We start from the raw sequence: 128,360 nt of genomic DNA on the forward strand, positions 1-128,360 counted from the left end.
CCCTGCGGGAGCGATTCTCTAAATCCTCAAGCTTTTCTGCCTGAGAGCACAGTTGATCGCACAGGATGGCCAGTTCTGAGAAGGCCGCGCTCACCACCTATTCCACTATCGCCACACGTGTCTCCAGCTCTCCCATCCTTTGCGTGATTTCCGCCAACAAACTTTCTAAATTGGACAACTGTCCACATAGCTGTTCAAACCTCATCTCTACCGCCTGCACAACTGCTGAAGTTATTGCTGTGATATGGTCCAAGGTTAAGGGAAGAGCTGGTTAACTTGTATTGGCCGCCATCTTGGGATCAGATCTCTGTAGTTTTTCTTTATCCTTGTCCTTTTAGCTATTCTTTCCACTGATCCCCAGGTCTGATTGGTAGATAAATTTGTTGATAAACTAGGGGAGGGCTAAAAGCCGTCCAGGAAAAGCAAAGATTAAGCCTGATGGGGGTAGATGTAACCCAGGACCCTAGAGCTCAGCAGAAGTATGTCCTGCTTCACTCAGCACATCAGGTATTTTTTTTTTTTTTTTTTAATGAACATAGATGTTGTGCATGTTACACCACGAACAATATCTGTCCTCATTTAAAAAAAAAAAGTCATGCCGGCTCCCCTCCTGACCACAGCCATCACAACTCCCCCCCCCCCTCTCCTGCTGAGGACAGCCGCCCCCACGAGATTCAGGAGGGATGCCCATTTCCCCCTACCTTAGCAACCTGTGGCAACATAAATGACAGGAGGGATGCCCACTTTCTCCTGCTTGGTGAACCCTCTCCCCCCCCCTCGCAGCAATGAAAATGGCAGGAGGGATGCCCACTCTCTCCTGACAATGGAGGGCCTCCCCCACACCAGGTCACGAACCATCCCCCAAAAAAGGCAGAAGGATGCCCACTCCCTCATGCCATTGGATGCTGCCCCAAACCTCCCCCCCCCAAGTATCTTTGTCCAAAGTTGAGAGCAGGAGGGAAGTCGGTCTCTCCTGTTCTGAGGCTTGCCAGTCTAAAATGACTGGCCTTCCCATCATGTGATGCACAGGGAGAGGTCTTTGGTGTATGAGCCATCAGGCCCTTCCCTGTGCATCACATGATGCACCGGAGAGGGGAAGGCCTGCCATTGTGGACTGGCAGGCCTCAGAGCAGAAGAGACCAGCTTCCCTCCTGCTCTCAACTTCAGAAAAAGTTACGTGGGGAGGTTTAGGGGAGTGCCTGGCACAGTGGGAGGGGCATCCGGTGGCAGGGGGATGGGCATACCTCCTGCCAATTTTGGCTATCATGGGGGGGGTTACGGTGGCAGGAGGGAATGGGCATCCCTTCTGTCTCTCTGTAGTGGAGTTTGGGGACCCGCAGTTGTTGTCAGGGGTGGGGGGGGAGAAGCTCATCAGTGGGGGGGGGGAGGTTGTGGCTCAGCTTGCTTTTTTTTTAATGGGACAGATATCATCTGTGTGTAACATAAAAAGTATGACATGTTATAAATATATTAATCTGTATCACTTTTTTTGTTCATTGGGGAGCCATGTTAGAGCATCAGTCGCTCTTCTAGGTTGCATGGCATTTCAATATTAATGCAAATGAAAAAGAAGAGACTCCTCGCCTTGAAATGTAGACAGTATAACAGAAAGGCAAGGGAGGCATCCTATCAGCCAATAAAAACAGTCTTTATTCAAACAGATAATCCCATCTATTTCAATATTAATGACCTTATTTGCATGGCTGGAACGGAGAATGAGCGATCGTGCACAAAATGATGCAGTGAGCCATTTTGTGCATCAGGATGACAAATCCGATCATTGCTAAACCAGTCAAAACTAGTTTAGTGACAATCGTTAGATGATTGCTGACTTTAGTGCATAGCTGTTTCTCTGCAGTAGGTCTGCCCAATTCAAGAAAAAAAATTTTGATTCGATTCGATTTTCCTGCCCAATTGGGTGTTTTTTACAAACATCCTGGTGGGTTTATTTTATAGTCTCTTCACCCCCTTTGCCTTCTCCTAACCACACTGGCGCTGTGGTGTAAACAAAATAAACAAACAAAAAAGACTTTTCCTCTCTCTGTTAAATCCTAGCTCACGTTTGTGGTCTAACAAAAGCTCTGGCAGGATACACGTTTCAAATCTGACATATTGTAATCACAAAACAGAAAATAAAATTATTTTTTCTACCTTTTGTTGTCAGATCTTGTTCAGATCTTGTTGTTGTTCAGATCATGTTGGTCCCAGGCTCTGGTTGTCTTCTGATAGCTTGCTTGCCAGGGTCTCCTTCTTTCTTCTTTCTTCATGCTAACCATCCATCTGCCATCTCTGTCCTCCCCTTCCGTTTCCCTTCCCTCCCCTGGAGGTCTGGCATCTTTCCTTTTTTTCATCCCCATCTACAGAGCCATCTTTTCTCACCTACCCTTTCATCCAGCATCTCTCCCTTTCTGTAACTTTCATCCCTAAATCCCATTGTCCACCATCTCTCTCCCTCTCTTCTGTTTTTAAACCCCTTATTTCTTCCCCCCAAAATCCGGCATATGCATGTCTCTTTGAACCCCCCTCCCTCTGTGTACTTCTACACCAGGGCCCCCTCCTCTGAACGTCTGCACCCCCCTGAAGGTCTGCGTATTCAATTTATCTAATTTCAGCAGCCTGCCCTGCAGAAGATCGCTGGCTCTAGCGATCCTTGCAAGCTGCCATACGTCGTCCGAGTTGTCTTCTCTCTGCCGCGGTTCCGCCCCTCCTCTGACATCAGAGAAGGGGCGGGACTGCGGCAGAGAGAAGACAACTCGGAAGATGTATGGCAGCTTGCAGGGCAGGCTGCTGAAATTAGGTAAATTGATGCGGGGAAGCCGGACACCAGTGGGGAAGCCACTTCCCGACTGACCCTCCCCACTCGCCCTCTAAAGCAGGAGCGGCAGGCCAGCAAGAGGCAGTGTTGCTGCTCCTGCTTTAGGAAGGAGGGTCAGTCAACGAATTGGGAAGCCGATTTTTTGTCATGTAAATCAATTCAAATCATGAATTGGGCAGCCCGATTCTCAGCTTCCCCAGCCCGATTCTAATTTTCCCCAGCCTCCCTGCCTGATTCTCAGCTTCCCCAGCCCGATTCTCAGCTTCCCCAGACCCCCTGCCCGATTCTCAGCTTCCCCAGCCTCCCTACCCGATTCTTAGCTTCCCCAGCCTGATTCTCAGCTTTTCCAGCCCTATTCTAATTTTCCCCAACCCTCCTGCTCGATTCTTAGCTTCCCCAACCCCCCTGCCTGATTCTCAAACTTATACTGGGAATCGCGTGAAGGAGAGGAGAAATGTTTTCGCAGTGCGAAGGAGAGACCCAGCACGACGTCCGCTCAGCACTCCCAAGTCCTTCTGATGTAACTTCCGGTTTCATAAAATCGGAAGTTACTTTAGATGGGGACAACTCTGGCGGGTGGCAGCGGCAGAGGGAAAGCATGAACGCCGTGAATGGGTCTTGAATCAGTGAGTTCGATTTTTTGCCAAACCAAATTGATTCGAATTGATTCACCTGAAGTGAATTGGTGAATCGATTCGAATAGTAAATCGGGCAGCACTACTCTGCAGTGCTGGAGAAATGCTAGTCTGTTTTTAGTGACCAGTGCTCAACTCTAACAGCATGCAAATTATATAAACGCTGTTAGTGTTGAGTTTTGGTCACTAAAGGGGTTGGAATTTCCTAGGGCATGCCCACAAGAGCTGTATGGTAGGCACAACTCATGTACATATCCAGGTATGCTCAATCCCACTCTAAAAAAAATCCCTGATGGTCCAGTGGACTCCCCAGCCAACCTGACCCCCTCCAGCAGGCCCAAACTGCCCCCTCCCAAAAAAAATAAAATAACAAACCTATTCCTAGCAGTCCAGTGGCAGGCGAGGCTGGGTCTGGCCTCCTGATCCAATTCTATCTCCCCCTTGAGCCCCCCTCAAAATACTCCTGGTGGTCCAGTGGCCAGGCCCCCATATTGACATTTCTCTTCCCCACCTGGTTGTGTAGACTGGGGCCTCTCAGACCCCTGTACTGTTTAGACCCGTCCCAGTGCATCCCAGGATGCATCAGGCAGGGGCAGGTTGCCACCATTTTGAAGAGGCAGCCCCTGAAGCAGGAGGGAGTAGGCATTGGCAACCCTCCTACCACTACTATAGGGAAAGGTATGGGGAGTATGGGGCAGTCCTGGCACACATGGCCAAATGAGGGGAAGGGTGGTCAAGCTGGGGATCCTGGTCTACCAGGGACATTTTGTTTGGGCTGGAAGAGAGAAATCAGGTTGGGAGGCCCTGCCCAGCCAAGCTGCTGGAGTATCAAGAATAGTTTTGTTTGGCCAGAGGAGGGGAATCTGCTGAACTAGCGGATTTATTTTATTTTTGGTTGAGGGGTTTGCTGTCAGTGCCTGAGCTAATCAGTGCTCAGGCACTGACAGGGGGCTATAGGAATTTTGTACAGTCTATTATTCTGGGAACTGCACAAATCTGCTAATGAAATTATTTTAATACTAATAAGTTCATTAGCATGAGACTTTCGGTCACTGGTTCGGTGCATGGTAAAGCTGTGGCTGAAAGTCTCTGTGCATTAATTGCAAATAACATTTCATTTAGACTGGTAAAACCAGTCTAAATAAAATGTTGCCAGCACAGTGGTTTTTTTGTGCATCTGCCCTAGAGACCCGTGTGATAACAACCATAAAAGAAGTGGTCAGGATAGCTTGAAGTGACTACAAAAGACAGAATCAGTGCAGCTCTGAAATCTTGTGAGCTGTTAGTTCCTGCTCCTAACAGGAATCTGCAGCTGTTTCTCCCAACAATAAAATAAGCAGTGACCCATCAGGAATTATCACAAAATCGAAAGGTTTACTCAGCATTCCACCCACCCAGCGTGACTCGGCAAGAATTATCACAAGATCGAAAGCTTTACTCAGCAATCTCAGGATTGCAGTAAACAGACTACAGTGACTCAGCAAGAACTCCAGCCCGAGGCAGGCAGCGGTAACAGCAGCAATGCATAGCAGCGATTCTTAGCAATAGCCACAGCAGCTTTTGGAAAGGGACCTGCTGCTCCTTTCAATAAAATATGGCTTCTCAGCATGTATCAGAGATTATGTCACTGGAAAAATTAACTGCTAATATTTATGTGGCATTTACAAATCTGACAACAAATTCATAAAAAAGTAACTATTTAAATTCTAATTTTTGTTAATTATCCCTTTATTATTCCCACAGATATTGTGATATATAACCAAAACAGAATTTTATTTATGGATATTTTAATTTACTTTACATGAATCTAATTGTAATCTATTTCTCCCATCAAAGTATAATATCTTTAATATATTCAACACTGTTCTTATTTCTTCTGATGGTTAAATAAAATATCTGGGGAAAAGCATCCACAGCAGCTAGGGCCATTTACAGTATGTGTGTGTGTGTAGTGACAAGATCTAGTAGCCCCCTCCCTCCCTTTCCCAACCTAATCTTCCCCCAACATATGAAATGCCCTAGTAGTAACCTACAGTACACCTACCCTTCTCTTTACCTCCTAGATGCAGTAATCAATGAACAGGCACATTACTGCTTTGTTAAAAGGTGTGGGCCATCAGAAAAAAAACCCACTGCAGCAGTAATCTGCAGTTCATTGCTAAATGTCCCCTTTTCTGTCAGTGTTTTTTGTAATTTTATGGTGTTGGCAGATGCAGACCTGGTGGCTTTTTTTATGTCACCAGGTCTGTATCTTCCAACATCATAAAATTACCAAAAACACTGATAGTCTAGCAATTATCGCCTTACAGTCCCCCTTCCTTTCTCTCCTCAGCCTGTCCCCTCCCCATAGTTTTTTTTTTTTTTAATCTCTGGTAGCTGGTAGTCCTGTCTGCTTCCCCTATCTGGAACCCTATGAATCCTCTCCACCCACCTCAAAAAGTCAAAAAGGCATGAATGATGTCCACTGGTGCTTGCCTATATCACCACCGTTGTTTCTGATGTACCACTAGGGGTCAATCTACTAAATAAAGTACGCTAGTATGCATTGTTCCTGGCTTTTGACTTTTTGAGGTGGGTGAGAAGAGTCTGGGAGGGATTTAGGGAAGGTAGAGGGATAGGATGGGGCGCTGATAAGTTCTCAGCCCAACCACCTTCCTAAATTCTGAGCGTTATTTTGTCACTGTAGCTGGAAAAAAAAAAGAGTGTTATTTTATTTTACAAAGTATAAATTTGCAGAATAATGATGCTGTATTTTGACATTGTTCCAGATCACTGGAGATTTTGAGACCGAAGATGCAAGATCTGGGAGGCCTCAAACAATGTCAACTCCTGAAATTGTTGGCATGTCTAACTTCCTAAATTCTGAGCATTTTGCCACTGTGCAGTGTTATTTTATTTTGCAAAGTGCCAATTTGCAGAATCCTAATGCAGATTTATGACATTGTTTCAGATCATTGATTGAACCATGTCAACGAAAAGTGTGGAATTTTCAAGTGTGAAATTCCGAGCCATCATGAAACTCCTATTCCTGCAGAAGAAAACTCCAAAGGAAATCCATGAATGTATGATGCAAACATTGAATGACAAATGCCCATCATACTCTACAGTGAACTTTCAGCATGGAGATTTCAAGACCAAAGATGCAGCAAGGTCTAGGAGGTCTCAGACAATGTCAGCTCCTGAAATTGTTGATCATGTTCATGACCTGATTTTGGCAGATCAGCAAATATTGGCTAAAACAATTGCTGAGACACTACAGCTATTCAGGGAACATGTTGGGTGTACAATCCATGTACAGCTGGTTATGCAAAAACTGTTAGCCAAGTGGGTGCCCAAATGTTTGAATGCTGATGAGAAATTATGTTGAGTGGACACTTCCAGGTTGATTTTGCAGCATTTTCAGTGAGCTCGTGCCAACTTTTTGGAACGACTAATATTGTTGATAAAACATGGTTACATCACTATTATCTTGAGACAAAACAACGGTCCATGCAATGGTGGTACTCAGGTTCTCCAAGGCCAAGGAAATTCAAGACCCAAAATCAGCAGGAAAGGTCATGGCCACTATGTTTTGGGATCAGGAAGGTGTTATAATGAATGAATATCTTCAAAGGGGTCAAATAGGTAATGCAAAAAGGAGGCATTGAAAGAAAAAAGGGAGAGGGAAGCTGGGTAAAGGGAGTTCTCTTTTTGCAAGACAATGCACTTGCTCACAAGGCTGTCAAAACGCAGATCTTGCTCCATCTATTTTTTTGTTTCCAAATCTTTAAAAGAGTTTGAAAAGGCAACAATTTTTGAGTGATTCAGTGGTGATTGACCAGACATCAGAGTAACTTCAGACATGATATACCAAGTGTGTTGAACTGGGGGGTGAATATGTGGCATAAGTTGTAAGTTTTATGCAGGGTAGGATTAATTCGTCGAGGGCCCCTAGGCACACAAGTACACTGGGCCTCCTGCCCCGCCACACCCCACCATGCGCCCAGGCGGAAACAGGAAGCTGAATCAGAGGGAAGCTTTGGGCAAGCAGCACCGCTTGCACAATTACAGTTCCCGTTGCCTTTCTTACCCGCGTTGCTTGCTTGTCTTACTTTCCGTCGATGGGGGGGGCGTGTTGCCGATCGGGGTGGAGCCCGCGTTGCCAATTGGGGGGCCTGCGTTGCCAATTGATGCTGGAGGGGCCCATCGCCATTTGGAAAAAACAATGTTGATGCCCTCCTTCATTGGGTCCCCCTGACCATTTCAGGCCCTAGGCACTTGGGCCTATTGGTTAATCCTGCCCTGGTGTTATGACTCCATGTTATTCCCTTCTTGGTTGGGCTGAGAACTTCTCAGCACCCCCTCATACACTAGAGCAGTGTCTCTCAAACTGTGTGCCTTGGTACAGTAGTATGCCCTGAAGAAATTCCAGGTGTTCCATGAGAGATTCCAGAATTTTACTTTATTTTTTTAAAATTCCCTTCATAAGTATACACTAGAATAGACAATATGTAAGTTGCGTACACAAGAGTCTGTCAATGATATGAGCGTCTGTATGCGTAAGGATACAACTGCCCAATCAAGCAATATTCTTTGACGTGATTGGTCCTTGAAAATTAACGGCAAGCAATTTTATTTTTATTTTAATGCAGTAGTTATCCTAATTTGAACAACAAAGTAATCAAGGCTTTGTAACCATTTGGATCTTCTTATCTTTGCAAACTTAGATTTTCAACTCTGATAGAAATTAAATCGGAAAAAAAAAAATGACTGCAGATGTTTGCTTTGTTGACTATTGAGCTGTGTTTTAAGTTAATTTACATTCAAAAACAAGCACATCCATCCCATTGATTAGCAATTCTATTCTATCTACTTTAGTTTCACCGTTACTATAATTACCCATCCATAGCTTAAACAATTTTAAATAAATAACTCTCAAATTTAATTTTGTGTTGGTTTTGCAATTTTATAATTTTAATATGCTACCAAAAACATTTGCTCCGTTTAGTGTGCCAGGGCTAAAAATGTTTGAGAGACACTGCACGAGAGCAAACTACCAGGGATGTACCGGTATATTTTTTATGTTGAGGAGTTGGAGGACAGAGTTTGCATGCTCATTTATTACTGCATCTAGAGCAGTGGTTCCCAACCCTGTCCTGGAGGACCACCAGCCAGTCAGGTTTTCAGAATAGCCCTAATGAATATGCATGAGGCAGATTTTCATGCCTATCATTTCCATTATATGCAAATCTCTCTCATGCATATTCATTAGGGTTATTCCAAAAACCCGACTGGCTGGTGGTCCTCCAGGACAGGGTTGGGAACCACTGATCTAGAGGGTAAACCTTTACATGTTGGGGGGAAGAGGCTGCTAGACTACCAGGGCATTTTGTGTGTCTGATTAGATCAGGCAAGGGGGTGCAGTCCATTAGACCAGTGTTTCCCAACTTCTTCAAGCCACATACCCTAACCTAATGTATTAATGCCCTCCTCTTTTCTCCCTTTTTCACATTTTATTTTTGCCTTTGTATTTAAGCTCTTCCCATCTCCCACTTTTCCCTTTTTATTCCAGCATGTCTATATGTCTTGTCATCCTCCCACACACACTTTATTTTTCCAATTTTAATTTTAAAATTTTAATTTAATTTTAACAATACTCTGATAATTGTAAACCGTTTAGGTATGTTTTTGATAAACGGTATATCAAAGAGCAAATAAACTTGGATAAACTTGAGTACCACCAAGCTCTTGTGCAACAGAGATTTTGAAATGGACATTTTTATTATTAAACAGTAGCTTACTAGGCAACATACATACCTAATACAGGTCACTGCAACTGATGTACAGACCAAGACATATTTGACATGATCTGCTATATGTCTGTCTCATATAAACTGGCCCCTTGACAGGTGGTGCATCATTCTTACAAACAGAGGGCCAAATGCTGTTTGGCCCAAACTGAAGGCCTGATCCAGTTTCTCCCTCCAGTCCAGCAGTACCTCTCCTTCTCCCTCCTCTGCCCCAGTTCAACAGCACCTTTCCCTCTCACTTCCCCCCACCATTCAGGTCCAGCAGCACTTCTTCCCCCTCCTCTGTTCCCAGTCCAGCAGCATCTCTCCCTCTCACCTCCCCCTCCTCAGGTCCAGCAGCACCTCTCCACCTTCCTCTGCTTCCACTCCAACTGCACCTCTCACCTCTCCCCACTCAGGTCCAGCAGCACCTCTATCTCCTACCCAGGTCCAGCAGCACCTTTTCCTCACCTCCCCCCACCACCCAGGTCCAACAGCATACATCCCTTCCCCTCCTTCTCGACTAGCAGCAGCTTTCACTTTTAACTTGCCTGTGTACAGCTGCAGGTAGCATTATCACAGCGTTTCACCCAGGCAGCCTTGGGGCCTTTGCTAGGCTGTGGCCCCACCTCCGATGATGCAGCTTCCTCAAAGAGAGAAAACGATGGCAGCAGCTGCACAGGAGGGAAAAAGGAAGGGGGGCAGTAGACATGCCAAGTACCCTCTTGTCAATGGTTCATGTAACCCCTGGGATATACGTATTGTGTGTTAGAAATTTCTGCATTAGACCACGATTCATCTGAGATGATGTATCAAAGTATTACGTCAACTAAGCTAAATCACAAGGCCATCTGTACATCACCTTAGCCTCGATGTTACAAACTTGCTCTGTGCTGTGCCTATCAGCTTCCTCTGCATTGACGGCTTACTTAAACCACATTTCTATGCATTTAAATATAGTGTGTGCTTATCTTTAAAGCAGAAGTTTGTGCTGTGTTATTTTCTTCATGAAACACTTCTGTGCATTGTGTGTGCCATAAACATGCAGGCAGATGTCTCGTGAACTGCCTGAGATAGCTTTCTGCATCGTTCTCTGAATATTTTACTCTATTCTTGAGAACCTAGTTATTTTACAATGCTGTTGAATGGTTACCCACAGAGAACAAGGTGTGTAGCTCTTCTAGCTCTCTAGCTGACTTGGATATGCCTCAAGAAAAGCAATGCAGTCTATGAGGAGTGTGTGGCGCGGTGGTTGAAGCTACAGCCTCAGCACCCTGGGGTTGTGGGTTCAAATCCCACGCTGCTCCTTGTGACCCTGGGCAAGTCACTTCATCCTCCATAGCCCCAGGTACGTTAGATAGATTGTGAGCCCGCCGGGACAGATAGGGAAAATGCTTGAGTACCTGATTGTAAAAACCGCTTAGATAACCTTGATAGGCGGTATATAAAAATCCCAATAAAAAAACTTAAAGCTTCCTACCTTCCTAGGATGGGCACTATTTTTACTTGAATCCCCTCACTCTAGACAAGGCCAGATGGAGGAGTAGCCTAATGGTTAGAGCCATGTGCTAGGAACCAAAGGAAGTTTGATTCAGTCCCTACTGCCGCTCCTCCTTGCAATCTTAGGCAAATCACTTAACCCTCCTTTGCCTCAGGTGCAAACTTAACTCGTAGACTGTAAGCTATCTGGGATCAGGGAATTATCTTCTGGACCTAAATGTCACCCATCTCGAGCTACAGCTAAAAAAAGGCATGAGCAAATTTCAAATCCAAAATTATATGACATTGACATGCAAAGGATTAAGAGTGGGAAGTTTCACCTCTGCAAATTACTCATATTACCTATACCTAAGCCTGTCCCTGATCCAAGGAGGGCTTCTGTCACCAGCACTTAACCCTATAGAAGGCAGAGAGATCTAGTGCCACAAGAATCCTAAGAGTAAACTGAAAAGAAAGAGAGAGATTATTGTTTTATTATTGCATCGTCCTCATCACTGATTCATACAAAGCTCTCTCTGCTCTTTTTGTCAGAACCTGTACAGTTGGAACAGTAAATGCAGGAGTTTAAGAATTTTCCCCTCCTTATCCTAATCCTTTGCATCCCTTTTCTCTATTAGCAACCTTTCAAGCTGCCCATCCCAGACAACTTGCACAGAGCAGCTCAACCAACCTTCATAATGTCACAGGCTAACCTGTCCTCCCTCTCTGCACCTGAACACAGCACTGCCATACGAGATACAGGAAAATGTATTTATTGATTACTTTCTTGCAGTAATCGATAAAGTACTTAAATATTTATTTACTAGATCAGTAACTGTAATTAAGTACTTTTTAAGAGTAACTAGCACAATGCTGTCAACAACTCTGGATAGACATGTGGACATCTCTGCTTTTCATAACAGCTGTCTCTTTCAGTGGTATACCTTTAACTAGAACCTAGAGCAGTGTTTCTAAACTTCTTCAGGTCAAGTACCCCCTAAGCCTAACAAATACCAAACGAGTACCCCCGTCCAATCGCTGCCTGGCTGGCCTGGAACCTTCTCTCTGATGTCAGAATTGACTTTGGAGGGAAGGCTTGTGAGTTGCTGCACACGCCCTGGCCCGTCCCTAAACGGAGTTGCTGATGGATGCTGTTGATGAAGGGTGCTGGCTCCAGCAAGGTGGCAGGCTCGTCTTCGGGGATGGAGAGTGGTGCAGTGGGCTGGTAGACAGGGAGGGATCCCCGCTGCCAGCGGCTTCAGCAGGGTGCAGGCAGGGATCTTCGCTGGTGGCCAGGCTGCGCATCCCCCAACAGGCGGCCTGCATACCCCCAAGGGTACACTTACCGCGTGTTGAGAAACACTGACCTAGAGAAATCCACCCCACTATCAACCAGCAGTAATAAAAACACACATTTTTAATAATTGTAATATAACAATAGCAGAACCCTCTCCCGCCATGCTTTGGCCCTTTCATTGTTTTAGTTACCTTCTTCTGTACTGATCAGTGCTGAGGTAGCAGACTAGGTACCAGCACTTCTTCTAGAGCCCTGTGTCATGGGCAGTGGCATACCTAGGGTATGTGATACCCGGGGCCCATTGTTTTTTGACACCCCTGCCATCATTTTTGTCACCCCATCCCCCACCACCAATGTAAAAAATATTTTTAGTAATGTTCCCCCAGGTGCAAGCCATGAGGGGGGTGTTCCCGGCCTGGGAGTCATGGTCTGGGAACTTCCCTTCTCACGACCCGGTGCCAAGGCTCTGGGTAGTCCCCGTGGACCAGCATGTTCCCAGCCTTCTCTCCTGTTCAATGTCCCTTTTCCTTCCGTGCAGCTGAAAAAACTGCCAGCCTCGGCAGTGATTCAGCTACGTCGCCCCTTCCTGTTTTCCGTGGCGATGTAGCTGAATCACTGCCAAGGCCAGCAGTTTATTCAGCTTCATGGAAGGAAAAGGGCCATCGGACCGGACAGGCGAGAAGGCTGGGAACATGCTGGGCCACGGGGACTAAACAGAGCCTTGGGACCGGGCCGTGAGAAGGGAAGTTCCTGGACCATGACTCCGAGGCCAGGAACACCCCCATCATAGCTTACACCTAAGAAAGAGGTGATAAGAGTGTGGATAAGGGTTTTGGTTGTGTACTCGGAAAGGAGAAGTTGGATTTTGGTAATATTATAGAAGAAGAGGTGAGAGGCTTTAGCGGTTTGTTAGATCTGGACAGAGAAGGAGAGAGAGGAGTCAAAGATGACCCCGAAGTTGTGAGCTGACAAGACAGGGAGGAGAAGAGTGTTGTCCACAGAAACAGAGAATGGGGGGGGGGGGGGAGTGGGGAGGTGGGTTGTGAGTTTAGGTGGAAAGATAAGAAGCTTTGTCTTAGCCATATTCAGTATTAGGTAGTGGTGAGACATCCAGGTGGCAATGTCGGACAGGCAGGCTGAGATTTGATCCTAGATTCCTGTAGAGATGTCTGGTGTGGAAAGGTAGATCTGGGAGTCATCAGCATAGAGATGATATTGAAAGCCATGGAAGGAAATCAATGTTCCTAGGGAGTGTGTATATATGGAGAAAAGAAGAGGACCCAAGACAGAGCCTTGAGGTACACCAACTGAGAGTGAGATATCAGTGGAGGAAGATCCACTTCTGCAAACACTGAGAGACAGGAAGAAAACCAGGAGAGAATAGAACCCTGGAATCCCAGTGAGGACAGCGTATCAAGGAGTAGGTGGTGATCAAAAGTATCGAAGGCAGCAGATGGATCAAGAAGGATGAGGATAGAGTACAGGCCATTGGATCTGGCCAGAAACAGATAATTAGAGACTTTAACAAGGGCGGTTTCCGTGGAATGGAGTGGGCGAAAGCTCAATTTAAATGGATCATGAATAGCTTGAGATGAAAGGAAGTCCAGGCAACGATGGTGAACAGCACGCTCAAGTAGAGTAATTGCTAGGGTGATTAGTATTTCCTTATAAAAGTCTTACCAATGAACTAATAATTGAGTGTTATTTTGTGAGGGCTGCTGCAATTCTGTTCAGGCAACAGGAAGGAGCCCTCATGTGAGTGCCAGCTCCTTTAGCTTCCTGTTTTCTCAGCCTTTTTGTGCAGAGTTTGCAGTTTAGCTTCTCTCTATTTCACCCTCAGTGTCAAAGGGTCAGGAGTGTGCTAGTATGAGGAAACTGCTTAAAGAGAAAGAATGGATACAAAAATTTCAGGGTCTGCTTTTTTAGCTGCTGCCTTTCTCTTCTGCCCACCACCCCAAATAATTAACAGGGATCCCTGTCTACCTGTGGCACAATAACACTCCTGAAAAGGTATGGCAGATCTGAATATTTCAGAAGTCTGGAAACTGGAAGTGCTGGATCAGTATTTTCAGTAAACTTGCAATGGGGGAAAAAAATCCTTGTTTTCTTTAGGTAAATGTCAGAATGATGAGCAGTGTGCCATTCTTAAACCTCCCCTCACCCTTTGGTCTATAACAGTGTTTCTCAACACATGGTATGGGTATGCGAGCCGCTTGTAAGGGGTAAGCAGCGCTGGCTCTGTATGTCTCCCAACTTCCTTCTGCTGATGCATATACGCAGTGCCGGTGCTGTATGTCTCCCTTCCTCCTGCTGTCGTGTATTTCCCACCTTCCTCGTCTTCTCTCCCCAGCCTCCCTCCTCCACCCCACCAAACAACAGCAGAAGCAGCTCACTGTGTGATCTTTGCTAGGCCAGCCTGCCTCCGACGAAAGAGGAAGTTGCATTATCGGAGGCGAGCTGGACTAGCAAAGGCCCCGAGGCTACCTGATGGAATCGCCAGCTCAGCAGTACCTCTCCTCTCCCTAGTGGCAACTCACTGCTTGCTTTTAACTTCTCCATGCAACTGCTGCTAGCGTTAATTTAGCCGCGGTTCCATCAGGCAACCTTGGGGCCTTTGCTAGGCCAGAGAAAGTTGCATCATCAGAGATGGGCCGGCCTAGCAAAGGTCCCGAGGCTGCCTGATGGAGCTGCAACTAAACTAACGCTAGCAGCAGCTGCGTGGGGAAGTTAAAAGCACGCAGTGAGTTGCCACTAGTGAGAGGATAGGTACTGCTAGACAGGGAGAAGAGGTACTACGGACATGGTGAAGGGAGAAGGGGTACTGCTGGACATAGGGAGAAGGAAAGGTGCTTCTGGACAAGGGGGAGGGCAAGGGAAGGGAGAAGAGGTGCTGCTGGATCTGGCAGGAGGGGAAGGGAAAGGTGCTGCTGGACTTGAAGAAGGGAAAGGAAAGGAAAGGTGCTGCATGTGGGGGGGAGGGTGAGATGATGCATGGGGAGAGAGCATATTAGTTGTGAGTGGGAATGGGGGAGGGAAGGAAGGAAAATTGTTGCAGGATGAGTGAGAGTGATGATAGAGAAAGAAATGGACATGGTGCGGACTAGGAGAGGAAGAAATGGAGCATGGGGAGAGAATATGTTGTGAGTGGGGTTGGGAAGAGATGGACTGGGGGTGGGTGGGAAGGAGGGTTGTCACACTTGAGGAAAGGGGCGAGGAGAAAGAGAGAAAGCGTGCAGGAGGCAGAAAGTGTTGGACTCATGGAGAGAGGGAGAGATGGATGGGGAGGGCAGAAAGAAAGAAAGAAAGGAGAAATGTCACATTCAGGGGAAAGGGGAGAGGCAGGGCCAGATTAAAGGGTAGGCCCAGTAGGTACATGCCTCAGGCCCAAAAATATCAGGGGGGCCCCAGGACCAGCATTAGGGGGAGCAAACATAGCATGGGGATCCGACTGCCTGGTGAGGTCAGCTTCCCTCCCTTCCATTCCCAATTGGGAAGAGAGAGGGAAGAAGGGAGAAGAAAGACTAGGGAAGGGAGAGGAGACGCGAGATGCTATGGAAGGGAGGGGAAGGAGATACCAGACCATGGAGGGGGAGGGAAGGGAAGGAGACAGATGTCAGACCAGGGGCAAGGAAGGAGGGAGGGAGAGAAAAGAAGGAGAGAAAATGCCAGATAATGGAGGGAGAGGGATAGACAGGAGAGCAGAAAGATGCTAGGGCATGGTGGGAGGGAATGGAATCTAAGAATACAGATGCCAGATAAAAGGAAAGGAGAGAGATGCCAGGCTATGGGGTTGAGTGGGAAAGAAAGAAGAAGAGAGAAATGCCAGAGCATAGGGGAAGGGGGGTGAAGCTGAAATGAATCATGTACAAAGGAGAGAAGGGGCACAGAACAATTTATTGAAGGGACATAGAAAGAGAGAAGATGCCATATGGAAGAGAGAGAGAGGGCGGACACTGGATGGAAAGGGCAAGAAGGCAATGGATGAAAGGAGCAAGAAAGAGGGTGGACAGTAGATGGAAGAGGTAGAGAGAGGGGGACAGATGCCGAATGGAAGTGTGGGGGATGGGGACAGACATTGAATGGAAGGGGGTGAGAGAGGGGAGCAGACTCTGGAAGGAAGTGGGGAGGAGAAAAAAAAAAGGGCACCTGCTGGATTGGGGGAAGAGGATAGAGGTAGATACTGGAAGGGATGAGGGAAAGAGTTGGCAAGCTATAGGTAGACACAATGAAAGAGGGACATTGAGGACTGAATAGTAAGAAAGAATTTAGACAGGCAGAAAATAAATTGAGAAGGGAGTAAAGGGAGAGATGCCAGAGCAAGGGAAGGGGAGGAGACAGATACCAGACCTGGGAGGAGGAAAAGAGGAAGGAGACATATACTAGATCTGAGGGGAGGAAAGGAGAAGGAGAGAGAGAGATATGCTAAAATCTGCTGGGAGGGAGATGGAAGGGAAGAAGACAGATGCCACATCATGGGGGGAGTGGAGAGAAGTAGATGGATGCCACACCAAGGGGGGAAGGGAGAGATGGAAGTGAGAGGCAGACAGTTTATCCACACAACTAATATACTACTTTATCTTAAAGCAGAAAAAGAAATAGAAATTTTTTTTCTACCTTTGTTGTCTGGTTTCTGCTTTTCTCATCTTCTCATCATTCTATTCCTTCCATTCCGTTTGCCTTCTCTCTGCCTCTTCCATATGGCATCTGCTCTGTTACTGTGCCTCTCCCTTCCTTCACTCCCTCCACTCCCCCCCATTGGTCTGGCACCCATCTCCTTCTAAGTTCTCCCCTCTCTCTCCTACCCACTAACATGCAGCATCTTCTCCCCTCTCTCCTACCCACTAACATGCAGCGTCTTCTCCCCTCTCTCCTACCCACTAACATGCAAGGGCAAATTCTATAAGAAGCGCCCAAACGTTAGGCACCTAATTAGCGTGATTCAAGTAAAATTGGGTGGTTTAGTGAATTGCGCTGTGGCACCTATTTGGGCTCCTATTTTGGAGGCGCCCAATATATAGGACATACAAATCCTTTAAATATATTTTCTTTGATCCATCTCAGTTGTCTGGTTTCTTATCTCTAAAACGCTTTGATAAAGTATAAGATATAACAACTTCATTTAATGTAGAATTATTCTCCTACCATTATAGGCTGTTCTTTTTCCTTGATTAACTAATTTGTTTGTATTATATTTAGTCACTTAATGAATCTTGGAACCTCACAATTGAGGACTTGAGAATGACAGGAAATTTTCTGATCTTTTGGAAGTATATTCTTTATTTTATATTTTTTCAATTTCTGTCAATCTTTCTGATCAAGATGATTATGCTTGGAAATGTATTTGAAAATTAAATACAGACTTAATAATAATAAATAGGACAGCTCCAGGTACAACTAAAAGTTAGGCGCCCACGTAAGCGCTTAAGCACACTTAAGAGCAATGATTCTGAAAGAAGGCGCCTAACACATAGCCACGCCCACGCCTAACATACATAACGCCTATTTTTTTGAAGGCTGCCTAAATTGTTACAGAATCGCACTTTCTTGATAGACGCCTATGTTGCAATCAGTACTGATATAAAAGCTTAATTGAGCTTGTTATTCAATTTGGATAAGCGCCTATCTAGATGGGCGCCTCTGAAATAGGTGTCTAACTTTAGGCGCTGGTTACAGAATTTGGGCCGCAGTGTCTGCTCCTCTCTCCCCTTCTCTCTCCACTTCCTTCCAGCGTGTTCCCTCTCCTACCCATTTCCATGCATATTCTCCTCTCTCCACTTTGATGTGTATTCCTCTCTCTCTCCTACCCATTTCCAAGCAGCATGTTCCCCTCTCTTTCTCCTACCCACTTACATGCAGAGTCTGCTCATCCCTCCCCTCCCTCTCTCTTCACTTCCTTCCAGCATATTTCCCTCTCTTTCTCCTACTCATTTCCATGCAGCGTGTTCCCCTCTCCCCTACCCATTTCCATGCAGCGAGTTCCCCTCTCTCCCCTGCCCATTTCCATGCAGTGTCTGTTCCTCTTGCCCCTCCCCCTCTATCTCCACTTCCTGTCAGCATCCTTCGTGGTCCAGCAGTCCCATCCCTCACTCCCAATTGCCACCATCTGGGCATCTCCCTCACTTCCTTTCACCTTCATGGCTATTTTAATTTTTCTTCTCTCCCAGCGGCATGAGCCTTTCAACAAGTCGCGCACAGCTGCTTGAATCTTCTCCTCTGACGCAACCAGAAATAAGAAGTGTGTCAGAAAAGATTCAAGCAGCCGCATGCATGGACTTGTGTGCCTAGGGGCCCTCGATGAATTAATCCTGCCCTGGAGAGAGGGCAGAGAGTAAAAAGTTGAATTCATGGAGGGGGAGGGGATAAAGACTGGAGGAGAGAAAGTATGCAGGAGGCAGAGAGAAAGAAATGTTAGACTGGTGGAAAGGATGGAGAAATGTTGGATGTAGTAGTAGAGGGAGTGAGAGAAATGCACCCTGGATCTTTCTCTCTCTTTCCCCCTCCCTTTGCAGCAAGGGAAGGAATGTTGCCAATGGGGGTGGAGGAGAGAGGAAGAAAAGTTGGACTCATGGAGGGACAGAGAGTGATATTGATTGGGAAAGGGAATGAGGTCCAGAGTAGAGAATTGCACGGGGACAGAAATCCCACCCGTCCCCACCAGAATCCCCTCCGTCCCTGTCAGGATCCTTTCTGTCTCCACCTGTCCCCACGAGGAATCCCCTCCATCCCTGCCCATCCCCATACAAAGCAGCAATTACTTCTGGCAGGATCATCAATTCCACAGTTTCTTTTGTGTTTGCGCTGTTGTTTTCCTTGTGGAATCTCTTTGGTGGAACCCTTTTTTTGTTTTCTGTTCAGGTAATTAACTTATAAACCCCCTCTTTTACTAAGGCTTGCTAGCCGATTTAGCGTGCGCTAAAGGATAACGCGTCCATAGAATATAATGGACACGTCAGCCTTAGTAAAAGAGGGGGTTTATAATTACTTGAACAGAAAACAAAAAAAGGGTTCCACCAAAGAGATTCCACAAGGAAAACAGCAGCGCAAACACAAAAGAAACTGTGGAATTGATGATCCTGATGAAATCTTTATTTGAAAAAGATGCAGATGAATTAAAAAATGAAACACAATATGAAAATATAAAACACAGTAAAAGATTTCATCAGGATCATCAATTCCACAGTTTCTTTTATGTTTAAGTTAATTACCTGACTGCTGGTTGCCGAATCCTCCTTCTTCTCTGAAGCACCTCCTCATGCCTGCTGTGCTCACTGCTGTTCCGTCCTCAGCTCGGGTCTGAAAAAAATTGCTTGGTTCCTTGTCTCCTGCCTCCTCTGGTCACTCTCTTCTAGTTCAAGACGAGTCTCGCCAGTATCTGGGCCTTCGGGGTGCTGGGCGGATCACTAAATATGTGTCTTTCCACTCTAGCCTTGCTGACCAATTAGCAAGCAAGGCTCTCAGCTGTGTACATGCTGAGCAGTGAGCTCAGCAGGTAAACAACTGAAAGCCTTGCTCGCTGTTCCCGGCCTGCCGCGCGACCAATCAGCAAGGCTTTCAGCTGTGTGCATGCTGAGCTCACTGCTCAGCATGGCTGCTTCCACCATGGCGCTGGACTGGTCTCTCAGCCTTGTCGGAATTTAGATAGGCCTCAGTAAGTTGAACCCTGCTTCCAAAGCCTTCCATCCCTGTGGGAGTTCCGTGGGCCAGAGTGGGGTCCCTGCGGGAGTCCCGTGGGCCAGAGGGGGATACCCGTGGGAGTCCCGTGGGTCGGGGGATTCCCACGATCCCCGTTCCCGTGCAGACCTTTAGTCCAGAGGAGAGGAAGCGTGCAGGAGGCAGAAAGAAATATTGGCTGCACAGTCAGAAGGAAGTGCAACCAGAGACTTATGAAATCACCAGACAACAAAGGTAGGAAAAATGATTTTATTTTCTATTTAGTGATCAAAATGTGTCCGTTTTGAGAATTTATATCTACTGTCTACATTTTGCACTATATTTGTCTATTTTTCTATAGTTGTTACCGAGGTGACATCTGCCTTGACCTCTTTGAAAAAAAACCCCGAATATAAATGATAATTAAGATTTTCTCTGCGTACAGTGTGCTCTGTGTTTTAATTTTGTGGTTACTATTATGTATTAATAAGATTATATTGTGCGTATATGAAAAATGGATGGAAGAAATTGCATTACAATTAGTACTATTATTATGGGGGTGGGGTCAGGGGCAGAGTTTGGGCAGGTCAGGGGCAGAGCTTAGGTGGGGGTACTCGGTTGATGTTTGTTATACTTAGGGGGTACTTGGCTTGAAGACGTTGAGAAACACTGCTCTACAAGAATTTAGATCCGAATCTCAACTTGGATGTCTCACTGCCATCTAAAACTGAATATGGCTTAAACCAAACTCCTATCTTTCTGCCTAAATCCCCCTCCCCCCTGTTCCATATTTCTGGGGATAACATTCTCCTCCTCCATGACTTGTCAGCTCGCAACCTCGGGATAATCTTTGACTCCTCTCTTTCCTTCTCCATTCATATTCAACAAACTGCTAAAACCTGTTGCTTCCTCCTCTACAATATTACCAAAATCCGACCTCCTCTCTGAGTACATTACCAAAACTCTTATCCATGCTCTCATCATATCTCACTTAGACTACTGCAACATACTTTTCTCAGGTCTTCTGCTCAACCATCTCTCTCCAGTCCATTCAAAATGCTGCTGCATGACCCATATTCTGTGAGAGCTGCCATGCCCACATTAGCCTTCTCCTCAAGTCATTTCATTGTCTCCCCATCCATTTCCGAATAAAGTTCAAATTCCTCTTACATACAAGTGCATTCACTCTGTAGCCCCTCAATAGCTCTCATCACTTGTCTCCCCCCCTGTGAACTCCATTCATTGTATAAGTCCCTCTTATCTGTTTGAGGCTTGTGTAGATGAGGACAGAGCTTGCAGGAATGGGGCAGGGACAGGACGGGAAAATGAGTTCCTAAAGGGACAGGGCAAATTTTGTCCCCCACATCATTCTCTAATTGGAAGGCACAGTTTGTTTATTCCTCATTCACACCCCAGTACTAAAGATGCCCATTAAGCTCCAGGTGAGGGGAGGAATGCTGCTTAATTAGATCATTCTAAGGCAGGTGTTGATGTGCTTAATGAGATTATTAGGCAGGTGTTGGTGTGCAAATCCCAGACAGTGTAGTACCTATAGCTCCCAAACAATGCTCTCTACCCCCACTCTCACCTCTGCAAATGATTCAACATTTCCCTGAAGACAGCTAGCTTTAGGGGGTGAGGGGCAAACAGGGCAGCTACCCTGGCTGGACCCCACAGCTGCAGGGTACTTCAATAGGCCAGGATATTCTTCCCTTCTACCCACCCTGTTCCAAAGCCTTTTAAAATGCAAATGTGTTACCGGCACGGCAGCGATTCTCTAACCCTTGTTGCAGCTTCCTCAGCGCTGTTCTACTGCGGTCTGCCTAAAGAGAAAAAGGAAGTTGCAGCAGAGGAACAGCGCCAAGGGGGGGGGGGGGGCTTCAGAACAGGGTGGCGAGAAGGGAAGGACATCCTGGCCAATAGTGACTCCTGGAATGGCTGATTTTTAAATGAAGGGGGGGAGGGGGCAAGGAGGAAAGGAATTGGGAGCTCTCTCCTTAATTTTTGCTCTGGACCCAGCGTGTCTAACACTGGACCTGCTTGAAAGCAAGCTGCATCCATCCATCCCTATGCACTTTATAGTAGAGATGCCAGTTCTATCATGGACTGGGCATGCTGTTTCACTGTATTCAGAAAGAGATATTGAAATTTTTTTTCAGTTTAGCACATTAATCTTTCACCCTTCTCAATACATACATGCATCAATGCACAGCTACAATGGGAGTCAAAAACTGCCAAGTGTCCTAGATTTCAGGAGACAGATTGTAGATCATTACTGCTAGAGGCCAACGATTACAGCATAGAAACCAGTCCAAAATCCTTTTTTTCTGCTCTTTTTTGGGCCCCAGTATGGCATTAGTATTCCCATTAAGAGAGCGATCATCCTTGAGCTCTGAGATACCCAGGTCCCAGTCAAAAAGTAGATGAGAACCCCAAAGTGAGGCTTGGAATGCATTGAGAGTTTATTGGAGCACCACAATGAGGCTTGAAGTGAACTAATAGAGGCTATTGGAGCATTAGACCGAGGCTTGCAATGCACAGAGAGGCGCCGGACCATTAGTGACTACCATCCCAAAAAAACAAACAAACCCCCAAACCCGCTTCCACTGTAAGAAAGTAGCCCATTTATCCGCAACCTTAAAAAAATTCCCGTAGCCCAATTTGGCTGGAGATTGGCCCAACAGGCAACGCTGCATACAGTGGTTGCGGGGGGACGCTTTAGCTGATCGCTTGGATGCTGTGGCTCTGGCAGTGCGGCTGTCACTGTGTCGTGCGCGCGAGGCGTTGTCTGGCTGCCCCTGCGACGATCGTCTCGTTTTCGGCGTGCGTTACGTTTGTTGACTTCTCCATGTAGTTGGTTTATGTGCTGGATTTTGTTTGCTGGCAGCCTCTAAGTGGGGTGGAGCCCCCCTGCTCGCGCGAGAGGAGCCCGACAGCTGGCAGGTAAGGACCTCTGGCTATTACCGGCGCCTCTCGGACTGTACAAGCAATTCAATTCGCAAATACAGTAAAACCTTGGATTGCAAGTACAGTAACTTGGTTTGCAAGTGTTTTGCAAGACAAGCAAAACATTTTATTAAATTTTAACTTGATATACAAGCAATGTCTTGCAATACAAGTAGATATAGTGTACACACATCACAACTGAGCCAATGATTCTTCTCTCTCTGACACTGCAAGAGTGTAGTAACTGTTCTAAACAAGCAAAGTCTTGCAATACAAGTACATACAGTATACACGGGTCACATCATCACAACTGAGCCACTGGTTCTGTTCTAAATGAGGAGGTCTTGCAATACAAGTATGTATAGTATTTTGTATTAAAGTTTTTGGGTTGTGGAACAAATCATCTGAGTTTCCATTATTTCCTATGGGGAAATTTGCTTTGATATACAAGTGCTTTGGATTACAAGCATGCTTCTGGAACGAATTATGCTCGCAAACCAAGGTCTAACTGTACAGCAAAACCTTGGTTTACGAGCATAATTGGTTCCGGAAGCATGCTTGTAATCCAAAACACTCCTATATCAAAGCAAATTTCCCTATAAGAAATAATGGAAACTCAGACGATTCGTTCCACAACCCAAAAACTTTAATACAAAATACTTGTATTGCAAGACCTGGCCCATTTAGAACAGTCACTACACTCCTGGAGCCTCAGAGAAAGAAGAACCATGGGCTCAATTGTGATGTGTGTATACTGTATGTAGTCGTATTGCAAGACATTGCTTGTATATCAAGTTAAAATTTAATCAGATGTTTTGCTTGTCTTGCAAAACACTTGCAAACCAAGTTACTTGCAATCCAAGGTAAAAAAAGAACCAAACCCCCAAAACAACCTAGATATTTTCAGGAGATCAATACTTGAAAACCCGGAGTCAGTTGACACACTAATACCAAAATCACTGGTTTGTCAATTTGAACATATTTATCCTTTACGTTATAAACATTTTATATTAAATACATGTGAATATGAGTGCTCAGTGCCCAACTCAGTCCTGAGTTTCGCTGCTGAGACTTCTTCAGGAGGAGTTACAACAGAGACTCGTAAAGATCACGCTCCACACGGTAAATTACCCTGCACTATCAACAGAAACCCCCCCCCCCCAACAATAACAAAAACAACATTACTAGTGAGATATCTATCCATGAACGACACAGTATTAACATTCCATATACTGTACATTATTGTTTTACAGGGATGTTCGAGTCACTCAGACTATAGGTGATCCCTGAAGCCTTTTGGGATAATTTTCTTTAGTTAAGGTCAGTGTTCATAACTCCATAATAGGAAAGAAAACTGCAAAATTGGATTTATGCAAGGGCATAGCCAGAAGTTGATTTGGGAGAGGGGGCTCCCAAGGGTGGACTGGGGAGGGGACAAGCATTTCCTCTCAGTCCCACCTTCCCCCTGCCGCTGTTGCTATCTCCCCTCCGATTATTTATTTGCTGGCGGTAATGCTTAACCCCTGCCAGCCGAAGAGTTTTCCTGCTGGAGCCCAGCCATCATTGCCTGAGCAGCAGAAGTTGGCAGGCTGCTCCAGTGTCTGACGCCAGCATGCTCGATTCAGATATGTGAACTGAGCATACCTAGAAGTTGAACTGCCGCATCAGTTGTCAGAGCATCCTGCTGACTTCCTGTTGCTCAGGTAATGCAGGCTAGGCTCTAGCAGGGAATCATAGAGAATGACACGGACAAATTTGCCCCTGTCCCCGTGGAATCTCAATATATATGTTCCATCCCTGTTCCTGTCCCATTCCTTTAAGCTCTGCCTTACCTGCATAAGCCTCGAACACTTAGCTTATTCCATGTGTGAATGGAAGGAATATAAAGTTAGGGTTATACTACTGTCCCCTGGGACAGAATGAGCAAATGAAGAAATGTTTTCAGAGAGTAGAAAAGCTGGCAACAGTATAATAATGAGTGATTTCTAGGTGCTTTTGGCGCTTGATGATATAGTTCTGGGCAATTGTTGCTATACATACAGCCAGGGGGGTTCCCTAATTGGTTATTTTGGTAGTGATTGATTTCAATTACCCCAACATTGACTGGTTAAATGTTACATCAGGGAGTGTTAGGGAGGTAAAATTCCTAGACATCATAAATGACTGCTTCTTGGAGCAACTGGTCCAGGAACTGATAAGAGGAGGAGCTACTTTGGAAATATGATACTGGGTTTGATTGACCTTTGGTCTGTCACAATATGGCAATACAGTACATATAATCTTAGTACCACTAGTTGGTGGATATTAGTATATGCTAAATTTTGTACATCCTATTTTACACCTTGGCCCACCTGGCACTTGGTGCATGCTAATGTCTGTTAGTGTGCACTAAGGGGAGAGTGTGGTGCAGTGATTAAAGCTACAGCCTCAGCACCCTGAGGTTGTGGGTTCAAACTCACGCTGCTCCTTGTGACCCTGGACAAGCCACTTAATCCCCCCCATTGCACCAGGTACGTTAGATGGATTGTGAGCCCGATGGGATAGAGAGGGAAAACTGCTTGAGTACCTGAATAAATGCATGTAAATCATTCTGAGCTCCCCTGGGAGAAGAGTATAGAAAATTGAATAAATAAAATAAGTTTTAAGAAAAAATTCCTAAAGGTTATTTTGTGAATTAGCCAGCAATGTGGTACCTGAGCTTTGGAAACTGTGTGAGATCCTTTTCTGGATCTCATCTGAAGAAAGCACCTATTTGTTCTTAAAAATTCAGGTATAGCTTAATCTCTGGATAATTATGTTGGGTAAATACAAATTAATTCTGCTTGTAAACCATCCAGTGTTGTGCTCACAAATGTGACATTTGTAGATTGTTTATGATGTGTTGGTAGGTATTACTGGTGTTTGCTTTTTGAACTTTGAAAGTGCTTGATTCATTTCATAGTCTTTCCACCCTTTCCAAACTGTTTTCTAATTGTTTTCAACAGGTATTGCCAGACTGTTATTGTAATGCTCCTGTCCCAACTCAAAAATCAACCACTCCTGATTTTGATTTTTGCCCTGTGGTTAGGAGGGGCTAGGACTATCTCTGCTCCCAGACATCATGATTACTGCATTATTGGGGCTGGCCCTTCAGGCCTGCAGATGGCCTATTTCTTGCAGCAGGCTGGAAGGGATTACATGATCTTTGAACGCAGCAATATATCTGGAAGCTTCTTTCAGCTCTACCCACGCCACCGCAAGCTCATCAGCATCAACAAGCAGTACACAGGCCACAGAAACCGCGAGTTCAACCTGAGGCATGATTGGAACTCGCTACTGAGCCACATGGATCAGCAGCTCTTCAAACACCACTGCAAGGAGTTCTTTCCACATGCTGATGCAATGGTACACTACCTCAATAACTTTAGTGCCACGCTTGGGCTTCGGGTGCAGTACAACACTAATATTACTCGTGTCCGACTGCAGAAAGACCAGCAGGCCTGGAATAGACATCATTTTTTCCTCAGTGACCAGAATGGGCATAACTACAGATGTAGGTAATGGCACCACTACTGCCTGCATATTAAGATTTCCACAGCTTTGATGGGCAAACTGGGGGATACTGATTCCTATGGCATGAGCAGTGGAGGCATGAAGGCCCTGATCCTACAAATGGCGCTTTAAGTTAGGGGGTGGTAGGCGTTATACAACCGCCTAACTTAAGTGACTTGCATCCCTGAAAGCTACTTAATATACCTGCGCCTCACAAAGTGGTGCCATAATTGTGGCACACCCCAAGAGGCAGTTCCCATCGACCAAAGATATCGTGGGAGTTAATAGAAAGGAACTGATGGTAAGATGGTTATCCCAGGACAAGCAGGCAGCAAATTCTCTACATGTGGGTGACGTCATCAACGGAGCCCCCTTGCGGACGTTTTCGCAAGCAGACTTGCTCGAAGACCTTCAGGCTTGCGATTGGCCCGCACATGCTCGCATGCCCCTCCCACCCTGCCTCAGCGTGTCCTCAGTTCAATGTTTTCCACGGAGCCAGAAGCACTGCTCCCTTGCTGTGCGCAAAATCGTTGTCCCTCTTGCACCACGGCTTTCTTTATTATTTTTGTTTGAGTCGCTGTGCTCGTGTCTTTATTATTTTCATTTTTTCAGTTTGTGTTTTTTCGACTGAATTCCTGGTCCTCCGCCTGGCCTCGCAGCGCCGCGGCCATATTTTTTCTTATGTCCTGGCCTCGTTCGGGTTTTAAAAACTGTACTCAGTGTAACTGGGTTATCTCCATCACTGACCCACATTGTTGGTGTGTTGAGTGCCTGGGTGCGGAGCACCGTGCTGAGTCATGTCCCATTGTGTGACTCTACAACTGCGGGCTCTTCGTCGAAGGGTGGCCAAGATTCTCCAACTCTTTGGCCCCATGGATCCTGCGGGGCAGGCCTCGAGCTCGGCCTCGGCACCCTCGTTGGATTCCTCGGCCTCGAAGTCCACGACCTCAGCTCCCTCGTTGGGTACCTCAGCCTTGAAGTCCTCGGCCTCAAAGTCCCCATCGGCCTCGAAGGCTCCGGCTTCAGCCTCTTCTGCTACTCCGGCCTCGGGCAAGTCTCCTCTTTCCTCCTCAGGTGTGCCAGCAAAGAAGTCTTCCTCTGAGTCTCATACTAGCGCCGCCTCATCGGCGTCTTCGAGACATCACTCTAAGCGTGCCTCCTCATGTAGGGAATACTCTTCTTCGAGGTCGCCCCTGAAGGAGCGCACTGCTGCACCTCCGACCCACCTTCCTTTGGTCTCGGTGCCTATGTTCGAGGACATGCTTAAGGCTATCATTACCACACAGCTTTCCTCGGTGGTGAGCCAACTAGTCCCGAACTCGACGCCTGTGGCCTCGGTCTCGACCCAGTCGCGGTCTGCCCAGCCATAGCGTCCCCTCATTTCTTGAGGTGTCGCCCGCAAGACTCGTTGGGTTCCCTCGAGCGATTCTTCCTTCCATGAGGCGCCGAGGACTTTTCGGGAGTCCTGGCCGGGGACCCATGTTTCCCCCGCTACTGGGGCGAGGCTTACCTCTTCTAAAAAGCCCCAGTTTTCCCCGCCCGATCGGGGCAGGTCTCCGACCTCGAGACCATTTACTCACACGCTTGTCCTCGAATTGGACTCTAGTGTGTGTTCCCCATCAAGGAGCCTGCCGGCTTCTAAGGGGACTGCTTCGAAGCCTGTTGGGGATTTTTGCTATGCCCCATCTTCTCCGAGGCTTTCTCAGCGATTTCCTCAGACTCCGGGGTCTTCTCCGGTCCATTTGGCGTGGGGCCGTTCTTCGACGCCCCCTACGTGCCTTAGTCGCACCTCTTCAGTCTCCCATTCACGGGACTCTGAGGCTCTGGCTTACTATTCCAGGGAAGTTTCTCCTTCGTTCTCGGCTGCGCCCCGGTCTCGGTCGGAGTCCCCTCTGGATGATGATTCCTCTTCTTGGACGTCCTCCTTTTCTCATTTCATCTCTGACATGGGCAAAGCTCTGAACTTGACTCTTCAGTCTGACTCCTGCTTTACCCAGGAATACCTGGCGGAATTGGGAGTTGACCATATGCCTTGTGAGGCTCCTCGCCTTCCAGTGCATCAGGTTCTTCGGCAAACGTTTCTCTGGAACCTGGAGACACCTTATGCTGTCACTGCCATCCCCTGCAAGTTGGAGTCCTGTTACTGGACTACCCCGGTTAAGGGGTTTGAGGGTGCTCAGCTTTCCCACCAATCCTTGACGGTTGAGTCTTCCTTGAAGAAGTCTAATCCCTCGAAGATCTATGCTGCCGTCCCCCCTGGCAGGGAGGGCCGTACGATGGACAAATTTGGTCGCCGTCTTTATCAGAACTTGATGATGGCGAACCGTGTCCTTAACTACAGTTTCTTCTTCACATCCTATCTTCGGTTCTGTATTGATGCCCTCCGCTCGTTCTGGGCTGTTGTGCCGGAGCCTCGGCGTCAGGAGTTTCGTCTCCTCATAGAGACCCTCTCCCAGCTCCATCTGTATATGTTTCAGGCCTCTTACAACGCCTTTGAATTGTCCTCAAGAGTCACAGCCTTTGTGATCGCTATGCGTTGCCTCACTTGGCTCCGACTTGTGGATATGGATCCGAATCTACAGGATCGTCTTGCCAATCTCTCGTGTGTGGGTCATGAGCTCTTTGATGAGTCCATCGAGGCAGCCACAAAGCGCCTCTCTGACCATGAGCGGTCCTTTGTGTCTCTGGTGAAACTTAAACCTAAGGCCCCTCTGGCTCGCCAATATAAAATTCCTCTCCGGAGGTACCCACTGAAATCCACTCCTGCTTTCTCTAGGCCTCCTTCAAAACGGCCTCCACAGCAGCAGCAGCAATGGCTCCCTAAAACTCAGCCGTCGGCCCCGGCAAAGGCTGGACCGTCTTTTTGACAATTCCAGTCCGAGCCTCCAGGCTCCCTTCCTTCTGGAGCCTTCCCCCTTCCCCATCGGGGGTCATCTCCATCATTTCTATGCCCCATGGGAAAATCTTACCACCGACAGTTGGTTGCTGTCTATCATCAAGGAGTGGTACTCCCTCCCCTTCAGTCGCGTACCCCCGGACCTGCCTCCAAGAGAGTTTCCTTCTGCTCGGTCTCAGCTTCCTCTCCTTCTGCAGGAAGCCCAGGCCCTTCTTCACCTTCGGGTGGAAGAGGAGGTTCCCCGGGAACAGTGGAACTCTGGATTTTACTCCCGGTACTTTCTGGTACCCAAGAAGACGGGGGATCTGCGTCCGATCCTGGACCTCTGTGCTCTGAACAAGTTTCTGGTACGGGAACGTTTCAGAATGCTCACCCTTCCCACGTTGTATCCCCTCTTGGACAAGGGGGACTGGCTGTGCTCACTGGACCTCAAGGAGGCATACACGCACATTCCGATACACCCGGCCTCTCGCCGATATTTGAGATTCCGGGTGGGGGATCTCCATCTCCAGTATCGTGTTCTTCCCTTCGGCCTGGCGGCCTCTCCGAGGGTCTTCACGAAGTGTCTGGTTGTGGTAGCTTCAACCCTGCGCCTCCGTGGCCTGCAGGTGTTTCCCTACCTCGACGACTGGTTGATCAAGGCTTCCTCTCGCAACGAAGTCCTGCGAGCAACGGAGCAGACGATATTGCTCCTTCAGAGTCTTGGCTTTGAGGTGAACTTTCCCAAGTCCCACCTCTGCCCGTCCTAGTCTCTCGAGTTCATCGGAGCGGTCCTAGACACAGTGCATCTCCGCTCCTTCTTGCCTCGGCCTCGTCGGGAGGCCCTTATCCATTTGTGCTGAATGGTGTCCCATCTGCACTTGGCGCCGGCTCGGCTCATGATGGTTCTCCTAGGTCACATGGCCTCCATGGTTCACGTGATTCCTTTTGCCAGACTTCACCTCCTTATTCCTCAGTGGACTCTGGCATCCGAGTGGAACCAGGTTCGGGATCCTCTCTCTCGACGCATTGTCATGACTCCTTTGTTGAGGAAGTCTCTCCGTTGGTGGATGCTCTCTTCCAATCTTTCCAGAGGTTTTCTGTTCCATACTCTTCCTCCGCAGAAGGTTCTCATGACGGACTCGTCGACCTATGCTTGGGGGGCTCATCTGGACGGTCTGCGCACCCAGGGTCTTTGGTCCCGGGCCGACTGCCTTTGTCACATCAATCTTCTGGAGCTTCATGCGATTTTCCTCGCTCTGAAAGCTTTTTGTCACCTGCTTCGCAACCGAGTGGTGCTGGTTCGTACGGACAACCAGGTCGCCATGTATTATATCAACAAACAGGGGGGCACGGGGTTCAGGTCCCTTTGCCAGGAGGTGCTGCGGCTCTGGGATTGGGCCGTCCGCCACAACATTTTCATTCATACTGTCTACATTCAGGGCCAACGGAACTATCTGGCAGACAAGTTGAGTCGTCTTCTGCAGCCTCACGAGTGGTCTCTCCACTCCGTCACCCTGAGTCAGGTGTTTGCTCATTGGGGGACTCCGGACATCGATCTGTTCGCGTCCCCTCACAATCACAAGTTGCCCCACTTCTGCTCTCAGGATCGAGGCGGATGCCTTCCTTCTGGATTGGACGGACGAGTTCCTGTATGCGTTCCTCCATTCCCTCTGATTCTGAAGACTCGTCAAGCTCAAGTCCTCGCATGCCACCATGATTCTGATAGTTCCTCGGTGGCCCCGACAGCCTTGGTTCTCCCTGCTGTTGCAACTCTTTTCCAGGGAGCCTCTTCCTCTGCCTGTTTTTCCTTCTCTGCTTACACAGAGTCAAGGTTCTTTGCTTCATCCCAACCTCCAGTCTCTGCACTTAACGGCTTGGTTCCTCAAAACTTACTACCTTCATTCCAGCTCTCCCAGCCTGTTCTGGATGTCCTGGAAGCGACTTGGAAGGAATCCACTCGTCAGTGTTACCACCAGAAGTGGACCCGCTTTTCTTCCTGGTGTGCTACTCGACAGCTGAAGCCTCTCTCTGCCTCCTTATCGGCTGTCCTGGATTATCTGTTACACTTGTCTGGCGCTGGACTCCAGTCCTCTTCGATTCGAGTCCACCTTAGTGCCATTGCTGCTTTTCATCAGCCGATTGACAGGAAGCCTCTCTCTCTTCATCCTGTGGTTTCCCACTTCATGAAAGGACTTTTCCACGTTCATCCACCCCTTTGACCACCCCCGGTGGTTTGGGATCTCAACGTGGTCCTTGCACAATTGATGAAACCCCCGTTTGAGCTGCTAGCGCGTGCTCACTTGAAGGATCTTACTTGGAAGGTTCTGTTCCTTATTGCTCTCACTTTGGCCCGTCGGGTCAGTGAGCTTCAAGCCTTGGTTGCAGACCCATCTTTCACAGTCTTCCATCATGATAAGGTTGTCCTCCGTACCCATCCTAAATTCTTACCTAAGATTGTTTCTGATTTTCATATCAATCAATCCATTGTTCTTCCTGTGTTTTTTCCGAAGCCCCATTCTCACCCTGGAGAAGCGGCTCTGCATTCTCTTGATTGCAAGCATGCGCTGGCCTTCTACTTGAAGCGCACCACTCCTCACCGTACTGCTCCCCAGCTGTTCATCTCTTTCGATCCCAATCACTTGGGTCACTCTGTTTCTAAGTGCACCATTTCTAACTGGTTGGCCGCTTGTATCTCTTTCTGTTACGCTCAGGCTGCCGGGTTGAGTCACAGGCCACAAGGTCAGAGCGATGGCGGCGTCTGTTGCTTTCCTCTGCTCGACTCCCATCGAGGAAATCTGTAAGGCTGCCACTTGGTCCTCGGTTCATACGTTCACCTCGCATTACTGTCTGGATGCTTTCTCCAGGTGTGATGGCTGTTTCGGCCAGTCTGTTTCGCAAAATCTATTCTCCTGCATTGCCAACTCTCCCTCCATCCCTTTCTGGTTAGCTTGGAGGTCACCCAAATGTAGAGAATATGCTGCCTGCTTGTCCTGGGATAAAGCACAGTTACTTACCGTAACAGGTGTTATCCAGGGATAGCAGGCAGATATTCTCGCAACCCACCCACCTCCCCGTGGTTGGCTTCTTTGCTTGCTATCTGAACTGAGGACACGCTGAGGAGACGCATGCCCTAGGCAGGGTGGGAGGGGCACGCGCGCATGCGCAGGCCAGTCGCAAGCCTGAAGGTCTTCGAGCAAGTCTGCTTGCGAAAACGTCCGCTAAGGGGCTCCGTTGATGACGTCACCCACATGTAGAGAATATCTGCCTGCTGCCCCTGGATAACACCTGTTATGGTAAGTAACTGTGCTTTCCTAATCACCAGCAAAATTCTACAAATTTAGCTAGTAGAATTTCCTATCCCATATCTCCATTTTGTTTTGGGGTTTGTTTTAAACTCTTCCATCTACACTGCTCCTAGCCCCCCCCCCTTCTCTACTGCAAAGCTTTTGAATTATTTGATGAAACAATTTTCTTTCTTTTTATTATGGTAGTGTCCTTCTTGTTGCCACTGGCATGTGGATACCAAATGTTTTGAATTTCCCTGGCTCGGAGTACATGGAGGGCTATGAGTCGGTTTCGGTGGACCCTGCTGATTTTGTTGGTCAGTCGGTACTGATCCTTGGCCGAGGGAACTCTGCTTTTGAAACAGCTGAGAACATCCTGGGTGTCACCAATTTCTTGCACTTGGTGGGACGTTCCCGGGTACGCCTTTCCTGGGCCACGCACTATGTGGGTGACTTAAGGTATGCTGGGAATGCAGTTTTATTCAAAATTTGCTGGGCAGCTATGTTTTCTCATTTTTAATTTAACCCTGATACTGCTAAAGATACACAAGACACATTTGTGTTCACTGTTTACATTGAAGTCATTCCTTTGCCACAAAATGTTAAATGCATGAAAATTAAGTCGACTAGCAGGACATGAGTGACATTTTTCTCTGATTAACAGTGATTCCTTCTGTAAGACAATGATGATAATAATAATAATAACTTTATTCTTCCATACCGCCATCACCCAGCAGTTCTAGGCGGTTTACACAAAAGAGAAACTGGACAATCAGCGAGAGTACAATCACACAGCGAATACACTAGTTACAATCTTAAAAACTCCTAATTTAGGTAATGAATTTGTCAAACAAAGTGATCTTTACTAATTTTTGAAAAGAACAATAAGACAAAGCTTGATGGATACATTCACCTTGTGTAGTTTGTCTCCTGGCTAGGCTCTTACAACTGAAATCAGCATCAGCTAACTGCAGTGTTAGTAGTAGAGAAGCCTGTAGTTGGAGTATTTAGTTTATAGGTACCCATTATAATAATAATAACAACAACTTTATTCTTCTATACCGCCATAGTCAGATGACTTCTAGGCAGATAAGAAGTTAGGGAAGGCTAAGCTTCCTCAGTCCCAACTGTGACCTTCCCCCATCTCCCTCCAGCTCCCACCTGACATCAGACAGGCAGTCTCAAAACAACATACAGGAGTCATGGGGCTGAAGTCTGCCAGTCTCCATGCACATAACTGCTTGTCCCACCCTTCTCCTTCAACTTGTTGGTACCAGGAAGCTGCAGCAGCTAGGGCGAGGGAAACAGAAGATACCAAAGGTGGACTTGGAAGAGGAAAGAAAAGACGCCAGGTGGAAGGTAGGGGGAAAGAGAAAAGGGAGATGGCAGGTTGAAAAAAGAGGAGGGTTAAAAAGTTGATGCTGGATGAAAGGAGCAATAGAGTTAGTGGAAAAACTGTGGAATGAAGAAGAGGAATTAGTAGAGCTGGGATGAGGGAAAGATGGAAAAGCTGTAGGTAGATAGTAAAAAGAAGGAATTTGGACAGAGAGGCAGAAAAAATAAAGAAAACTGAAAGGAAAAGGAGAAGATAAAAATGACAAATATACTAGAAACCTAGGCAAGAGAGTTAAGAGAAGATGGAGGAAAACTGAAGCCAGAGACTGGGACCAATACAATTAAAGAAAATGGCCAGACAACAAAGCCAGAAAAAAAAATCAAATTAATTTAGAATAAAGTAGTGTGGTAGTCATGTTACTAAAGATTAATAAATACAAATAAAATATGAAAAACAAGCTGAAATCTTTTAATTGGTCCAATTTTACACACTTTTTGATTGACTTTCAAAGACGAAAACCTCCTTCCTTAGGTTAGTACAGGATACCCTAACTAAAAGCAGAATGCTGTCTTGACCTGAGGGGGGAGGTGTTGACTTCTGAATGTTATTGAAAAATGTATTGTTAGTCCAATAAAATGGTATTATCTTATTTTTCATTTAGTATTTTATTTATATTTGTTAATTTGTGATGTAGTGATTGGAATAAGTCTTTTTATTTTACACAGTACGGATGAAACATCCGTCATTGTTTCTCTTTTTATGGTATCGCATTGTATGTAGAGTCTAGCCTCTTGGTTTTTAGTTTTTGTCTACATATTTATACCGATTTATATTTATAGTTTGTGGTTCCTTATACTGGGTAAAGGTTTTATCCGTGTTTTGCACTCGTAAAAGAGACTTGGTTTTCTGTTAGCATTGAATGTCTGTGTAGGATTAATTTCTACTAATTCAGAGTGCTTTTAGTTTCTAGGTGTATAAATGATCTAATGTCCACTGCAGTGTTTGCAGTGTTGCCTTTTGCTAAGTAGGCACTTTTTTTGTTTGACTCCTGGAAGTTAGTGCTATTATAGCAGAGTTGCTTTATAGGTCCTAAGTGACATATGTAAAAATTTGCATTACTTTACATCTTTCTCAGTGGTAGCTTCGAGTGAGTTTATTACAATCTGAATTTGTACATGGGACAGTGGAAAGTGAAACGTACAAGAGCTCAAGGAATGGCAATGGGATTTGAGCCCTGGCTTGTGGTGTCCCTGGTTTTCAGCTTGTTTAGTAACTCTTCAGTAAACTAAAGACCAGCAAATCTGAAGCCTGGTGGTAATTTCGCAAACGACCCAAAACATTGATTTGTAAATCATATTTTTTGCTAGTAACCTCAGGATTTCTGTTGCAGTGCTGCTGAACACCATTGTTCATATGACCAATAGAAAGAATGAAAAACATTCCTGTTTACAGATGCCTTCCCTGATTAAACCACCAAAATTTGCCATTCTTAGGCTGTCAGTTTGGGTAAATTATGATGGACTGCATCTGTTCTTTGCCTCTGCTTCTGTCTTAACTGGCAGTGGATTTCCTGTTTCTTTCTTTTGACCGATTAATTTTTTATGTAAAGTAGTTTTTTATTAAACCAGCATGAAAACATACAAAATACAGTAAGCGTAGATTTTTAACCACAATACAACTCCAATCCCCTATCCCCCCAACCCCCACCCCCCCACCCCTCCCGGGCAGCAGCAGCGGTAATCATGTCAAAGGAATAACACAGTTAAAACGGGAGCAATAGACAGGTCATATATCCCAAAGTTGTCGCTGAACATAAGCAGTAAAGGTCAAACTAAAAGGATACCAACATCGACGAAATAACTGACCTGCTTTAGCAGTCATGTCCACAATGTCTTTTCGTTCTAGTAACATTTGCTGTAACATTAATGCTCTCCACTGCTGAATAGAAGGAGGCTGAGGTGATAGCCACTGCAAAAGAACACATTTCCTGCCCAATAACACAGTTTTTCTAAGAAAAATCGCACAACCTGGTCGAGGTGGGTGGAAACGAATCTGTAGAGTGAAGAGGAAACTTGGATGCAGCCTCCAGGAACAACCCCAGAGCCGAGCCACAGTAGACACCAGTTGCAACCAGAAGGCAGATACCAATGGGCAAGTCCAGAACATGTGTCCAAAAGATGCCATAGGCTGTGCGCATTTTCCACAGCCATGACCCATACTGATCCCCATCACATGAGCTCTCTTAGGTGGATAAAAGGCTCGTAGTAGAAACTTGTAATTTCGCTTCCTCTCCACCGATGACAATAGAGAAGCATTCCCCCTGCGAATGCCTGTACGGATCATATCATCGGAGATAGGCACCTGAAGATCAGCCGACCATTTCTGGGCCAAAGTAAGGAAGTCCATTTCTCCAGAGAGGTCCTGTAAAAACTTGTGATAGCATTTCAACGGTATGAGTTATTGTGCTGTAAGACAAAGAGCTTCTTGTAGTCTAGTTTGAACATCCTCTCTCAACACCACCGGAGGCAAGGTCCGCAAGTAATGCTGAAGTTGTCGATAAGCAAACCAATCCACAGGGGAAAGATGAAACTGTGTCTGTAGTTCAGCAAAAGGAACAGGAAGACCCGTGTGAAGCACCACTTGTGATACATATTGAAGACCCCCAGTGGTCCAACGTCAAAAGGTTGCTGAATCCAAGCCAGGTGGGAAATCTCCATTACCAGCAATGGGGAGATAAGGTGTTTCACAGGGCAAGATCTTCAACATTTTGCACAGCAGTTTCCAGGCCTTACGCATTGCAGGTAAGAAGGGGTGTGATTGTAACAAAGGCAAGTCCGGCAAGTGGAGAGCATGTAATAAATAGCTAAAATGGTAAGGTTGAAAATGAAAACATTCAATCTCAGGTAAGGAAAAATATTAAGTATCACAAAACCAGTCATGGATGTGTCGCAACTGGCAGGCAAGATTAAATCTAGAAACACTCAGAAGACCTAACCCCCCCTGAGTACATGGTAACATCAACTTAAATAATGAGATCCTAGCCCGTTTCCCCTGCCAGAAAGGTGTGAGTTGTGTTGGGATAAATGAGTGGGAGTTAACATAATAGGAAGCATTTGTAGAATATAAAGCCATTGAGGTAGTATCATCATGTTATACAGGGCAATTTGGCCAGAAAGGGACAGGGGAAATTTCCGCTAATTAGAAAGGGCGGTCGTTGTACGACGAAGCAAAGGCAAAACATTGGCCGAGTAAAGCCTGTCCAAATTCTGAGGGATAACCACCCCTAAATAAATCAATTGGGAGGGGGCCCACTGTAAAGGAAACTCTCCCTGCCAGGTCTGAGACACCTCGTGCGAGGTCGGCAGCGCCAAGGACTTCTGCTTATTAAGTACTAAGCCTGAGTAAAGGTGAAACTCATCCAGGAGTTCCAAAGCTCGGGACAGCGAACGATGGGGGTTACCCAAAGTGAGTAACAGATCGTCTGCAAATGCCAGGACCCGCAACTGGGAACAACCCTCTGGCAACCCCACAATCTCATCATCTCTATGAAGTGTTCGTAACAAAGGATCTAAGTACAAAAGAAAAAGAAGGGGAGACAATGGACATCCCTGCCGCGTCCCCTTGCCCACAGGGAAAGTAGGGGATCTCACCCCATTAACCAATATTGAGGCAGTGGGTCCCGAGTAAAGTGTACGAATCAACGCCAAATAACTATCCGGCAGCCCTATATACTGTAATACCTGAAACAAATAATGCCAATGAACCTTGTCAAAGGCTTTTGCCGCGTCTAACCCCACTAATAAACCGGGATAATGAGTCTGTTGAGCTCGAGAAAATGCCAGTAACACTTGGCGAACATTAAGTACAGAATGTCGCGTTCGAACAAAGCCCACCTGCTCTGGCACAATAATAGTAGGCAACAAGGGCGCTAGCCTATCCGCCAATATGCGAGCCAGAATTTTTATATCAACATTCAACAGTGATATCGGTCGATAAGATTCGAGTTCAGTGGGCGCTGTAGATGGTTTCGGGATCAAGGTAATCAGGGCATCATTAGCATAGCGTGGAAACGTACTGTGGGCCTGAACCGCCGTGTAGTACTCCAAGAGGGACCCCCCTATGGAGGAGGATAAGATCTTAAAAAACTCCGGGGAATAACCATCTGGCCCCGGGGCTGTACAGGGCTTCAATTTCTGTATGGCCTGCAATACCTCCTGTAGGTGTAAGGGTCTATCTAAACGGGATACCTGGGCTGCCGATAATCTGGGCATCCCCGCATCTTCCAAGTAATCACACACATCAGGACCCGTATAAGGACCCGGGGAAGCGTAAAAAGCCTCAAAATAAGTTTTAAAGCAAGCCGAGATATCCACCGCTGAAGTCAACATCTTACCCGTGCTCTCTCGTATCATAGGTATATATCTAGATCCCGTCCAACTCTTAGTTACGGACGCTAACAATTTTCCCGCTTTGTTACCATATTTGTAGAATTGAAATTTCCGAAAAAACAGCAATTTTTTTGTACGTTCATGGATAAGGGAATTTAATTCGGCCAAGACCGTTTTGTACACGTCATTAATAGCCACTGAGGGAGTGTTCAACAAATCACATTTTAACTGCACCGACTGGCGTTCAAGCTGTACTATACGATGCGCTATGCGTCGGGTCCTAGAGGCAACATAAGCAATAATGTCCCCACGTAACACTACTTTTGCTGTGTCCCAAAATAATATAGGTTGGTCTATATGTTGAGCATTAAAAGAACAATAAGCCTTCCATTTTTCCACTAAAAATTTCTGAAAGTGAGCATCATCATAGAGATATGAGGGAAATCTCCATCCCGACCCAAGGCCTACAGGACCCCCCACCACAACATCAAGCCAGATCATATGATGGTCCGACACCTCAAGGGGGCCTATTGTTGCCTCAGAGACCCGAGCAAACAAAGTTTCAGAAAGTAATGTGTAATCAATTCTAGAGAAAGAGCCATGTGCTCTAGACTGATGTGTATAGTCCCGTTCAGTGGGGTGAAGCAACCTCCAAGGGTCCACCAGCCCCAAAGCTCGACAAAGATAAGGAATGCCCCTGGATTGTTTTACAGACGCCACTCCCGTTCCCCCAGAGCGGTCCATACCCGAATCCAATACTTGATTCAAGTCACCCACTAAAATCAGTGGACAATCAGAATCCTGTAAACAAATATGAACCAAGTTTTGAAAGAATGAATGTTGATATCCATTTGTGCCATAGCCCACCAATAACCTGAAGGGCCCCCCAGGTCCAACCACTTTCACCAAAAGGAAACGGCCCTGAGGATCACGCCTCAGGACCTGGACTGTACACGGCAAGCCCTTCCTAATTAATATAGCTACCCCTGCCCTCTTCCCTGGAGAAGAAGCGAAGTACAAGTCCCCAACCCACCCTCTCCGAAGTTTCTGGTGTTCTAGGTCCGTGAGTCTAGTCTCCTGTAGGCAAGCGATATCAGCCAAATGATGCTTCAATTGAGACAGGATTTTTGTGCGTTTAGCAGGGGATGTAATTCCCGATACATTCCAGGAAATTATACGTAACTTCCGATCACCCATAAGAAACCCCACCATGCACACCATAGCAAGTAAACCCTCTAATAGGCAGTGTCCCAGGGCGCCCAGCCTCACCCCAAGACTCCACATACACACTCCATTCAGACAGTGCAAACAACCTTAGAAAGCTAAACCCCAAACAACCAATAGGATATGACACAAAATGCCCTAGTAATGCCGCTGCTGCCACCCAGAAACACCCAACCCCCCAATACCCCCCAACAAATCCAAAAGCCCCCAGCATGTGGGAGCAAGACAGGTCACGGAAGACGCCTCGTCCAGGGCCACCCCGACCAGCTGAAATATAAAGCTCCAAAGAGCCCCTATGACATCACGTGACCTCTTGACCAATTAATTTTTAATGTTAACCGCCTGAAAAGATTTCCCTTAAGGGCAGTATATCAAATTTGAATTAAACTTGGAAGATAACTAGACTGGGGAGCTAGGGCTGTCTGGGAGCCAAGTGTTAAAAGTACCTACATATATTTCCAAAATACCATAAATACTATTCTGTTTAATACATTGTTTTATTTTGATGTGCATTATTTTGATTAATTTAATATATAATTTCTGGTGAGAATTCAGTGTGCATAAAACCATCAGTAACAGAAGTACTAGGGGGAGGCAGCTGGTACAGAGTGGGGGGGGTCCTTTCCTGCTATATTCTAAAATGCCTCTACTGGCTCTCTACTGATAACATAGTTGAACCCTCTTCAATGATTTTAACTTGTTCCACCCTATCTTAGTCTCCCCAAAAAGTTGAGTCACCGACCGCTTATGCCCATCTTATTTCAGTTATACCAATAATAGGCTCTAGTCTGGTGTTTTCGTTCATTTTTTGTATGTTCTCAAAGTAACTGAAATAAATTCCCAATTTAGACTAAGTGGCTCTTTACCCCATCTGCAGGACACACACAGGCAATCTTCTTTTCAGAATATCCCCAGTAAGTGTACATGAGCTACACTTACAGAGCAAGATTGGTGTGTGAAAATGTACTGACGTATAGTCCAGTGACGTACCAAGGGGGGGGGGTCCACCCCTGGTGCACAGCCGGCCGAATCCAGAACGTCCCACGCTGCTCAAAACGGCACCTCAGCATGGCTGCCGTACTTATTCCAGAGCAAAGTCAGCAGCCGCGCTGAAGTGCAGGAAGGTCCCGTGATGACTACTTCTGCTGCCTCTGCTCTGGAAGAAGTAAATGACGTCGGGGGGGGGGGAGGAGGGGGTGAACCGGCAGCTGCAGTCATGATGGGACCTTGCCGCAAATCTCTGCGTCTGCCGGCCCAGCCCCCCTCCGACGTCACTTACCTCTTCCGGAGCAGAGGCAGCAGAAGTAGTCATCGCGGGACCTTGCTGATTTGGATGGAGAGAAAAAGGAGCATAGCAGGGTGGTGGAAGGAGAAAAAGGGGGTCAGGGTGTATGGAAGGGTGGTGAAGGGAGAGAAAGGGGGTCAGGGTGGTAAGGAAGGGTGTGGAGGGTGAGAAAGGGGGTCAGGGTGGTAAGGAAGGGTGTGGAGGGTGAGAAAGGAGGACAGGATGGTATGGAAGCATGGTGGAGGGAGAGAAATAGGGCAGATGCTGATGGAATTGCAGGGAAAGGGGAAAGAGACATAAGGGGGAACGATACTGCATGGAATTGGGTTTGAGGGAGAGAAAGGGGCAGATACTGATGGAAGTGGGGGGAAGGAGAGGAGAGAGATGCCAGACCATTGGAGGAGGGAAGGGAAGAAGATGAATGCCAGACCAATGGGGTGAAGGGAGAGATTGAAGGGGGAGGCATAAAGTTTCTGGAAGGGGAATAGAAGGAGAGAAGATGCCATATAGAAGAGGCAGAGAAAGGGTAGACTGGATGAAAGGAAGAGAGTGACAAGAAGATGAGGAAAGCAGAAACCAAAGAAGACAAGGTAGAAAAAAAGTTCTATTTATTTATGTTTTTTGCTTTAGGGGAGATGCATCGCTATTTCTGTGGTGTTGCATTGTATGAGGAGTCCAGCTTCTTGATGCTTCAATTTAACCTTTGTCTACGTTTAACCTTTGTCTACGTATTTTTATTCTATCTCCCCATTTACAAAACTGTGGAGCGTTTTTTAGCGTTGGCATCTGAGCTATTACCACCATGGCTAAAAACCACACTACAGTTTTGTAAAAGGGGGAGGGGTTAGTTTGTGATTACATATTCCATACTAGGCGAAGGTGTTTTCTGTGTTTTGTGTGTTCGAAAAGACCTGGTTTTTTGTTAGAATTGACTGTGCAAGATTGATCTGTACTAGTCTGGCTTGTTTAGTTTTACAATGGATGTATTGATGTATTGCTCACTGCAATATGTAAGATGCTGCCTTTTCCTAGGTACCCTCTTGTGTGACGTGTGGATTGTTACTAAAAATCATGTTTTTCATACAGCTGGAGGGCCCCGGGTGTCACATATGCTAGTACGCCACTGGTATAGTCATTAAGGATATCCTGAAAATCAGATATGCCACGGTTTTAAGGATTAGATTTAGAGAACAACTCACTTACTGGGATAGTTTGATCCTGCTTTTGATCCTCTAGGCTTTTCAGAAGCCACACATCACAGCAGCCATAAGTGGATGTAGAAAATGCCTTTTTAAGAGCAAAGTATCAATTTTTACGCCAGGGTATGTATTGGGTCCTCCCAGAGCTCATGGAAAATATTGGTTGTATTTGAAGTGGCGACTCATGTTTCCTATAAACTTATCTCATGTTCTTAGTATTAAAATGCCTAGGAAATATAAAGAGAACAGAATATTGATGGATACATGGAAAACTTTGCGTTATATCAGCAATTTAAGTCCAAACCCAATACATAAATCAACAAATCAATCTTTATGGCTAAACTCCAAGATTCAAATTGGCGGTTTTAAAATCGTATGGAAGCATTGGATTATTGCAGGTGATGTTATTTTAAATGGTAAACTGCTTGATTTTTCACAGCTGCAACATAAATATGGTCTAAACCGGGGGTCGGCAACCTGCGGCTCCAGAGCCGCATGCGGCTCTTTTCCACCTTTGCTGCGGCTCCGGTAGTGTGTCACGCAGGCATGCACCTTACAAGTCCAGTGTCGCGGCGGGAAATAGCCATGCTGAGCAGTGAGCTCAGCACATACACAGAAGAAAGCCTTGCTTGCTGATTGGTCCGGCGGCCCCGCCGTGCCGCCGGACCAATCAGCAAGCAAGGCTTTCATCTATGTAGTGCTGAGCTCACTGCTCAGCATGGCTATTTACCGCTGCGACGCTGGACTTGTAAGGTGCCTGAAAAAGAAATCATCCTGGCCGGGGTCGGTGTCATGCTCCGGAGATCTACAGCCTTCCTATCTCCCTCTCCCTTCTACCTGCTTCCGGCCACATCCCCTGCTCCGCGGCTCTCTTCGGCAACTCAGCAGCAGCGATCGACACAAGCTTCTGACGTCGGGGCCTACCCTCTGCGAGTCCCGCTTGTTTCAACTTCCTTTTTCCACAAAGGCGGGACTCGTAGAGGGAAGGCCTCGATGTCGGCAGCTTGTCTTGATCACCGCTGCTGACAAGTTGCTGAAGAGAGCCACGGAGCAGGGGGGTGTTGCCAGGTGCAGGTAGAAGGGAGAGGGCCAGATGCAGGACTCGTGGGTGAGGGAGGAGAAGAGAGAGAGAAAGAGAGAGGGGAGGGAAACAAAAGGAAATCTTTCATACTGGGCTGGGCCGGAGTGGAGGGAGGGTGGAAAGATTCTAGCTACAGGATGCAGTAACAAAGGAAAAGGGGGGGAAAGCTGAAAATGGAGATAGTGACACAAAGAAGAGAAAGGGTAAGCAGGACCTACTGAATAAGGATAGAGATACAGAGGGGACATGAAGAGGAGGTGAAATAGAGACATAGAAGTAATGCTGAAAAAGTGTGTGTGGGGGGGGAGATAAAGACATTGAAAGGGCAAATGGTGAACATGGCGTAAAGATATGGACAGAGACAAATGAAGATTCTGAAAAAGTGGTGAGATAGGGATATAGGTGAGATGGACACAAAGAAGGGTGATGCTGGAAAATAGGTGGAATGGTAATGCTGGATCAAGGAGAGATGGGGCTCAGGCTGGATGGAATGAGGAGAAATGCCTTGTTGGCCCGGAACTTCCTCTCCTACGTCAGAATTGACGTCAGGGAGCGGAATGCTGGTCAGCGCAACACTTCTGCAGGGAAAGCTTGGGACGGCGGTGGCTTGGGGGCTGTTCCCCGATTACGGTGGCAGCAAACCGAGTGGCTTGGGGGAGGGCACGGAGACAGAAAGAAGGGGGAACAGGGAGACAGAAAGAAAAAGTTGGGGGAGAGAATGAGGTCTGGAGGAGAGGAAACATACAGGAGGCTGAAAGAAAGGAAGAAAGATTGGATGCACAGTCAGAAGAAGAAAGTGCAACCAGAGACTCATGAAATCACCAAATAGCAAAGGTAGGAAAAATGATTTTATTTTCAATTTAGTGATCCTGTATATAGCATTAAGATAAGAAACAATATATGCAGTGTTAGATTTGTTTTATAATGGTTTTGCGGCTCCAAGTTTTTTTTTCTTTTCGAAAACGGGTCCAAGTGGCTCTTTATGTCTTAAAGGTTGCAGACCCCTGGTCTAAACAAATCACAAAGTTTGAAATGGTTGCAGCTGAATCAGGCTATTCAGGAGGGGTTCCCTGAATGGAAAAATCTTAGCAATCAGTATAGTCTGGAATTCTTATGCTTTCAAGTGGATTTCTTGGGACACCAGACCGCACAGTGGTATAAATTGATATCTGGATTTATGAATAAAAAACCAAAGACTGGTCTTAGAGACATTTGGAGCATTGAGATTAAGCATCAAATTTCTGCATCTCAATGGCCACGAATTTGGTCTTGGAGAATGAGATGTACAGTGTCTGCATCTATGAGACAAACTTGGTTCTTTTTGTTACATAGAGCATTTTGGACCCCAGTTAGATTACAAAAATTGGATAGCTCTAAGTCTAATAGATGCTGGCATTGTAATCTGGAAGCAGGGACTTTAGATCATTTATTATACTTTTGTCCCTGTATTATGGCCTTTTGGAAATCAATTTGGTCACAAATTAATTCTTTATTGGAAAACCATGTAGCTCTATCATATGATACAATCCTATTTGGGACGTCAATGAGAATAAAAAGTCAAATTTCATCAAATAATAATAAACTTTTATTAATAATGACAGGAGTTGCCATTCAACATATCACCAGAAATTGGAAAAATTACACAAGACTTATTTACACCTTCTGATAGAATTCGTTATGCCATATATACAAAATGGAAAGAACAATTGCTAAACAAAAGGGGAATTATAATAACTTTAAGAAGATTTGGGGGCCATTGACAACTTATTGTAATGATTACGGTAGATGCCATTGAAAGTATAATTATAATTAGGGGAGGGGGGTGGTATATAGTTATAATATAGATTTAATCAATATCTATAAATATAGCACATGTATGTTAATTTTTGATTATAATATCTGTGAAAAGGGTGGGTGGGGAGGGAGATAATTTATATATTTAAGATGATAATAGAAAGAATTTCAAATGATGTATATGATTCAATTGATGTAATATTGTGTACTTGATGGAAGATGAAAAATGAATAAAGAATTGGAAAAAAAAAGAGCAAAGTATCAATCTTTGAGCGATAGGTATCTGTTTTGAGGTACTCCTGGACCTCTCTTTTCCAGGAGAGTCTGTACTTGTAGCAGTGAAAATGAACCCATGAACAGAAGTGTTCTATAGATCTGGAAGGTCCCGGAGAGGTGATCTATCTAATAGAAGTCATTTTACAGATAGAAATGTTGTCAGAGATGACAAATCACAGAGAGATTAACTTGCCTTGATAGGGCTGCACAGTATAAGTACCAGTAGTATCGCTGTCCTAAGAAATATCCAATTTATAAAAAAGGAACACAAACATAGATGATGAAGTAATGCCTGAATATGCCTACGTAGGTAATCAAAGGACTGCTTCTTCCATTAGGCAAACTCTGATTTCCTAAAGTTTCCAGCAAATATGCAATTGGCACAAGAGGTATTAAACATTAGTAGAAAAGGGAAAACAGGGCAACATCTGCAAAGCTGTCCATATTAATGCTTATAGTATGGGAAATAGGTGAAAGGATTTGCTATATTACCTTTCTGTGGTATAAACAAACTGGTTTACATATATGCTTTTTCTGTCCCTAGTGGGCTCATGATCTAAGGGTTGGGTTGTTGTTTTTTTTAAAAATATATTTGGGGTAATTGCCCAAGGTCTAACCCTGTTTCTCAGGCTATTATATTAACTGTTAGGCTACTCCTATCAACAGAGAAATAGAGCTCCAGATCTGGAAGCTGTAATGGAAGAAGCTGACAATCATGCACATGAGGTACACAGAGAGCCGTCTCAGGGATACAGTTATGTTGAGCTATAATCTTTTTAGGAAGGACGGGGTAAGAAAAGTCAGTGTCACTGTGTAAACAGTGATGATGTAGCCGTAGAACTGCAAGGCTTGCAGGTTGAGGAGTCATCCCAGTGGGTTAATCTGGAAAGAGGGAATGGAGCGTCTGTTTATATGGATGTGCTATTCAGACCTCCCTCATAGGCAGATGAATTAGTTACAGATTAATTGAAGGCATTCACAGTATTGCTATGAAAAGAGCTAATCCTATAACAGACCCTTCAAAGTTATACATGTAGTTTTTTTAAAATGACAGATATAACTATGGCTGAAAATGTGTATAACTTTGAAGGGCCAGTTATAGATTTTTTTTAGAATTTGAACAGCAGTCATATTGTTAAATATTCACTTATTCTTTTATTGTTTTTAGGTTTGAATATTTTTTTTATTGAATTTCAGGAATTATATACAGTGCAAACAAAATTATTAAGGCTGTGCTGAACACGTACAATGTTATCTAGTGGCAAGCCAAGAGTTTATAATGTTATTTCTTGTTTTGTAGTGCTGTGTTATGGAGTGTTATGATTACATTTTTATTGCCTTGTCTTATGTTATTAGAAACAGAGAAAAATAAAGGCAGATAAAGATCGTATGGCCTATCCAGTTTGCCCTCTAGTTTCCTTTTCACTCCCTTAGAGATCCTATGAACTTGTCCCAAGTTTTCTTGAATTCGGCCTTGGGCAATTTTCCAAAAAGGTGGTCTTTTAACCATTAACCATATAACTGATGATACTGAAGGAAGCGCTACAGGTTAGAGGAAAGGAGAGACAGGGGAGATATGATTCAGACGTTCAAATACTTGAAGGGTATTAACGTAGAACAAAATCTTTTTCAGAGAAAGGAAAATGGTAAAACCAGAGGACATAATTTGAGGGGTGGTAGATTCAAGATCAATGATAGGAAATTCTACTTTACGGAGAGGGTGGTGGATGCCTGGAATGCGCTCCCGAGAGAGGTGGTGGAGAGTAAAACTGTGACTGAGTTCAAAGAAGCGTGGGATGAACACAAAGGGTCTAGAATCAGAAAATAAGATTAAATATTGAACTAAGGCCAGTACTGGGCAGACTTGCACGGTTTGTGTCTGTATATGGCCGTTTGGTGGAGGATGGGCTGGGGAGGGCTTCAATGGCTGGGAGGGTGTAGATGGGCTGGAGTAAGTCTTAACAGAGATTTTTGCAGTTGGAACCCAAGAAATAGCTAAGAAGAAAAAATTAAAAAATTTAAATTGAATCAGGTTGGGCAGACTGGATGGACCATTCGGGTCTTTATCTGCCGTCATCTACTATGTTACTATGTTAGACCACTTCCTTTCTCATTTCTCATGCTTTTCTTTTCAGGGCTATTAACAATGGTCTCTTGGACACCTACCAGTTGAAATCCTTGGATGGGCTGCTGGAGGGCAACATAGAAGAACTGGCAATAATCCAAGATAAGAAAGGGAAACGACACATAACACTGCAGACATATATGTTAAAGGGAGAGAAACATGACATCATGAGCCCAAATAATCACAGTCATCACAGTGCCAAACCTGTGGCCCTCCCGCAAAATGAGATGGATAACTTTGCTCTCCGTGAGCCATATGACCGTATCATCCGCTGCCTCGGCTGGAAGTTTGACTTCTCTATTTTTGACAAGTGAGATTTCTTTACTGGCTCTGTTCATTAATAATCACCCTTGTATATTATCCTAATCATTTCAAGGAATCTATTATGTTACTTCTGATTTCTGCAGCTCTCCTGGTTGTTTTTTTTTGTAACCAGATCTTGGTCAGAAAAATGCTATCTGCATTTTTTAGCAGCGTTTAAGGCCCTCCTTTACAAAGTTGCGCTAGCGTTTTTAGTGCTGGCCGTGGCGGTAAGAACTCTGACGCACAGTATTCTTACTGCCGCGGCTGGCGCTAAAAATGCTAGCGCAGCTTTGTAAAGGAGGGAGTAAAATTTCTTTAGCCTCTTTACATAGAGAAAAATTGATTGCTCACAGCTTTATCAGACGGTTACTCAGTTTTTGCTGCAGCTCAGTTTACCATATGACAAGCAGGATTAAGTTAGACATACAAGTGGGGGGTTATGGTTACAAACACACAGGGATGGAATTGCTCTTCCACAGCTCAAAACTTCAGAGTTCTAGGCCTGCATGGTCCTTGTGTGCAGCATCTTCTCAGCTTCCCAGTTTCATTCCTTCCACTCTGTTTCCTCCACCGCGATCCTGTCTCTGACATCAGAGGAGGGGCAGGACTGCAGCAGAGGAAACAGCTGAAAGCACTGCAAAGACGCTGTAACCGTGATCTTCGGCTGCAGGCTCAAGCTATAAGGTAAACGGTGCGGAGAGGCTAGGGGGAACATGGAGACCTTCCCGGGGGGGGGGGGGGGGCGGCGCAGTCTTTCGGGGGGCAGTCCTTCAGGGGGTGGGACAGGCCTTGGGGGGTGCCGGCCTTTAAGGAGGGAACAGGCCTTTAAGGGGGGGTGCAGACCTTTAAGGGGGGGACAGGCCTTCAAAGGGGACAGGCCAGGGATGGTGGCATAGGCCCTCAGGGGGGACAGGCAGGCCTTCGGGGGGCAGTCCTTCGGGGGACAGTCCTTCAGGTGGTGGGACAGGCCTTGAGGGGGTGCTGGCCTTTAAGGGGGAGTGCAGACCTTTAAGGTGGGGTTGACAGGCCTTCAAAGAGGGGACAGGCCAGGGATGGTGGCATAGGCCTTCAGGGGGATAGGCAGGCCTTCAAGGGGGGCACAGGCCTTCAGGGATGGGGGTACAGGCCTTCAAAGGGGAGGTGCAGGCCTTCAGGGGGGACAGACCTTTAGGGGAGGGGGGCCCTGGTGTGGAAGTACACGGAGGGAGGGAAGGGGGTTCAAAGAGACGTGCATATGCCGGACTTTGGGGTGGGAAGAAATAATGGGTCTAAAAATAGAGGAGAGGGAGCGAGATGATGGACAATGGGATTTGGGGAGGGAAGGATCAGAAAGGGAGAGAAGTTGGACACAAGGGATGATATGGGGGGGGGGATAGAGATACTGGATAGGAGGGTAGTTGGGAAAAGAAAGGGAGAGATGGTGGACCCTGGGGTGGTGGGGAAGGAGGGCGAGATGCTGGATGAAAGAGTAGTTAAGAAAAGGTGGATCTGTGGATGGAGACAAAAAAAAAAGAAAGATGCCAGACCTCCGGGGGAGGGAAGGGGAGAACAGAGATGGCAGATAGATGGTTAGAATGGAGAAAGAAGGAGACCCTGGCAAGCAAGTTATCAGAAGACAACCAGAGCCTGGGACCAACAAGATTTGAATAATGACCAAAGGTAGAAAAACTAATTTTATTTTCCATTGCAATTACAATATGTCAGATTTGAAACATGTATCCTGTCAGAGCTGGTGTTAGACCGCAAACGTGGGCTAGGATTTAAGAGAGAGAGGAAAAGTCTTTTTTGTTTGTTTATTTTGTTTACACCACAGCGCCAGTGTGGTTAGGAGAAGGCAAAGGAGGTGAAGAGGCTATAAAAAAACCCCCACCCAATTGGGCAGGAAAATCAAATCGAATCGAAAAACCAATTCAGTAGGCTGAATCAAATCGAATCAAAATTTTTTTTCCTGAATCGGGCAGCACTAGTTCTGATACACGTCTCGTAGAAGTAATGGCCACAGGAAGACCACCTTAACAGTAAGGTCTTTCAGTGTACAGGAACTGAGAGGCTCAAACGGACGATAAATGAGCAGAGAGAGAACCAAATTGAGGTCCCAGGTAGGTACCAATGGCCTAACAAGCGATTGGAGCAATTTCGCAGCTCTTAGGAATCTAATCACATCTGGAGAAGAGACCAACCGCTGACCATTCAAGAGACTACAAAAGGAAGACAATGCAGCAATCTGCACCCTAAGAGAGGACCAGGCGAGGCTGCGCTCCAGGCCATCCTGCAGACACTCCAGGATGTGAGGAAAAGCAGCGTGGATGGGTTCAACCCCCCCCCCCCAATGGCCCAATGGAGCACCACTCCTCAAAAATATGCCAAACACGCATATAAGCTCGAGAGGTTGAAAGTCTCCGAGACCCTAACAGAGTGCAGATCACCTTATATGAATATCCCTTTTTTCTTAGGTAAGCCCTTTCAAGAGCCAAGCCATAAAACAAATGGGACCCGGATCGAACATATGAATGGGACCCTGAGACAGAAGATCGGGCAATAGGGGCAGAGGGAGAGTATCTTCCTTGAGCAGACAAACCAGATCTGCGTACCACAGGCGCCTGGGCCAATCCGGAGCCACCAGGATTATGCAGACTGCGTGTTGGGCAATCCGAACTCTATCCACCAGAGGCCATGGTGGAAAAACATAGAGCAGGCTCATCGTCAGCCAAGTCTGGCCTGGCAATCCCAGCGCCAACTGAAGAACCTCAGCGCTTTAGCATTGATAAATAATGGCCATGAAACATAGAAACATGACGGCAGATAAAGGCCAAATGGCCCATCTAGTCTGCCCATCCAAAGTAACCATTATCTTTTTTTCTCTGTGAGAGATCCCACGTGCCTATCCCAGGCCCTCTTGAATTCAGACACAGTCTCTGTTTCCACCACCTCTTCCGGGAGATTGTTCCATGCATCTACCACCCTTTCCATAAAAAAGTATTTCCTATGCCCTCTCATTGCAGAGTTTCCTTTCAAATGAAAGAGACTGTACTCATGCACATTTATATTACGTAGGTATTTAAACATCTCTATCATATCTCCCTCTCCCGCCTTCCCTCCAAAGTATACAGATTGAGATCTTTAAGTCTGTCCCCATATGCCATATCATGAAGACCACACACCATCCTTTTTATATCTTTTTGAAGATGTTGCCTCCAGAATTATACACAATATTCTAAATGAGGTCAATCATCGACATTGTGCGTGTCATACGCAACGTGCAGGTGGGACGGCACTCGGCTGCATAGGCTCAGATAGAGGCTCTCCAACATGCGGAAGGCACCCAATGTGGAAGGCTGGCTGGCAGACGGAAGAGGCATCCCTCCGAAGCGGCACTGTGGGATTCTCCAAACATTAGAAGCATCCCCCCGAAGCGGCACTGCGGAGTTCTTCAGCGGATGACGGATGGAGGAGGCGGATGGAGGAAACGGCGCTGCAGCACCCGGCAGGTACAGACCCCTGGGCCACCTTTTGATTTCTGGAACGAATCGTCTACGTTGCCACAATTTTCTATGGGGCACTTTGCTTTGATATACAAGTACTTTGGATTACGAGCATGCTTCTGGAACAAATTATGCTCATAAACCAAGGTACCACTGTATTAAATTTTAGCTGCCAAATTTCAGACCATTCTTCAAGCTTTGCCAGATCTTTCTTCATGTTATTCACACCATCCGGCGTGTCTACTCTATTGCAGATTTTGGTATCATCCGCAAAGATAACTCCAGGTACGTTAGATAGATTGTGAGCCCACTGGGACAGAGAGGGAAAATGCTTGAGTACCTGATTGTAAAAACTGCTTAGATAACCTTGATAGGCAGTATATAAAATCCTAATAAACTTGAAACTTGAAATCTTACCCGACAACCCTTCAGCAATATCATTTATAAAAATGTTAAGAAGAACAGGCCCAAGAACAGAACCTTGGGGCACATCACTATAACATCCATTTCCCCAGAGTGATCTCCATTGATCACTACCCTCTGTCGCCTTCCACTCAACCAGTTCCTGACCCAGCCTATCACTTTGGGACCCATCCCAAGGGCATTCATTTTATTTATTAGACGTCTGTGTGGAACACTGTCAAAGGCTTTGCTAAAATCTAAATACATCACATCTAGCGCACATCCTCCATCCAATTCTTTGGACATCCATTTAAAGAAATTGATCAGATTTGTCTGACAAGAGCTAACTCTAGTGAATCCATGTTGCCTCCTGTCCTGTAATCCACAGGAGTCCAGAAACTTGACCATTCTCTGTTTAAAAGTGTTTCCATTAATTTTTTAACCACAGAAGTCAGACTTACCGGCCTGTAATTCCCTACTTCTTCCTTATTTCCACTTTTGTGGAGAGGGACATCTGCCCTTCTTTAGTCCTCTGCTACCACTCCCGACTCGAGATTCATTGAAAAGGTCAGTCAGCGGAACTACCAGAACTTCCCTAAGTTCCTTTAGCACCCTTGGATGTACACCATCCAGCCCCATCACTTTGTCTACCTTTATTTTAGCTAGCTCCTCATGAACACAACCCTCTGAAAATCGATCAGGGTCTATTATTCCTCCATCCCTATTCACATTTGTCTTCTGCGGTCCCACTCCCCAGGACTGAACAATCAACTTGAAGGCCTCCAGCCTGAGACACCACTCGTCGGGAGCATGACAAATGAGAAAGTCTGCCTGGACATTGTCCACTCCAGCTATGTGGGAGGCCGAGATGTCTAGAAGATGAGCCTCCGCCCATTCCATGATTGAGGTCTCCAGCGCCACTAGATGATTCTTGGTGCCCTCCTGACGATTGACATAGGTGACCGCCGTGGCATTGTCTGAGAGAACTCAAACTGAATTGCCCTCCAGCAAGGACTGGAATTTCACCAATGCTAGCCGAATGGCTCTGGCCCCAGAACATTGATCGATCAGGACACCTCCACTGGTCACCAGCTGCCCTAAGTCGATTGACCGAGACATTGAGTCCCCCAACTGAGGAGACACAACCCTCTGAAAATCGATCAGGGTCTATTATTCCTCCATCCCTATTCACATTTGTCTTCTGCGGTCCCACTCCCCAGGACTGAACAATCAACTTGAAGGCCTCCAGCCTGAGACACCACTCGTCGGGAGCATGACAAATGAGAAAGTCTGCCTGGACATTGTCCACTCCAGCTATGTGGGAGGCCGAGATGTCTAGAAGATGAGCCTCCGCCCATTCCATGATTGAGGTCTCCAGCTGTCCACTGGGGCTGATCTAGGGTCACTCCCCGAAATAGACTGGAAGACTGTAGCCACAAGCGCAGGCTGCGACAAACTATCCCCCGAAGAGGAACAGGAGAGTCCAGATCATGAAACTGTGGTGACCATCATGAAAAAGTGCATACTGAAGAGGGCACATGTGAGTCCAAACCCATCTGACCACTTCCAGGGAGGCCGCCATCGACCTCCAAGACTTGCAGAAAATCCTGTGCCCGAGGGCAGCAACAAAACCATCAGGGAGCAAATCTGAGACCCTAGCTTCTGGAAGGAACACTCTCCCTAAACTGGTGTTGAACAGAGCGCTGAGATACTCCAAGTGTTGAGACGGAGTCAAACGGCTTTTGGACAGGTTGACCACCCAGCCCAGGGACTGCAGAAACTCCACAACCTGAGCTCTCCTGAAACGACTTTGCATGAAATCAACCAGTCGTCAGATAGGGGTGTACCAGAATGCCCTTCTTACGCAAGACCACTGCCACCACCACCACCACCACCACCACCATAATCTTAGTGAAGGTCCGCATGCTGTGGCCAGACCAAAAGGAATTGCACAAAACTGATAATGATTTCCTAAGATTGCAAAGTGAAAGAATCGTTGATGGGCGGCCCGAATCGGAACATGCAGATAGGCCTCCATTAGGTCGAGAGAAGTTAGAAATTCCTCAGGCTGGACCGCCAGAATTACAGATTTCAGGGTTTCCATACGAAAAGAGGGAACCTGAAGAGCCCTGTTTACACCTTTGAGATCCAAAATGGGCCGAAAAGACTCTTCTTTCTTGAGCACCATGAACTTGCACTCATGCAGCTGCATTGTTGGACACATTGAAAGGAAACTGAACTTCACTTCAGGGGTCTGCTGTCGGCGGTGCCTGGCCTTGCCTGTCCGGTGACTGGTGTCATGGTGGTCTTCATTGGAATGGTTCCTGATCCTGCTTCTTTGATGGCGGCTGGTTGACCTGGTTCTACAGACTGAACTTACTATCAAGCTGCCTCAGAGATTTTCTATCTCTTAAATATGTCTATTTTAAATCTTTTATCTTCTTTAATTATTTCTATTTTCTATTTCTTTGATTTTTGATCTTGGAAATGTATTATACATTTATATTTTAATCAGGTAGTTTAGCTAGATTGTGAGCCTTTGGGACAGATAGGGTAGTTTTTCTCAAGTACCTAATTTCATTTTAGTTTGGTACATTGTAAACCGCTTAGGTCAGTACAGTGCAGGAGCGGTATATCAAATCTTAAATAAACATAAACATAAATGGAGCTTCTGAGAAGGCACCGGGACTATCACTTTGAGGTCCAGCAATCTGAGCAGTCTGGTGAAAAGCCCTCTTCTTCTAAGTCACCTGACAAGGAGAGGAGAGGAAACGATCTGGTAAAGGTTGGGAAAACACCAGAGCATAACTGTCCCGAATCACTTCCAGGACCCACTGATCCGGGTGATCTCGGCCGACCCCTGGTAGAACTCCCACAGCTGGCCTCCAACTCAGTGGCGTACCTAGGGTATGTGGCACCCGGGGCCCATCATTTTTTGACACCCCCCCCCCCCCCCCCCCATGTAAAAAATTTTTTTTTATTTTTTTTTTGCAATAACCATGAAATGGAATAAATGGTCAGAATAGAAACAGGCAGTGAAAATTTTCTTTTATTGAACCTCATATATGTAACCATTATTCCAAACATAACATAACATAAATTATGTCTAAATTGTCATGACATTAGAAGTACATATGGAGTAGTTGCAGGTGATGCTTGGGACAGTTCTGATTGTGTTAGTTCGGTTTTATGTGTTTTTTGAATAGAAGGGTTTTTATTTCTTTTTGAAGGTTTTGCAGTCTGTGGTTGATATCAATTGGTTGTAGAGTTGGGGGTCGAGTGTTGCAGCTCGAATGGCTAGGAGGTTGTCGAACAGTTTTTTTTCTTTTGACGTTTTTGGTTGGAGGGTGTGTGAATGGTGCACAAGTTCTCCTATGTCTGTTTGAAGTGGATTGAATTATTTAGCTGAAGAAATTAGTTACCCCCCATTCCACACACATTAATTCTCTTCCATTTTTGTTCCCATTATAAAAAACACTGATAAGTTCCCAGAAAAAAAATACATTAAAATAAGAAGTGAAAACAAAGGCCCCTACAGATGAGAACATAACATAAGAATAGCCTAACTGGGTCAGACCAATGGTCCATCATGCCCAGTAGCCCATTCTCATGGTAGCCAATCCAGGACACTAATACCTGGTCAAAACCCAAAGAGTAGCAACATTCCATGCTACCGATCCAGGGCAAGCAGACACTTCCCCCATGTCTTAATAACAGATTATGGACTTTTCCTCCAGGAATTTGTCCAAATCTTTCTTAAAACCAGCTACACTATCTGCTTTTACCATAACTTCTGGCCACTTCATTTTTAAGTTTAGATCTTTCCTTTCAAACAGAGACCTTGCTAGATGTCAAATACAGCACAAGGTAACTTCACATGGACTTAGCTGTGCAGGAAATGTGAATCTCCTCATACACCCACCATATAGTGCAAAAATGTGCAAAGGTCTGTTTTTTTCTTTCGATCACTACATAGCCTAATGCCACACAAGCAGCGCTGTTACAAACATATTCTGTAGGTCAATGCTAAGGATAACAAAGTTTCCTTCCTTGGACCAGAAGGAGATAAACCACTGGAAGAGATCCCAAAACAACACCCAAAGACCCACTCAGTGTGTGAATCAGTTGAGTGGAGTGGACTAACTGGGGGGTGGAAATGGGCCCGGAGTTTGCTCAGCAGAATTTCCCAGACCACCTCTTCCTCTCAACACATTGACACGCTGCCACCATCACCACTAGGAACACCTCAGTGGGTAGGCCAGCTATGCTATAAACTTTATAAAACACATTATTATATTTTCTTATAAAGCACATATTTTAACTGACCTCTCATTCACAAAAATAGAAGGAAGAAAAGTTCCCATTTCCTGCTGTCTCATGTCCCCGGCCTATACAATATTTTTTTTCTGCAGACCCTTCAAAAGTCTGACCAAATCCTCGTTTCACTTGCATTATAAAGTACTGAGGATGCCATCTCTCCCCAATCCCAGGTCCTAAAGTCTAAGACAGTAGCGCAAACTAATGCTGCCAGATACAGGAAAAAAAAATTTTTGATTCGATTCAGCCCTATTGAATTGGTTTTTCAATTCGATTTTCCTGCCCAGTTGGGTGATTTTTTTCAAAACTCCTGGTGGGTTTTATAGCTTTTTTCACCCCCTTTGGCTTCTCCTAACCACACTGGCGCTGTGGTGTAAATAAAATAAAGAAACAAAAAGGACTTTTCCTCTTTCTGTTAAATCCTAGCTCACGTTTGCAGTCCAACACCAGCTCTGGCAGGATACACATTTCAAATCTGACATGTTATAATCACAAAACAGAAAATAAAATTAATTTTTCTACCTTTTGTTGTCTGGTTATATTTCAAATCTTGTTGGTCCAAGGCTCTGGTTTTCTTCTGATAACTTGCTTGCCAGGGTCTCCTTCTTTCTGCATGTTAACCATCCATCTGCCAACTCTGTCCTCCCTTTCCATTTCCCTTCCCTTCCCAGGAAGTCTGGTATCTTTCCTTTTTTTCATCTCCCTCCACAGATCCACCTTTTCTTAAATACCCTTTCATCCGGCATCTCTCCCTCCTTCCCCACCATCCCAGAGTCCACCATCTCTCCGTTTCTTTTCCTAATTACCCTCCTATCCAGTATCTCTATCCCTCCTCCACACCATCCCTTGTGTCCAATTTCTCTCCCTTTCTGTTCCTTCCCTCCCTAAATCCCATGGTCCATCATCTCTCTCCCTCTCCTCTATTTTCAGACCCATTATTTCTTCCCCCCCCAAAGTTTGGCATATGCATGTCTCTTTGAACACCCCCTTCCCTCCGTGTACTTCTAAATCATGGTCCCCCCCCAAAGGCCTGTCCCCCCTTAAAGGTCTGCCTGTCCCACCTTGAAGGCCTGCACCCCCCTTGAAGGCCTGTCCCTTCCCCTTGTAGGCCTGTCCCCCCCTTGAAGGCCTGCCTGCCTGTCCCCCCCTTGAAGGTCTGCACCCCCCCGAAGGCCTGCACCCCCCCGAAGGCCTGTCCCCCACTTGAAGGCCTGTCCCACCCCCTTGTAGCTTCTCCCCCCCCCCTTGTAGGCCTGTCCCCCCTTGAAGGCCTGTCCCCCCTTGAAGGCCTGCACCCCCTTGAAGGCCTGCACCACCCCCCTCGAAGGCCTGCACTCCCTTGAAGGTCTGCACCCCCCCCGAAGGCCTGTCCCCCACTTGAAGGCTTGTACCACCCCCTTGTAGCTTCTCCCCCCCTTGTAGGCCTGTCCCCCCCTTGAAGGCCTGCCTGCCTGCCTTCCCCCCCCTTGAAGGCCTGCACCCCCTTGAAGGACTGCACCCCCCCCCCCCCGAAGGCCTGCACTCCCTTGAAGGTCTGCACCCCCCCGAAGGCCTGTCCCCCCCTTGAAGGCCTGTCCCACCCCCTTGTAGGCCTGTCCCCCCCTTGTAGGCCTGTCCCCCCTTTAAGGCCTGCCTGCCTTTCCCCCCCTTGAAGGCCTGTCTCCCCCTTGAAGGCCTGCACCCCCCTTGAAGGCCTGCACCCCCCCTTGAAGGCCTGTCCCCCCCCCTTGTAGGCCTGTCCCCCCCCCTTGTAGGCCTGTCCCCCCCTTGAAGGCCTGCCTGCCTTTCCCCCCTTGAAGGCCTGTTCCCCCACTTGAAGGCCTGCACCCCCTTGAAGGTCTGCACCCCCCCAAAGGCCTGCACCCCCCCCGAAGGCCTGCACCCCCCTGAAGGCCTGCCTGCCCCCCTTGAAGGCCTGCACCCCTTGAAGGTCTGCATCCCCCCCCCCGAAGGCCTGTCCCCCCTTGAAGGCCTGCCTGCCTGCCTGTCACCCTCTCCCCCTTGAAAGCCTGCTTGCCTGCCCGCCCGCCCCACCCTGAAGGCCTGATGCCCCGACCCACCCCGAAGGACCGCTCGCCCCCCTGGCCTCCCCGCACCACCTATGAACAGCCGCAGCAGGATCGCGAAGTCAGCGTCAGCGATCCCTGCGCTGCTTCCTGCGCCACGGTCCCGCCCCTCCTCTGACGTCAGAGGAGGGGCGGGATCGCGGCGCAGGAAGCAGCGCAGGGATGCTGACGCTGACTTCGCGATCCTGCTGCGGGCTGCTTCACAGGTGGTGCAGGAAGGTCAGTGGGGCGAGCGGTCCTTCGGGGGTGGCGGGGGACTGAACGGCAAGGCCGGGAACACCCCCTTAGGGCTGGTACCCGGGGCGGCCCGCCCCCCCCTAGGTACGCCACTGCTCCAACTGGGGAAAGGACCGGCAAAAACCGGTGAGATCCCGGAGGATTGGAAAATAGCAAATGTCACGCCCATCTTCAAGAAGGGCGCAAGAGGAGACCCGGGAAACTACAGGCCGGTAAGCCTGACCTCAGTCCCGGGAAAGATGATGGAGGCACTGATCAAAGACAGCATCTGTGAGCACATCGAAAAAAATGGGCAGCTAAAACCGAGTCAACACGGCTTCTGCAAGGGTAGGTCATGCCTCACTAACTTATTGTACTTCTTTGAGGGGGTGAGCAGTCAGGTGGATAAAGGGGAATCTATAGACATCATTTACCTTGACTTCCAAAAAGCCTTCGACAAGGTGCCACACGAGAGACTGCTTAAAAAGATATGGAACCACGGGGTACAAGGGGAGGTCCACCGATGGATCAAGGTCTGGCTGGCAAACAGGAAGCAGAGGGTTGGCGTAAAGGGCCACTACTCAGACTGGAAAGGGGTCACGAGCGGAGTTCCGCAGGGGTCGGTGCTGGGACCGCTCCTGTTCAATATCTACATAAACGACCTAGAGGCGGGAATCAAGTGTGAGGTCATTAAATTTGCAGATGACACCAAACTATGCAGCAGGGCTCAAACCAGGGAAGACTGCGAAGATCTTCAAAAGGATCTAACACAGCTGGAAAAGTGGGCCGAAAAATGGCAGATGAGCTTCAACGTGGGGAAATGCAAGGTCATGCACGTGGGGAAAAAGAACCCGATGTTCACATACAAAATGGGGGGAACATCACTAGGGGTCAGCAACCTGGAGAGAGACCTGGGAGTGATGGTAGATGAAACACTGAAGGCATCAGCACAATGCGCCACGGCCTCAAGGAAAGCAAACAGAATGTTGGGTATCATTAAGAAGGGTATTACAACCAGGACGAAAGAAGTCATCATGCCGCTATATCGTGCAATGGTGCGGCCGCACCTGGAGTACTGCGTCCAGTACTGGTCGCCGTACCTCTAGAAAGACATGGCGGTACTTGAGGGAGTACAAAGAAGAGCAACTAGACTGATAAAGGGAATGGAAAAACTTCCATATACCGAAAGATTGAAGCAGTTGGGACTTTTCTCCCTGGAGAAGCGAAGACTTAGAGGAGACATGATAGAAACCTTCAAGATCCTGAAGGGCATAGAAAAAGTAGACAGGGACAGATTTTTCAAATTAAGGGGCGCCACAAGTACAAGGGGGCACTCGGAGAAATTGAAAGGGGACAGGTTTAGAACAAACGCTAGGAAGTTCTTTTTCACTCAGAGGGTGGTGGATACGTGGAACGCGCTTCCAGAGGCTGTTGTAGACAAGAAAACATTAAATGGTTTCAAAGAAGGTTTGGATAGATTCCTAGAAGAAAAAGGGATTGAGGGGTATAGATAGGTATAGACCATTGCTCAGGAAATGGGCCTGATGGGCCGCCGCGGGAGCGGACCGCTGAGCAGGATGGACCTAAGGTCTGCCTCAGCGGAGGCAACTTCTTATGTTCTTATGTTCTTATGTTCATTGAGTCATTGGGCTGGATGGGTGGTGGAGAGCCCCCAGGGGAGTCACAACTCCCTCGGCGGGCCCCATGAAAGGACTACATGTGTTGAAAGAAACGTCCTCTGGAAGGCAAGGAGGCCACACCCCAACCAGGGTGAAACCTCTGAAAGTCATACAAATGCCCCTGGGCAGAACCACCTTGCAAAGCCTAGTGAGTTCGGTCCTCCGGTAACCGAGGCACTTTATAGTCAATCAAAATCTGAACTAGCTTATCTAATGCCTCCCCAAAAAGAAAGCCTGAAAGGGGAACTTACTGAGCTTAGTTTTAGATGCTGCATCTGCTGACCAACCCCGAAGCCACAGGGTATGGCGGGCAGCTACTCCAAGAGCCATGGACTTAGCTGAGGTACGCAAAAGATCATACATGGCATCAGAGAGATAAGAAGTGCCTAATTCAATCTTAGCCACTTCCTGATCCACTAGGAACCAGTCAGCAGACTCGCGGTCAAGAACTCGCTCAGACCACCGAAAACAAGCCTGGGCCACCAGACCATCACAGATTGCTGCCTGGACAGCCAGGGCAGCAACATCAAAATTTTGTTTAAGCAGAGCCTCCATTTTATAGTCCTGAGGATCTCTCAGGGATGAACCGCCTTCAACTGGCATGGTATGCCTGCACATGATAGCCGAGACCACCGCATCAACTACAGGAGACTTAAAGGTATCTATCACTATCAGGGATGTAGTAAGGTCTTGCCATGGACCGTGCCATGCGAAAAGATGTGTCCGGAACTTTCCACTGAGCATGCACTACATCCCGAATATCCTGATGCATAGGGAAAGAGCAAGAGGCTGACTGGATCCCTCTCAGGAGAGGGTCCACAACATGAAGGGGGTCCTTAGCTTCCTCTTCAAAGTGTAAAACCGAAGACACTTGAAGAATGAGCTCCTGCAACTTTTCCCATTGAAATATGCACACAACAGATGTGCCCTCACCAGCCAGCGCCTCTAAAAAGTCCTCATCCAACAAATCAGGCCCCCCTGACAGATCTGGAACATTCACCCCAAGACCCCATTCCTCATCCGGAGAAAACGGATCAGCCATAAAAGAATCCTCATCCCAAGATGCCCGCAACTGCTTGGACGAAGGCTGAAGGGGTTGGACAGAGGTAGCCATGGCAGGAGACTGAACGGGGCGGCCGTGAAGGGACAAACCCCACAGATGACCCTGAGATCCCCAGCACCAAAGCAGGATCCTAGCTGCCTTTAAATAAGCCTTTTTACATGACCAACACCAAATCAGGGGAAAAAACCCCCGTCGGCAACACAGCATTTATGTTAGGAGCAGAAGACACATGTAAGACCTATTCCTACCTTTCCAAGACAGGAGGAAGGTCGCCTGAGGCCGTGGGCAAATTAGATGTGCATCTTGCCAAAACTGAGGGAAGAGCTGTCGCCATACAGTCACAAGAAAACATATGTGGCACTGAAGGTATAGCTGACTCCACTACTACAGCTGCAGCTGAAATGGAATCCCCAACCGCGGTGGACTGCAACACCAAATTTAACTGACTTCTGGCAGTTGAGGAAAACCCAACATGTGTGACAGGGGAAGGCTGGGGCTCACCCCTGCCCCATGCCGATGAGCAATGCACACGCGAAGGAGATCCCAGCACACTGACACCCAAAGCCGGGTCTCCCTCGAGGCGGCTGGAACATTTTGTACAACAGCATTCACTGATTGGCGCCCACAAACAGTGCACTTTTTCTGCTTTTTGGAACCGCTCATAAAGAAAGCGCCAAAAAATCATGTACAACAATGCCGTGTAAAAAACGGCAGCCTCAGGACTCTTTTTTTTTTTTTTTTTCAATACAAAGCTCCTTTTATCTTTTGTGTCTTTTTTTTTCTTCTCACAGCCAACCAACTGTATCAAGAGAAAGCAGACCCCACAGGCACTCCAAACTGTAGTCAGTGTCGGTATCAGTGACAAGGCATACAGTTGAGGCTCCTCTAGCTTCAGAAAAACCTGGGGAGTTGGGGGAAAATGGGGAGGGACTTGACGCTTCCGAATGTGACATCCTCGAGGTCGGTAGGACCCCCCGAGAGGGTCCCCCAAGCTCAGTCCAAACAGACAAAGGGACAAGAAAGATTCATTAACCAGATCCAACAGGCCTTAACAGACCACCCCACCTGCTAGAGACTGAGAAAAGACTGATTGTAAGAGAGCGTGCACAGTCCACTTGTACTGATGCCAAAAGTCAGTGTCTCAGTCTCCACCTGCTGGCAGAGGAGCATAAACCCATCTGTTTCTGTGCCGGTCTGGAGGGACGATAATGAAAATGGTATCTTATTTTCCATTTTTGTTTTATTTTTTCCCCCCTTTTATGAAGCCACATTAGGCTTTTTTATCACCAGCTGCGGTGATATTATCTTTGACACTCATAGGAATTCTATGAGTACTGGAGCTTTTACTGCCACGGCTGTTGATAAAAAAAAGCCTTACGCTGCTTTATAAAAGGGGGGTAGGAGTTATGAAGTTTGTTGTTAGGGTTTTTTATAACTAGTCACAGCGGTAAAAGCTCTGATGCTCATAGAATTCCTATGAACATGGGAGCTTTTACCACCATGGCCTGCAATAAAAAACCCTAACACAGCTTCATAAAAGGGGAGGGGGGTCATTTGTTAATTTGTAAAGTGATGATTGCCAATTCTCTGTTTTTTTTTTTTAATTTACATCTGCTATCTTTATATTTTGCACAGTATTAGGGGATATGCATCACTGTTGCTGTTGTGTTGCATTGTATGCAGAGTTCAGCTTCTTGGTGGTTCAGTTTTGTCTATATATTTCTATTTTATCCCCCTCTCCCTTTTAAAAAACCGTAGTGCGTAGTAACAGCTCCGATGCGCATAGGAATTCTATGAGCGTCAAAGCTGTTACCGCTGTGGCCGGTGCTAAAAACCACACTATGGTTTTGTAAAACGGGGAGGGGGGGAGGTTAGTTTGTGACTACATATTTTATACTGGGTGAAAGTGTTTTCTGTGTTCTGTGTGTACAAAAGACATGGTTCTATGTTAGTATTGACTGTGCAGGATCAATCTGTACTAGTCTGGCTTGTTTAGTTTTACAATGGGTGTATTGATGTTCTGCTGCTTATTGTAGTATGTAAGATGCTGCCATTTCCTAGGTACACTTGTGCAATGTGTAGATTGTTACTAAAAATCATGTTTTTCATAGATGAGGGGGATGTCAAAAAATAGTGGTCCCCGGGTGTCACAAATGCTAGGTCAGGGGTGGGTAACTCCGGTCCTCGAGGACTGGAATCCAGTCGTTTTCAGGATTTCCCCAATGAATATACATTGAAATCCTGAAAACCCGACTGGAGTACGGCTCTCGAGGACTGGCGTTCCCTACCCCTGTGCTAGGTACACCACTAGATATATCAAGTCCCATGCCATTTATCTTTAAATAGTATTAGTCACACAGAACAGGAGTCCATTTAGAAACTGAAGTTTTTCTCTTAAGCCACAGTATTGTGATCAGTTAGCCCTGAATGGTGTCACCAGCCCTTTAAATCCTGTTTTCCTTCTCTTTCTAGGACTGTGAATCTGGTGTCAGGGACCAGGCAGAAAAGGAAATATCCTCTCATCAAACCCAGCTATGAAGCCAAAGCCACACCAGGGCTGTTTGTGCTGGGCACGGCCAGTCACTCCATTGACTTCAGGGAATCGGCGGGGGGCTTCATCCATGGATTCCGCTATACAAGTGTGTTCTTCTCTCCCACTGTTGCTGAATCCAATTTAGGAATTCTCACAACAAATAGAAAGGGGGAGTTACTAACCTGCAATAAGGAAATAACTTTGTTCTGCCAAATAACTTGTTCAACTGATTTCTTATGCATTGCAATTTAAATAATGAGATTCAAAATAATTCATTATTATACAAAGTGAATTTGACTTTGCAAGCTGTGGAAAGATAATACAAACTTTGAGTTAGTGTTATCTTTCCTTCCTGTGAGAATCGGGCTGGTAATATGCCACCTAATATGCCTGAGAAATTGTTATAGGGGCTGGTGCAGATTGTATGAGACCCAATCATACCTCTCTGGAACCTACCTGGAGTCTCTGTGGTGGCCAGGAGTTACCCTAATAGGATGTGCCCATTGGCAGCTGGGTTCCAAATGGTGCTCAAATCCTCAAGGAAGTTTCATGGTGCTACCTCTAGACGTCAAGCTGCCAAATAAAGGGACACTCCTTTCTTAGAAACCTAACCCCTTGCAGTAATACCATGAGACACTGCTAAGAGTAAGAGGATTTGCATACCGAAGGGGAAGAAGTAACTGGTTATGGCTCCTACCCCAAACTCCTCCAACACTAGCCATCATAGAGAACCACAATAGAGGATGGAGCGAACTGGGGGTGGGGGGGGAGGAATGGAAGAGCTGGTTTTGAAGAATGGCTCTTGGGGGGATGGGAGCTAGGGGGTTAACAACCTGCTTTAGCCCTTGTAAAAATAGAAGGCTCTGCTAACTTTGCCAATAAGGCACAATGTTTCAGGCTGAAGCAATTCAAAATTAAATTTTACTGCATGAGTCACTATCACAGTACTGAGGGAACTGCAGGTTGCCTTTCACAGAGTGCAGTGGTAAGGGTAAGTAGGGAAAGAAGCAGATAAAAAATGGTGAGGAAGATGCCTGAGTGTTGGACTAAACCTAAGTCACATGAAACTCAAGTCACATGATACATTAACACGCCATTAAGAGGGGGAAGACATGTTAAAATGCGTAGACTAAAAGAAGCTTCAGGAGAGGAGGCCAAGTTGCTCAATATGAAACTGCGACAAGGCTGATATTGTTTGGGGGGGGGAGTCTATGGATGTATCATCCATAGTGCATAGTGGTGTATGAATACAACCAATTTAAAGACCATTTCAAAAATCTTGTTTTATTGGAAATCATTTTTCTTTATTGAGAAAACTATGAAAATGCAAAAAAGAAAAGCCATACAAGATTTCAATTTGCTTTTCAACGTCTAAACAAGCCAAAGTCAAACAAATCCTCTTCCAAGCTCACCCCATTCCCCCCATAACAGGCAATTCAGAACATCTCTGCAGGAAAATGTCCGACAAAACAAAATACATGCATGTAAAGTAACATTGCATCTGCATGCAAAGCCCACCCTACAAAGATGTCGCATTTCAAAACAATAGAACTATATGAACCCAAAATCTGAAGAAAATGACGCCATTCTATTCAACCTTAATAATAATAATAGCTTTATTTATATCCCGTCATACCTTTTCAGTTCAAGACGGTGTACAGTAAAGGAAAGGTACAATGTGGATACCGTGGGTACAGGTATCGATACAAGTATAGGAAATAGGGAGTACGTGAGTACAGGGATGTTATGGCGTTTTCTTAGAGGGGGAGTAGTGAGATGCAAAGGGAGTGAGAGACGGGGAAGATGGGGTGTAATTAGTCTGGAAGGTGAGGTTTAAATGTGCATGTATTACTTTTAAAATTTTATATGGTGTCTTCATCCCTCTTGTCCCTTTATTATGGAATGCTTATAGATTCTCCTATGCAAAAGGCACCCAACAATTCAAACTCTCCCTTTCTTCAGTAAAAGGAATCAAAGGAGTCAAGAATTTCAGTCAGTCCTTGGTTTTCAAATTTTCTCAACTATGGAACGAACTTCCTCTTATTTTAAGGGGTCCTGGTCCTTTTCAACTTTTTCATAAATCTTTAAAACCTTTTTTATTTGCCAAACACTTCGGAAACCAATCATATTAATATTTTCTGACTGTTACTTTTTTCAGTATTTTTTTAGTTACTGTTAACCAAGTCGCGCTCCTTTCTGGCTGAAGACCTGGTATACAAAGCTAACTTTTAGTTTAGTTTAGACAAACTTGTAGAATAAGTGGGTTTTCCTGAAAGATTAGTATGATGGTGAATTCAGGAGGAGGTTGCTTAGGGTATTGTTCCAAATGCCTGCTTGGAAGGACAGTGATGACGGGATATAAATAAAGCTATTATTATTATTATTAAGGTTGAATAGAATGGCGTCATTTTCTTCAGATTTTGGGCTCATATGGTTCTATTGTTTTGAAATGCGACATCTTTGTAGGGTGGGCTTTGCATGCAGATGCAATGTTACTTTACATGCATGTATTTTGTTTTGTCGGACATTTTCCTGCAGAGATGTTCTGAATTGCCTGTTATGGGGGGAATGGGGTGAGCTTGGAAGAGGATTTCTGGGAATGACTATAAGCATGTTCTTCAGGCAGTCGTGCTGTCTAGTCTTGATTATTGTAATTTGGTGCTATTTGGTATATCGTCAACTGCAATGCATGCTTTACAGGCTACTCAAAATTCTATCATTCAGGCTCTTTTTAGAGTAGCGAAATACGATCATGTGGCTGAATATTATGTTGCACTCTATTGGCTTAAAAAGGAATATAGAGCACAGTATAAATTGCTGTTACTAAATTAAGTATTTGATTGATTGTATTTTGCCTTATGTTCCGCCTCGAAAGTTGCGTTCTGCAGGACATTGCGACTTATCTATACCAACAAGAAAAGAATTAAAATTACAAACGACAAGAGCAAGTGTCTTCTCATGCACAGATCCTGCAGAATGGAACAAGCTTCCAGCCTATATAAGGCAGCAGGGGGATTTGTGTATTTTTGAAAGATTGTTGAAATGACACATATTTTGCAAAATGAACAGGGGGTAAAAACTTAGATATATATAGTAGAGGAAATTGGATGTTGTTGCCCAAGGATACCATATTTTGTAATTTCTTTTAAATGTTGTGTCTGTTCTTTTTATTATGTATGTGATTATGTGATCTGCCTTGTTAAAGGCGGACTATAAAGAAAAAAAACGATAAGCTCTCTTCTTTTCTTTTCCCCAGCTCGTGCTGTTCATCGTTTGTTGGAGCGGAGGTATCATGGTATCCTGTGGCCATCGATGACCCTCCCCATCACCCAGCTTGCTAATGCCATTGTGAAGCGAGTGAATGAAGCTTCAGGGCTGTATCAGATGTTTGGTGTGCTCGCTGATATTATCCTGTTGAGAGAGTGAGTATACTGGACCCTCTTCAGAATTTAGTATGTTACAAATATATACAGTGGTACCTTGGATTACGAGCATAATCCATTCCAAGAGCATGCTCGTAATCTGAACGTGAACTCGCAGGCCTTGAGCATGCGCAGATGCTCAAGGCCCAGCAGAAGAGGAGGCTGATCTTCGGGCACCGGCACCAAGCACAGGACATGCCGGTGCAGGTGCCCAGATGACTGTAAGAAGCGGCGGGGGGGGGGTGCCCGATCATGGCAGGGGGATGCCGAATCGCGGCGAGGGGGTGCCCAATAGAGTCGGGGGGGGGGGTGCCGGATCGTGTCGGGGGGGGGGTGCCAGATCGCGGGGGGGGGGGCGCTTGTAAATCGAGCCACGCTCGGTTTCCGAGGTGCCGATTTTGCAAATGTTTTGCTCATCTTGCAAAACACTCGCAAACCGTTGCACTCATAAACCGAGGTACCACTGTACTTATATCCAGGCTGTGTGGCAGCAGTTGGGAGTGGGCATCCCTCCTGCCGATCTTCAGTTTAAAGGTGGGGGCTTAAGGGTGTGGGGAGGTCCAGGTGGCAGAGACAGGAGGGAGTGGGCTTCCCTCCTGGCAATTTTTTTGTTTTTAATTTGGGGGTGGGAGCCATCATTAGAGGGGGAGGGGAGTCCCAGCACAACTTTTTTTAATGGGCAAATTGTGCGTGTGTTGCATACACACATCTGTGCACATTTTTTTTTTTTTTTAAACCTACTTTTCCTGCCCTGAACAGCTGAGTGGCAGGAGGCTGCTTCAGGGCTTCCCCTTCCGCTCAGCTTTATGGGGCTTCTCATGCTGGCTCTGTGCATGTGTCAGTCGCTTTCTCCAATGACTGATCAGATGGGATTATGGCAGACCTCCGCGAAAATCATTTGAATGCAAAATTTTCAACATCGATCGCTGTTTTCAAATTGGATAATATACTGGCACCACAGCGACCCACATGATGTTAATGGCGATTTTAGAGCATACAGCCCTGAATCTTTCAAAGTGCAGAAATTCAGCAAACAGGCCTCTCTTTACATAGCAACAGGGAAACTGTCTGTACATTATCTATATAGACTCCTCTTACTGCTAAGAACAGAGAGTTACTATTGGCTGTTTTGTAAGATCAAGAGGGTTTTTTTAGACTGAGAAGAGTTTAGAGAGAGACAGAAAGCAGGTGGAGAAGGATAAGTGAGCAGTTTGGAGTAGGGAGAAACAACTTTTCTCTCTCTGGTTACTCTATATACTCGAATATAAACTGACCCAATTATAAACCGAGGTAACCTTTTCCCCCCAAAAAAGGGGGATAAAGGTTCACTTGAATATAAACTGGGTGCCTTGCACCCAGCCCTCCTTCCCTCCCTCCTTCCTGCCCAGCTCAGTACCCAGCCTCTGAAGTCCACGGCAGGCCTCTCTTAAGCTCTGGTAGTCCAGTAGTGAGCCAGGACAGCAGCGATCCTTCCCACTTCCTGTCCTGGCCAATTGTTAACCACGCCACCTCCCAGACCCATTGCAGGCCTTCCGTGGGCCTGCCCTGCCTTAAGCCCTGGCGGTCCAGCAGTGAGCTGGGACAGAAGCGATCCTTCCCGCGTCCTGTCCCAGCCTGGCCAACTGTTAACTACCCTGCTTCCCTCCTGCCTCCCAGATCCCTCTCCAACATACCTTTTGAACTCTGGTGGTTTAGCAATGAAGTGAGGTAGGTGCGATTTTTCTTTGCTCCTGCCCTGTGTGGAGCCACGATCAGAAATGGCTGCGCAAGTTCCCAGGGCAGTCTCGTGAGTTCTCACTGGCAGGATTGGAGATCAGACACTACATGCCTCTTTTATCTTGGGGCTCTGAGACAATCCTGGAAGAATCCAGTTCCCTGTTTGGGTCCAGCAGCAAAAATGCCTCTCTGGCATTCGACCAGGGGGACAATCCTTTGGCCTGCCAGCTATTCAAGTTGGTCTCTGTCCACCATTTTATAATGGATGTGATAAAGTAAGTGAAGCTGGAGGCACAGCCTTCTACTTCCCAGTGCACGGTCATGAGCGGCTTCAAGGGAAAAATGCTTGAGAGAGGGGTGACATGATCGAGACATTCAAGTATCTCACGGGCCGCATCGAGGTGGAAGAAGATATCTTCTTTTTCAAGAACAAGGGGGCATCCGTGGAAAATCAGGGGCGGGAAACTGCACGGGGACACCAGGAAATTCTTTTTCACTGAAAGGATAGTTGATCGCTGGAATAGTCTTCCACTTCAGGTTATTGAGGCCAGCAGCATGCCTGATTTTAAGGCCAAATGGGATAGACACGTGGGATCTATTCACAGAGAAAGGTAGGGGAGGGTCATTGGGGTGGGCAGACTAGATGGGCCGTGGCCCTTATCTGCCATCTATTTCTATGTTTCTATGTTACCTGAATAGTTCAAATCTATTTTATTAAGCAACAGTAAAGACAACAGCAATAACAACCATGTGATACATTTTCGTCAAACACCCGCAGAGGACTGTACTCTTATGTCCTCCCCGGACCCACCCTACCCCCACCCCCCAACAAAGAAGCCCCTCCCCCCCACCCACCCCTCCCCATCCCCCCAGAGATACAGAAAAACTCATAAGCAGGGATCAGCATAGACACCGAGAAGCACAGTGTCAGAGGTGGAGTCTATTCAAGACCCGACTACGACTCTCAGGAGTCAAAATGTTCAAATATGGAGTCCAAGTGTGAACAAAGTCTCTGCTCCGGCGTCGAGAAGGACTAGCCAAACGGGCCTCCCAACCCATAAGTTCATGAAGGCGATTCCTCCAGTACCAGAATGAAGGTGGTTCAGAAGACAGCCAGCAGCATAAGATACATTTCTTCCCCAAAATAAAACATTTACTAAGAAATAATTTTTCATAAGAATTGTACATATACAAGAATGAGAAATGGGCAAACAGCATAGACTGCACGGATACTGGCACAGGGGTCCGCAACAAGCCCTGTAAAAAGGAGGCCATTTCCGTCCAGAAGGTCTGAATCCCCTCACAACTCCAAATACCATGAAAATAAGAATTTACCTCCACCGAACAGCGGATGCATAACTGAGTATCAATGCAACCCATATGGTAAGCCTGACTCTGGGAAGCGTAGGCCCGCAGGACCGTTCGAAAGTGACATTCACGTAGCTCAGCACTATGTACCAAGCCCGCCGTTCGCTTCAGGATTTTTAACAAGAAATCGTCCCCCAATACCCTACCCAAGTCCCGCTGCCATGCCTCCAAAATACCAGGGAAAACCCTAGGCGGGCAAAGGGCCAGAATCCAGCCATGCAAAGCAGATATAGAGACCCTAGGATCAGGATCTGCAGCCAAAAAAGTACAGAGCTGGGTCCCAAAATCCCCCTGCAAGGAAGTCCCCTGAAGGGAAGCCACATAGTGACTAACTTGGCAATAGGCAAATGGAAGGCCTATCTCAGGGACCCCCCTCCCCGCCAACTCAGCATAAGGTAAGAGAGACCCATCATCCCGCAGAACATGCCGCAACTGTTCCACCCCTCGCGCCCTCCAACGACCGAACACGGAGGGTCCAACCCCCGGAGGGAAAGCTAAATTCCCCACCAACGGTAGGAATACACTAGAATGAGCATCCTGATTCCACAACCGAAGAATTTGATGCCACACTGTCCACATGGACCGAAACAGAATACTACGCTTACAGGGTCGCGGTAGTTTAGACAACGGGGCATGGAGGAGATACAAGAGATGAAGAGGATAGAAATGATCCCGCTCCAGAGAGATATCCGTATAAAAAGAGGTACCCAACACCCAATCACTAAGGTGACGAAGCAAACAGGCCTGGTTATAAACCCTGATGTCAGGCACCCCCAAACCACCCCCGTGGGCAGGCCCCACCAACAGGGACCATTTCAGTTTAGGTCTACGTCCACCCCAACAAAACCGGATCAATAGGGAGGTAAGGGAGCGAATATCCCTCTGCAACAAAGAAAGGGGAAGAGTCTGAAGAACGTACAGCCACCTCGGGAAAACAACCATACGAAATAAATGAATACGTCCCAACAAAGACAGCGGCAACGCCTGCCATTTGGCTAGCAACAATTTAGTATCCGCCAGGAGTTTATCTATGTTAAGACGATATAGTTGGGCCACATCCATAGTCAGCCTAATCCCCAGATATCTGAAAGAGGTGTCAGCCCAGCGCAACGGGAAGCTATCCCCCCACCGCTGAAGATGAACCGAGGAAGCCAGCGCCTCAGATTTTGCAAAATTCAAGGCGAAGCCAGAGAAATCTCCGTATTCCCTGAGACTTTCCAACAATACGGGCAAGGAACTCTGCGGGTCCGTTAAAAAGACCAAGAGATCATCCGCAAACACCGCCAGTTTAAAATGGGAATCTCCCAGGACCAATCCCCGAATTTCCGCATTTGCCTGAAGCTCCCGAAGTAAAGGATCTAAGGAAAGCACAAAGAGGAGCGGCGACAAGGGACAGCCCTGGCGAGTCCCCCGGCCAATAGGAAAATAACCCGAGCAAGTCCCATTAACCAAAATCCGCGCCTCTGGATCACTATACAATGCCTGGATTGCACCAAAAAAGAAGGGGCCCAAACCGTACGTCCTCAGCACCACAAAAAGGTAACCCCACCGCACCTTATCAAACGCTTTCTCTGCATCAAAACTGATGAGCATGGCGGGGCTACCATCCTGTCCCACCCGTTCTAACGCCAACAAGATGCGCCGGATATTCTTAGCCACCGGCCTATCCCGCACAAACCCCACTTGAGAGTCTGAGATCACCGACGGCAAAACACGCGCCAGACGGTTAGCCAAAAGTTTGGCCAAAAGCTTTGCCTCGTAATTCAACAATGAGATAGGCCGATACGATTCAGGCAAAAGAGGGTCCTTACCTGGCTTCGGGAGAACTATAATAGACGCTCGATTTACATAGCGAGGAAGAAAGCCCTTGGCAACACTCAAATTATAAACCTCAGCCAGCACTGGCGCTACGTCCGTCACCAACAACTTATAGAACTCACTCCGAAACCCATCAGGGCCCGGCGCCTTGCCCAACGAACTGACCCCTTTCGCCCCCTCCACCTCCTCTGCGGTAATAGGCAGATCCAAGGCGGCAGCATCCCGCTGAGATAAACAAGGCAAATCGAGGCTGTCAAGATAAAGTTGCCCATCCAAAAGCTCGGGGCCTGGATCCGTATACACCTCAGCAAAAAACTCCCGCAATAATTCACATATCTCCCCCGGCCGATGATACAGCACCCCAGAAGAGCCCCGAAGAGCCGTTATGCCCTCCGGTCCACCCCTCGGATGCGCCAGGCGGGCCAACAATCGACTGCTCTTATTCGCAAACCGAAATAAATGAAACTTAAAATATTCCCTCGTCCTCAAAGCCCGAAGATGCAGCAATTCGTTTAGTTCCTGCTGGACCTCTAAAAGCTGCGCCCGAAGCAGGAAGGAGGGCGCCCTACCATACTGGCGTCTCAACACAGTCGCCTTCCGTTCCAAAGCCAGAATCTGCCTACGCTTTCGCTTCGACTCCCCGGCCACATAAGAAATGACATCCCCCCGTAAGACAGCTTTAGCCGTCTCCCAGTAGAGAATGGGATCATCCCGATGCTGCTGATTGTTAACTTGAAAATCACGCCAGCGCTGTATCAAAAACTCGTGAAAACGGGTATCCCTATACAGGTAACAGGGGAATCGCCAAGACCCTCTATTGCTCCGCGAGTCTCCCCAGGTCCACCGAAATCCCACCCAAGCATGGTCAGATATTTCAATGGGGCCCATATCAACCCCCACTACCCGGGGAAGCAGCTCGCGAGAGATGAGGATAAAATCAATTTGGGAAAGCGTCCCGTGCGCCCTGGATAAGTGGGAGTAATCCCTCTCCAACGGGTGCAACACCCGCCACACATCCAGCAACCCCAAGGTGGATTCCAAAAGCTGCCCGCCCGTATAGAGTTTAGAGGTCTCTCTTCCCACAGAGGCAGAGCGATCCAACTTCGGATCTGGCACCTCGTTAAAGTCCCCGCCCACCAGCATCGGGACCTCTCCAAACTGCAGGAGATGATTGCGAAGCCCCCTAAAAAACCTGGCCGATGGATTATTAGGAGCGTAGACATTACAGAGCAAAAGAGGCCTATTATCAAGTAACACTAAGGCAACGATGTAACGCCCACCAGGGTCGCGGAGCACCTTCTGAGTCTGTAGGCGAAGGCCCTTACGGATCAAAATAATAACACCTCCCTTTCCCCCCACAGCGGGCGCCTCCAAATAGGAACCTACCCACCAGGAACAGAGCTTGGCATGTTCCACCGAGGACAAACGGGTCTCCTGTAAAAAGGCAATAGAGGTTTTAGAACGATTCAAACGCTGCAAAATTTTTGAGCGCTTAATGGGGGAGTGGATCCCCCCAACATTCCAAGAAGTTAAAGTGTAGTCCAGAGCAATCCACTCACTAGACAAGTCACACAAGAAAAAAGAAACAGTATAGTACCAGAGAAGCGTCCCAGCCACCGCTCCCCCGGCTGCTCGCCACCCCTCACCCCATGAATCAAGCCATACCCCTGCCACCAAGTCAAACCCCGAACACAGATTCCCCATACCCCCCCCACAATTCTCCCCAATGCCCCACAACAGAAACCCCGAAACCCTTCAGAACCCCCCTCCAACCACCCCCCTCCCCACCCCTCGAACCCCCTCCCACAACCCAACTCCACCCAATCTACACCCAAGACACCCCAAGGAGGGCATCACTTCCAGGAAACTAGTTACACCTCCCACGGGAATAATGACCAATACCCCCTGACCCGCAAACCCCAAAACTCAGAAAACAGTGAGAGCAGCCTCCATCAGCCAACCCCCCAAAACACTCAACCCTCCCCTCCACGAACACCACAGCCACACCACCTACCCGCTAACACACTGTCCAAACTAAACCCCATTACTCAAATACCCAGAAAGGTCAGGAACAGACCCTACGAACAAAGAACAGGCAGGGCAACCCCCCTCCTCCCTCACAGATACCGCCCAGACAAACCTGCAAGAAAACACAGATACCCAACTCCAAGGGAGAGGAGAGAACCCCCCAGTCCAAACTCAAACCACAAATCTGACCCCCGATATGGGTCTCCTCAGTCCACAGCCGCTCCCTGCGGAGGAACCTCAGGCAACATCTCCGTCACAAAGCGCTGCGCGGCCTCCAAGGTGTCGAAATGATGAGCTCTGCCCAGATGTGTCAACCTCAGACGAGCCGGGTACTGTAGAGAAAAAGCAATGTGACGCTGGATGAGCCGGGTGCATAAAGGCGAAAACTTGCGTCGTGCCTGAGAGACCTCCGCCGAGTAGTCCTGGAAGCACAGTATGGGCTTGTTGTCATACACGAGCTTCTTGCCCTGCCGCATTGCCCGCAGGACCTCCATCTTGTGATGATAGTTCAGAATACGGCAAATGACCACTCTAGGTCTGTCAGCATTCTCTCTCCGCTGCCCCAAGCGATGCGCCCTCTCCACCCGCAAGGGGCCCGAGGAAGAAGATAAAGACAAAGACTCAGGCAACCAGCGTTCCAACAGCGCCCCCAGCTCCACGTCCCGCACCGATTCAGGCAGGCCAACAAACCGAAGGTTATTCCGGCGGGACCTGTTCTCCAAATCATCCACCTTGGCACGCAACGCCGCCAACGCTGAAGTGTGGGCAGACTGCTCCTGGGCAAGCCGCTGGACGCGATCCTCCGCAGCACTCACCCTCTGCTGAGTCTCCTTGACCTCCGATGTGAGGGAGGCAAAACGCTGGTCCAGCGTGTCCAGTTTATCAAGGATGCGCTGCAGTTTGTCCCCCAGAGAGCTCTCGAGGGCAGCTTGGACCTCTGTCGTAACTGCGGACACCCATGATGAGTGCGGAGCCTCCGGCGACGGGGGCGCCACGGGATCCGCTGCCTTGGCGTCTGGTTGCTTACGCCGCTCCCTATCCATCCGGACCGCCTTAGTTGCCATGGCGATCCCCCTCTAGGCTCCCAAAGCTCACTGTGCCTCCAGGAAGCTCCACAGCACAGGAAGAAGATCAATCCCAGAATCCGGCCCGCAGAAGAAGAGCCGCTCCGTGCACCGGGGTCAGAGTCCCAGCCAGCTGCCTTCCACTGCACCACATGGCCCCCGGGAGACCCAAGATCGACACCGCAGGTCAGCTAGGAGGACGGCCACAGAGCCGCGCCGCACCCCCAATAAACTCCTCAACGCGGGGAGACGACCACTCCCTAGTGCAGACCCGCAGGGGGAGAGCCGCGCCGCGACCCAGCAGAGCAGACTCAGGGCCGCACGCTACTCACAGCGCCACGTGGCCGCCGGCCGTCCCGATAACGGAAGGCAAAGCCGCGGAGGAAACTTCTTCAGAGTTGCTCCGCTTCTCCAGCAACCTCCCCAGCGCCGCCGCCGACCCGAACCAGGAGGATAAGTGCAGATTAGTTGCCGCGCTGTGGTCAGGTGTAGCGGAGCTGTAGCAGGACGCTGTCTACAGCTCCATGTTTCCGCCGGAAGTATGTTACCTGAATAAATTCATGTAAACTATTCTGAGCTCCCCTGGGAGAACAGTATAGAAAAAAAATAAAAATAAATGAGTGGATCCAGTGCTCAGACCCCCTTTTTTCCCAGCGCTTCTGGACATCACTGGCTTAGTCACTGAGCAGTGGGAGACCCCAGAAGGCTCCTTAAGGATTGCAAAGGCTATGTCCAGGCTCTACCCGATGGCATCAGAGTTCCAGCAGATGTTTAATCAACCAAAGGTAGACTATGCAGTGGCCCAGATCACCAAACACATGGCTCTCCTGAGAGAGGGAGGAGTTATGTTGAAAGATGCAAGGTGGACGTGGTTTTATGTTCAATCTATTTTATTGACAAAACATGTCTGACAACAGAAACAAAAAGCATAAAGTACAGTGTGAACAATTACAAAGCGAAGGGGGCCATTATCATAAGACTCTCTTCATATACAGCAAAATATTAGAAATTATGTAGAAAGACATGACTATCACATTAACCCTATACATATGCCCACCTCTCCTCAAAATTGGAAATAGCCTTGTGTCATTAAAGCCAGTGTATCACGCCAAATCATTGAGAATCGGACTTCTGGCTGTCTGTGGTAGAGAACAAAGATACGGGTCCCATAGTGGTAGAAAAGGTTTTTTTACACTTTACAGACAAACGAGCAAGGAGCCCTCCTGAATGTGATGATTAAACATGGTCACTATAAGCTTCAGGGTATCGGGCCCTAAGAGTTTGTAGAACTCGGCCCTGTAGCCATTGACACCAGGCTGTTCTTATGTTCTAATAAAATGATTAAGAGGAAAATATTTTTAAAAAGAGAATTAGAATACCACAAGAGTACAAGAGTCACCAGAAATTTTTTTTCTTTAATTCTTGTCTTGTGTAATTGGATGCACGTTGCAGGGATTCCCAGATGTTTGAATATTTGGAAGAATATCCAATTGGGATCCTGCCAGAGCTGGAGAAGTATACAGGGAGGCAGGTGCAGAATGGGTTGTTCATCATCACCCTAGAATATGGCAAGAACTTCTCTGGACCTGACAAAGATGTCTTTTACAAGAACCGTGCAATTGGAGAGGCTCAATATGCTTGGCAGTCCAACTTCCTGCATCCTGTCATCTATTTCTACAGACACCTGCCAACAGGTCAGTGCAGTGTCACACTTCAACCCTCGGTCTTGAAACACCAGGACCTGCCTATTGATTCAGTGGAAGTGCTCTGGGCTGCCATGGGCTCAATTTCTAGTACAGGGAACTGTTTTATGCTTGTTGAAGAACAATATAGTAAATAAATTACATTATTATGAAATCTGTACTCCCTAAGTGAAAGGGGAATGAAGCCATAAACAATGTGCAATGGTGACACCTAGTGGCTGGATTTAGAATCTATGATTGCAGGGTTCCAAAGGATCCTTTGTGAATATCCATTGATCGAGGACTGATGCTATAGTGACCAGACTAGATATGTTTTGGAGAGCAGATGAAATATGAGAATAAATCCCCAGGTAATTGTGAATGAATAATTGTGGAAGCATACGGATTGCAGTTCCAGCTGAGCTGGAAGTGCAGAGGAGTAGGATGAAACTGCTAGATTCAACACAAATGAAAAGATCGGTGCCTTCAGTACACACTTAGTCAGTTGGGGATATGCCCTGGGGTTCACCTATCCTGTTTTCAACTCCTTCATGCTCTTGCATCAGGTCATTTCAGGCACACACCAGCATCTGAATGCAGTAGAACCAGTGCTGCCTTCAGAGTGTGGACAGGGTTGTAACTCAATTTATCTCATGATCCCAAAGACAGGAGGCTCTTTCCACCCCTTTCTTGACCTAAAGGAGTCTGTGCCTGTCTCTAGGTTGCTCATTTTTGGATGGAAATACTGTTTTGCAATCGCCTCAGCCCATCCAGATAAGTTTATGAACTCCCTGTACCTTTCAGAGCCTTTCCTCCTTATACCTAGTAGGGCAGACCATAACACTTTCTGGGGCATTTCCAGTTTTGGGCCCTGCTGTTCAGTCTGTTGACAGCCCCTCGCATCTTCTCCAAGATGAAGGTGGTGGTGGTGATGAACTTATGCAATCAGGACATTTGTTGCCTTCCTTACCTGTTGGGTAGTGAACCAGGCAAAGAGCCATCTAGCCATCTGGAATACTTGGGGTCTCGTTCAAAATTTTCTGATGTCAGTGTTTTTCATGGAAGGTCCAAAAGCACTACCTGTGCAGCTTGGAAGCCCCATGAATGGAACTGTCTCCACTTCTGGGATCCTTAGTAGCAATACTTTGGGCTCAAGCCCCCATGCATCACCCCCCAGACAGCTCTCTTGTCCTAGTGGGCTCCTGTTTCCCAGTATTTTGAACGTCATTTGCCTATTACCCTCAGGGCTTGGTAATCCCTAGCTTGGTGAGACAGTCCCAGTCACCTCTTAAGGAAGGGTGCCACTGGATCCTCCTGATTGGTGGTGACCATCGATGTGAACCTTCTCAGTTGGGGAGCTCATTGTCTGGGTAGACTGCTGCAACAGTGTTGGTCCTTCCTGGAGACTTTATGATCCAGGGCGGTGCATTTGACTCTTAACAGAATTCCTTCGTCTGGTCCGGGGGAGTGCAGCTGGGGTAATGGCAGACAATGCAACGGCAGTTGCCTGCATGAACAAGCAAGGAGGCACAACAGTCAAACAGTGGCTCTTGAGGCTGCAGCTCTTTCTCACTGGGTGGAGTGAAACCTCATGGCACTATAGGCAGTCCACACTGCTAGCAAGAACAGTGTTCAGGCAGACTTCATTAGCCATTCTATGCTGAACTCAAAGGAGTAGGCTCTAAGTCAGGCAGTCTTCCAAGCTCCACCTAGACTGGAGGGCACAAACAGTCTTCAACCTCATGACCTTGAATGGGAATACTAAGGTGATGCGCTGGTTCAGCTGAAGACAAGAGGCCTTGATGGGCATAGCTGCCCTAGTTCAACAGTGGCCCAGGGAGGAGCTTCTGTACATCTTCCCACTATGTCCTTTGATAAGCCAGGTCATTTGGAGGATAACATGGCATTCCTTTCTGGCTCTTCTGATGCTTTAGATTGGCCCTGATGCATACCTTGTTTGGTGCCTGGTAGAGTACCCACTTTCTTTTTCCAGGGGTCACAGGTTGCTTAGACAAAGACCAGTTGAAATGGAGGATCCAGATCCCTTCTAGCTTATGGTCAGCCCCTGAGAGGAGGCACCTAGTGAGATGGGATTATTGCCACGTTGTTCAAAGCTCATAAGTCATCCCTTTTTGGCTTATGTTTGGGTCTGCTGAATTTCTGAGCGTTGATATCAACAACACTCAGATCCTGGAGGTGTTCAACTTTCTAAGGCAAGGATTTAATTAGGGCTTTGTGCTTAACTCCCTCAAAGTCCAGCTGGCAGCTTTTTTCCTGGTTACAGGGCCAAGGTGCTGGGTATCTCGCTCACTGCTCAAGGGTCATTGCTTGGTTTCTCACTCACTTGTGGCTTCCAGTTCACCAGCTCTTCCCTCTTCAGATTTGAATTTGGTCCTCAATTTACTTTGGAAGTTCCCTTTGAGGGTGGCTTCATTCAAGGATCTCACCTTGAAGATGGTCTGGTGGTGATTGCCTTAGCCAGGAGAGTGTCATGGCTTCAAGCATTTATCTTTGGGACCCATACCTCTTCTCAAAGGATTTGGTGACCATCTGCACGGTCCTTTTTTTTTTTTTCTCTCAAAGGTGATCTCTCCCTACCACATGAATCAGGAGGTCTGTTTGCCATTTTGCTTCAACTGGTGTGCAGATTTGATAACCCAGAGGCTTCATAAGCTGGATGTTTGTAGAGTTCTGCTTTGGTATCTCTGATCATTCCATGTTTCGATTATTGCAACAGTTTGTTGCTAGGCAATCCTAAGAATATATTGAAAGCAATCCAAGTTGTACGAATAGTGTATGTGTGTGTTTACTCTTCTTTATAAGATTTTCCTGATGTCAGTAGTATTGACCACAAAGCTACATCTTTATCAACCACCAAGACCATTGAGATTGACTGATGCAACATTATTGAGCGTGCCCCCTTTTAGGGTAGTTCAGCTGGAAGAGTATCGATCCTTTAAATTTTATATAATAGGTCCAAAGTTATGGAACTTAATAACATATTATTTAAGATTAGAGCAGGATTTGAACGTTGTTTAAAATGGCTTAATATAATCACTACTGTATCCTACTCTTTTTTTTTTAAATTTCTTTATTCATTTTAAAACTTTCAACAAGTAATTCATTATACAATCATATACACTATAATAATACTTATTATTCATACATTCACTGAAATCAAACTATAACTTCGCCCTCCCATCCTTCTTCCAATATAATCATATAATTTTATACATATAAAATCATCCCCCCTCCCCCTTATACTTCAATAATCAAAAGGAGAGAAATAAATTATTAATTACTCAATTAAAATTATTCCTTACAATAATTTGTTAATGGCTCCCAGACCTCCATAAACATTTTATAACTTCCTCGTTGGACAGCTATTATTTTCTCCATTTTAAAAATATGGCACAATGAATTCCACCAAAAACTATAAAATCTATCATAATTTTTCCAATTCCTCGTAATTTGCTGAATAACAACTCCTGTCATTATGAGTAAAAACTTATTGTTTTTATTAGATATTTGACTTTTTTTCCCTCATTGAAGTTCCAAATAATATCGTATCATATGAAAATGCCACCGGATTTTCAAGTAAATTATTAATTTAACTCCAAATAGATTTCCAAAAATTATATATTAAAGGGCAAAAAAAAATAAACGATTCAATGTTCCAGGTTCAAGACTTAGAGCTATCTAATTTTTGCAAACGCACCGGGGTCCAGAATGCTCTATGTAATAGAAAAAACCAAGTCTGTCTCATAGATGCAGACACTGTACACCTCATCCTCCAAGACCAAATTTGTGGCCATTGAGACGCAGTAATTTGATGCTTGATCTCAATGCTCCAAATGTCCCAAAGACCATTTTTTGGTTTTTTATTCATAAATCCAGATATTAATTTATACCACTGAGCAACCTGGTGCCGCAGGAAGTCCACCTGAAAACACAAGAAAGGCAAACTGTACTTATTATTGAGATTTGACCATTCAGGATACCAATCTGTATCCTACTCTTATTGTGGGTGTGAACTGTGACGTGGTAGAGATGATCATGCCAATATTGAAATGCATCAACATTTCTCCCTCATCCCCCGGATCATGTGCAGCATCTTTCACCACTGCCCACCAGCCCCATGCTCAACATTTCTCCTTCTATTACCCCTCTCCAGCACATGCCACATCTCTCCCTCCATTCTCTCCACCACTATGTCCAACATTCCTCCCCCTTGTATCCCTTTCAATGTCCCACTGTTTTCTCTCCACGACCATATCCAACATTTCTCCCTCTCATCCTTCTCTTCCCATGCATCTCTACTTCACTCTTCTCTTTCTCTCTATGCCCAACAATTACTACTTTTGAGAACCAAAGTGGCCTTCTTTTCCTCTTACTTTTATTTGCCCCATAGAAATGTTTGTCGCCCTTACAATAACTCCTTTCAATTTTGCCCACTCATTTCTACTCCTTCTAGACACTCCCATCCAAACAATTCCTTGATGTAATCCCCCATCCGAACAAAATTAGTTATTTTGAAGTCTAGAACCTTTACTTTTGAATGAGCCTTCTCTACCTGTTTTAATATTAAACTGTACTATGCAGTGATCACTGGATGCCAGATGATCACTTTCACCGTTTGTAAGCACAAAGTCCAGTATGATCTCATGCTGTGTGGGTTCCATTACGAACTGCTGGAACAGTTCTCCTTGTAGAGAATCCAGGATCTCCCTAGTTCTAGAAGACCCCGCAATAGGGATACCCCAATCAACATCCGACATGTTAAAATCACCTATTAGTAAAACGTCCCCTTTTTTAGATATATTCTGAATGTCTACTGTTAAATCTCTGTCCACTTCTTTCGTCTGTGAAGGAGGCCTGTATTTCACACCAATGTAAATATATTCATCATTCCCTCTTTCCAAATTGATCCACAGTGCCTCTTCCTTGCCCTGTAGATCCTGTAATTATCCCAGGACAAGCAGGCAGCATATTCTTAACGCATGAGTGATGTCACCGACGGAGCCCCGGTACGGACACTTTTACTAGAAAGTTCTAGTTGGCCGCACCGCGCATGCGCGAGTGCCTTCCCGCCCGATGGAGGAGTGCGTGGTCCCCAGTTTCTTCATTTCCGCGGAGCGAAGAAGATGCATGTGTTTTCAACGGCCGTTGAAAAACTAATTTTTGCCTTCCCGCTCGCGTATTTTCTCACTTATTTCTATTTTTCTTATTCGGATTCCCTTATTTTTGCTTTCAAAAAAAAAACTCGGCGAGTTTTCCTTATTTTTTCAAGCCGGCCCCAGCGGGGCCTGTTGCCACCATACAGGCCTCCAGATTCGATTTTGCGGAGGCTGTGTTTCCCTTCATGCCCCCTCAACCGGGCTTTAAGAAGTGCCAGCGGTGTGCACGCCCGATCTCTCTCACCGACCCGCACAATTGGTGCCTCCAGTGCTTGGGTCCAGAGCATCGGGCTGACACCTGCACCCGCTATGCTACGCTTAAAAAGCGCACTTTAAAGAATAGGCAGATCAAACAAAATATTTTGTTTGGTACCGGATCTGCCATGGAACCTGCCACGACGTCGACGGCACCTCCAAAGTCGGCACCGACTACGTCGACACCACCGGATCCTTCTTCGGGGTCGCTGGGCCTAGGTAAGCCGGCTAAGAAGCCTTCCACTTCTCTGGAACGCCCTCCTACCACGGTCGCGACGCCGACCCTTCCGGCACCGCACCGACCCCGTAAACGCTCTGCTCCGATATCGGTGAGTGCCTCGTCATCGGCCTCCTCATCGCCGGAGCGTAGAGCGGCACCTATGGTACCGAAGAAGAAAAAAGCGGTACCGGTGCCCCCCCTGGATGACCGCATCGCGGCCATACTCCAATCCCAATTACAGGAGCAGCTGCAGCAACAACTACAACAACTGTTGCTGGCCCCGCACCTTCCGGTACAGGACCGATCTGAGCCTCGCACTGTCCCATTGGTGTCGACCCCCTCGGTACCGATTAATACCTCCATGCCGGTACTCTTGGCTGAACCGCCTACAGTGCATGCCCGTGCCGCTGCCGACCCTTCCCGGTCCCAGGAACGACATCGGTCTTCCTCACCCGGTACCGCCTCGGTACGCTCAGGCAAATCTCTCTCAAAGACCCGCCATACCGAGCCTTCCACGCCGACGTCCAGACGTGCACACCCCGACGTTAGGGACCCGGACTTATGGGAAGACTCCCCACACGGTACTGAAGAGGACACTTCGTCGACCGACGAAGAACCCTCCATGGCTGACACCGTTTCCAAACCGGAACAGTCCTCTTTCTCTAAATTCCTTAGGGAGATGTCAGCAGCTCTTTCTATCCCATTAGAGTCTGACTCTAAAAAGTCTCAGGCTTTCCTAGATGCCCTAGACTTTGAGCAACCTCCCAAGGAATTTTTGAAGTTACCCGTCCACGACATCTTACGGGAAACATTTTACAAAAACTGGGAGACTCCCCTCACTGTTCCCGGGGCCCCTCGCAAACTGGATAGCTTGTACCAGGTCATTCCAATCCCAGGGTTTGACAAGCCTCAATTGCCCCACGAATCTCTCCTGGTGGAGTCCACCTTGAAAAAACTCAGGGTTCCAGTGTATATGCTTCCACCCCTCCTGGCAGAGAGTGAAAAACTATGGATAAATTTGGTAAGCGCCTTTTCCAAAATGCAATGTTAGCAAATAGAGCAAACAATTACACCTTCCACTTCTCCTTCTACATGAAGCATCTGGTGCAACAACTCTCCTCCTTACAAAAATATCTTCCGGAACGTAAGGTCCCCCTCTTCCAGCAGCATATTTCCAGCCTTCTCCAACTCAGGAAGTTCATGATTCGCTCCATTTATGACTTGTTTGAGCTGACCTCTTGAGCATCTGCCATGGCTGTTGCTATGCGCCGTTTGGCCTGGCTGAGAGTCTCTGACCTTGACATTAACCACCAAGACCGCCTGGCTAACGCACCTTGTCTGGGTGACGAACTCTTCGGCGAGTCCCTAGACTCGACAACCCAGAAGCTCTCAGCACACGAGACCAGGTGGGACACTCTGGTCAAGCCTAAAAAGAAGACTCCACCTGCTCGCCCCTACAGACAACAGTCTTCCTACCAGCGCAGGTTCTCGGCCAGACCTCTCAACCCGCCTCAGCAACAGTCTCGCCGTCCTCGTCACCAACATCAACCTCAGGCTCGATCGCAGTCTCATCAGCCTGCCAAGCCTCTTCCTCCATCAAAACCATCTCAACCCTTTTGACTCCTTTCTCCAGGGCATAGCCAGTCTCCCACCGTCGCTACCTCTTCCTCAGCCTATCGGAGGACGTCTTCAGCTCTTCCTCAGCCGTTGGGAGGTTATCACTTCGGACCAGTGGGTCCTCAACATCATTCGCCACGGCTACTCTCTCAACTTCCAGACTCTTCCACCAGACAATCCTCCCATCGAGTCTGCTTCTCACTCCTCCCAATCCCTCCTCCTCCTGAGGGAGGTCCAATCCCTCCTTCTTCTCAATGCCATCGAAGAGGTGCCTTCGGACCAAAGGGGTCAGGGATTCTACTCCCGCTACTTCCTGGTTCCCAAGAAAACAGGAGATCTCCGTCCCATCCTTGATCTCAGGGACCTCAACAAGTGTCTGGTCAAGGAGAAGTTCAGAATGCTCTCCCTTGCCACGCTTTACCCTCTTCTCTCTCAACACGACTGGCTATGTTCCCTAGACCTCAAAGAGGCCTACACCCACATCCCAATCAATCTGACTTCACGTCGCTACCTCCGATTTCAGATACAACACCGTCACTATCAGTACAAAGTGCTCCCCTTTGGCCTCGCATCATCGCCCAGGGTGTTCACCAAGTGCCTTATTGTGGTGGCGGCCTTCCTCAGGTCTCACAACCTCCAGGTGTTCCCCTACTTGGACGATTGGTTGGTGAAAGCACCTACGTCTCCACTTGTGCTACAAGCCACTCATCACACCATCTCTTTCCTCCATCTCCTGGGGTTCGAGATCAACTACCCCAAGTCGCATCTGCTTCCCTCACAGCGACTTCAGTTCATTGGAGCAGTTCTCGACACCACTCTGATGAGGGCGTTTCTCCCCTCCGACCGACAACGGACCCTGCTCCACCTCTGTCGTGAGGTGCTCCTCCATCACTCCATCCCAGCCCGGCAGATGATGGTCCTCCTGGGCCACATGGCCTCGACGGTCCATGTGCTTCCTCTGGCGCGACTCCACCTCCGGACGCCTCAATGGACTCTTGCCAACCAATGGTCGCAAACCTCGGATCCTCTTTCTCATCCCATCTCTGTGACATCGTCTCTTCAGCAATCTCTTCAATGGTGGTTGAACTCCTCAAATCTTTCCAGGGGTCTACTCTTTCATCTACCCCCTCACTCCATGACCATAACCACAGATGCCTCCCCCTATGCGTGGGGAGCTCACCTGGGAGATCTTCGCACCCAGGGACTCTGGACCCCTCAGGAGCGTCAACATCACATCAATTTCCTGGAACTCAGAGCCATGTTCTATGCTCTCAAGGCCTTCCAGCACCTTCTCTACCCTCAGGTTCTTCTCCTGTGCACAGTCGCCATGTACTATATAAACAAGCAAGGCGGCACCGGATCTCCCCTCCTCTGACAGGAGGCCATCCGCATCTGGACCTGGGCCACGGCCCACAGTCTCTTCCTCAAGGCTGTCTATATCCAGGGCGAACAGAACTCCCTGGTCGACAATCTCAGCCGCATCCTTCAGCCTCACGAGTGGACTCTGGATCCTCCCACACTCTGCTCCATCTTTGCTCAGTGGGGCACTCCTCAGGTGGACCTCTTTGCAGCTCCTCACAACCATCAGCTGCCCCAGTTCTGTTCCAGACTCTTCTCGCCTCGTCTGGCCCCGGATGCATTCCTGCTCGACTGGACGGATCGGTTCCTCTATGCCTTTCCTCCCCTGCCTCTGATGTTGCGGACGTTATCCAAACTACGCAGGGACAGAGCCACCATGATTCTCATCGCTCCTCGGTGGCCTCGCCAACACTGGTTCTCCCTCCTGCTCCAGCTCAGCTCCAGGGAGCCCATTCCTCTCCCTGTGTTTCCTACTCTACTTACGCAGCAGCATCAGTCTCTACTACATCCCAATCTGTCCTCGCTCCACCTGACAGCTTGGTTTCTCTCGGGCTGACCTCTCCAGAGAATCTGTCTCAGCCTGTCCGTCGTATTTTGGATGCCTCTAGGAAACCGGCCACCCTCCAATGTTACCATCAGAAGTGGACCCGGTTCTCCTCTTGGTGTCTACTACATCATCACGATCCCACCTCATTGGCGGTGGAAACTGTACTGGACTATCTGCTCTCTCTCTCCGACGCTGGCCTCAATCTACCTCAATTAGAGTCCACCTCAGTGCCATCACTGCATTTCATGAGCCTATCCTCGGAAAACCTCTTACGGCTCATCCCCTGGTTTCCCGGTTCATGAGAGGCCTCTTCGATGTCAAACCACCTCTGAAGCCTCCTCCAGTCGTCTGGGACCTGAATGTGGTTTTATCAGCCCTCATGAAACCTCCGTTTGAGCCTCTTGCCACAACTTCACTCAAATTTCTTACATGGAAGGTGCTTTTCCTCATTGCCATCACCTCTGCCAGGAGGGTTAGTGAGCTGCATGCACTGGTTGCCGACCCACCTTTCACTGTTTTTCACCATGACAAGGTGGTTCTGCATACCCATCCTAAATTCCTTCCCAAGGTGGTCTCGGAATTTCACCTCAACCAGTCCATTGTATTGTCTGTCTTTTTCCCTAAGCCCCATTCTCATCCTGGGGAACAGGTGTTGCACACGCTGGACTGTAAGCGTGCCCTTGCATACTACCTTGACCGTACCAGGGCTCACCGCTCGTCCTCTCAGCTCTTTTTGTCCTTCGACCCTAACCGTCTAGGTCGTCCTGTCTCTAAACGGACGCTTTCCAACTGGCTTGCTGCCTGCATTACGTTCTGTTATGCTCGGGCCGGTCTTTCACTGGAAGGTGCTATCACGGCCCACAGGGTCAGAGCTATGGCTGCTTCTGTGGCTTTCCTCCGTTCCACTCCCATCGAGGAAATCTGCAAGGCTGCCACTTGGTCCTCAGTTCACACGTTCACTACTCACTACTGTCTGGATACCTTCTCCAGACGGGATGGACACTTCGGCCAATCTGTGTTACATAATTTATTTTCCTAATGGCCAACCATCCCTCCTCCCTCTCTGTTAGCTTGGAGGTCACCCATGCGTTAAGAATATGCTGCCTGCTTGTCCTGGGATAAAGCACAGTTACTTACCGTAATAGGTGTTATCCAGGGACAGCAGGCAGATATTCTTACGTCCCACCCACCTCCCCGGGTTGGCTTCTTAGCTGGCTTATCTTAACTGGGGACCACGCACTCCTCCGTCGGGCGGGAAGGCACTCGCGCATGCGCGGTGCGGCCAACTAGAATTTTCTAGTAAAAGTGTCCGTACCGGGGCTCCGTCGGTGACGTCACCCATGCGTTAAGAATATCTGCCTGCTGTCCCTGGATAACACCTGTTACGGTAAGTAACTGTGCTTTATGTGGCTTTAATATGATCTGTAACATATAATGCTACTCCCCCTCTTTTTCTTCCTACCCTGTCTTTCCTGAACAGAATATAGCCTGGTATAACTAAATCCCAGTCATGGTTCTCCGTGAACCATGTCTCCGTGATCGCACACTATATCTAACTCATCTTCTTCCATCAAAGTTTCTAGATCCAGAATCTTGTTTCCCATACTTTGTTTCCCATACTTGAGCATTAGTATATACTGCTTTCCAGATATTTCCCCCTTTTCTCTTCCGTGTAAAGGTATTCAGTGATTTACTTACCTGAGGGCTTATACTCACCCAGGGACTTTGATCATCCTGCTCCATCACTTCTAGTTTAAAGCCCTCTTCAGTAGATTAGGTAGTCTTCTTCCAAAACACTTCTTCTCTTCTTTGATAGATGCACACCATCCCTGCTCTAAAGCCCTTGGAAAATCATCCCATAGTCCAGGAAGCCAGCTTCTCTACCCTGGCCTTTACCCTGCGCACCTGACTGCTTCACCTTCTCTCCCAGAGCCACAGTCACATTTGATACGTTCGCAGGGGTACATGGCTGTATCATTTGTTCCAACATGGATGAGTTTCAACATGGATAATAGTTATCAGATTTGATGAGTCTCAGCAATCTCTCCATAGCATCCTGGATTTTGGTACCAGGCAGACAGCATACCTCCTGGGACATCATGTTTGGCCTGCAGATGGATACTTCTGTACCCCTCAGAAGGGAATCGCCAACCACCACTACCTTATACATCCTAGTAGTCACGGATCCAGTAATTTGGGGGATTTCAAGCTTTGGTCCTTCCTCCCTCTGGGATGCTCTCATCCCCACTTCCAGGGTAGCATACCAGTTCTTCATTTCAAGGGTGGGTGGAGTCATAATAACAAACATGCAGGATTTCATAATCTGAGTCCAGTTGTCTTCTCTCAGCACAGCCTCTTCTTCCCTACTGCTGGAAATCATGAACCATTTCATTGATGTACCTCTCATTCTCACAGATGCTTCTCAGTCTTGCCACCTCCTCTCTCAGTTCCTTTACTTCCTTCATGAGGGACTCAAGCTGAAGACAGCTTGCACATGGAACCACTCCCTTTGCCTGGGTAACATTTTCTGTTGCAACCTAAAATACTGACCTAGACTAAAATACTTTTTTGTATAAAACTCTAACAGAGACTCTAAAGGCTACACTATTTCCTAACTGATTTTGCTGAGCTAAAAAAGAGAACTACAATGAAGTAACCTACTGAAACTTAAGTTTACTTTTCCCAAGTTTGAATGCTAGCAGACAAAATATTCCAATGGATGTTTTTTCTCCTTAGCAGAGCAGATCCTCCTTAAAAAAAAAAACAAACAAAAAAAAACCTGACACCTTTCCACACCCTACTCCTGCATACTGCTTCTACCTGTCTCTGTGCTGTCGCTAAGTCTCCCCCCACTTAGCATTTTGTTCCACACAGGATCCAAACAAGCTCTGCCTCTCAGCTTAAAAGGCTTCCCAAGTTCCATCATGAAACCTCCCTTCTGGCTCCTTTTTCTCTTTCTCTGCTCTTCTCTTAAGATCTCCCTCTGCCTGATACCCCCCTCCCCCAACATACCAGACTCCCCAAATGTCACTATTACCTGCCCCGGCCTCAAAATTCCCACGCTGATGCGCACCAGAAGTCACTCTTACAAACAAAAACACCGCAAAGCCAACCTCGCCTCTTTAAAGCCTGTGCTCCCCGCCAACCTTCCCAACCACGCCCCTGACTCCCTAACCCCAGTCCCGTTACTTTACTGCAACGCCAGATCCGTATGCAACAAGACCCAAATTATGAAAGACCTTCTCGCGGACTCTGATCCTGGATTCTTCTGCATCACAGAGTCCTGGATCACCAAAGACGATCTCTATACACAAAACGAGCTATGCCCTCAGGGCTACCAAGGCCTCTTTTCTCCTAGATTAAACCGAAAAGGAGGCGGCCTGGCACTCCTCTACAAATCTTTCTTTGATGTTCAGCTCCTCGAAAAAGGCAGCCATCATTCACTAGAATACATGTTAGCCTCAGTCAATGATGAGCTCCATCTTCACCCACTGGGTATCTTACTATTATATCGCCCACCCACCCCCTGGAGCAATTCCTCCGAGCTTGTTTACAAGACCATATCTAACGCATTCCTCAAGTTCCAAAGACTACTGATCATCGGAGATATTAACCTCCACCTCGATGACACCACCTGCAAGGATGCATCTGGTTTCAATAATTTCCTCACATCCCTTGGCTTCTCCCCCCCTGTCCCCTCTCCAACCCATGATAGAGGCCACACACTAGACATCATCAGCTTCCTCGATCTCACGGATTACAAAACTTCGACCGATGACACCCGTTGGGACCACGTTCCCTGGTCCGACCACTTCTTAGGAACCTTCTGCCTCCCCATCTTCATGTCACACCTTGGAACCTCACCCCATACCTCTAAGTCCATTACTTTCCGCAAGAAAATTTCAAGTGATCAGTTCTGGTCCAAATTCCTCAACAATCTCTCATCCAAGCCTAAGCCTTCAGATTCTGTTACCAACTGGCACAATTGGATTACTCTCTCAAAATCCATCTACCACTCTCTTGCCCCGCTTTCCACCAAAACCGTCACCTACTCCCGTAAGGCCCCCTGGTACCTCCCACACCACAGGGTACTAAAACAAAAATGTCGATCCCTGGAACGCATCTGGAAAAAATCTAAATCCCCCACAGACAAACAAATCTGGAGAGTCAACATTAAACTTTACAACAACACTCTCAAAAATGCTAGGAAAAACTTCTATGGTGACAAGATCTCCAGATCAAACAACCAGAACAGCATGCTGTTCAATATCTGGCGCTCCCTAACCCCCAACACCAACCCCTCCACACTCCCCTCCTCCCCATCAGCCGACCTACTAGCAAACTTCTTCAATGGAAAGGTCACCGCCTTAAGAAGCTCTTTCCCCCCCGTAGTCTCCTACAATTCTCTAGTGTTCACCACCCCCATTCCCACTCCAAATGTCATCACCCCTGTCCCAGTCAATAGATCCTGGACTGCCTTTGAGCAAGTATCCGAATCGCAGGTCCTCAAGCTCTGCCAGAAATTGAAATCCTGCAATTGCACCTTGGATCCATTTCCATCCTATCTATTTGAGAAAATACCCGCACAGGCCATCTCATCTCTCACCAAACTCATAAATTCTGCCCTATTATCGGGCCTCTTCTCACCTGAAATGGGACACATTGCATTGACCCCCCTACTGAAGAAAGCTGACCTAGATCCCTCCATCCCATCCAATTACCGCCCTATAGCGAACATTCCGCTCCTAACCAAACTGCTTGAGTCCATTGTCTCCTCCCAACTCTCAGCCTACCTGGAAAGATTCTCTACCCTCCTACCCTATCAATACGGCTTCAGACCCAACTTCAGTACTGAAACCCTCCTGATTTCCCTAATCTCGAAGATCCAACAACTTCATTCTCACAAAAAATTTGCCGTTCTCCTTCAATTCGACCTCTCTGCAGCCTTCGACGTTGTCCATCATGACATTCTAATCTTCTTACTCTCCGAGATAGGCATTAGCTCCACAGTCCTTGACTGGTTCTCAAACTTCTTACGCTCTCGCTCTTACAACGTTACCAAGAATGGTACCTCATCCTCCCCGTGGAAACCGACATGTGGAGTCCCACAAGGCTCCCCCCTATCTCCTATCCTCTTCAACATTTATATGTCCTCTCTGAACCTTCTCCACCTTTCCCCCCTAGAAACACTCTACACTTACGCAGACGATATCCTGGTCCTCCTCGAGACCGACGCAAACCTCACCAATCTCGCAGCAAACATCTCTTCATGCATAACCAACCTTCAATCCTGGGCCCTCGCTGTACAAATGAAACTGAATGAGTCCAAAACCAAACTACTTTGGCTTGGCCCTAAACTTGATCATCTACCCACCTCCATCCCACTGCCCACAGGCTCCTCTCTACAACTGGAGTTCTCTAGCAAAGTCCTGGGCATCACCATAGATTCCTCGCTATCCTTCAACGACCACCTCAATTCCCTGATAAAAAAATGCTTTTACAGCCTTCACATGCTGAGGAAAGTGAGGTCCTGCTTCCACCAAAAACACTTTGCCGTGCTCGTACATCATCCTCTCCAGATTGGATTATTGCAATTCCATTTACCTTAGCTTAACAAAGAAAAGCCTCCACAGACTCCAACTAATCCAGAACACAGCGGCCAAACTTATCTTCTCAAAAAGTAAATTTGACCATGTCTCTCCGCTCCTGTCCAAGCTCCACTGGCTTCCTGTCATCTCCAGGGTCCACTTTAAATGTGCCTGCTTAACCTTCAAAATCCTCCACGGCATCCTTCCACCTCTTATTCCTCTAGCCTGGAATTCCTCAAATCCATTCTTCACTAGATCCACGCAAAAACTAAAATTATCCCTCCCCTCCTTAAAAGGTATCTCCCTCGTTGGTAAACTCGGTTCCTCCCTCCACTTCAGAATCGTTCAGTTATGGAATAGTTTCCCTTCCCCTCTCCGCAACTTGAGCTCCCTTCTACCATTCCGTAAGCTTCTGAAGACCTGGCTCTTCTCCAAAACGTAACCTCATCCCCTCCCTAGTATTATCACACCTATCCTCTCTTCTTACCTACTTCTATAAATCTATTGGAGTTCCGTTCCTTCCCTAACCATGTAAACCGTGTCGAGCTCCACCTGTGGAGATGTTGCGGTATATAAACCCAAGATTTAGTTTAGTTTAGTTTAGTTTAAGGTGTGGGGAAAGGGTGAGTTTCCAGATCTGGTGAGAGAGTTTGGGGGTTAGATGTTTCAGGTTTGTGGAGATTGTCCTTCTTAAGATCAGCTGGGGAAATGTGAAGGGTAATTTAATAGTAGTGTAAGAGTAATGTGTTTCAGGTTTGTGGAAATTGTCCTTGTTAAGATCAGTGGGAATTGTGGAGGCTAATTTAAGAGTAGTATAAGAGTAATTTGAGCATAGGGATGGATTGGCTGTGGGGAGGATGGGTGATCAGAGGCAGACAGTAGTTCACTGGTTGCTGTGAAAACTATCTTTAATGCTGAGCCTTTACAACCTCTCTCTTAGAACCAGGCTTACTGAGGGTTGGGCACTAGGCTAGCATTACTCCCCTCAAGGGTCACCTGTGGAGTTTGATCTCTAAGAAAGTCCTCAGTGTTTAGTCTCTTATCATCTTATCTCCCTTTTTGTTTTTTATTTATTACATTTATTGGAAAATTAGAAAAAGTATTTCTCAGTTTAGTCTGACTTAAGAGATGGACCATAAAATAACTTATATGCATTTGCAAGAAAACTATATGCAGCAGATTTGTTTTCCAGTACTGCTTTTGTTCCTATTGTTTCCTTAGTTTCTGTTCACTGTCCCATTCAAGTCTCTAAAGTTGTAAATTTGCAAGGTTCTTTCAATATATGGAATATAAATTCAATAAAGCCTTTGTAGACTAACAACAAATATGCAGATTCTCTATCTTATCAAAGCTAAAAAAAGATGTTATCAGTTAGTACCGTATTTTTTTGCTTCATAAGATGCACCTGACCATAAGACGCACCATAGATTTAGAGGAAGAAAACAAGAAAAACCTTCTGAACCAAATTCTCCCTGCCAGGCTCTGCACCCAACCCTACACTCCTTGCCAAGCTCTGTACCCTGTCCCCCCTCTAGTGGTAGGCCAGGACAGGGCACAGGGCAGGCCTGTCAGGGCCCCCCCCCCCGTGACTTTTTGTACTCCCGGTCCTGTGCTGAATTAGCAGGCATTCCTGGATGGCTGCGATTCTAGCCAGCAAACCGATTCTATGAGATTAATTTTTTTTAAAAAAGGAAATAAAAAAAACAAACTGACAGATGCCTTGGAACCGGCAGCCTGCACTGAAAGAGGAGTTGTTTGAGGTTTTTTTTTAAGGGGGTGGGGAGGGGAGGGGATGAGCACCGAGAGGCAGTTTCTGTTCCCCAACCAGACAAAACTCCGAAAAGGAGAAGGAGGGCGCTTCTCCCTCCCCTTCTCTCGCACAACCTACTCTGTGGCTCTCTGCAGCCACGCCTCCTTTCCTTCTGGTCGTGCCAACCAGGTCTGGTTGGGCCAGATTGCGGTCGAGACCAATTTGGTGGACACAATTGGTCGGGCGAGCCGCCACTTAGACGCAATGGTTCTGAAAAACTTGGTGGAGGCCCGCACGCTGCCACTGCTCGTCTTTGAACTGGAATTCACAGGAAGGGAGCAATAGGGTGCACGGCAGATGCAATTGGTCGGGCAAGCTGCCGCTTAGACATGACGGTTCTGAAAAGCTTGGAAGCATGCGCACTGCCGCTGCTCATGCTCCCCCTGGTCATATTTGAACTGGAATTCACGGGAAGGGAGCAGTGGGGTGCACACTGATGAGAACTGACGGCAGCAGCATGGGACCGAGGGGGGGGGGTTGTGGTGTTTGCTCCATAAGACGCACCCTTATTTCCACCCACTTTTTTGGGGAAAAAAGTGCATCTTATGGAGCGAAAAATATGATAGTTCAATTTGTTTAAACCAGCTTCCTTCTCCCTTTGTTTAAAAACCTTTGAGACTAAGCTGGCATCAGTACAGACTGTTCAAGCATGATTTGGGAATGAATCTGCTATTTGTGTAAAGTAAAATCTGTTGAAAGCTGAGAATCTTCTCTGTAGTGTGGATTCCTAAAAAGATCCTAAATCAGATGTTCCACACTAGGGTTTGTAAAATTTTAATTTAAGCCAGGAAGATTTAACATTAAAACCAAAAAAGAGAAAGTGACTTTGTATATTGACAGCACTGGTAAACTCACCTGCCCTAATAATACATCACCTCACTCCTCTCCGTTTGCCAATAGGACAGAAGATGAAGTTCCGCCCCAAGAAATGGCCCCTGCCCCGCCCTGATGCCATCCATCATATTGTGGAGGACTTCCTCACGGACTGGACTGCCCTCAATGCCCACATTTTACCCCTGAGGCGCTTCTTGGAGAACTGTCTGGACACAGACCTTCGTGCCTACTTTTCCGGTGAGCTACCTAGCAGGAAAAAACAGGAAGGCTGCTGTGTTTTGAGGTGGAGCCACAGGACTTTCATAATGGGATTCAGGGTTTGTGAAATTGTTGTCTCAGTGAGTAGAGAGAAGTATGGACTGCAAGCAAGAGAGAAGAGAGCACTGGGGTCGTTGAAACCCATTTTTTAAAAACTTTTCTGAGTTTATGTGTGTTGAAATAGGGTGGATACCCACTGGGTACCTGGCCATGTAGAATGTGGAGTAGATCAGTGTTTCTTAACTTGGTCCTGGGGTACCCCCTTGCCAGTCAGGTTTTCAAGATATCCACAATGAATATGCATGAAAGAAATTTGCATACAATGGAGGCAGTGTATGCAAATTAAGTTTATACAAATTCAATGTGGATATCCCAAAAACCTGACTGGCAAAGAAGTACTCCAGGACCGAGTTGAAAAACACTGATCTACTCCACATTCTACATGGTCAGGTACCCAGTGGGTATCCCCCCTATTTCAACACACATTAACTCAGAAAAGTTTTAAAAAATGGGATTCAAGATAAAGTTAGACAAGTTCCCGCTGAACTGGAACGTACGCAGGTAGGGCTAGTCTCAGTTAGGGTGCTGGTCTTTGACCAGAGGGCCGCCGCGTGAGCGGACTGCTGGGCATGATGGACCACTGGTCTGACCCAGGAGCGGTAATTCTTATGTTCTTATGAGTTGAGAAACACTGGAGTAGATCACTTTTATGGATGAATTAATTGTTTATCATGATAGTGGAGTTCTTATATATTTTGATTTAATTGTATTGTACACCACTGTGAGCTGTTCAGGGCTGCCCAGTGGTAGGGGCCACCTGCAGCTGAACCATCCCTTCCACGTACCCAGCTCCAGCATTTCTCCTCCTTGTGCCCAGATTCTTACTCACCTTTTAGATCTCCAGACGCTACAATCTTTCCTATGCCGCATCCCACCCATAGGAAGTTGCTTCAGAACAGTGGGATGTGGCAGAGGAAAGGACCTGCCAACCAGAGAGGTAGCCTTTAGTGCTGCTTGTGTCATTATAGTATCTGGAGGAGCTGGCAACGGGTAAGCAACTGGGCTTGGGGGGAGAGGTGCTGGATCCAGGCCGGTGGGGAGGGGTATGTGCCGGACCCAGGGGGCCACGGGGAGGGCATTCTTGGTCCTCCCTCCCAGGGCCTATTGAGTCCGGTTACGCCACTGCTATGGGTAATCAATGGGACACTCACCAACTGCAACTCCATACCTGCAATGGAGGTTAAAAACGGAAATATATCATCTGTTCAGGCCACCTGGGGTGAGTTGACAAACCCTACCCAGAACCTATGATTAATCCTTCATCACCCCTTCTGTGCAAAAAGATCCTTTTAATTTCATTGTAAGTTTTAGCCATGTGATGGAAAGCCTATTCTGTACTTCAGACATTTCCTCAATTGAGGAATACCTCCAGATCATTTAAAATACTCAATGTCACCCACTCAGGAGAAATTTGTGGACCCTTCTGAGTCCTTGATGGAGAACCTCTCAAAGTGAATGCACAAAGGGTTGTGAGATAAATACAATTGACACAGCATAGACAGACGTGTGTAGATGACAGTACTGTCTAGAGCAGGGGTCTCAAAGTCCCTCCTTGAGGGCCGCAATCCAGTCGGGTTTTCAGGATTTCCCCAATGAATATGCATGAGATCTATTTGCACGCACTGCTTTCAATGCATATTCATTGAAGAAATCCTGAAAACCCGACTGGATTGCGGCCCTCGAGGAGGGACTTTGAGATCCCTGTTCTAGAGGAAAGACTGGTCCTAAAGTTCAAAATTCCCGCTTTATCTACATATTTGTTTATAAGAAATATGGACTATCATGAGTATATTAAAGAAACTGAATCTGTAGTCAAAATTTGCTGCTTGGTTTTGGCCAAAGCATGAATGAGCTCCTACACTCTCTCCTCCCCCCCTCCGGACTATTATAGCCTAGTGGCTTGTCAGGCCAAAATCGATCCCTGTTCGCTCCTGTTTATATCCTCTCTGCTGCTAAAACGGGTGCTGCAATCTCTAGTAGCAGTCTCATGAGACTGCCAATGCGGGTTATGGCAGCTATTTTGAGATTGGAGTGATCCCTACAGCCTGGTCACAGGAGATGGAATTGATTCGTTGAGTATCTGATTGTTGCTTTATGTGATTTGTTATCAGTCATATCCTTCAAATCATGATAGCCTCGTGGTTCCTGATTGGTGGGCACAAGAAAACAGGAGATGGTTACTTCCCAAACCTTGGAAAGTAGAAAACAAACAGCGAAGGAAGACTCTGGTGCTCAATATCTTTTATTGATATATTATGACTCGACACGATCATGTTTCGACCCAAACGGGCTTGCCTCAGGAGTTTATTAGTAGAATTTTTTTTTTTTTTTAAATTGCCAACTCCGGATCATACCTTAGGTCCTAAGAATTGCACAAATCTCTCTCTTTTACAGCATAGCAAATGGCTCAATAAGTCAGAGCAGTGTTTCTGGAAAAGCTTGGCCCCATATTCGAAAAATGCACTGTCCTCCATGGGAGCAAAAAGTGTCAGCCTTAGATATGCCAAACTAGGGTGGAATTCTTCTTCCTCAGAGTCATCCAGGCTGCATAGTATCTGAATCACTGAACATAATCCAGTCAGTATTCAGCCTGCAGTAGCTGGTGTTTTTTTAAACACTGACCGCTGCAGGCAGAATTAGCCCTGATATTCAATGGCAGGCCATGTCTGGGTCCCAGTATTTAATATCCAGGGCTAATTCAGCATGTACCGGCTGCTGGAGCTTATGGAAGGTTCCTGATTAATATTCATAAGAACGTAAGAACTGCCACTGCTGGGTCAGACCAGTGGTCCATCGTGCCCAGCAGTCCGCTCCCGCGGAGGCCCCCAGGTCAAAGCCCAGTGCCCTAACCGAGACCAGCCCTACCTGCGTACTTTCTAGTTACACAGGAACTTGTCTAACTTTCTCTTGAATCCCTGGATGGTGTTTTCCCCTACGACAGCCTCCAGAAGAGCGTTCGTTTTCCACCACTCTCTGGATGAAAAAGAACTTCCTTATGTTTGTACGGAATCAATCCCTTTTTAACTTTAGAGAGTGCCCTCTTGTTCTCCCTACCTTGGAGAGGGTGAACAATCTGTCTTTATCTACTAAGTCTATTCCCTCCATTATCTTGAAGGTTTCGATCATGTCCTCTCTCAGTCTCCTCTTTTCAAGGGAGAAGAGGCCCAGTTTCTCTAATCTCTCACTGTACGACAACTCCTCCAGCCCCTTAACCATTTTAGTCGCTCTTCTCTGGACCCTTTCGAGTAGTACTGTGTCCTTCTTCAAGTAAGGTGACCAGTGCTGGACGCAGTATTCCAGGTGGGGGTGTACCATGGCCCAGTACAGCAGCATGATAACCTTCTCCGATCTGATCGTGATCCCCTTCTTAATCATTCCAAGCATTCTGTTTGCCCTTTTCGCTGCTGCCGTGTATTGCGCAGATGGCTTCATCGACTTGTCGACCAGTACTCCCAAGTCTCTTTCCTGGGTTGTCTCTCCGAGTACTGCACCAGACATCCTGTATTTGTGTATAAGATTTTTGTTACCAATATGCATCACCTGGGATGCATCAGCTGGGATCCGCATAAAACATTTATTTGGTCTTAAGCTGAATATAGGCTGGGACCCAGCCCTTTCACCACCTGTGATTCCCCCTTCCCTCCCACCCAGATGACCTGAAAGTCCCATTCAAACTCCCCTAGACCAGGGGTAGGCCATTCCGGTCCTCGAGAGCCGGAGCCAGGTCAGGTTTTCAGGATATTCACAATGAATATGTATGAGGTGGATTTGCATGCACTGCCTCCTTAAGATGCAAATCTATCTCATGCTAATTTATTGTGGATATCCTGAAAACCTGACCTGGTTCCAGCTCTCGAGGACCGGAATTGTCTACCCCTGCCCTAGACCTATCTTGTATATCCCCAGTGGTCTAGGGCAGGGGTAGGGAACTCCAGTCTTCGAGAACTGTATTCCAGTCAGGTTTTCTCCAATGAATATGCATTGAAAGCAGTGCATGTAAATAGATCTCATGCATATTCATTGGGGAAATCCTGAAAACCCGACTGGAATACGGCTCTCGAGGACTGGAGTTCCCTACCACTGGTCTAGGGGATCCTGCATGCAGAAGCAATGCCCACTCGTTCCTACATATCATGAGACTGCTGTTAGGGGTTGCAGCAGCCATTTTGTGACCAGAGCTACAGTTGGCAAGAGCTACTGGGCATTGCTTCTCCATACAGGACCCTCTAGACCAGTGGTTCCCAACCCTTTCCTGGAGGACCACCAGGCCAATTGGGTTTTCAGGATAGCCCTAATGAATATACATGGAGCAGATTTGCATGCCTATCACTTCCATTATATGCAAATCTCTCTCTTGCATATTCATTAGGGCTAGCCTGAAAACCCGACTGGTCTGGTGGTCCTCTATGACAGGGTTGGGAACCACTGCTCTAGACCACCAGGGATACAAGATAGGCCCGGGGGGAGGGGTGTCTTATGGGAATGAGCTTGGTCAAGGCCTTCAAGTCATCAGAGGTAGCTGGGGTCACTAGCCATTTTACAGACCATTGCCAGGTTAGTTTGGTGAATAAAAGTAGGACAGCCTTTTAGCTGTTCTAATTTCAGATAATTACTTAAGCAGTTAGTGGTGTGAATAGCACTGCTAGCCGGTTAAGTACCGGATCTGCCCAAGCTTTACCTACAGACCAGCCAATAGTAATTGGACAATGCAGGGATTGTTAGTGCAGATATTTCCTGGCACTATCTGATTAAGTGCTGCTGAATATCAGCAGTGAGGCTGGCACAATCAGTTTAATTGGACAGGAGTCTCTTGCCCAGTTAAATCACTTTGAATATGGACCAGACTATTCCTGGCTCAAGATACTAGTCCATGTCCTTAGTTCAGGGGTGTCAAAGTCCCTCCTCGAGGGCTGCAATCCAGTCGGGTTTTCAGGATTCCCCCAATGAATATGCATGAGATCTATTTGCATGCACTGCTTTCATTGTATGCTAATAGATCTCATGCATATTCATTGGGGAAATCCTGAAAACCCGACTGGATTGCGGCCCTCGAGGAGGGACTTTAACACCCCTGCCTTAGTTGATGAAATGCAGTGTACTTCTTTGACATAGAGAATGCTTGTGACTGCATAGACCTCCGATTCAGGTTTGGTCAGATTAAGCACTGTGATACATATACTAAATTTTGATATGGGCTAGAGAATGACATGGTAACAAAATTCATCAACGTTCCTGTCCCCGTGGATGTCATTCTTTAGTGTTTATCTCAACCTCAGTTCTTCTACACCAGCATTCTTCAATGCAAGGCTTGAGGGTCAGTGACTGTGCCCATTCATACTCTGATTCTTCCCTCTCTCCTTAAAGAATGACATGGAGATGGTTTCCCACGGTTATGAATTTTGTCACCGTGTCATTCTCTAATATGGGCAATATCCCCTCCCAGGGTGTTATCCTTTCTCATCTACTGCCACTTCTCATTCCACACCAGCTGTATCCAACCCCTTTTACCAAACAGAGAGTCATTTACTGAGAAATATTTCCCAGTCTTATCTGAAAGAACCCCCCCCCTCACAACTAACCAATTCTTTTGTTTCCCTCTTTCTTAGAGTCCTGTTTTCTGTTTGCTCTGACAAATCGGAAATCTCCCCCCTTCTGCCAGCAGGGGTACCTAAGAATGCAAGGGCTGGTAGGTAACGAGCAGTTGCGACGCCATGCCGTAGATGCTGACCTTCTGGAAGACTATACGATACTAGAATCTGCAAAAGAGCTGGAAGACCATAGGTCACATGACCTGAAAAAGGATCACATGACTGGCAGAGCATATAATCAGCTATCTCCCATTCATCTAAAAGAAGAACTTTAACTCTGATAGGCTCTCGGGAGTTTTGTTTTGTCTGTAATTGAACATCATACTATACTGGTGGATCTGCAGAAACCCGGAACACTTCTAGAAACTCTCTGCATTCATCAGTAGGGTTTCATACTTCACTCTCCCTGGTACATCATCCAGCAAGTTTTACCAAGTAAGAAGTCTGCCTCAGTAAAGAAGCAGGTGTAAGAAAGCAACAAGGCAAGCGATCCACCGATGAATCCAACATGGAATAAAACAATGGGTAGGCAGTCTGGAGATGATATCAGATTTATTCATGGTGTTCCCAGCAACAGTGCCTGACACGTTTTGCCAAACAAGGCTGCTTCAGGGGTAATTAACTTGCTGGACTCAAAACCAGATTCCACAAGGAATGAAAGCCAGCTGATGCAAAAGAGCAGCTTACTCCAAATATGCAATGAGTCTTGAAGAGGTTCGCTACCAGAGCCCTTCACACGCTGACTCCAAAGAGTGACACGGAAGTGCAATGTATTCCACAGGCAGACAATATTTTATTTGAGCAGAATATAAAAAATTATAACAGTGAAACATGTTCAAAATATATTGTCTCAACATTGGAGAGATATCACAGCAGGCAAAAAATATCTAGCTGTGAAAAAGTATATCTCTATCTAGCCTGTTAAGTGGTCATGTATTAATTTTTATAACTTCTCATGCTTCCCTCATGTGCCAATCAAGGCCCATCCGGCCATATTGCAAAGATGCTTGTATTTACCCAGTCTTTTCATATCCTGATTACCATAGCTGCCCTGATTCATAAATGGCCAGTCGTTACCTAATTCCATAGTTTCTTCTGTAATTCCCACGTTCCTTATTTGGTAAGTTGCTGGCGAAATAGTCACTTGTTTTTCTGTGTGCTGCGGTGTCTGGTTGAATCTTAGCTTGATGTTAATTAGCACATTCCTGTGGACTGACACCTGTATTTTTGTATTCATCTGCAGCTTTCACATATTCTTGATCACATGGTCCAAGTTCAGTATTTTTCCATGAAAGTCTGAGCATCCAGAGGGACCTTGAAACTTATGCAGGCCTGTATTTTTCTCCAGCAAAACCTTGGATCCAGCAGGACCCCTTAGCCTACCTTTAGTGTATGAGACCTTAAGAAGGCTTAAAATCCAAGCTGAAATACAGAACAAATCTGCATATAATGTCTTGATATCAGTAGTTAAGAACATAAGAATTGCCACTGCTGGGTCAGACCAGTGGTCCTTGTGCCCAGCAGTCCGCTCATGCGGCGGCCCTTAGGTCAAAGACCAGTGCCCTAACTGAAGCCTTACCTGCGTACGTTCTGGTTCAGCAGGAACTTGTCTAACTTTGTCTTGAATCCCTGGAGGGTGTTTTCCCCTATAATAGCTTCCAGAAGAGCGTTCCAGTTTTCTACAACTCTGGTTGAAGAAGAACTTCCTGGTTCATTGCTTGGGGGACAACGGGCCCTTGGGGAACAGGGGGAACCCTTCCTCAGTCTCCTGAGTCTCTATCTCCATACAATGGAGGTAGTAAGCCTGCAAATCTCTTATGCATATTCATGAGCAGAACCACTGACTGGCTGGGTGTGTCCTGAGGCCTGGGTTGAGAATCCCTGCCTTAAAGAGATACTATTTACCAATATTAATCAACCTAGTGGCCTTAACAATGGACCCCCTTTCCCATGCAAAACTGGTTGATTTCAAAACCTTTCCCAGAAATGTGGCTGGGCAGGCTTTGTCATTCTGCTCTAGGTTTCAGCTCAGTCACATCTGACCTGTGTTGGACTACAGTGTTTGAAGCATTCATTTGCAGCTATGTATTCCATGTACTTGTAATCCATAACACCATTCCTGCTGTAGACCACATACTTGGTTCCCCTCAGTGGCGTAGCCCAAAGTGGGCAGGCATCTTTCTCTTTTTCCCTCCCTTCCCATCCCCCAACTCATGCAGCCTCTCTCTTTCCCTCTGAACTTACATTTCTATAGCGCTACTAGACATACACAGTGCTGTAGTGCTGTACATCAAAACACAGAAGTGACAGTCTGAGTTTACAATCTAGTCAAGACAGACAAACTGGACAAGAAGATGCATCAATACACTGTGCTGAGGTGGGGGGAATTACAGAGGGAATGATAAGACAGATATTGGTGCTCAGAAGGTGAGTTGGAATTGAAAGAATCTTTAAAGTGGGCTTTGAGTATGGATTTGAATACGGTCAGAAATGGAGCGTCAGGCAGTTTGTTCCAAGCATATGGTGCAGCAAGGTTGAAGGGACGGAGTCTGGAATTGGTTGTAAAGAAGGCTACAGATAAGAGGGACCTCTCCCATGAGTGTGTAGTGCTTGGGGGGCAGTGTGGGGAGAGATGGAGAGGAGAAATACTGAGGAGCTGTGGAACAAACACACTTGTAGATCAGCAAGAAGAGTTTGAACTGTATGTGGAAATGGATATGGGGCAAATAAAGTGACTTGAGGAGAGGGGTAATGTGGGCCTAGTGACATTGATGGAATATGAGGCATGCAGCAGAGTTCTGAACAGATTGAATGGGAGAGAGATGATTTAGCGGAAGGCCAGTAAGGTTGCAGTAGTTTAGATGAGAGGTGATGAGGGTATGGAAGATGGTCTTGGCAGTGTGCTCAGAAAGAAACAATTTTAGTGATATTGTAATAACAATAAACAATTTTAGCAATATTGTAGAAAAAGAAGCCAGACTCTGCATACAATGCAACACCACAGAAACAGTGACACGTCCCCTAATAGTATTCAAAATATAAAGAAAACAGATGTAAATTTGAAAAAAACTGACAAATAACAATCACCACTTTACAAATTAAATGAAAATAAGAAAATACCATTTTATTGGATTAATACATTTTAAAAATTAGCTTTCAGAAGCCAAAACCTCCTTCCTCAGGTCTGTACAGTATACTGTTTTGACCTGAGGAAGGAGATTTTAGTCTCTGAAAGTTAATTTTAAAAATGTATTAAAATTAGTCCAATAAAAATATTACCTTATTTCCATTTTCTATTTATAAATGTTTTTCTATACATCTACACTATTACTTTATTCTAAAGCAGCAAAAAAAAAAAAAAATAAATTTCTACTTTTTGTCATATCTGGTTTCTTCTTTCCTTATCTTTTCTTCATTCTCTTCTTTCCATCCAGTGCCTACCATTTCTCTCCCTTCCATCCACTGTCTGCTCTTTCTCAGCCCCTTCCACCCGCTGTCCGCCTTCTCTCTTCCTTTTCCATCTACTGACCACCCTCTTTGCCCATTCCATCCAGTTTGCCCGCTTTGCCCCTTCCATCCAGTGTCTGCCCTCTCTCTGCCCCTTCCATCCAGTCTCCGCCTTCTTTCTCTGCCCCTTCCATAAACTTTCTATCCTCTCCTCCTTCCATTCAACCAGTGTCCCTTCTCTCCTTTATACATGATTCGTTTCAGCTTCACCTCTCTCCATTGTTCTCTCTTCTCTGTTTCCACTCCTCTCCCATGCTCTGGCATCTCTCTCTTCTCCTTTCTTTCCTTCCTTCCTTCTACTCTATCCCATGGTCTGGCATCTGTCTCCTTCCCTTCTCTCCCCTCATGTCCTGGTATCTCTCCTCTCCATCTCCCTCCCCCTCCATGGTCAGGCATCTCCAATCCTTTCCCTCCCCTCCCTTCCTTCTTTTTTTTCCCCATGGTCTGGCATCTCTCCTTTCCCTGGTCTTTCTTCTCCTCCCCTCCCTCCAAGCCCATTTCCCCCCCTCTCTCTCTTTCACCCCCCCCCACCACTAAGAACTTGCCTTCCTTTTGCTGCTCTGGAAAGCATTGGACCTTCTTCTCTGCTAGATCCTTCCTGCTTTCACGAAGGCAGGACCTGACAGAGAGGAAGGCCTCATGTTGGCCAGAGCAGTGAGTTGTGAAGGCTGCAGCTGCCGCAAAGGGGTAAGAGGTTCCCAGACCAAGGGAGCCCAGGGCAGCAGTTCTGGGAGCACTCATTTATGATCTGCACCTGGGATGGACCACTCCTCCCTTCGTACACCACTGAAGAGAAATGTTGTTGCACCACAACTGCTTGCCAAAGACCGGATCCTCTTGTTATGACTCATTCCCATTTTCTACAGAAACAAAGGAGGCATGAGACCAGCCTTACATCTTAAGAGACACTGCTCTTTCCATTAGATGAGCTAAACCAGTGCCTCTCATGTTCATCAGCCTGGTAGGTGGCTCATATAGTACTAAGATTCACATTAACTTGGTATTAATCCTTGTTTCCCTTTACTGGCAAGGTGCAGGAATGTCAGACATGGTTTCTTCTGCTTGACTGATGATCCTGGGTCACCTTTATTTGCATACACAGTCAGCTGCTGCTCTTATTTTCAAAACAGAGCATTTTGTGAAAATATTGCACCAATAAAGACCGGAGGGAGGGTGCTGTCCAAAGCACTCTGTCACTGTAGAGAGTCGGGCTTCAGTAAGGGTAATGACCATTGAACCATACTTGAAATCCATTCTTGTGGGATTTGGTTTTCAGATGTTTGACAATCATGTAAAATATGTTTTTAAATCATGATTTTTATATTTTTCTACAATCGCTTTATTAAATAGTCCATGGTCAGCATCTCTGTTTTTGGGTTTTTTTCTGCTAGCATCACCTCTGGTTCCTCTAACTCCTATGCACAGACTGTCCCCAGTAGCTGTCACACACTTGTCCACTCTGTCTCATGTATACATTTTGTGGACAGTATTTAAATGACTTAGGGGCTCATTTTCAAAGCACATAGACACACAAAGTACCATAGAAACCTATAATATTTGTATGAATGACTTAAGTGCTTTTGAAAATGAGTCCTTTATGCTTCTAACTTAAGAAGGTGGTGTAATTTGTGTTTTAGTTTGGGTAGGGGGATGGAAAAGGAACTGAGGTCAGGGGAGGGGAAACTTCCTTTCTCCAATGTCCATTCAGAATGGAAACTATTAGTTTTTTTTTGTCTCCCTCTCTTATACACACGTTTAAATCTTTATTCATATGTCCTTATTTTATACCTTTATCTTATTTTATTAATTTATTTATAGACTTTCATTATTCCTCTAATCTTTTCTTGTTTATTCATTTTATCTTTTACCACATTTCCTCTCTGCTAAGTTTTTTCTTCTATTATGTTTTATTCTCTCAGCTTTTCCTCTAGATTTTTTCTATCCGTTGTCATTACATTTTTTTTCTTTATACTATTTTATTCTCCTTACTTACCCTTCCTCCTCTTCTTTCACCTCCCCTTCTACCCCTTTCCTACCCTTGCTTTTCTCTTCCAGACAGCCCTTCCCTCCTTCCTTCTTTTCTACACATTTGGCTCTTTCCATTCATCTCTCCTTCTTATCCTCTCGGCTGTTCTTCTGCTCTCTTTTCCTCATCCTTGTTCTGCATCCTCTTCCCCTCCTTAAACCACCCCCTCTCTTATCTCTCTCCTATTGCCATATGGAGTATGGCAGCAGAATGCAAAGGTCTACAGTTATTTTTTATTTTGTTCTCAATGCCATGGCAGGGAGATTTGAAAGGGAGATGATGGGCAGGTAGGGAACAGAAAATGGGGACAGCACCAGCAGTGGAGGTTAGAATCTAGAGTCTATGAATGATGTGTCCCCCCCCCCTCCCACTGCCAAACCCCACCCATGCCTGTAGATTTTCCCCTCTGCTTATCCTCTCCTAGCTTCTCTCAGCCAGTGCAGCCATAGTCCTCTTCTTCCTCTGAAATTTAGCAGATGTGAACCTGCAGCTTTGCCACTAGATGTCAGCGGTTTATGATGGCTGTTACCTCTTCTCTGCCAGAGACGGTGAATACTGTTTCCACTAGCTGATGATCTGGACTTTACTAACACTGGACCATTCCACTCTGCTAAAACTTCTTATGTGAGGTCTACTGTCTGTATGGTAAAACAAATTAGTATAATGAATGAAAACAAATGGGTCTTTTCATTCATTCCTACCTACAAGTATATTCTTTTTCCAGACGTTGTGTTAAGTTTCTCTTGGCCTCTACATGTGGTACTAAAGCAGCTATTTCTGAAGCCCACTGCACTGTGCAGCTATTAGTCAGCAGGGACATTTTCCCATCTTGGGAACATGTGCTTCCGATATCATATTTACTGGAACATATGCCCATAACTGTTTTAGTTATTTGTTGAATTACACTGAACCACTAGATGTGGAACATGACCCTACTTCATTGCATTCTCTACAAAAAGAGGATAATTTGTAAATTCATCACAGACGTGTCATAATATGATACTGTCTTGTCACATTTTATAAAACAGGTAAAGGTAAGTTACCTGTACATAGATGGGGGTCACCACTTGCATTACTTCTTGGCAGGGTGGTTCATCATTGCCTTCATTAGTTATCTTTACCCCCTCAACTAAGGCCAGGTATTCATTTACTGACAGATGACTAAGTTAGCCAGAGGCCAACTACCTTGCAGAATCCCAAAGCGGGATTCAAACTCTAGTCAGGTATAACTGATAAATGACCTACCAATTAGCTATGAGTCTTTAGAAACATAGAAACATGATGGCAGATAAAAGCCAAATGGCCCATCTAGTCTGCCCATCCGCAGTAACCATTATCTTTCTCTAAGAGATCCCATGTGCCTATTCCACGCCTCCTTGAATTCAGATACAGCCTTTGTCTCCACTTCTTCCAGGAGACTGTTCTAAGCATCTACCACCTTTTCTGTAAAAAAGTATTTTCTTTCTTTTTTTTTTTTTTATAATTCTTTAATCCTTTTCAAAACTACAAAAAAGTGTTATATATATTCAATCACATTGACAATCAATATATAAAAAAGTATTTTCATACATTACTCCAGAGCTTATCGCCTCTTAACTTCATCCTATGCCCTCTCATTCCAAAGTTTCCTTTCAATAGAATGAGTCTTGACTCATGCACATTTACACCACCTAGGTATTTAAATGCCTATCATATCTCCCCTCTCCCACCTTTCCTCCAAAGTATACAGATTGAGATCTTTAAGTCTGTACCCATATGCCTTATGACGAAGAGCACGCACCATTTCCGTAGCCGCCTTCTGGACTGACTCCATCCTTTTTATATCTTTTTGATGATGCAGTCTCCAGAATTGTACACAATAAATGAGGTCTCACCAAAATCTTATACAGGGGCATCAATACCTCATTTTTCCTACTGGCCATACCTCTTCCTATGCACCCTAGCATCCTTCTAGCTTTCGCCATCATCTTTTCAACTTATTTGGCCACCTTAAGATCATCATATATAATCACATCCAAGTCCCGCTCTTCTGTTATGCACATAAGTTTTTCACCCCCTAAACTGTACCGTTCCTTTTGGTTTTTGCAGCCCAATGCATGACCTTGCATTTCTTAGCATTAAATTTTAGCTGCCAAATTTCAGACCATTCTTCAAGCTTCACTAGGTCTTTCTTTGTGTTATTCATACCATCGGGGTATCTACTCTATTGCAGTTTTTGGTATCATCTGCAAAGAGGCAATTCTTACCTGACAGTCCTTCAGCAACATCCCTTAGAAAAATGTTAAAAAGAACAGAACCTTGAGGCACACCACTGGTAACATCCCTTTCCTCAGAGTGATCTCCATTGATTACTACTCTCTGTTGTCTTCCTCTTAACCAGTTCCTAACCCAGCCTGTCACTTTGGGGACCATCCCAAGAGCACTCAGTTTATTTATTAGACGTCTGTGTGGTACACTGTCAAAGGCTTTGCTAAAATCTAAATTCACATCTAGCGCACTTCCTCTACCTAATTCTCTGGTCATCCAGTCAAAGAAATTGATCAGATTTGTCTGACAAGACCTACCTCTAGGTCCATGTTGCCTCTGGTCCTGTAATCCACCAGATTCCAGAAACGTCATTCTGTTTCTTGAAAAGATTCATAGTAGACGATTTTGTCATGGCAAACTAGATCCATTTCCCAGTTGTCTATTTCTCCAGAGACCTCCCAGTATCCTGAATATTCTGTAGATAGGTAATCCCCAGGTTAAGAACATGTTACATTTTTAAAGCTGTTCGTATGTAACTCAGAACTTGTAGATTTTATGATTCTTGCTGCTTACCTCTACTCCCAGCTGATAAAAGGATCAATTATCCCTACCAGTGTTCCCTCTAAGGTACAGCATGCACAATCACACACTGTTCTTAATGTAAACATGCATAATTCCTGAATCTGCTACAGGAGAAGTGTAGGATAGAGAATGACACGGGGAAAAAATCTGTCCCCGTCACCGGCCCACCATCCTCTGCACCGCCCCGTCACCGCCGATCCCTTCACCGCCCCGTCACCGTCACCGCCATCCCTTTCACCGCCCCGTCACCGCCACTGCCATCCCATTCACCGCCCCGTCACCGTCCCCGCTGCATCCATATAAGCCTTAGTACTGTAATATTTAGCTTATTCCTTTCTTATAAATCAAAGTTCCTGCTGCTGAACTAGAGAAAGAGATGTTCAGCTGGCAGGGCTTTGTTTATAAATTTTTATCAACACAACTAATATACTATTTTATCCTAAAGCAAAAAAATAAATAAATAAATATAATTTTTTTTTCTACCTTTGTTGTCTGGTTTCTGCTTTCCACATCTTCTCATTGAATTCCTTCCATCCACTGTGTGTCTTCTCTCTGCGTCTTCCATTTGCTGTTACTGTGCCTCTCCCTTAACCCACCCCCCCCCCAAATTGGTCTAGCACCAGTGTTCCCTCTAAGCGGGCGGGTGTTGTGAGCAAACTTTTTTCACCGTGAGCCAAAAATATCGGGCGCCAGCAAGTTATGAGCCAACTCGCCCGATTCTCCTCTCGCCGCCCTGCCATCTGCCGTACGCCTCTTCCGATCGTGTGCTGTGACGAGAAACGTGTGCGCTGCGATGTAATATTTTGTGCGCCAGCGCACGCCAGCGCAGCTTAGCGGGAACACTGGTTCAAATGGTTTTATTTATTTCCCCAAATTTATTTTTGTTATACGCATTGAAAATATTTGATATTGCGTTTAAATCAAAATCTCAATAAACTTGAAACGAGTGCCCGTGAGATTGTGGGAGGGTTAAATACTCAAAACTTAGAAGTTTTTGCTACGCCAGCTTTCTGGTATCTTTACATACAGTGGCGTACCTAGCATATGTAACATCCGGGGCCCATCATTTTTTGGCACCCCCCCCATCTGTAAGAAAAACATGATTTTTAGTAACAAACCACACGTCACACATGAGTACCTAGGAAAAGGCAGCATCTTACATATTGCAGTGAGCAGTACATCAATACACCCATTGTAAAACTAAACAAGCCAGACCAGCACAGATCAATCCTACACCGTCAATCCTAACAGAAAACCATGTCTTTCGAACACACAGAACACAGAAAACACCTTCGCCTAGTAAGGAATATGTAATCACAAACTAACCCCTCCCTCTTTTACAAAACTGTAGTGTGGATTTTAGCTACGGAGGTAACAGCTCTGATGCTCATAAAATTCTGAGCATCAGAGCTGCTACCACCAAGGCTGGTGCTAAAAACGCTTCACAGTTTTGTAAAAGGGGGGATAAAATAAAAATACATAGACAAAGGTTAAATTGAACCAGCAAGAAGCTGGACTCTGCATACAATGCTTCACAGAAACAGTGACACATGTCTCCTAAAGCAATAAATAAATAGAAATTTTTTTCTACCTTTGTCTTCTGTGGTTTCTCCTTTCCTCATCTTCTTGTAACTCTCTTCCTTCCATTCACTGTCTGCCGTCTCTTTTCCCCTATATGGCATCTTCTCTCCTTCTATGCCCCTTCCAGAAACTGTATGCCTCCCCCTTCCATCTCTCCTTTCACCCCATTGGTCTGGCATCTCTCTCCTCGCCTTCCCTCTCCCACACCTCTCCTCATAGTCTGGTATCTCCCCTTCCCTGATTCTCTGGCATCTCTCTCCTTTCCTTTTCTTCTATCTTTCGCTCCCCCTCCATGCTCTCACATCTCCCCCTTCCTTTTCCCTTAGACTGGCATACCTTCCTCCTATGCTCCAAGCCCTGGCATCTCCTTTAATTCCCTCCCTCATCTTCCTTCTCCCTCCAGCTGGGTACCGCAACACTCTTCCCTGCAGCTCTGCACTTCCCCACAATTGCCATGCTTCGGTTCCTCTTCTTCCTTCCTTCCTCCCCCCCCCCCCCGCGGGACCCTGCGGCACCATCAACTCTTACTCCCTCTAATGTCGGCCCTGCAGCTCCAGACTTCCTCGCACCTTCTCCCCTCCCCCTTTGGATCGCTATTATTTTAAATGTTATAGCCGCGGAGCTGTATCCATCAGTGGAGATGTCTAACCTCGGCCTGCCCCGGAACTCTTACTGCAACAGTGACTTCCTGTTCCTGCCTAGACGGGCGGCTGCTGCAGTAAGAGTTCCGGGGCAGGCCGAGGTTAGACATCTCCACTGATGGATACAGCTCCGCGGCTATAACATTTAAAATAATAGCGATCCAAAGGGGGAGGGGAGAAGGTGCGAGGAAGTCTGGAGCTGCAGGGCCGACATTAGAGGGAGTAAGAGTTGATGGTGCCGCAGGGTCCCGCGGGGGGGGGGGGAGGAAGGAAGGAAGAAGAGGAACCGAAGCATGGCAATTGTGGGGAAGTGCAATCCCCCCAATGCGTCCCCTTACCTTACCGACGCGTGTGTGCGCTGTGAAGAGAAACTTTGCGCTGCGATGTAATATTTTGTGCGCGAGCGCAGGCCAACGCAGCTTAGCGGGAACACTGTCTAGCACCCATCTTCTTCCCTCCGCTCCCGCATAGTCTGGCATCTGTCTTCTTCCCACTCTGTCTTCCACATTTCCCTTGGGGGTCTGTTCCTCTCCGCCCTCCTTCAATGTCTGTTCTATTCCTTTCCACCACCACCCTTCCCTCCCTCCTTTACCATCTGTTCCTTTCTACTACCCTTCAGCTCCTCTCGCGTGGCCTATCTACCTTCCTTCCTCTTATTTTCATGGCACGTTACAATGTAATTTGTGCAAGCCACTGGAGCCTGCAAGCTCGGTCCCTGTCCCATCCCCACAAACCATCTCGCTTCTGTGCTCCTATTTTCTCCATTTCTAATATCTCCCCTATGTATCTGTCATTGCCCCCCCTGTGTCCATATACCATCCCCATGGCATGTCCCCTTTATGTCTCTGTCCCTATGCTCCATGCACATAATTTCCCCTCTTTCTGTTACCTTCCTGTGTCCAGATTTCCCCTATCTTCCTCTTCCATACCAGTGTGTCTCTTCTTTTCAACCCCATCTAGCTTTTTTCCCTCTTTCTTCCCCCCCCCCTGCTTCTAGCATCTGGCTCACCTGCCAGTCCTTCCCTTTCTTTCCTGCTGTGGGTTTTTCTTTCCGACTTCATCCCCTTGGCCCAGAATCCTTTTTCCTTTCACTCCCTCCTTCCAATTTGAGCCGGGAACACTAGCGATCGCACGGTCCCCGCGGCCACTACCTGCCTGCCCGGTCGATCCTGGTGTTTGGCCGGCTCTCCCCTTCTCCTCACCTTGGTTTGTGGGTTTTCTTTTTCGGCAACCTGCAAGCGCTTTCCCAGGGAGCCGCACATGCGCGGCTGCTCAGTGTTCGATCTTCTGCTCTGCTGCAACTTCCTGTTTCCGGTTGCGTCAGAGCAGAAGATCGAGGCTGAGCAGCGGCGGGTGTGCGCGGCTCTCTGGTAGCGTGCGGGTCGCCGAGGAGGAGGATCTGCGGACTGGGGTGAGGAGAGGGGAGAGAGCTGGCTGGACACTGGAATCGATTGGGCGGGCGGGTGTGAGCTACGGGGACCGCGCGATCCTTCATGCCTCACTGCGGGGGACAAGACCATTCACCGCCCCGCGGGCGGTGAATGGCCTTGTCCCCGTCGCCGCAGCGACTGCTAGTTTTCTTCCCCGTTTTCGGTGGGTGACCCGCGGCTAAAATGCGGTGGCCGCGGGTAAACCGCCACCGTGTCATTCTCTAGTGTAGGAGTCTATGCTACTGGAAATACTACTCAGTGAAATTAACCACGTTCTTAAGTACGAATTGTACTTAAGTGGGGCGTCTGTAACTCGGGGACTGTGGCCTTTTATTGGGTCAGACCAAAGGTCCATCAAGCACAGTATCTTCTCTCAAGATAAGATATGCCATTGGTATGCAAGTAGGGTTAGCATGTGTCTCCAGAAAAAGAGAGGATAGATTGGGACATCTGGGTTTTATTTCCATTGAAAGCAATGGAATTAAAACCCGGATGTCTCGATCCATCCTTTTTCTGGAGCCATATGGTAACCCTATATGCAAACAAGCATATCTGTGTTCAAGCTTTTGTAGTTTTAATCTCAGTTTATCAAATGCCAGCATTCCATTACCTGCCTTGATCTGATCATCTGACCCAGACTCAAGTTGTTCAATCTAAAGCACATGGGAAAAGAAAACTGTTTACCAGTGGATATTGGTGTGGAATGTGTCTATGGTCAACCCCTTGTTTATTTGCTAAAGCCAATGTAAAGTCCAACAGTGCAAATTGTCCAGTCCTTTCTTGAACCCCAGTACCGTAATAAGAACATAGATTTAAAACAAACCGGAGAAAATATTTTCTTCACAAAATGTGTAATTAAACTCTGGAATTCTTTGCTGGAGATTGTGGTGAAATCAGTTAGCTTAGAGGGTTTGAAAAAAGTTTGGATAATTTCCTATAAGAGAAGTTCACAAGCCATTATTGAAATAGCTTGGGGAAAATCCACTGCTTATTCCTGGGATAAGCAGCATAAAATCTATTACTACTAGGTACTTGGGACCTGGGTTGGCCACTGTCGTTGACCCCTGTCGTTGCCTCCGCAAGGGAATTCAAGGTGGTTGAAAAAAAAAAAACATTCGCCTCCGAGCCTCGGCAATGATAAAGTCTGCTGAATGTACTAGCTCTACAGGGACCTCTGTCGTGGCTCAACAGTCAGAGCACTCGGCCTATAGTCCTTAGGGTCCCATGCTGGACCCGGTTCAAGCCCCGCCTCCGCAAGGGAATTTCAAGGAGGTTGGAAAAAAAAAACAGTCGCCTCCGTACCTCGGCAATGATAAAGTCTGCTGAATGTACTAGCTCTACAGGGACCCCTGTCGTAGCTCAACAGTCAGAGCACTCGCCCTGTAGTCCCCAGGGTCCCAGGCTGGACCCGGTTCAAACCCTGCCTCCGCAAGGGAATTTCAAGGTGGGGGGAGGGGAAAACAGTCGCCTCCGAGCCTCGGCAATGATAAAGTTTATTAAATGTACTAGCTCTACAGGGACCCCTGTCGTGGCTCAACAGTCAGAGCACTCGCCCTGTAGTCCCCAGGGTCCCAGGCTGGACCCGGTTCAAACTCCGCCTCCGCATGGAAATTCAAGGTGGTTGAAAAAAAAAACCAGTCGCCTCCGAGCCTCGGCAATGATAAAGTCTGCTGAATATACTAGCTCTACAGGGACCCCTGTCGTGGCTCAACAGTCAGGGGTCCCTTGCGGAGGCAACGACAGGTCCCAGTACTTGGGACTTGGGTTGGCCACTGTTGGAAACAGGATACTAGGCTTGATGGACCTTTGGTCTGTCCCAGTAAGGCATTTCTTATGTTTTTAACTTTCCCTCAGCCTATTGATCTTTTCTGAACTGGGCTTATCAGTTGGAAAGGAACAGTGGTGGCACCTTGGACCACTTCCTTTTTGTCTACTACCAAGGACTGACAAGTTCAGATAGTTGTGCTCTGGAGGAGGGAGAGGACCATGGGGTGGGGTGGAGAGGTATGGAAAAGGGGACCTAGGACAAAAAGGAGCCACAAATCATACTTGCAGAAATAGGAGGTAGGAGGAAGGAGAGAGGAACAGGGATGAGAGGGAGAAGGTGCAAATTATTTGCTTAGGCTGATCTTTTAACTAAGGGATTGATTTACAAGTAAATGTGCCTTATATATGCTATTTTCTAGCGACTAAATATTTAACCATACTAAGGGCAAGATTCACTAAGCAAACCAATCGGTTTGCAAGCCCTTAGCGACCAGATTTCCCTCCTGCAGTATTCACTAACCTGTGTAGCGAACCGCTTCCGGTGCGCGCATGCAAATGAGGGGAACTGCATGCAAAGTAGGCAAGGACGCAATTCACTAAACTTTTTTTTCGATCCAATTGGGCTCGCAAAAAGCGACTGCTCAGTACCAGTCGCTGAAGCCCTTTGCGACTGCCCTGCCTTCGGCCGCCCTGATTTCTAACCTGTCAGCCCCATCTCCTGCAGCCCCGAACGAGCCTGCCTGCCAGCCCCGATCTCTCCTGCCTGCTCGCCCCGTTTCAAGCCTAGACTCTCCTGCTCTCTGCTGCCCTTCCCTGCAGTGCAAACCCGTGGTTTTAAAGTGGGGCTGCATGCCGCAGTACAGCGCCAGCTTTAACCTGAGGGCTTGCACTGAAGGGAAGAGGCTGCTGCAAAAGTTTAAAGTTAAAAAAAAGTTTCAAGTTATAAAAAAAAAAAAAGTCACGGCTAGGACAGGTCTGCACATGCGCGATCCGTGCAGGCAGATGGGGGCGTTCCTCCAGTCACCCCCATCTGCATATTTTAGGTTAGTGAATTTGTCGGATCGGAAACAGATTGTTCCGATTCGGGCAGGTTAGTGAATCTAGCCCTAATTGAGCTGTAGTGCTGAAGTTTCAAGCAGCCATCTTAATTGCTGACATCACCTCCCTCAACCAACAAACAATTTACAAAAAGTTACAAAAATGTGATCTGGATTTGGAATCGGATTACTTTCAAACACCTAGTAGCACACATCACCTGACACAAAGCCCCCAGGGTTGCAGTGCAGAGAGAAAGACACAAGCACAGATGTCTTCATCTGTTACATTAAAAGTTAAAAACGCATATGGGAATTTCTTCTCAACAGGAAGAGAAGCATTGCTTATGAGTACTTAACATCCTGTGCAGGGTATGGGAACCATTAGGAGAGTATATTTTCCCACACTAGGCTGTCAGAAAAAAAATGAATGTGACTGTAGAACTGAGGTTGTTTTACTCTTATTACAGTACACTAAATTTCACTATTTGGGTAAAAGTACTTTCTTTTTTTTATAATGTCATGTTTATTGAGACAAAAGGCAACCGAACAGCATGTACAAATAACAATGCATCAAAACAATCATGAAAGCAAACCCGTGCAAAAAATATCATTGAGCGAAATAGCACATAGGCAAGATAGCAAGGTCAGAGATTTGACAATATAACCGGAGTGGAAAAGGTAGGAGTACATACTATCCAGCAGCCCCAGCCCGTTTTATAGTAAGAATACAGTCAGAATCCCCAAACGATTCAACACGTCCATCCGTCCCAATCATACAATGCTCACATGCCACACATCTACACATGCACTCACACTCACACACACACTCACACTCTATCGAGGGACGCTGAAAGGTCACTTGGACACACAAAGTCAGAGGCGTGAAGAAGTACAAGTTTTATTCACAGCATGCATGCTGGACCCCTGAGCTCCAAGCTGGCTCAGAAGTGCCGAAACCAGGAAGTTACAGAGATATTTATTCATTTTTCTGGCTATACAACTGAATTCTAGAAAAAGCTTTTCACGTGTTACTTTTCTTAACACTCATTGGTTCTAAGCTCACACTAGCAGGTCACTAGCAGGACACCTATCTAACTTTTACAGTTAAATGTACAGAAGGGCAGGGTACATCATGGCTCAAACTCTTATCTATTCAGCTTACAATGTGGTAAGGTAGGGACATACATTTTAGGCAGATGCAGTCAATAGATTATACACTGTTTTCAGCTATGTAGGCCAGAGCAATATTTTAAACAACAGTTAACTATTTCATGACCCTACATTCCCCCCTTTCAGGCTGGCGTACCTAAGGAGCCAAGCCTGACAAAATAAAGTTAGGGGTCAGGAAAGTCGGGGTTCCCAGTGGGTAAGGGACGATACTGGGAGAGGGCCAATGCAGCAGTGGAACGTTTGACAGCAGAGTCCATAGTTCAGTGGAGCAGCTTTATGGCTATGGGGACCATACAGGGCAGGCAGCAAAGGAGCAGAGAAGACAGGGCAGCAACCAGCAAGATGATCTTCAATGCTGAACCAGAGGGCAACCAGGAGCTGAAGGTACCAGAGATCCAGTCTGCAGTAAGGTCACGCTAGGTCTGGTCAGGAACATGAGCCAGTTTGGTGATACGATCCACATCGTTCTCAATCACTTTACTCAAGTTCAAGGCAGCAGTTGGAGAGGTTGAATTTATCACAGGCACAGCAGCTAGTAAATAGTCCAAAGCTAGACGATTCTGATAAATAGCAGTGCACATTTTAGCATTCGCTCTGCCAATAGTACTCAAAGCTCGGGAGGTCTCATTGGTTATCAGTTGAAGTACAGCTTATAGACAAATAATGCAGTTCAGCATATAGATTGGGGTCCGATAGCCCCAGGTGTCATCCTCGGTCCATGTGGCAGGTCCATAAGCAGCAATGATCCGTTCTGCAGGCCAGTCATCACCCCATTCACCTATTTTAAGGGAATTGGTGGAAGTAGACCGCTTTTGGCGACCTCTGGTGTTGAATACAGGGGCTCCCAGGTGTTCACCATCGGCCAGCGGTAACAGGAAGAAGCTGGGACGGATCATGCAAAGCACACATGTACCAGTCTAGTTAGCAGGCAATCAAGAGTAGGCAAACAGATCACAGAGCCAGTATCAACTATCAGGAGCTGACCATCATTCATAGGAAGTTCCATTAAGCAGTGTCTGAAGGGCGCTGAAGACAGTGGGAAGCAACAATGGAGGTTCACAAGGCCCATCATGAAGGTCGTGGACCTGACGTAAAAGTGAGGGTCTGTGAAGTCAGGTTTAACATGTCCAGCTGCATTGCCTCCCATAGCCACTGTTCTCCCATACCAGTCCCTCCTCATACAAAATAATTGCTAACATTAAGAGTCTGACCTATAGTTTCAGCAAACTATATAAACAGATTTCTAGTGATTACAGGATATTAGTATCTACTTTCATAATTTCATAAAACTGGGGAAACACCACAGAGTGATAGACAGGAGCACATGAGTGGGATGCAATTCGGACATATACATCAGTACCTGAGTCTCACCTTTTACCATCAATATACAATGCCATGCGATCTCTGGCCTTCTGGACTTGGACATTGGCATTCCAGTTATATGGGTCAGTGATAGTGAAAACCATGGGATTACAGTAGCCTGTAGTACACAAGGGGCCGGAGCTAGGACCTATAGTAAGGGAGGCAGACGGGGTATTCTTTCTCATAAAGGACAGGCTCCACCATTAGTGAAGGTTTCCTCATAGGGGCAGTTCTTAAAGGCAATCTAGGGAGCCACACAAAACTGAATTAGGGGTAGTACCATGACCTTGAGAAACATCAAATAGCACACATGTATCACAATACAAAGACACCAGGCGAGTGGGGTCTACAATAAGAGTCTAGTTGATAAGTGGACCCTCAACATTATAAATGCAGATTTCCGCCCACTTTTAAACTTCATCACCAGTAGGTTGAAAACAGAAAATACCCTCAAACGTTTGACACTTTCTGTACTTAACTCCTTCATGCAAACAAACATCAGGCAAAGGGCTAGGGGCACTTGTTAAGTACAAAATACAGAAGAAAGAAACATAAGTGAGGGCAACACAAATATCATATATATATATATATATATATATATATATATATATATATACTAACCTAGGAAACTCATTTTTCTTTCAGGCACAACTTAGAAAACTTCAAACAGTTATACACTTGCTAAAGGCAGTGGTGAACCACAGGCAGTCAATTAAACTCAAACACTTATAAAGAATTATATTCAGAACACCTGATAAGTACAGTGGTAAATATTCAGAACTTTTGAGGTCTTAGAAAGCTTCAGCTGAAGATCCGTGTTGTAGTGGAACCAAGTTTCATGTCCGGACACCTTGACAACTGTAAGAGAAGAAATTATTACAGTAAAAGGACCTATCCACCTAGGTTTCAGGGGGTCTGACTTCCAAGTTTTAGCCATACTGTATTTCCAGGGAATTACCCATGGACTTGTGTAGCTATCGGTAGTGGGGCCCTTTCCAGGACCCATTTGTGGAGCTCTTAAAGGGCTTTAGCTAAAGACTGGACCTGACTCTGGAGGATATCTGATCCCAGAGTAGCAAAGGAACCAGGATCTGGGTTCACAATGGGTGGTGGCCGGCCGGACATGAGCTCAAATGGGGCTTAGATGGGATGCATCTAATCTGAAAAAGAACAGAAGGCAGCAGGACAGGCCAGGACAGATTAGTTTATTCAATTCATTTTGTGAGAAGGGTCTTAAGAGTTCTATTTATTCTTTCGACCTGACCAGAGCTCTCAGGATAGTAAGCAGCATATAACTTCCATTCAATTTGGAGAGCCTGAGCAGTTTGTTGGACAACATCAGCAATGAAAGCAGGGCCGTTGTCACTGCCTATAGAAACAGGAAGACCAAAGCACGGAATTATTCAGGAGGTGTTTGGTTACTTCCCTGGCGCGTTCAGTGCAAGTAAGGAAGGCTTTGACCCATCTAGTCAGGGTGTCTGTGAAGACTAGGAAGTGACTGAGGGAACGGGAAATGGGCATGTGGGTAAAATCTACAGACAGAACCTGCATCGGATATGTTCCAATAGGTTGGTATCCAAGAGGTGGCAGTCATCTGATTGGGAATTTTATTCTAGAACCGACAACACACTGTCGGACCATATTCCGGACTAGCTGATCAAGGTGATTGATAAAGAAATGTCTCTTGAGAGTCAATTTTCATAGCGGATTCTCCAGAGTGTGCCAGATCATGGCATCTTTTGACAATCGTGAGGGCCAGGTGTTGAGGAATGAATATGAGGGTACCCGCTGTGCTTACGTTTGAAGTATCAGTGTGTGGGTCTGGATTGGCACTTGAATTGGCGCATTTTGTATCCACCCCCCTTTCAGGACAGACTGGCCCAAAATAATGCATGCCCAAGTCTGTTCCTGAGAAGCGTACTGGGGTGTAAGGGAATCCAGAAAAGGAATGATTGTATACAGAGGGGCCGAAAGAGGGGGCAGAGACTGGCAGCTCGGGCTGTGCGGTTGGCAAGGGCATTGCCACGAGAGACAAGGTCCGTCACGCATCTGTAAGCATGGCAGTGCATAACAGAAACACGTGAGGGTAGTTGTACGGCCTCAAGAAGGTCAAGAATGAGGGGAGCATGATGGATCAGGCGGCCGGAGGCTATAATGAAACCTCGATGTTTCCAGATGGCCCTATGGGAATGCAAGTTAAGGAAAGCATATTTGGAGTCAGTATATATATATTGCAAGACTGAGAGGCAGAGTGGCGCAGGGCAAAAGTGAGGGCATAAAGCTCAGCTTCTTGGGCAGAAGGGCCAGAAGGCAGGGGCCTGAGTCAGAAGTTATTGGAGGCAGCGAAAAGACCGCTCCTGAAGCTGGGTCCAGACAAAAGGGGCTGAGTCAGCGCCTTTGGTGGAATCATACAGAGGACGAGCAATAGTAGAGAAATCAGGGATCCAGATGGGACAGTATCCTGCAATACTGAGAAAGGTGCTCAGAGCCTTGCAGTTATCAGGGACAGGGAGACTACAGACAGCCTAGACCTCGGTGTAGGAAGGGACCTGGTACCCTTGGAGATTTGAAAGCCAAGGTAGGTGACACGAGGAAGGCATACTTGAAATCAATGTAAATATGGCCACAGGAAAATTTAAAAGGCAGACCCACTATCTGAAAGACTCAGATAAATAATAATAATAACAGTTTATATACCGCAATACCGTGAAGAGCTATGTGGTTTACAAAAGATTAGAGAAGGTACAAAGTAATTGAACTTAAGATGTGTACTAACACATAAGAATTGTTCTCAATCCCTATTCTATATCAGGTTCCTACCCCAAAGAGCTGACTTATAAAATTAAGCTAAATGCAGTTCTGGATCCACCCACTAAGCAAGGTAGTCTGACACAAGCGCTCTCTAAAGCAGCAGTCCCTTCACTATCAGCTGACTGGCAAAAATATTTACTTCAATACAAAAGCATTCCTAAAAATTACATTGTTATACCTAAACTTACATTTTTTCTATATACAGAAATACAAAACAAAGATTGGAATATACAGTAAAACTTTGGATTGCAAATAACTGGGTTTGCAAGTGTTCTATAAGACAAGCAATGATTAAATTTTAACTTGCTATACCAGTAACGTCTTGCAATACACGTACATACAGTATAGAAGCATCACATTTTCACAACTGAGCCAATGGTTCCTCTCTATATGACGCTGCAGGAATGCAGTGACTGTTCCAAACGAGCAAGGGCTTACAATACAAGTATGTATATTTTTGTACACTAGTGCCCTGGAATACAAGCATACTTCTGGAACAAATTATGCTCCCAAACCAAAGTTTTACTGTACTCACAAGTTTAAACATTGTTCATTTTTATTTTTTTTTTTGTTTTTACAATCAACATGGGTCTCAGTAGAGACTTACTCCCCCTTCCTACAGAATTTCACAAAGGAGAGAGAGTTGCTTAAAGATCAAAGAGATCAAATTACAGATGTAGTCCTTTTCAGAACTTTTAAATTTAGACAAATAACTACTAAATTTGGACAAAGAACTTCTTTTTAGCATGGAATATAAGTTCCAGAAATCATATTTTTCGTTTATATGCATTTCTGAATATGCATATACATTTTATAACATAGCCAAAAACTTCAAATGCAAAACCACTTATCTGTTTCAGGAGAAACCACATTGGAAGTGCTACACACTTCATGGCCCTTATCAGCACAAAAGGAAAAGTACTCTCTTCTCATGCTGTGAACAACTGACAGTTTAAACTTCACTAATACATTTGGACAGACAGAACTCATAAAAAAACCCGGGATACTGCAGGACTTGGGAATCAGATGAAGGGAAGAATTTGGCAAGGTCTGAAGCAAGGACGGTGAAGGATTTTCCAATTGGAATGCAAAATAGGCTGACTGGAAGAGGAACCGACAGCAAACGAATGCATAAAAACCTGACGAGTTATGTCCTCTTCCAGGGAGCCAGAGGGGGCCAGCCCACACCAAATATCGGCCATTCTAACTGGCACAGACAAATAAGGGTTGATTTATTAAGTATAATCAAAGACAAATTCCTTTTTTTAAAATTAGCTAACATATCAAGGGATCCCCACAGGTAGACAGACATCCCCCCATTGTGCAATGGAGGACAAAAACACTTCCCTGAATTCCTGGCCCCGCCCATCTCTGGACTAGGGAAACGCAGTACTAACAGGTCCACACTCGCTTCGTCCTCAAGGACGTCTCAGACACTCTCAAACACACAAAACACAACAGATTTCAGTTCAGTTACTCAACCAGAAAATAACAGTTCCTAGAATCCCTTTCCCACAACTTTTCAGCGACAGATCACGTGGCTTACTAGGCAGGAGACGAGAGACAGGATAGGGATGATCAATCCCCACTTACCAGATAGTGGCCACTCCAGGTACAGATACAGATACAGATTCTTGTACTTTAAACTGAGACTAGATAAGTCAGTTGAAGCGGTCCAACGTCCTGAGGTCTGCCAACCCCCCAAAAGGAAGGCAGCCGGCTAAGCAGACATATCAGCCGTAGGACCAGAAACAAGTGACCAATCGAGTAACCAGTGGTCAAGAGACCTTCAAGTCCCTGTTCGGAAGCCAAATGAAAGGTCACTTGGACACACAAAGTCAGAGGCGTGAAGAAGTACAAGTTTTATTCACAGCATGCATGCTGGACCCCTGAGCTCCAAGCTGGCTCAGAAGTGCCGAAACCAGGAAGTTACAGAGATATTTATTCATTTTTCTGGCTATACAACTGAATTCTAGAAAAAGCTTTTCACGTGTTACTTTTCTTAACACTCATTGGTTCTAAGCTCACACTAGCAGGTCACTAGCAGGACACCTATCTAACTTTTACAGTTAAATGTACAGAAGGGCAGGGTACATCATGGCTCAAACTCTTATCTATTCAGCTTACAATGTGGTAAGGTAGGGACATACATTTTAGGCAGATGCAGTCAATAGATTATACACTGTTTTCAGCTATGTAGGCCAGAGCAATATTTTAAACAACAGTTAACTATTTCATGACCCTACACGCCACCTTCTCCGTAAAGGTAAACTCAAAACTGTGGAAACATCAGATGGGACACCAGACCAGCAGTGAATGAAAAGAAGAGAAGCCCAGCAAGGACCCCCAATTTCAGGGGTACCTGGGTGGCCCCTATGGTGGAGAGACGAGATGTAGGGGAAGGCAAGTATCAGTGAGTGGCGCAGCGAAGTTAGTGCGGAGCAATCAGTACTCAGTACCCAAAAGTACTTTCTAAATTAGTAACAGGCTAAAAGAAATGGTTTGAAAAGAGCCTTACTAGAGACAAAGAATCAATTTTACCACTTTTTCAAATCAAGAAGCCCGTGAGAGAGTTAAATGCTAGATATAACCGAAGGATAAAAAGGCCATGCAAAGAGGACATGACTCTAGCAGAAAAAAACTAAGGGGCCACTATTCAAATGCTCTAATGAGGTCAAGAGGTGCAAGAGTGATAGTCAAGGGCATTAACTGAATAGTGCTGATAAATATGCCATCTGACAATCTTGGCACTAACCAAACAGTGCTGGGATGGTCCATGGACAAAACTCGAGGTTATCCAGTTAGTGGCTATATTTAGCTAATTGACCAGATAAAAATCCATATAAAACTAGAACAACCAGTAGCACCCGGGGTCCAGTGATAGGGGCTCTCTTAGCGGCCCATCCTTGGGTGCCTGTTATCCTTCTAGACTTCATGCACAGTAAGCAGGGACTACCACCCACTGCTTGTGCCAGCCTGAGCCGTCCCTGACTTCCTGGTTTTGACTCTGCTCAGAAAACGGCCTATCATGGGCCACGGAAGAAAGACATATAGAAGGCCCTCCTATGGCTACGGCTGCACCATGGAATCAAAGCCTTTGCTTCCTGGTTCAAGATGGTAGCTGAAGAACCAAGCCACTTTCTTGTTGGCTGTCAATGCCATCAGGTTCAACAATGGGTGACCCCATCTCTCTACTATACATTGGAAGGCTCTCTGGGACAGAGACCATTCCTCTGGATCCAGAATCTGACAGCTGAGATAATCTGCTTGCACGTTGCCTATTTTTGCTACATAAGCTGCTGAAAGCACCAGAAGATGCAGTTCTGTACAGCAAAAGAGCATTTGAGCCTCCTTTCGCCCCCCTCCCCTCGGCAAATGACATAGGCTACCACTGTGGCATTATCTGAGAAGACTCGAACTGCCTGGTTCTGGAGCACGCTCCCAAAGTGTAGGAGAGACAGCTGGATCGCTTGAAGCTCCAGGCAACTGATCGACCACTTCTTCTTGGAAGGAGACTAACGGCCCTATACGGGACTGTCTTGTGCACAGTGCCCCCAAGCCGTAAAGACTGGGGTCCATCATCAAGATTACCCATATGGAGATCTGGAGGGCAACTCCTCTGACACAGAGAGAGAGGATTCAACAACCAGGCTAGACAGTGAAAAGCCTCCATCGTCCAAGAGAGCCACATATGCAGCAGATCCCTCTGCAGATTCCAACAGGAGATAAATATGTCTTGAAGTGGGCTTGCACCCAGGGGATTATATCTATAGACGTGACCATTGACCCCAGAACCTGCAGGTATTGCCAGGCTGTTGGGGCTCAAGTATCCAGAAAGGCACATATTAGCTGATGGAGTTTCTCCTGGCATGACTCGAGAAGAAACACTTTGTTCATCACCGTGGCAAAACGGACCCCCAAGTATTCCAGGTCCTATGTTGGAACGAACTGACTCTTCCAAAAGTTAACCACCTAGCCTAGTCTCTAAAGCAACTGGACGACCTGGTGCACCACTTGGTGTCCTTCGGATTCCGACACCTAGGATCAGCCTAGGACTTCACCAGTAAATGTGCCTGCATATCTCCTGCTTGTCTCTGGAGAAATAACAGCACAAAAAATTTCATGTGGAAAAACAGCACTATTGATATTCCAGTTATGCACAGATTTCTATGATGTTATCCAATAAAAGGTGCAAAATAGCCAGAACTCTTATTGAACCACATCCTAGAAATCCATACCCATTTCTTTATGCGCCCCTTATAGAATTTAGTCCTAAGTGGCTAACACAGAGTTAATGCAGGTTCACTTACAGCTTCATAAATAGGAGGTGCTTCTGTTTTAGCAGGGTTTTACCGTAGTTCTGCATGTTAATAGAAGCTGACAAAACCCAATGGATTCAGTTCTAACAAAAAACGAATCCTTGGCCACAATCTTCCACTCAGAACCAGACCCAAAACTGTGGCCCTGCTCTATACCATCCCCCCTGAATCAGCCTCCTGCCCAACAGAAAGCACCTATTTTCCCCGGGCTTACCTTTAAAAAGCTCTGCTGGTCTAGTGACTGAGGTGAATTTCCACAGTAGCAGTGTGAGACGGCTGCAGGTCGCAGTTTTCCCAATTCCAAAATGGCAGCTGCAACCTCCCATAGAAGACGCCAGTTTCAGAATACAGCTAACAGAGGTAGGAGCAATTCGGGAAGCTACTAGACCACCTGAGCTTTTACTTTTTAAAAGCCCAGGTGGCCTAGGAGCTTCCCGAGTTGCACGGGGGGGGGGGGGGGGGGGGGGGTAGTGGCATAGTAGGCAGGGGGCAGACTGCCCTGGGTGCCGTCTTCACGGGGGCACTGCAAGAACTGGCGGCAGCCATTCAGGGAGTGGCTCATGGTCGGTCAAGAGGGCAAAAAGTTTGCTCCTACCCAGTACACCGTTCGGCTGCAAGAACACGAGGCAGCCATTCAGGGAGCGGCTCATGGCTGGGCAAGAGTTCAAAACGCTTGCTCCTACCCAGTACACCGCTAGGCAGCAAGAACACATGGCAGCCATTTAGGGAGCGGTTCATGGCCAAGCAAGAGTGCAAAAAGCTTGCTCCTACCCAGTACACTGCTGGGCCGCGAGAACATGAGGCAGCCATTGAGGGAGGGGCTCAGCATGAGGCAGGAGCACTGAAAGTTCGTTCCTGCCCGATACACTTCTGGACCACCAGGGATTCAAAAAGGTATGTGAAGGGAGGTAAGAAAAATTGTCAGCCCACCGGGACAGGAGTCGGGAGGGATCCTTCATGTCCTGGCCCACCAAATCATATGTCAGGCTGGCGGAGGCCTGCAACAAGTCTGGGAGGGGGGCGGGAGGGTGTTGACCTGAATTTAAGACGAGACCCCCATTTTTGGGCCATTTTTTTGGCCCCAAAATCTCATTTTATATTCGTCTATACAGTACCTAGCTAGATCCCAAGTAGTAAAACAGATTTTATGCTGCTTATCCAGGAATAAGCAGTGGATTTCCCCCAAGCCATCAGTAACGGCCTATGGACTTTTAGGAAATTAGCTAAACCTTTTCTTAAACTCTGCTAAGCTAACTGATTTCACCACATTCTCCAGCAACGAATTCCAGAGTTTAATTACAGGTTGTGTGTTTTAAATCTACTACTTAAGCTTCGTTGCATGCCTCCTAGTCCTAGTATTTTTAGAAAGAGTGAACAAGCGATTCACATTTACTCTTTCCGGTCCACTCAGTATTTTATAGACCTCTATCATATTGAGGCAGCCATTTTGGGAGGGGCTCAGTTTGGAAAGCTGGCTCCTGCTCAGAACACCACTGGACCACCATGGATTCAAAAAGGTAAGCAGGTGGAGGTAGGAGGGAGGTAAAAAAAATTCTCAGTCGGCTAGGCCCCCTCCCTGCCTACTACTGGACCACCAGCTCACATGGCAGGCTTGGTGGAGGCCTGCAGAACATCAGGAGAGAGGGACAGGGTGTAGAGCCTGGCAGGGAGTGAGAGGGCTGAGTGCAGAAATCTGGAAGGGGAGTGAGTGAGGGGGGGGCAAGGCACAAGAATATTAACCCCCATCTTATATTCAAGTCAACATTTTCCTCCTTTTTGGGGGGAAAAAGGGTATCTCATTTTATACTCTGATCGACTTATATTCGAGTATATCTGGTACTTGGGACCTGGAGTGACCGCTGTTTGAAAAAGAATAGTGGGCTTGATGCACCTTCTGTCTGTCCCAGTATGGCAATTCTTATGCCTGGGCAAAATCTTAAGACTGACACCTGTTCTGCAGTGGCGTACCAAGGGGGGGGGTGGTCCACCCCAGGTGCACGCTTCAAGGGGGTGCACAGCCAGCCGGATCCGGAACCTCCCGCACTGCTGAAAACCAGGGCCGAATCTTCCCATTTCCGACATGGCAGATCGCAGCAGAGGGAAAGCTTCGGGGCAGCAGAGTTGATGGCAGCAGAAACAGCAGGGCTGCGGCCAATCCACGGCGGGGAGCGGATGAGCGTGCGAATCAGGAGGATAGGTGGGCATGAGCAGCAGCCCAGGCCAATCGGTGGGCTTCGGCGGGGCTTGGCAACTCTGGAAGTGAAGATCGGCGGGAAAAATCCTCCTGATTCGCACGCTCGAAATCGTAGCAGGGCAGTGGAAGCCTGAAGAAATGGCGATGGAAGGAGTATGTCAGGCAGCTGGAGTGCATGAAGATACCGGCCTGCGGAGGCTTCAACACCCCACTCCTAATACCCAGCATCCTCCTCCTCCCCAGCATCTCCCCTTTGCTACCCCACTCCTCCAGTGTCTCACCTCTTCCTTTTATGGAGCTTTGAGTAATTAGGCCTGTTGTGGCAGAAGGGGAGAAAGAGAGGGAGAGGGAAGATGAGGAAAGGAGGGAGGGAAAGGAAGGAAGGAATGAAAGGGAAAGGAAGGAATGAAAGAAGATGCCAGGGCATGGAGGGAAAGGAAGGAATGAAAGGAGATGCCAGGGCATGAAGGGATGGGAGGGAGGAAGAGATTCCAGGGCATGGAGGGAAGAGAGGAAGGAAGAGATGCCAGGGCATGGAGGAAGGTATGCCAGACCAAGGGAAAAGGAAGTGGGAAAAGAAGGAGGAGAAGTCAGAGCATGGAGGGGGAAGGGGAGATGGCAGAAAAGGAAAGGAGAGAGATGCCAGGGAATCAGGGAAGGAGACAAAAATGCCAGACCGTTGGATGGGAAGGAAAGAGAGAGATGCCAGAGCATAGGGGAGGGGGTGGCGACAGAGAGAAAAAAATGAAGAGGTGGCAGAGCTGAAATGAATTATGTACAAAGGAGAGAAAGGGCACAGGATAGACAGTTTATGGAAGGAGCATAGAAAGAAGGAAGATGCCATATAGAATGGGGAGAGGGCGGATAGTGGATATAAGGGGCTGATGCTGCATGGAAGACAAAGAGAGGACAGATGCTGGCTAAAAAGAAGAGAGTGAAGACAAAATGATTAAAGCAGAAACAAGAAAAGGTAGAAAAATATTTTTTTGTTGCTTTAGAATAAAATAGTATTGTAGTTGTATTGATAAAACTTTTATAAACAGAAAATAAGGTAATCTTTTTATGAGACTAATTTTAATACATTTTTTACTAACTTTTAGAGACCAACACCCCCTTTCTCAGGTCAGGACAGTATATAATGTAGCAGCAGTATACTCTATTGACTTGATGAAGGAGGCTATGGTCTCTGAAAGTTAATTGAAAAATGGATTAGTCCAATAAAATGGTATATTCTTATTTTCAATTTTTGTTTTATTTATTTTTAATTTGTAAAGTGGTGATTGTTTGTCAGTTTCTTCAAATGTACATCTACTATATTTTGCAGAGTATTAGGGAGTTATGTGTCATTGTTTCTGTGGTTTTTCACTGGTTTGGCTTCTTGGTGGTTCCGTTTAAACTTTATCTACATATTTCTATTTTTAGTTTGTGATTACTTATTCTATACTGGGTGAGGGTGTGTCTATGTTCTGTGTGTATGAAAGACATGGTTTTCTCTTAGGATTGATTGTGTAGGATTGATCTGTACTAGTCTGGCTTGTTTAGTTTTACAATGGGTTTATTGACCTACTGCTCACTGCAGTATGTAAGATGCTGCCTTTTCCTAGGTACACTCTTGTGTGAGGTGTGGATTGTTACTAAAAATCATGTTTTTCATACAGATGGGGGGGGGGCAAAAAAAGGGACCGGATAATTTGCACCCAAGAGTGCTCAGAGAGCTATGCGATGTTCTGGCGAAACCGTTAGCCATGCTCTTCAATCTCTCCCTAGGTACGGGGAAAGTCCCCCTAGACTGGAAAACAGCCAACGTTGTTCCTCTGCACAAAAAGGGTTGCAGAGCAGAGGCTGCGAATTACAGGCCAGTGAGTCTCACATTAATAGTGTGTAAACTCATGGAAACTCTACTTAAAGGTAAATTAGACACGATATTGGATGAGGGAAATCTGAGGGATCCCTGTCAACATGGATTCACTAGGGGCAGGTCATGCCAATCCAATCTTATCAGCTTCTTTAACTGGGTGACAGGAAAGCTAGACTCGGGAGAGTCTCTAGACATAGTGTACTTGGATTTCAGTAAAGCTTTTGACAGTGTCCCGCACCGTAGACTATTAAACAAGATGAAATCGATGGGGTTGGGTGAGAAACTAATTGCATGGGTCAATGATTGGCTGAGTGGAAGACTTCAGAGGGTGGTGGTCAACGGCACCCTCTCTGAGACATCGGAGG

At 46.5% G+C, this 128,360-nt stretch overlaps 1 protein-coding gene across 3 annotated transcripts; it reads left to right on the top strand.

Annotated features, from left to right (window-relative positions):
* Nucleotides 1-22,167: 22,167 nt before the first annotated feature.
* On the top strand, nucleotides 22,168-101,052 carry FOXRED2 (FAD dependent oxidoreductase domain containing 2). Of its 3 annotated transcripts, XM_033935124.1 has the most exons (10): nucleotides 22,168-22,587; nucleotides 23,844-23,910; nucleotides 25,575-26,126; nucleotides 32,491-32,742; nucleotides 47,002-47,301; nucleotides 62,992-63,158; nucleotides 66,309-66,474; nucleotides 75,921-76,162; nucleotides 93,624-93,794; nucleotides 99,482-101,052. In XM_033935124.1, exons 3-10 carry the CDS (start codon nucleotides 25,597-25,599, stop codon nucleotides 99,736-99,738), a joined length of 2,085 nt encoding a protein of 694 aa, XP_033791015.1. In that variant the 5' UTR covers nucleotides 22,168-22,587; nucleotides 23,844-23,910; nucleotides 25,575-25,596; the 3' UTR covers nucleotides 99,739-101,052. The 3 variants fall into 3 exon arrangements, with proteins under 3 accessions (XP_033791015.1, XP_033791014.1, XP_033791016.1); XM_033935123.1 differs by lacking the exon at nucleotides 23,844-23,910 and having other exon boundaries at nucleotides 22,169-22,587; XM_033935125.1 differs by lacking the exon at nucleotides 23,844-23,910 and having other exon boundaries at nucleotides 22,205-22,252.
* The last annotated feature ends 27,308 nt before the right edge of the window (nucleotides 101,053-128,360 follow it).

The sequence above is a fragment of the Geotrypetes seraphini genome, chromosome 2 (genome assembly GCF_902459505.1).
Source record: "Geotrypetes seraphini chromosome 2, aGeoSer1.1, whole genome shotgun sequence".
In the NCBI taxonomy this organism is placed as follows: domain Eukaryota; kingdom Metazoa; phylum Chordata; class Amphibia; order Gymnophiona; family Dermophiidae; genus Geotrypetes; species Geotrypetes seraphini.

Coding starts and splice junctions, on each gene's coding strand:
- FOXRED2 (XM_033935124.1), top strand. CDS start 25,597: ATGCTCCTGTCCCAACTCAAAAATCAACCACTCCTGATTTTGATTTTT. Junction 47,302..62,991: donor GACTTCTCTATTTTTGACAA/GTGAGATTTCTT, acceptor TTCTCTTTCTAG/GACTGTGAATCTGGTGTCAG. Junction 76,163..93,623: donor CTACAGACACCTGCCAACAG/GTCAGTGCAGTG, acceptor GTTTGCCAATAG/GACAGAAGATGAAGTTCCGC.